This window comes from Henckelia pumila, chromosome 1, assembly GCF_033568475.1.
Source record: "Henckelia pumila isolate YLH828 chromosome 1, ASM3356847v2, whole genome shotgun sequence".
NCBI classification, from domain to species: Eukaryota; Viridiplantae; Streptophyta; class Magnoliopsida; order Lamiales; family Gesneriaceae; genus Henckelia; species Henckelia pumila.
The window spans coordinates 122872355-123013913 of record NC_133120.1 but is presented as its reverse complement, the minus strand read 5'-3'; the positions used below and the strand labels follow the sequence as shown (position 1 = coordinate 123013913).

At 35.6% G+C, this 141559-nt stretch overlaps 3 protein-coding genes across 3 annotated transcripts; 2 read left to right on the top strand and 1 right to left on the bottom strand.

The window, feature by feature from the left end:
* The first annotated feature begins 31483 nt into the window (after positions 1 to 31483).
* LOC140886223 (phosphatidylinositol 4-kinase gamma 5-like) lies at positions 31484 to 34814 on the top strand. Its single transcript, XM_073292732.1, has 2 exons — positions 31484 to 31705; positions 32287 to 34814. Exon 2 carries the CDS (start codon positions 32598 to 32600, stop codon positions 34515 to 34517), a length of 1920 nt encoding a protein of 639 aa, XP_073148833.1. The 5' UTR covers positions 31484 to 31705; positions 32287 to 32597; the 3' UTR covers positions 34518 to 34814.
* An 8226-nt stretch (positions 34815 to 43040) lies between these two features.
* LOC140873914 (uncharacterized) lies at positions 43041 to 122988 on the bottom strand. The gene is made up of 9 exons (XM_073277197.1): positions 122812 to 122988; positions 122536 to 122597; positions 122205 to 122326; positions 118549 to 118560; positions 112182 to 112371; positions 110279 to 110447; positions 109763 to 110245; positions 44005 to 44190; positions 43041 to 43565 (listed from the first exon to the last, which is right to left on the bottom strand). Exons 1-9 carry the CDS (start codon positions 122986 to 122988, stop codon positions 43041 to 43043), a joined length of 1926 nt encoding a protein of 641 aa, XP_073133298.1.
* A 14417-nt stretch (positions 122989 to 137405) lies between these two features.
* Positions 137406 to 138753, top strand: LOC140873913 (pumilio homolog 12-like). Its single transcript, XM_073277196.1, has 5 exons — positions 137406 to 137774; positions 137849 to 138002; positions 138079 to 138245; positions 138323 to 138584; positions 138709 to 138753. The coding sequence occupies exons 1-5, from the start codon at positions 137428 to 137430 to the stop codon at positions 138751 to 138753; spliced, it is 975 nt and encodes a 324-aa protein (XP_073133297.1). The 5' UTR covers positions 137406 to 137427.
* The last annotated feature ends 2806 nt before the right edge of the window (positions 138754 to 141559 follow it).

The window sequence follows — 141559 nt, the reverse complement described above, 5'->3', positions numbered from 1 at the left end:
TTTCAAGACAAGGAAAATATCAAGAAATGCAGGGAGAAATGCAGCAAGGCTAATTAGATGGCAATTGGAATTAAACCATTATCAGTTCGAGATCCAACATGTCAAAGGAACGGATAATTCATTATCCGACGCATTAACCAGAGAACTTCATCCAAACTATACTATCCGTAGTAACGGAATAACAAAGGAGATCCTAAGTGATCCAAAAAATGACTGTGAGTCATCCGAACATGCCTCAGAAAGCATGGGGAATATAAATTGATGAAATGAGATTTATATTCAAAAACATGAATTATTTTATGACTTTCAGTCATCCGAACATGCCTCAGAAAGCATGGGGAATATAAATTAATGAAATGAGATTTATATTCAGAAACATAAATTACTCTTTGAGTAAAATAATCAATTTAAGATTGATTCAATTCTTGCAAAAGAATTTATAAATGCAATGATATGCATAATAAAATTATCCGAATTACTCACGAAAAGAGTTATTTTACTAACAATGATATATATAAATATGTTTTCTTGTGCAGAGTATAATCAAGATGGAGCAACTAAGTCAATTAAAAGAACAATTGATTGAATTGCAGGAAGAAATTCAAATTCTTCAACTAAAAGAAAGGAATTTGAGTAGAAAAATTCAAAGGACAGAAGAAAAGATGATAACTTCATCATCATCATCCTCACCAAGAACACCAATCAAAATGACAACTCCATTTGACAAAATAATGGAGATAAAAGAGAAAAAGTCAGTGGTCACAGCCAACACTGACAAAGAAAAAGAAAAGAAAAAAGAACCGGTGGACACAGCCAGCACCGAGAAAAATAAAAAAGAAGAAAGGACGTTTAAAAGTGCCCTTGAAAAGAAAGAAAGAAAGATGGTCAATCTGCGACCACAAAAACCAATTTTTGAAAAAACAAATTTTCCAGAAAAACTCAAGACTGAATTCTTTGAAACACTAAACTATTTGAGAATAGCCAAACCATCTGCAGAATCTTGGCTACAAACTTGTGACACACAGAGCATATCAAGAGCAAGAACACTGCAAGGTGCTCAAGCGCATGAAGTCGCAAGATTCTTTTCAAATGGATTATTAAGTGGATTGGAAGTCAGTCCCAACAATCAAAAAATAGAACTATTTCCATATCAGTTGAAAAATAGTATCATCCAGTTCAAGAAAGCAGTCTTTAAGGACGATCCAGTATTAACATTGAGTATTCACTCAACCCTTCCAGATTGGGATGATAACAAATTCTATCAACCAATGGTATATATTCAATGTCGAAAACAAAAATACAAGTTCTTATTCGAAGGATCAAATGAAGAGAAACCAGTAATGGATATCTCAACACTTCCTGAGATAAGAATAAAGGCATTGATTGATATGATCTCAAAGACATGAAAAATTGATGGAAACTCAAAGGTTAAAATAAATTTTACAATCAGTAAAATTTTATTAACCACTGGACACAAGGAGACAATCCAAAAGAAAGAACAAGTCATGTTAGCTCAATTCGAAGCTCCAATCTATGAAGCAAGAGTTGACATGACCCGAGAAACCCAACAAATGTTATGTCAAAGACTAAGAACAATGATTTTCACTCACAAATGTGGACATTGCCAACCCATTCAGACAGAAAAAGCAGATGTCAAAGAGGACAAACCAGCTGTCAAAGAAGACAAACCAATAAAGAAATGGTCCGAATGCACCAGTGATTCAGAGAGTGACACAATGTAAAAACAAATGAAATCGTGGACCACACCACATGTTAAAAGCATCCACTCAGATGTAAAATGAGCTGTTTCCATTATGTAGTGTCGGGTGGTCCCCCTCTTTTTTTTTTTTTTAATTATGTATGCGTTTCTCCACGCCTATAAAAGGTGATGTTTTGTGCTGTAAAAGAAGCAGTGAAGTTTGAGTATCTCTCTTTTCTTAAAGTTTCTTACAATCTGGTTCATACAAGACGTATGAAAACTATCAGAAACTAAGAAACATAAAATCAGAAACAAAATAAGCCTTATGGCTAATAACTAAACAAGCAGGGCGTAAGGAGGATAAAGTTGGAAACCAACCATTGAATATTTATGGTTAGAGTAAACCTGGAGATCCATAGAGCAAGTAGCAGTTTATCAAGTGATCGTTAAGGGAAAGCAAGGATTTGGCCTCTGCTCAAAACCAAGATTCATTCAAACAAGGTAACCTTCATAAACCTCCTGCAGCCCTTAATTCAAAGAAATAGTCAAAATACATTAATCATGTCATCATCCTTTATAAGAAATGGAAGATTAATAATAAAAAAATTCTTCCAAATAGAAGATGATCATGAATATGATACATTTCATGAATATCGTTTAAATACTTCTGATTTAATCATATTTAAATCAATTTATCAACTAAAATTTGTATTAATAACCCATGAATGGAACCAAACTAATATGAAAACATTTATCTGTTATAAATGAATCAGATCTGTAAATCCATGAATCAGATCTGTAAATCCATGAATAAAAAAATTCATAAGAATTTTAAGAATTCCGCAACCTGGTATCAAAGCTTAAATAAAGCAGATTATTAATGCCTGGATTAACTTTAGATATTGAGATTAAAAATTTATTTGATAAAATAATCTTACTAAAAGATTTACGTCAAATAGATCAATTATGAAATAAAATAAAAGATCTCCAAACCTTTTATTTCAAAAATCATAAAAAAGAACATTTTTCAAGCAACTGGAAAATGATAATTCAAATTTCTGAAAACGATGAAATTGAAGACATAACAATATGTTATGAATAAAAACAAACTTTGTTATCGAAATCCGATCAACAAAAACAAAATAATAAAAGTAACAGTTTTTACTAAATGGAAAATGTATGAAAATACAAAAATGAATATCTTTAATTTATATTCTCAAAATATAAATTTTGATATAGAAAATTGTGAAAACAATTTGAAACATCTTAAAAATTGTCAATCTTCAATTGATAATTTCGAAGATTTTCAGAATTTATTAGAACAAATAGATTCAACAAAAAGGTTTTTAATAGCCTTAATAAAATTAAGAAGTTCTATCATCTGTTAAAATGACAGAAGTAACAATTCCAAATCAAAACAGTCAGATCGATGAATCTGAAAAAAACCAAGAGTATAATTTGAATATTATATTCAATCAAAGTAAGTTTTCTGAAATACAGAAAACAGGGTTTTCTAATTCAAAAACAAATCTAATAGACCAACCAGGAATACTAAGTAACATTTCAAATTTTATTAATCCCAGAAAAAATTTAATTTATTATTCGATTCGTACAAAAGAACGATCTTGTAAAATAAATAATGAATCAAGGTCTAATACTCTGAAGTTATTAACAACTCAAGATATTAATACCATCATGGCAAAAGCCAGTGAAAAAGAACGATCTGAACTGAAATATGTTCATATCGGAGGAATTGAAATAATAATATCAGCTCACTACCGAGAAGGAATAGATACACCAATTGAAATAACAGTTCGTGACAAAAGAATACGTAATCTCGAGGATTCTATCCTTGGAAAAATTGAAGGAAATTTATGTTAAAAAAAGATGAAATTTTGTATTTATCCACAATACAATATATCTCTTTTTGATAAAAACATAAATGACATTTTAACATTAGATTATTACTTTTATAGAAATAATCTTATGTTAATAGGAAACCATCCGATCAATATAAACTATGTTGTCGGTTTAGCAATAAGTAATAATTCTCAAACAGGAATAATTTCAACAAAACCAACTATTTCTGTTGAAAGAATGTTTGAAAATATTACAAGAATTGAACACCCTCGAAAAGCATTTATTGAAGAAATAAATCCCTATAAAAGATGGAGTTCAGATGACCTCCAAATCACAAAACAGTCTGTACCAAGAAGATCATTATCATTTGCTAGAAATGATGAAGATATTCTTGATAAGATTGGAACCATGAATCAAAATATTCTTAAAATTAAACAAGCTATTGTTAATGAGTCAACATCATCGTAATGACGTCCTTAATAAAATTAGAAAAAGATCTAGGAGATTTAGAAAATAATTTTAATAAGATCAATCTATCAATACAAGAATTAGAGAAGAATTTCAAAGAATATATTGATTTAGCAACGACTAGATTAATAATTGAACAAGAAAGACATACGAATGAAATATTAAACTATCTTAAGGAAGTTCTTCCAATAGATAAAGGAAAAAGAAAAATGGAAGAAGAACCACCATTCAAAATTGAATCATGGTATAGAAATCCCCTTAGTTATGGCAAACATAAATATGGAGATGTTTAGTGAAACCGACTCATCTGATTTTGAACAAATAGGAGTAAATACAGAAGAATTATATCATTCACATCAGGACTCAGAACAATACAGAGATATGGATATTTTAGAATCAGAATCTGAAGATGATTCTAGACCACGATTAAATTTACGAACAAATGTAGAAGGTAGTGGTGGAAGAGATGATGAAGAATTTAAATATAACAGAGACCAATACTCAGGATCTTATAAAGATGTTAGAGATATTCTTAGAAAATCAAAAACATCAGGATTTTTGAAACAGAATATCTTAGATTTAGGTTGTTCAACAGCCAAAGAAAGAAAATCAAAGATAGATCATTGGGCAAATGAACTATCAGTACAAATTCAATTAACACCATTATTAGACAAAAGTGATAATATTCAAGTTTTAACTCATGTGATGATAAAAATGACACTGGTAGGAGCAGTAAGAACTTGGGCTGAAATCCTAGTAATTACTAATCTACCACAAGGAATGACAGGACATCGATATTTCGAACTATTTGTTGATGCCTTGTACCAAGAATTTTTAGGAGTTTCTAATAATGATGCTAATTTGGTAGCTAAGAATATAGAACAAAATAGAGCAATTTTTATATTAGATAATATTAAATTATGCAATTTATGTTACTTAGAAGAATTTATTTGTGATTATGAAACAAACTATTATCAATTAATAGATGTTGATAAAAAGGAACATTATAAACTAAGTATCTTTAATAAGATACCTAATATACCTATACACAGTAAAGATGAATTCTTAACTAGTCCTTATGCTAAAACTTTAGGAGAAGCTATTAAATTCATCAAAGACATAATAACAAAGAAATGTCATGAAGTACCACTAAATAAAAGAATCTCTAAATCCTACAAACAAAACAATAAACTTTGTTGTGACAAAATGGAATTCACAGTAAAAGAATACGGTTGCAAAACAAACATGTCACACAAATATTTAAAACGACAGAAACAGAATAAATTTAATAAACCTTATAAATCTTTTAATAAGAAATTTATTCCCTATAAGAAAAAGAAATTTAAAAAGAATTTCTTCAGAAAACCTTATAAAAGAAAATTTTATAAAAAGTTTGATAATAAAAAATCATCTTGCCCAAAGGGTAAAGGAAAGAATTGCACATGTTGGTTGTGCAACGAAAAAGGACATTATGTGAATAAATGTCCAAAACGAAACGAAAAGAAAAATAAAATTAAACTTCTTGAAGAAATATATACTATTGGATTCTATCCCGTAGAAACAATTGAATTTTCATCCGACGATGAAAATATTTATTATCTTGATGAATCAAGTGAATCAGATTTTGAATCCGATTCCACATTTGATAATTCAAGAAATAATAATGATTAAAATAACGACAAGGGCATTTTCGGAACGACAAATATAGGGAGTAAATTGAAAGTTATGTTTGATTTAGGGAGTTATCTACAAGTTGCCCTTATAATATCGAGCTTTTAAATTTGTATATACATAAAACCTATATATATTTTGAATAAAAAAGGGAAAAACAGAAAAGTCAATTGCAATACAAAGAAAACAATAATCAAGAGTAGGGTTTTCGTATAAACACTTTCTCACGATCGAGCCTATCATATTAGACTTATCTGGTGTGGTTTATCTGATTGAGATGGTTTGTATGCAACTATACGAAGATTTATCCAATACCGCAATAAAATTTAGAATGATAGATTGATAGTAGTTGTGGGTGGAGGTAAAAGAAAAAAATATTCCATTATGAATTAAAAATAGGTATTCCTTATTATATGACCTCTGATTCCCAAAGGTGCTGGTAGATTACCTATTACCAGACTGAGTGGATGATTTTTATTCCATCGATAGTTAGGTCCCAGACAATTTTCAGCAGTGGGAGGAGCAGGATTTTCTGTCTGATCAATGGTAGGTTCAAGTTCCACTTCCTGCTGAGGTGCAGCTTGATCTTCTAGATCCGGCTCAAAATTATTTTGAACTGGTTCAGTTGGAATGTTTGGCTCACATGGTATTTTATCAGTCCTTATGATCTAAAGCTCATCACCATCAATGTCAAGTTTTGCACTTTCCATCATGTTGCTTAATTAGATCATTTACATTTTGAGATTCATGAGTAGAAACTGATTCATCATAAACCATATGTATAGATTCTTCAATAATTAGAGTTTTATTATTAAACACACGATAAGATTTACTAACTGATGAATAACCCAGGACATTACATAATCATACTTAACATCAAATGCAGTTGGACGAGTTTTACCATTGTTGCGAATGAAACATCTGCAGCCAAATATCCTGAAGTATGAAATCACTAGTTTCTTGCCATTATAGATCTCATAAGGAGTCTTGCTATAATTTTTATTAATCATTGATCTGTTTTGGGTATAATATGCATTGTTTACTGCTTCAGCCCAAAACTTTTGAGAAATACCAGAATCAGCTATCATTGTTCTTGCATCCTCATTTAATGTCATTTACTTTCTTTCAGCAACAACATTTTGCTGAGGTGTTTTAGCTGCAGAGAACTCATGATTGATTCCCTGAGTTTTTAAGTAGCAAGACAAGGTTTGATTTACAACCATGTGATTCTATATGCCTTTTTGCCTTTTTGCCTTCCGAACGTGAGATCAGAGCTTCCAAAGGTTAGGCCACGCATATTAGTGACGTGTCGCCAGCGTTTGGACATGCAGACAAATGAATGATATTGGAGCTTCCGAACAGAACAGTTTGGAAAGTGGCATGCATGCAGGGATCGGAGTTTCCAATCGGGGGCTCAGAGATTCCGAACTCTTCTTATAAATCGGGCATGAGAGGCTTATTCCAACTTGCTTATTTCTGAAAGAGTGGGTGCCCTGTTAGCCAACTTGTGACTAAGGGCCTTTATGACTCTATATGTAAACAATCTTTGTTTAATATAATTTACACTTTTATATTGGCATTTACTTTATCTTTTATCATATTATTATGTTGTGACGTACTATACGATGTTTAGATAAAGACCTTGAATATACTAGAGTGCATGTAAGATGTGATAGTAGATTTGAATGACTATCATGAAACACATCTTATAATCACTGTATATTCTAAACAGTTCCTAGTCAATTGAGCCGTCCACAAATAAGGATAAGGATCGCTCGAGATTGAGACTAGCATTTGCAATGCCAAGTACCACGTTTCATTGGTATGGAACATAGAGATGTTCGAAGCATGCAAATGGATATTCATTTGATGGATGATCGAACTACCCTATTCGAACTTTCCAAATGATGTTCACTAATTGAGTGGATAAGTCCGCGGTTTTGGTTGTACACCATTAGTCCTTACTACTTGAAACATCATGGAGACTCTATATGCTAGTACTGTACTTTGACTCGTTTACCGACTCTATGAGGGTCATCAGGTGTCGGGATTGGGTACAGTTACGACACATATAGGAGTCAATACTTTGTTGTCAAGAATTCACCACATGCTTGAGAGTGTAGATATCCTATGCGATCTGAGGAGATATTAGTGTGACAAATCTCTGGCCAGAGTACATGATGTGTTTTAGGTTACTTGGTTTCCTAGTTGCACATGCGATGTCACTATTTGATCTTCAAGATGTATTGCATAGTTATAGAATCTCGAACGACTCTCGATATACCAATGGTTGTTGATTCGATCGGGATATATGGATGAAGGGACCGTACTATATGCTAACCAAAACCTACTGATTCTTGCAGGCACTATCAGTGATACCTAGGGAATCATGGGGCGATGTTGCTAGGCGCTCTTACCATGATTCGATGGGTAAGTCGAAAATTGTTGTTCCGAGTCACAAGGAGTTGTGGGCCCACGGCTAGCTGTATCCCTGAATCATTGAGGGTTACACAAGTAATAGATTTCTAATTTCCGTTGAGATAATTAAATTTAATGAGTTAAATTTAGCAAATGAGAAGTAGGACTTCTTATTAATGAGTAGAGAGAGTGAGATTTCCTAAAATGACATAGGGATGTCATTTTTGGAAACCACTGAATTCGGATTCAGAAAATTTATCTTGACTTTAAAATGTACAGAAAAGGTTTCTGTACACATTGGTAAAATCGGTTTGTCAATTTAAGTCACGATGAATTTTATATTAATTTCTGAACATGCGGGCTTTGCTTGTCAGGCTTGAACTTATGACTAATGGGCTCTAAGCTGTTAGCAGCCCATGTTATAAATAAGTTATTGCAGTACAGAAATTAGACACAACAGTTCATAAATTTCGAAACCTAGAGAGCTCTCTCCCTAGGGTTTCGGCCGCCCCTCTCCCCTCTGTGTTCGAAAATCCAGTCTGCAATTTTTGAAAATTGCAGTCTGGTTTAACAGATCAGATCTGTTAAATTATCTTCGTAAAAACTTCTGATAGACTTTCTAGTGCAGTCTATCAGAGGGATTAAGAATTTATTCGTGGACCTGATTCAGGAGTTGATCGATCGAGTCATCAGTTCCTGGGATATACAAGAAGAGCAGAATTTTCTGTTGGAGTCCATAACCTCAAGTTGAGACTTGAGAGGTAAAATTTAATTATGTTTTATTTTACTTGTTTATTTTAATCGTAAGGATTTGATACCCACGATCTGGAATCGTTCCAGATCAGAAAATAAAAATTTTAAACTTCCGCTGCTCCGGGTATCGGATCTGGCAGATCCGAGAACGTGTTCCATTAGTGGCGTCAAAGACAGCTTGTTCTCGGATCAAACGATTAAAATTTTTCGATTGTACAAATCCTCGATTTTTCGAAAAAAATAAAACAAAAAAAAAATTTCCGGGAGGCTGCCCGCTGCCCTGCGCGCAGCCGGGCCGCGAGCGCGGCTCAGCAGCACAGAGTACTGGGCTAGGGCAAACGTTGCCCTAGCCCGGCGCTCGGCGGCCCAGCGACGGGGGTGGGCCCCCAGCCCGACAGTCGGGGGACTTCCCGGGATCGTCCCGGGCAGCCTAGAAAAATTAAAAATTTTATTTTTAAAATTTTGAATTTCGGCCCGTTAATTGTTATCGGGCCCAATTTTTGGCCCGATTGAAAATTGTTTTAGTTGGTCCACGAGGTAATGGATCAAAATTGTTTGAGCCCAAAATTTTAAGAAAGTTAATTTTTGGATAAATTTTGAATTTTGGAAATTTATAAATTTAATCCAATAAATTAAAATTTTTAAAATTAATTATTTTAGTACAATTGATTATAAAATATGATTTTATATATGAAATTAGATTTTATATATAGAATATGATTTTATGGATAAACTAGATAAAATATGATTTTATATATAAAATAGAATTTTATGTATGAAATATGATTTTATCTATTTACAATTATAGCCACTTTGAATTGCATGTTATCCAATCATTTAATTGAATTAAATAATTGGATAAAAGGATGATCGATTGCCATGATCAAGTTTTTAGGTGTATGTTAGGTTGTTTACATTTGGTTTTTATTATTACCGTTGGGTTTTATTAATGAGCTTGGTTTATGGCCCAATTTGATTTATCATTTGTAATAAAAGTGGGACTGGTTCATGGCCCGTTCCCACACTTAAAAATGTATCCCCTACTTGTCATCGAAATTTATTGTAAATTTATTAGACTTAGTGGGAGATAAAGATTTGAAGACAATGGTGGGCTCAGCAGACAATAAAGACCGAAGAAATGTAAATTGGTGGCTCAATGTAATAGGATTGCATTGCATACTTGCATATCACCTAGGATTAGACTTAGACTCGTGATTGGCAACCACGGGTCGAGTAGATCTAGGCATCGATCATCCTTTATATAATATTTGATATTATTATTGTATGCATGTTTAGACTAAATTGCATGAATCTCGCAAGCATACAAATTTTTAAATGATAAGACAAATTTTTTCAAAATTAAAATACCTCATTTTAAATATGATTTAAAATTGATATCAAGATTAACAAAAGGGAATTTAAATATTGTTTAAATGTTCCTATCTTCCATCGACGATCAATGTATGAGATGATATCCGCGGGCATGGTTCGTCTCATATTATTGGGGGCCCGTTCGTCGAAAAGCTGTACATTGAATCGACACATGTTGTAAGTTGGATGGAACTCCCGTGGGATTGGCTCATATTATTGGGGGATCCATACGGCGACCGTCCATCACAACTTAATATTGTTGGGTCATCTTGACATTTCACAATAAACGGCGTCATATTATTGGGCTCTTATTGGACATGAGGTAAAAACATGGGGGTTGTTTTGGAAGCAATTGGGCTCTACCTTTTGAAAATTATGGTTGACTGATATTATTCGGGACTATGATTTGTCAATTGAACTCCATGTTCCCACTAAGAAAACTAGTTTCTCGTTTTCACTAGAGGGTGGTGAAATCGTTAAAATAGTGGGAGTGTAATTCATAAAATTAATCTCGCCTTATTTTATGTCTTAGTAAATTAATTAAACAATCACTGATTATTGTCTGTTTCTTTTCAGTATTTCATTATGATGAATTCGCGCAATCCACTATTCTCTATTATCGAACAAAACAAACTGACTGGCGCTAACTATACGGAATGGTTCCGTAAGTTAAAGATTGTTCTAAGTTCGGAAAAGGTTTTCTACGTGTTAGAAAAGTCTCCTCCGAAGGAAGCCCCGGCTAATGTGAGTCCGGAAGAGTTGGCCAAACTTGATAAATGGTGGGACCATGATATCAAGGCCAAATGCTACATGCAGGCTTCGATGTCTGATGAACTTCAGAGGTGATTTGAGGATGCAGTGAATGCTGCTGACATTCACAAGACCCTCAAGTAACTTTTTGGAGCTCAGTCGAGATCCGAGAGGTATGCCACTGTCAAAGAGCTCATGACATGCCGCATGCGAGATGGGACTTCGGTCCGTGAGAATGGGGTACACATGATTGGGCTCATTGAAAAGTTGGTAACACTCGATTTGACATTGGAGCATGAACTGAATGTGGACTTATTACTTCTCTCTCTTCCTTCGTCGTTTGACGGTTTTGTGATGAATTTCAATATGAACAAGATAGAGGTCACCCTTGAAGAGATGGTCAATATGCTTGTCACTTATGAGGCCACATTAAAGAAGGATAAATCGGTACTCTTGGTAGGCTCATCTTCTAACTCTAAGAAGGGACCAAGTGCAAAGGGTAAGAAACGTTCTGCCCCACCCAAGAAAACTGGACCCAAGAAGAAGAACAAGACAAAGGCTTCAAACGTGAACAAATATGAAGATGTTTGTCATCACTGCAAGAAACCCGGTCATTGGAAACGTAACTGCAAAGAATATCTTGAGCAGTTGCGAACTGCAAAGGGTATGTTTTATATTGAAATAAATGTTTCACTTAATACTACTTCTTGGGTATTGGATACCGGATGTGGATCTCACATTTGCAATGACTTGCAGGTGATGACAAGAAGTCGTAAGCTTAGGATGGGTGAGACCCAGTTGAGGCTCGAAAATGGTTCTAGAGTTGAAGCCAAAGTTGTGGGAGACGTTTATTTAATTCTGCAGAACAGTTTTAAGTTATTTTTGAGAGATGTTTTATTTGTGCCAGATTTGGTTAAAAAAAATTATTTCTGTTTCTATGCTTGATAGAGATGGTTTTTCTTGCAATTTTGTGAATGAGATTTGCAATATTTACAAGAATGAATGTTTAATTGGATGTGGACAACTTGAAAACGATCTATATAACTTAAAATTGAAAGACGTACCAGTTAATTATGTTGATAAACCGCAACGACAATTAAAAGAAAAAATGATAGTCAAAACCCGGCAAACCTTTGGCATGCTAGGCTAGGTCATATTTCCTCACGAAGGATGAACAAGCTAGTGGGAGAGGGAATGTTTGTTTCGTCAGATATAAACTCTCTACCTACTTGTGAGTCCTGTCTGAAAGGAAAAATGACTAAAAACACCTTTTAAGGGAAAACCTGAGCGTAGTCAAAATCTATTGGATTTGATCCATACAGATGTTTGTGGCCCATTTAGTATTGGTACTAAATATGGTCACACATACTTCATTACCTTTACTGACGATTATTCTAGGTATGGGTATTTATATTTGATGAAATCTAAATCTGAATCGTTTGAAAGGTTCAAAGAATTCAAGAATGAAGTAGAAAACCAGCTAGGTAAAAGTATTAAAGCACTTGGATCTGATCGAGGCGGTGAATACTTGAGTACCGAGTTTTTGGACTATCTAAAAGAAAATGGAATTCTTTCTCAGTGGGCTCCTCCTGTCACACCTCAGCTTAATGGTGTAGCAGAGCGTCGTAATCGAACTCTGTTGGACATGGTCCGATCTATAATGAGCTTCACTGAGCTCCCACCCTCGTTTTAGGGCTATGCACTTGAAACGGCTGTATTATTGTTAAACAATGTCCACACTAAAGCAGTGAACAAAACACCATATGAATTATGGAATGGCAAAACTCCTAAGTATTTGTACTTGAGGATTTGGTGATGTCCTGCTTACGTGAAGCAGACAGTGGGAGATAAGTTGGATAGTCGATCCACTTTATGTTATTTTGTAGGGTATCCGAAGAATTCGATCGGATATTATTTCTATCATCCTATTGAAACAAAAGTGTTTGTTTCTAGGAATGCCACCTTCCTTGAGAAGGAATTCTTACTTGATAGAAAAGGCAAAATGATGGAACTCGAAGAAGTTCGAGAACAACCCGAGATACAAAATAGCAACCCCACACCTCAGGAACCAATAATTGACACGCCACCTCTTAGAAGATCCGAAAGGACTTCTAGACCTCCTGATCAACCTAATCTCCTACTTGAAGGGGATCAAAGTGATCCCATCATTGGATGTGATCCAAGAAACTTCAAGGAGACAATTTCTGATGCCGATTCGAATTTATGGCTTGAAGCCATGCAGTCTGAAATAGACTCCATGCATGCAAATCAAGTTTGGTCTTTAGTAGATCCTCCCGATGGAATTGTTCCTATAGGGTGTAAATGAATCTACAAGAGAAAACTTGGGCCTGATGGTAAGGTACTGACCTACAAGGCACGATTGGTCGCAAAAGGTTATACTCAAAGACAAGGTGTTGACTATGATGAAACTTTTTCACCAGTCGCAATGTTCAAGTCCATAAGAATCCTAATTGCCATAGCAGCTTGGTATGACTATGAGATATGGCAAATGGATGTGCAGACTGCATTTCTTAATGGAAACATTAAGAAAGAGATCTATATGATGTAGCCCGAGAGATTCACATCCATGGGAAGCGAGCATAAGGTATGCAAGCTTCAGAGATCAATTTATGGTCTCAAACAGGCATCAAGAAGTTGGAACCAAAAATTTGATGAAACAATATAGGACTTTGGTTTCATCAAGAATCCGGAGGAACCGTGCGTGTACAAGAAAGTAGTTAAGGATGTTGTGACATTCCTAGTACTTTATGTTGATGACATCCTACTCATTGGGAATGATGTAGGGATGTTGCAGTCAACAAATATATGGTTATCAGGTAGATTCTCGATGAAGGACTTGGGTGAGGCGTCCTATATTCTAGGAATATAGATCTATAGAGATAGATCTAAAATAATGATAGGACTCACTCAAGCAACCTGCATCGACACCATATTGAAGAGGTTTTCCATGGATGAGTCCAAGAGAGGACATCTACCTATGTGACATGGAGTTTCTCTATCCAAGTCAATGTCTCCCAAGACTGACGAATAAATAGAGAAAATGACACACGTACTATATGCGTCAGCCATAGGAAGTATCATGTATGGGATGATATCTACCAGACCAGATGTAGCCTTTACTCTGAGTGTCATGAGCAGATATCAAGCGAACCCTGGTCAAATGCATTGGAAAGCTGTGAAGGATATTCGTAAGTACTTGAGAAGGACTAAGAATATATTCATGGTTTATAGGGGAAGAGAATTGAAATTGGAAGGCTATACCGACTCTAGCTTCCAAAGCGACGTGGATGACTCGAAATCAACCTCTGGATTTGTATTCATGCTCAATGGCGGTGCTGTCTCTTGGAAGAGTTTCAAGCAGGACACCACAGCAGATTCCACCACTGAGGCAGAATACATTGCAGCATCAGCTGCTGCTAAAGATTCTGTTTGGATGAGTAATTTCGTCCAAGAGTTGGGGATCATTCCTAAAGCTGTTGGTCCAGTCCCAGTGTACTGTGACAACACTGGTGCAGTTGCTCAGGCAAAGGAACCAAGGTCTCATCAAAGATCCAAACACATACTGAGGAAATACCACATCATCCGGGAGATCGTGGAAAGAGGAGACATCACTGTCAAAAGAGTGACCTCTGCAGACAATATCGCTGATCCACTTACTAAGCCCTTGCCAGGACCATTATTTGATAAACATCGCGAAGCAATGGGACTACGTAGTATAAATAGTTGGCTTTAGGGCAAGTGGGAGATTGAAAGAGTGAGTGCCCTGTTAGCCAACTTGTGGCTAAGGGCCTTTATGACTCTATATGTAAACAATCTTTGTTTAATATAATTTATACTTTTATATTGGCATTTAATTTATCTTTTATCATATTATTATGTTGTGACGTACTATACGATGTTTAGATAAAGACCTTGAATATAATAGAGTGCATGTAAGATGTGATAATAGATTTGAATGACTATCATGAAACACATCTTATAATCACTGTATATTCTAAACAGTTGCTAGTCAATTGAGCCGTCCACAAATAAGGATAAGGATCGCTCGAGATTGAGACTAGCATTTGCAATGCCAAGTACCACGTTTCATTGGTATAGAACATAGAGATGTTCGAAGCATGCAAATGGATATTCATTTGATGGATGATCGAACTACCCTATTCGAACTTTTTAAGTGGTTTTCACTAATTGAGTGGATAAGTCCGCGATTTTGGTTGTACACCATTAGTCCTTACTTCTTGAAACATCATGGAGACTCTATATGCTAGTACTGTACTTTGACTCGTTTACCGACTCTATGAGGGTCATCAGATATCGGGATTGGGTATAGTTACGACACATATATGAGTCAATGTTTTTTTGTCAAGGATTCACCACACGCTTGTGAGTGTGGATATCCTATGCAATCTGAGGAGATATTAGTGTGACAAATCTCTGGCCAGAGTACACGATGTACTTTAGGTTACTTGGTTTCCTAGTTGCACATGCGATGTCACTATTTGATCTTCAAGATGTATTCCATAGTTATCGAATCTCGAACGACTCTCGATATACCAATGGTTGTTGATTCGATCGGGATATATGGATGAAGGGACCGTACTGTACGCTAACCAAAATCTACTGGTTCTTGCAGGCACTATCAGTGATACCTAGGGAATCATGGGGTGATGTTGCTAGGCGCTCTTACCATGATTCGATGGGTAAGTCGGAAATTGTTGTTTCGAGTCACAAGGAGTTGTGGGCCCACGACTAGCTGTATCCCTGAACTATTGAGGGTTACACAAGTAATAGATTTCTAATCCCCGTTGAGATAATTAAATTTAATGAGTTAAATTTAGCAAATGAGAAGTAGGACTTCTTATTAATGAGTAGAGGGAGTGAGATTTTCTAAAATAACATAGGGATGCCATTTTTGGAAACCACTGAATTCGGATTCAAAAAATTTATCTTGACTTTAAAATGTACAGAAAAGGTTTCTGTACACATTGGTAAAATCAGTTTGTCAATTTTAGTCACGATGAATTTTATATTAATTTCTAAACATGTGGGCTTTGCTTGTCAGACTTGAACTTATGACTAATGGGCCCTAAGATGTTAGCAGCCCATGTTATAAATAAGTTATTACAGTACAGAAATTAGACACAACATTTCATAAATTTCAAAACCTAGAGAGCTCTCTCCCTAGGGTTTCGGCCGCCCCTCTTTCCTCTGTGTTCGAAAATCCATTCTGCAATTTTCAAAAATTGCAGTTTGGTTTAACAGATCATATCTGTTAAATTCTCTTCGTAGAAACTTCTGATAGACTTTCTAGTGCAGTCTATCAGAGGGATTAAGAATTTTGTTCGTGGACCTGATTCAGGAGTTGATCGATCGAGTCATCAGTTCCTGGGATATACAAGAAGAGCAGAATTTTCTATTGGAGTCCATAACCTCAAGTTGAGACTTGAGAGGTAAAATTTAATTATGTTTTATTTTACTTGTTTATTTTAATCTTAAGGATTTGATACTCACGATCTGAAATCGTTCCAGATCAGAAAATAAAATTTTAAACTTTCGCTACTCCGGGTATCGGATCTGACAGATCCGAGAACGTGTTCCCTCAATTTCATTAGTTTCCCTCTCTTTATTGGTGTTTCTTGAGTGTTTCTAGCCATCTAGGCGAGGCTCAAGCGCTAGCGAGGCGTTTCTATAGTCGCGGCGGAGTTGTGGCCAGGAGTTAGGGCTTTCTACAGCAAAGGACTGACGACGAACACAGATATAACCCTAGATCCCTGACGGTATTAGGGAATATCTATTAGCTTAGTTAAATATTTTAGATTAGTAGTAGTAATATGGTAAACATTGTCTTGTAGGCTTGCACCCTAGACTGGTGCTACTAGGACTACTTTAGTGAGGTACGTAAGTACTGACTGAGATAGTCAGCGAGTATGTATGCTTATATGTTTTATTTTATTTGCCATGATACATGATTTACTACTTTGATATATTATGTTGCATGTGCATATTCATGTTGAGCCGAGTCTCTTTCGAAATAGCCTTTGTAGTAGGGTCGCTCAACCCTATATTTATATTTTCTGACACTGGGAGATGTCGTGTTGACGGAGACTGACGCTAAAATAATCCAGACGAGTGTGTGGATGTACCCAGCGGAGTTGATCTCAAAAGGTACTACATACTCATTGGCGCCTAGACTGAGCAGAACTTGTGATAACCAGTACCCAGTCATTTGCATGCATCATACTAGGTTTGTATACTCGTGCTTATCGTATTGAGAGTAGTCGCTCATGTCCAGTGTTTTGTTTCCTGGACACCCTATTCGGCGGAGCAGGTCTCAGGTTGGTTGCGGACATCGGTGGGTCGAGACAGGGTTGAGAGCTGGAGCTGTGAATTCAGTGAGTTTTAGTTAGTTCAGAGGTGTTCATACTGATTTACATTTTAATTATTGCTTTTGGTTTATTTACTGGATGTATTCTGACGGTTTGGTTTGTAAACCCGATTTTAGTTTCTGCTGTTTAATTCTCTTTATCGCTTTGCTTAAGTTATCTTGATTGCATGCTTATTAAGTCAAGTAGGACGGTGATCCGGGTAGGGTCACTACATTTATGATATCAAATCATGCATGTGATTTTGGGTTTAGGTTTGGCATTTTTGGTTTTGATGTACACAAATCTCTTGGAGGGCCGTTCCCACAAGTGGTGGAAAACCACGTCCGCATAGTTGCTCTAGGATCAGGGTCATGTTTTGTGGACTGATTTCCACAGGCTGTTCTCGCATTTGCACTTTCCTCCAGCCCTCCATCAGGTGAAGGCGATCGAGTTGCTCGATCTGAAGCAAGGGTCCATGACCATCAATTAATATCAGCAGAAGTTCATCGATCTTCTATCGTTTTGCCCGCCTATTGGCGCTAGTTCTGAGGCAAAGTATGACCATTTTTTTCAAGGTCTAAATCACGAGATCTTCGACTGGGTCACTGTCTGTGATGATCCCACTTATTATGAGATTTAGTGAACCGTTTCCGACATGTAGAGATCAATGTGAGCCGTGCAAAGCTATTGCAGTCTTCTCGACCTGGTAGTTCTTTGGGTCCGTGTGCTCAGTCGGCATTTAAGAATCAGGGATCCACATCTTCTTCTGGTTCGGATGGTGTCTTTATTTTTAGAAAGAAGAAGAAAAAGGGCCGTTGTGAGCACTGTGGGAGAAAGCACCCATCTGCTCAGTGTCGTCATGTTTCTGAGGCTTGTTTCTTATGTGGAGAGATGAACCATTTGAAGAAGGATTGTCCTAGCCGTAGTGGATCGGGTAATGGTTCTCAGGCTACCGTTCAGCAACACCTTTAGGCTTCACCTCTTGGTCCGTCCAACTTGCACCCACGTGTTCAGGGGCAAGTCTTTTCACTCAACCAGGACCAGGCCCATACCGAGAGTGAGTGCATGATTTCAGGTACCTTTAGCTTATGTGGTATACCTGCTTACGTTTTCATTGACACCGGTACATCGAATTTGTTTATCTTTGCACGATTTGTCAAGAAGTTTAGATTGACCTACATTTCCTTAGACGTCCTCATAGTTGTTTCGACCTCGATGGGACAGAAAGTTTTAGCTAAGCGTCTAGTGGTAGGATGTACTTGGGGTTTGAGGGTCATCAGTTATGTGTCAACTTGATGGTTTTAGCGATGAATGACTTTGATTGCATCATCGGGATTGACCTTTTGAATATTTATCGAGCCACAGTGGATTGCTACTAGAGGTTTGTCCAGTTTAGTCCAGAGAATGTTGATGTGTGGTACTTTTATGGTGAGGGTGTTCGCGAGGGAGAGTTTGAGATTGAATTGATACTAGGGACAACACCGATTTCCCGAGCGCCTTACCGTCTGGCACCATCAGAGATGAGAGAGTTGAAGCAACAGTTACAGAATCTGCTTAACGAGGGTTATATACGACTGAGAGTTTCACCTTGGGGAGCCCCAGTTTTGTTTGTCAAGAAGAAAGATGAGTCGATGCATCTTTGCATTGACTACATGCAGCTGAATCAGGTGACAATCAAGAATAAGTATCTTCTACCGTGCATAGATGATCAGTTTGATCAGCTTCAAGGGACTTCTGTTGAAACGACCCAAACTACTACTGAATTATATATATATATATATATACTTTATTTACTTTAAAATATTAATAATACATATACGCCCATACATATATGTATTTATACCTAAAATAATTCTTCATAAAATAATATACAATATATAAATATTGCATGTATATAAAATTCATTAAGTTACATACTTAAACTTGAATAACATTTCATGCATAGAATCTCATCGCATAAATTCTTAAATCGTATTTTCTCTTCAAATCCATGCAAACACACAATTCATGCATACTTTAAATATCTCAACATCATGAAAATCCATAAATATTATTCATGTGCGAAAACTAAAACTGTTTAAACTCAAAATATCAATATCTTAAAATAAGCTATGGTCACGGGTACTAGCTGCTGCCATGAATGCTCATACGACCTCGCCCCCAGTTGAGATAACATCCTCATTAGACTCTTGCTCACCTGCACCATTTAATTCTAGTGATCCTAGAGGCACAACACACTCTATCTATATATAACAACATGAAACCACACACAAACACATCTTTTATAAAATATTATGAATATATTTATACATACATGATCTTAAAAATATTACATAATGCTGCATCTTAAACATCTCATCGACATATCTCATCATAAACATCATCATCATAAACTTTATTCTTAATACTTAACATGATATGACATGTCTTAAATTTTTGAAACATGATAGGTTCTATCCATGATGGAGGCCTTGAACATAAAAGATTGATCAATCATAAAAATCAACGTACGTGGCGGTGGGTCTCCACCTCTATGCTGCCACTTCACCAGGGCTTGCCCTGGATCCATAAGCTCGTAATAATAAACATAAGTGGAAAGGACTCCGGGCTCTAGAATCTCATCCCCAATCCTGTGTGTGTCACACTCACTTCAACTTTCATAAAATATTTTCTTTACACGCCCTTAACATTATATTAAAATACTTCCTTCATGATGCATGAACTTGAAATTTCTTCATAATTTCATCTTTACATAAAATTTTTCCCGTAAATATATATTTAATTATTTTTCATAAAATCATACTTATACATAAAAATACATGCATGAATTAAATATATATTTACGAACTATTTTTTTTTCGTGGACTTGTTCGAGCTACTAACCCCTTAGACTTAAACCCATAAATTTCTAGACTGGCCCAATAATATCTTAGCCCGTCTTAATAGCTCATTATCCACTTAGTCTGACCCATTAACTTAAAATTAGCCCATTACATTATTCTAGCCCATTAATAACTTAATCTAGCTCATTTACTTAAACTAGCCCATTAACACCTAGCCCAACATGACTTGACCCAATAATTCTCATTGACTACTAGGCCCATGAAAAACTAATGAACTCATTTAAATCACTAAATAATCCCATTTCATAAAATTAACTAGCCTAAATTAATTAATTAAACTAACTCAAGCCCATGAACTCCTAACATAAACTCTTAATTAATTGAATTAAAAATACTTGAGCCCAACCAATATAACCCAAATCCGGACCCAACTAACTTGACCCACTATATTTTAGACCCGAACCGGACCCAAAAACCTAGCCCAACCCGCCTAAAACCTAAAACTCAGTACCCTAGTCCGAGCAGATTTCTGATGCGACCAGCAGCCATAAATGGCTTCGGCCACCTAGCTCCATCCACCACCGGCCGGAACCCTGTCGGTAGGACCTTCCCAGGGTCCTGTCGGTCCTAACCAACCCAACTCCTAGCCGGAACTTAGCCTAGCATGGACCAGCGATGCCCTCTTCCAAGAAACCCTACATGCGCGTCCATGGTGCCATGTTTCTGTTCCTGTTTCATGTCCAGCCCAAACCTGGTTCAAACCACCACCCAATTCGACCCTAGGGACCCTAAATCAGACCCCAATCCATGAGTCAGCAGGCTGGAACGAATCAAAAATGATGAATATGCCATAAAAACGTGAACTGTTCATGTATGCTTGGTTTTTCTTCATTCAAATCACATACATCATGAAAGATCAGACATATCATGTTAAAATTAGAATAATATGACTTAAATGGTGAGAAAGAAGAGATTAAAGCATGCCTTTGCGTTAAATACGCTCGAAAATATGTTACCGACGCGTAGATTGCTCTCCGAGATGAACGACACGTCAAATTATTTATTTTTCTTCAAATTAATCGTGTTGTGTGTGTGCAGTGAAGGGAAAATATTCTGATTCATGAGGGAGGCGGCTGAAGTGAAAGAAACGTGAGGTAGGGGATGGAATGAGGGCCAAAGCTTACTATATGTTTGTGTGAAAATGGGCCGGGTTTTGATTAAATTAATGATCAAGTTAAAACACAATAAGCCCACTAATAAAGCTGATATAATCTTGGTAATTTTCGGAATAATGGCTGATGGGCTTTTTAAAGCCTTTTAAAATCCCTTAAAATGACTTATTTTTGTGAAAATTGGGCTTCTATACACACACACACACACACACACACACACACACACACACACATATATATTAAAACTCTTATTTTCTAAAAATAAAATCTTAAAATGATAATTTATCGCTCTTGAAAACCTTAGTCAAAGTTTTCGATGAAAAATCTTCATCTCGTTCGTCCACAGTCCTGTTTACGCGATCGTAAAATAACATTTCTCAAAGAAATTCATAAATTTCAAAATAGCGGATTAAATGCTATAAAAAAATTTAAAACATGTAAATACTTCACATAATTCACATAATAGAACGTAAAATCATTTAACCCCCTTTTTTAATTTAAATTAATTATTTTTCCTAATTATGCATGCGAATTTACGTAACGAATTTCCGGGCATTACATCTATATACTACAAGATTGATCTGAGGTCCGAATATCATCAGTTGCAGGTTAGAGATGAGGATATTCAAAAAACAACTTTTCGTACGAGGTATGGTCACTATGAGTTTTTAGTGATGTCTTTTAGACTGATGAATGCTCATGCAGTCTTCATGGATCTGATGAATGGGTTTTTCGAGACTACTTTGATAAGTTTGTGGTTGTGTTCATTGATGACATCCTGATCCACTCACACAACATTGACGAGCATGTTTATCATCTCATGATAGTCCTACAGATTTTGCGGGAAATGTAGTTGTATGCCAAACTCAGCAAGCATGAGTTCTGGATTGACCGGGTTATCTTCCTTGGTCATGTAATCTCTAGAGACGGAGTTTCAGTTGATCCTAGCAAGACAGAGATGATTTTGAATTGGTCGAGACCGACGACAGCCTCCAAGATTCGTAACTTCTTGGGCCTAACAAGTTACTACAGTCGTTTCATCGATAATTTCTCACAGATAGTTAGATCATTGACTCAGCTGACGATGAAATATGTTCCTTTCATTTGGTCTATTGTCTACCCAATGTGAGAATATTTTTCGTGAGTTGTGACGCCATTTGACGACAGCTAATGTGTTAGGTTGGCAGTCTGGTTCTGGTGGCTTTATATTGTACACTGATGCTTCTCTTTGGGGCTTAAGGTGTGTGTTGACTTAGAATGGGCATGTAATTGCCTACGCCCATAGACAACTGAAGACTCACGAGGAGAATTGTCCCGTATGTGATCTAGAGCTCGCAACAATGTTGTCTCGAGTCGTAAGGACTAATTATGTACATCCATAATCACGAACTTATACACTCGATGAATGATAACCACTTGGGAAGTCCGATGGAAGGTAGTTCAATGAACTCATCATATGAACACTAATCTGTATGATTGAACATCTCTATGTACATACCAATGAAACGTGATACACAACATCATAGATTCTAGTCTCAAGCTCAAGCGATCCTTATATTTCTTTTGGACGGCCCAATCAACTAGGAACTTGATTTAGAATATACAGTAATTTAATATATGTGTTTCATGATTGTCATCACATATACAACCTTATATTTATTTATTATAGTATATTCAAGGTTTTTTTTATCTAGGTAGCTTACATGGGTATGCAGATAAAATAAATACCAAAATTAAATAAAACGTAATTATATTTAAAATAAAGATTGTAAATTACACATGAGTCAATAAAATACTTAGCCAATATATAGTCGGCTTACAGGACATCTACTCTAACATATATATAGATGTGCGTGGATTGATGATATGACTCTATTTTAGAGTATATATTTTTGTTTTGCTGTTTGTAAAATTTTTTGGATGTCCTTGTTATTAAAAGATCATGTTGAAATTTCGGTAAGTCATAAAAGAAATTTTTAACTATTTTTTATTGTCTAAGTAAGTTAATTAATCCTAACTGTGTGATGATTAAATGTTAATTAGGAGCAACGACCCTCACATAATAGAAATTAATTTATGTTTGTTGCTTAAAAATTTCTGATTATCATTCTCCTAAATTTTCATCGAGGTTGAGCAACTCCTTCATGTTTTTTTTTATGACTTGGAAAACCGCAACCTTTGTTTTTCGATATGCACTGTGTAAACCTTTTGAGCTAACATTGTAGCATGAAAACTGCGCTAGACACATACCGCATTTGGCAATCCTTGTGGGATAAGCTCGTCGGAAAAAAAATATCGACTAAAATGATCAAACTTATAACTATTAATCGAAAATTCACATGTTTTACCAACTTCATTATTCAAATAACTCCATCATTCAAATAATGCTTGTACAAGTACAACTCCTTCATCGTTCCTGGTGCATAGTAACAATTAATGCTTGTATTAAATTTTTGGAATTAATAGCATGGACAAAAAATAATTAAAATTTGATATTTATATATTGCATTTATTATTAGTTAATAAATATATTGAATGCATATCTTTATTGGGTGGTTAGCTAATAATTGCCACGCACGTGGTGTGAATTAAATTAAAATGAGAGAATTGCTTTTTATTTCTATTTCCCTCAAATTTTGTAACTATACGATTATGGTATTATGTTACCAAAATTGAATTTTAGTCTAATTTTCATTTTTTTAAAAAGAATTTTGGTTATTTTAGTTATTTTATTTTTTTCGTAATTTTAGTTTTTTATGAAAATATTTATGTAACATTAAACATGTTCACTTCACATTATAAATACCATGTCGATGTTAGTCGCTATATAAAATAACTAAAATTACCACACAAAAAAATGGAAGTAGACTAAAACTAAAATATAACAATGATCTAAATCACGTACAAATTTTCAAAAAAAAAAGATAAATAAATAAATAGAGTTCAACATATTATAAGCACATATAAGATACAAGTGCTGAAGTTGTGGGGATTAAGTAATATATAAAAGTAAAGTATCCCATTTAAATTATTACAAGTCGGATGCATGGATACATTTAACTTCGGAGTATTGCATTATTAATTAATTACAGCTGAAAACATGATCATGTTCTCTAATTTAAATAATCTCGAAACTTCGAGTACAAAAATTGGAGTGGGACAGATTTCTCGATATCTTTTTATTTATTAATTAATTAATAAAGCACTCAGTTTAATTAATGGATGCAGAATTTATATCTGATAAAACAGCATACATGGTATAACAAAGGTGGGAAAATGTCATCGTATAAACAAATATTTTTAATTGAAAATTAAAAATATGAAATTATTTTAAAAAAATGTGTCATGCTAATTTTATTTTTATTTTCATTTTAATTTTTTTGGAACCAGTCTTAAGTCTTAACAAGGAACTTATCCATTTTATTTCAAAATTTTCTAGATTTTGTTCCGAGATTCCTTCAACCTTTGATAAGTTAAAATTTTCAAAACGTGACAAGATGTGTCATCTCCAATTTTCAAGTCTAGTGAGACATATATCTGACTTAATTTAAAATATTGTTTTTTATGTTCAAAATATTGCTTATGAAGAAATATCATGTGATATATGTTGATTTGAGTTAAAATATTCTCTTTTATGTCGAAATTATATTGTGACGCCCGGGGCTGAAGAGGCAGGGAGTGATCGCCGGTGCCAAGAGGTTGCACGGACAATGAGCGGCTCCTGGTAGGCTTCTAGGCGGAGGGAGACATGAATGAACCGATCTCGTGCCGGAATGAGAGAGGATTCTGAGACTATGTAGGTATGGGACTACATAGTTGAGCAGGGCTTAAAAGATTTCATATGTACTGCTCATATCAAGAATGTGCATCTTCTTTTCGGAAGCTAATCACATAAGAACTCCAAAGTTAAGCGTGCTTGACTTGGGGCAATTATAGGATGGGTGACCCCCTGGGAAGTTTCTCAGGGTGCGTGTGAGTGAGGACACAAGCACGCTGAAAAGACTCGTCTTGATATAGTGAGGCGTTACAAATGGTATCAGAGCCGACCTCTCTTAGTAAGGTATGGTTCGGGGACGAACCAAGCGGAAGCTGGTGGCATGTGACGCCCGGGGCTGAAGAGGCAGGGAGTGATCGCCGGTGCCAAGAGGTTGCACGGACAATGAGCGGCTCCTGGTAGGCTTCTAGGCGGAGGGAGACATGAATGAACCGTTCTCGTGCCGGAATGAGAGAGGATTCTGAGACTATGTAGGTATGAGACTACATAGTTGAGCAGGGCTTAAAAGATTTCATATGTACTGCTCATATCAAGAAGGTGCATCTTCTTTTCGAAAGCTAATCACATAAGAACTACAAAGTTAAGCGTGCTTGACTTGGGGCAATTATAAGATGGGTGACCCCCTGGGAAGTTTCTCAGGGTGCGTGTGAGTGAGGACATAAGCACGCTGAAAAGACCCGTCTTGATATAGTGAGACGTTACATATATTGTGTAATAAATATTGATTTGAACGAAAAATGTTATTTTTTATATTAAAACACATACTTTTTTACAAACTAGGTTCACTGGTATGACAGTATCACACATATTAATCCGTAAAATCATTATACGTGAGGCTTACTCAGAAAAAATTTGGAATATAAATAACTCAAACGATTGATTCAGCTTTGCATTTTTTCAAGGGGAGTATTCGGATCGAAATATTGTGCACGCAAATAGGCAAAAAAAAACATATAATATTTTAACATTTATAATATAATATGCTTATACTGATATGACTCGATGTTAAAGATGCTATAATGAAAATACATTTAATTATCAATAGATCATAAATGAATTATTGGTTGAATTAGTTAATGCGTAAATAAATTATTTGACTGTAAATTGGGTCCTATATTAAAGTAGTGTAGCCACTGGCCTGTGACATTATAATAAGATGACAAATACAGTTGGAAGGAAGTAGCCACTTTGGGAATTCAGTTAATGTTTGAAATTAAATTTGGACCTAACTCACCTCAAAAGTTAGCTCAAAATGTGAGGTTTGTCCTTGTTCATATAAAGAGGTCCAAGTTATTTAGCCAACCTATGTGGGACATAAATCAATACACCAACACACACCTCTTACGTCCAGGAATGAAACGACTGGAGCGTGGATATATTAAATGTGTGGCCAACTATGGGATGGGTGAGGCCAACTATGAGCCGTCCAACACATAACGGGAACCCGGACTTTGATACCATGTTAAAAATTAAACTTGGACTTAACTCACCTCAAAAGCTAGCTCAAGAGGTGAGGTTTGCCCTTGTTCATATAAAAAAGTCCAGGTTATTTAGTCAACCTATGTGGGACATAAATCAATACACCAGTTAATAAATAAGATGTGCTTTGATATACTCATCAACGGCTGAGATTTAACACTAGACTCGATCCCGAAACGAGACCGTGTAAGAGATTAATGCATCTCACGCCTAATTTTAGTAACCACAGGAAAATATATATATATATATATAACTTTATTATTTATCATAATAAATAAAGAAACGAATAGAAAAAAAAAAAAAAAAGAAAAGAAAAGAAAAGAAAAGAACTTTTCCAGTAAAGAAGAAAAATATAAAAAATACAAAATATAGGGAAAATTTCTGCAAAATGGTTAAAATAATGTCGTATGTAAAAAGGCAGAAAATTTTTGTTTTCTAGGAAAAAAAATATGCTTTTACTTATGACTGATAAAATAAATATGAATGTATCGACTAATAATCAACCTGCTCACCAAACATCATGAAATTAGTCATTACACTATATGATCCAGTGTTTTAAAATATACGGAGCGCGTTGAAATACGAGAGTGAAGTTTCAAGTTTTTTGAGCTTAAACGAATTAATATGTGGTTAAGCGTAAAAAATATAGTAAATAATTATGAGCAAATATGATAAATTTAAGTGTGAAGCATTTTTTGTTAGATTCTAATCCACTATAGGTAGAGTTCAACCTACTTTAAGGGTTTTATCTTAACCATAAATTCAATGTCTCATAATTTATCATATCAACAATATCTCATTAATTATTATCACGTGTAGAGATATTAGCACTAATATCTCTTGTATATAGGTTCTGTCAACATATGCCACATATTCATCATTACTTATACACTCAACTGTTTAATATTGTACATTGGGACCGACCATTACTTGCTAGTAAATTTCTAATTTATGTTTCTCTATTTTTTTCATCAATCTTGCTTTTTTAAAAAAATCGGACTTTATCGTTATCAAGCACGATTATACATTTCTAGTATCACCTGTTAATTGAATCATTAATTTGTGTTCCTCTCTTCTTCTTATTCATCAATTTCGTTTTATAAAATAGTTGAATTTAAGCGTATTTGATGACGTTTAATACCTATGTTTGACCGTGTTTTTACCGCTTCGTATGTCAAATTAAGTGAGCATTTTAAGAAACTTTAAGTTTAATCGAGACTAAGCGTGTAGCAACTCAATCCGAATTCGCTAAGCATGTAATTAATTTAAACAAACAACTTATAAGAGACAATGTGAAAACGATAAAACATCAATTCCAAAAGTAACTCCAGCATATATAATACAACACTAAACCCGATTCCCCGAAACATGATAAAATCTTATATCAGTTTTATAAAACCATGTCAAAATCTCCAAATGAAAAATATAAAATGAAAACCCCCTCAATTGAACACCAGCTCCTCTGCTAGCCTTGTTTCGTCCAACCCGAGCTCTGTCTTATCAAATGAAATGTGTCTAAGATAAAACTAAGGATGTGAGCAATAAATCACCCAATATACGTAAATATGAGTATACAAATTTTTATATGCATGCAAATGACGTCTATTGGGTAATTGGGTCTCTATTGGGTAAATGGGTCAACGTGGATCATCATGCTCAGACCAGGTACCATGAGTGAGTAGTACAATTTGGATTCAACTGTATTGGGTAGCTCACAAACTCATATCAAGATCGTGGATATCTGGTATCCTGGTCACCGTAGTCTCAATTTCCATCATAAGCTCTCGATGTCCAATCATATATCAGAAATATATAGGGACGAGCGATCATATTAGAATAGTTATCTTGAAGGAATCTATATAAGATCAATTTTATATAAACTTCACAATTGGAATTATATGGACATGAATGAATGTTAAGATGCAAAAATGTTATATTGAGTTTTAAATGAAATCAAACTAATATCATATAAAAAATGCATTTGATTTAATTGAATAATTTTATATTTATAACGCTTTTTTATTAGGTCTCTTGTGAGATGATCTCAATTTGGTCGATCGAATCCATATGTTGTGACGCCCGGTGCTGAAGAGGCAGGGAGTGATCGCCGGTGCCAAGAGGTTGCACGGACAATGAGCGGCTTCTGGTAGGCTTCTAGGCGGGGGGAGACATGAATGACCGATCCCGTGCCGGAATGAGAGGGATTCTGAGACTGTGTAGGTATGGGACTACATGGTTGAGGAGGGCTTAAAAGATTTCATATGTACTATTCATATCAAGAAGGTGCATTTTTTTTTCGGAAGCTCATCACATAAGAACTCCAAAGTTAAGCGTGCTTGACTTGGGGCAATTATAGGATGGGTGACCCCCTGGAAAGTTTTCCAGGGTGCGTGTGAGTGAGGACATAAGAACGCTGAAAAAACCCGTCTTGATACAGTGGGGCGTTACAAATGGTATCAGAGCCGACCTCTCTTAGTACGGTATGGTTCGGGGACGAACCAAGCGGAAGCTGGTGGGCATGTGACGCCCGGGGCTGAAGAGGCAGGGAGTGATCGCCGGTGCCAAGAGGTTGCACGGACAATGAGCGGCTCCTGGTAGGCTTCTAGGCGGAGGGAGACATGAATGAACCGATCCCGTACCGGAATGAGAGGGATTCTGAGACTGTGTAGGTATGGGACTACATGGTTGAGGAGGGCTTAAAAGATTTCATATGTACTATTCATATCAAGAAGGTGCATTTTTTTTTCGGAAGCTCATCACATAAGAACTCCAAAGTTAAGCGTGCTTGACTTGGGGCAATTATAGGATGGGTGACCCCCTGGAAAGTTTTCCAGGGTGCGTGTGAGTGAGGACATAAGAACGCTGAAAAAACCCGTCTTGATACAGTGGGGCGTTACAAATGGTATCAGAGCCGACCTCTCTTAGTACGGTATGGTTCGGGGACGAACCAAGCGGAAGCTGGTGGGCATGTGACGCCCGGGGCTGAAGAGGCAGGGAGTGATCGCCGGTGCCAAGAGGTTGCACGGACAATGAGCGGCTCCTGGTAGGCTTCTAGGCGGAGGGAGACATGAATGAACCGATCCCGTGCCGGAATGAGAGGGATTCTGAGACTGTGTAGGTATGAGACTACATGGTTGAGGAGGGCTTAAAAGATTTCATATGTACTATTCATATCAAGAAGGTGCATCTTCTTTTCGGAAGCTCATCACATAAGAACTCCAAAGTTAAGCGTGCTTGACTTGGGGCAATTCTTTTCGGAAGCTCATCACATAAGAACTCCAAAGTTAAGCGTGCTTGACTTGGGGCAATTATAGGCTGGGTGACCCCCTGGGAAGTTTTTCAGGGTGCGTGTGAGTGAGGACATAAGCACGCTGAAAAGACCCGTCTTGATACAGTGGGGTGTTACATATGTGGAGTGAAAAGTAATACTTAACATATAAAATAATATTTTTTCAGGGATATAGCCGAATAAGAAATTTGTTAAACACTATTTAACCATGAGACGATACCATATGAATTTTTGTTAACACATATTTTTTAATGATTTTACAAGTAAGATTTATTTATTTTTGTTCATAAGAAAGTTAAAGAAATATTTGTATAACAAAAAATATGGTCAAATATGGATACTAGTAATTTAAAATTTAATTTTTTTTTTGAAACAGTAAAATTAAAATTATTCATCAGTTAGAATGATTTAAGGAATTTTTCATCAGATTTAATAATAATAAATTCAAAATCATTATAAGACGGTATCACAAATCAATTCTGTGAGACATATTTTTGAATTGATTCGATCAATAAAAAATTATTATTTTTTATACCAAAAAAATATTAATTTTCACTATAGATATAGATTGGATCAAATCGTCATACGAATAAATATATCCGTGAGTCCGTTTTATAAGAGATCATACCGATTCAAAATAGAGCAATCCTACAGGTACAACGAAATTTGTACAACAAATCTTACACCATGTACAAAAAATTTATTTATCAAATTTCATGATACATTGAATATAAAATCTCACGATATAATAGTAAAATATCATGATATAATTGTTGTAAATATCGTTCGATATATTGGTGGTATCTTTAGCATTATCCTTTAAAATATACCTAAGTTATCCGGCAAAGAATTTAAGAGAATTTCCGAAATCAAATAAAATGCTAAAGACGACAAAATAATCATTTTCCTTTTTTTTTTTTGGAAAAAATAATTTATAAGATTTTTTTATTGGTTTTTATATAATTCATCTAACTATTATAATTGCATACACACACAAATATATCTACATTCATTATTATTTATAATTAACTTATGATTGAGGGCCTAAATTAAATAAACTAATATCATAATATAACTTTAGAATACTAAAATATCTCAATCAAATTATAAATATTTTTAATACAATAAAAATCCATTTTTCACTTACTTTTAAAATTACTAAAATATACTCTAAAAACAATTACCAAAATATTTTTTTTCTTTTATTCAACGTTTTTAAAAATTTTGAATTATCATATCACCTCTAACTTTAAAAATTATAATAAAAAATTTAGCGTTAAAAATAACAAAAATATAAAATATGAACAAATGACGTGGTATAGTATTCCATCCCTTAAACAGTCCAATTTATTTAATTTAATAACATAATATAATTTTTTATAATATTAAATCACAAATCACTTTGTTAATAACGTGATTATTTTTTGGGAAAAGGCTATTTAGGCAATTTCAAAGATACGTGTCATGCAAATAGTGGCAAAAGGGTAAATGGATAAAGGGAAAAAAGGCCTTATTTATAAATGCATAAGGCTTAGGCAGATAAGTTCAGGTGTTAATAGAGAGAGAGAGAGAGAGAGAGAGAAGAGGGAGGAAGCACGGAGCGAGACAGGGTTTCTGCTTGCTTTGATCCTAGCCGTTGAACCTTCTGGTCGCTTCACATCCGACCGTCGGTTGTTCGGATTCCCCTGCATTGTGTCTCTACGTACGGCCTTCTCCGGTGTGCGGGATAACTGGGAAACAATCGCAATAATTCTTCAGATCTGTTGTTCCGGTGAGTTGATTTCCCCATTTCTCGATATATTTTGTGTTTTTCTTTTCTTTTTTTTTTTAATAAAAAATTGTTGTGTAATGGCGAGCATTTTGTTCTGTCTCGGCAAGTTTCTTGATGTTATGGAGTTTTGCGTTGTTGTTAAGATGTGAGTGAAACGAGTATATTTGATGACAATGAGTGATGTGCGGAGTGTGAGGTTGATCCATTTTTGTTAATCAGTCGATTTCGTGTATATTGCGAGGATCAGCTGATTTGCGGTTTTTGTTGAAAGGGATTTGTATTGTTGCCTAGCATTTTATTTTTCACGTGTTGTGAAAAAGTTGAGCAGTTGGTGTTTCCTTGCTCAATAATGTGTTCGGTGTTGAGTTTCTTTGAAAAGGTAATTCAATAAATCTATGTAATCAATGTTTAGATTTTGTTGTTCTTGTGGGATTTTTTCTGGAATTAACCTCAGGTTTCGGCGAATCAGCTGTTTGCAAGAAATCTTGAATGATTGATGGAGCTTTTTTTCTTTCTTTTTTTAAGTGCGTTTTTCTTTGGATTTTTTTAGTCGATCTGATTTTCTTCTCACTCCATTCCAGATTGTGGTCAAAGGTTTGGTTGGAATTGTCACGTGGCTCTGCGTATGGAGTGATTGTGTAAATCTTTGTCTCAGTTCGATCTTTTAATATAGCGATACCGTGTGTAGTAGTTCTGGTTGCAGAATTTGTAAAAAAAGGTGACAGTTCAGATTTGGCGAGTGGCGATGGATCAATGATCTTTTATTAGATGTGAAATTCTTTCTGGTTGAATTTTTAATTTCTCGATACCATTGAACGAGGGGAGAGCTCTCCCTGTCAACATCTTGGTTACCGGCTTTGATAAGAACCAGTTTACTCTTTCTCGTCCTTTCATGTCTCGCAATTTGGATAGCCCTGTTCAGACTCAGATGGCTGTGGCTTTTTTCACGAATCCACTTGGTAGTGGGGATTATAACGGATCCAACAGGATGGAAGGCAAACCAAGCGGGAAGAGACGTGTTTTTGTGCAGATCGAAACAGGTTGTGTGCTAGGTATGGAGTTGGACCGGAGCGACAATGCTCATACACTGAAGAGGAGGTTACAAGTGGCCATAAATTTTCCAATTGAGGAAAGTTCCTTGACTTTTGGCGATAAGGTGCTGAAGAATGATCTCAGTGCCGTTCGAAATGATTCCCCTCTCCTCTTGACAAGGAATTTACTCCACCGAAGCTCTTCAACTCCATGTTTGTCACCCACTGGTGCAGACGTCCAACAAAGAGATCAGAGTGGGCCAATAGAGATATTGGGGAACTCAATGCGTTTTGCCGAGACAAAACAACTCGTTAAGAAAATCATCAAGGCAATCAACAATGGAGTTGATCCAGTCCCTGTTCGTAGTGGGCTTGGAGGAGCTTATTATTTCAGAAACATCAGAGGTGAGAGTGTTGCCATTGTCAAGCCCACAGACGAAGAACCATTTGCACCTAACAATCCAAAAGGTTTTGTTGGCAAAGCTCTAGGTCAACCTGGCTTAAAGCGGTCTGTTAGGGTTGGGGAAACAGGATTCAGAGAAGTGGCTGCTTATCTTCTCGATTACGATCATTTTGCTAATGTTCCACCCACGGCCCTGGTCAAGATAACTCACTCCATCTTCAACGTGAATGATGGTGTGAATGGAAACAGGCCTCGGAACAAGAATCTTTTCAGCAAGATTGCATCCTTCCAACAGTTCATTCCGCATGATTATGATGCTAGTGACCATGGAACCTCAAGTTTCCCAGTTTCTGCTGTTCATCGCATTGGCATTTTAGACATTAGGATTCTCAACACAGATAGGCACGCAGGTAATCTGTTAGTTAGGAAGCTTGATGGCGATGGAAGATTTGGTCAAGTGGAATTGATCCCCATTGATCATGGCCTCAGTTTGCCCGAGAGTTTGGAAGATCCGTATTTCGAGTGGATTCATTGGCCTCAGGCATCAATCCCATTCTCTGATGATGAACTTGAGTACATAAAAGATCTTGACCCTGTTCGTGACTCAGAGATGCTTCGGAACGAACTCCCTATGATTCGAGAAGCTTGTTTGCGGGTCTTGTTCCTTTGTACAATTTTTCTCAAGGAAGCTGCTGCTTATGGGCTCTGTCTTGCCGAGATAGGAGAGATGATGAGTAGGGAGTTTCGAAGCAGTGAGGAGGAACCTAGTGAGCTTGAGGTTATATGCATTGAGGCTAGAAGGCTTATTACCGAGGAGTTGTTATCTTCCAAAGATAAAACAGATTTTGACGAGTTTCAATTTGACATAGATTGTGAAGATGATGGACATGAGTTCACCCCGAAATTGGGTTCTGAAAACTTTGTGGCAGGAAACCCATTCCATATTGGATTTGGTAGTTTTAATTTACGTACTCCACTTTCTAAGCTGGAAGAAAGTATCGAGGAGGAAAATGAAGGAGAAGATGAGGAGCAGAGTTTCATCAATGCTCCACACGTATCCAAGAATCCATGTATTTCAAAGCTGTCCATGTCCCTGAAAAATATTAACTTGGTCAATAAGAACCAGAAGTTTCAAAAATTCCCAGGATCAAAGCTTGATTACAGCTATTCTCTGAGTTCATCATCTAGCCACAGAAGCGCGAACGAACAGCTTCCAGCAAGCGTGAATTTTGTGAAGCTAGCAGACATGACTGATGAAGAATGGGGACTGTTCTTTGAGAAATTTCAGGAGTTACTTCACCCTGCATTTGCCCAGAAGAAGTCTGTCACCCTTTATCAGCATCAACGACAGAGGCTTGGTTCTTCTTGCCGGTTTTGAGAGTAAGAGACCAACTTCCATATAGAAGCGTTATTACGGTTTGAATGTGAGTTTAGGACACAGTGAAAGCAATGGTGTAAATATTCCTCCAAGGACGTCGCTGCGAGAAAGGCGACTCTGGAGTTGGTTTTCCCTCCTCCCGTTTTTTTTAGAGTCAACTTTTCTTGATTTCGCTCATCAAAACTTTGTTAGATAAATAATTTGTAGAAACTTTAATCTCTGAGAGGACATCATCTATGTTGTAAATATCATATATACATATAAGCTTGAATGTGATCCTTACATGTTTTTGCTCTTTGTCTATTTATTTACCACTGTTTTTATCATCTTACAAACTATTCTGTATTGTATATATGTATAATGTATGTACGCATATGTGCGTATTATTTAAAATTTTAATTTAAGGTCATGACTATATGTTTGTTTTGGCGGTTGAATGTAGACTATATGTTTGTTTTGGCGTTGGTTAAAGTTGTTGAGCTTTTAGACAAGGAGACATGATATAAAAAGCCATGTTGGACAAGGTGTTGATTATGTGTCTTTTCATCGTAATAACATGAGTGATTAAATTGAAATTGAAAAATTAAAATTTTTTACTTTTTAATAAGTTTTTTAGATTTTTTTTTACTTAAATTTAATTTTTCATAAAAGAGGGTGGTCTGGAAATTCAAAAAAATATACCAGAACTCTATTCTATCTTTGACTCCTATCTTATTAATTAAAGTTGAAACTCTAATATTAACTTAACTTATAATTGATTTAGTGAAATATTTTATCTCATTTAAAATTATAATTATACCCAAATTATTAATTAACTTCATTGATAAAATTTTTGTTCGTACTAATAAAATTGAGTGACAATATCATACAGTAGAGTCCCAAGATATCACATACAAAATTGCTGCTTGTCCGAAGTGCAAGTGTATAACATGAGCATGCATAATATCTGCTCTGCCAGCTGTGGGTAAGTAGTGATCTCTTCATGCATCAAATCTAATATTCTCAACTTGGTACCATCATTTCTTATCTGGACTATAATGACTCATTATTGTCAAGATTAATAATATTTAGAAACTTGATCGAGCTAGCACACAGTTTTGTATGTAAAATATACTTGTATTAGAAAAAGTCGATGCAACAATTAAGTCTAAAGACAATATGTCATAAAGATAATCCGAACGTGCACGTTTATTCTTAAACATGGGTTTTGTAAGGACAATTTTCTAAGTGTGATGTTTTTTAATTAATAATAGTATTTTGTTGTTATGAACCATGATTAGTATTATTTTTCATTCTTGCATTAGTACAATTTAATTATTTAAATCGACTTTCAAATTCAATAATAAAATATTTCTAATTTAATTTGACAGAGCGAAATGTCAAAGTAAACCAAAATACTCGATTCAGGTAAAATTATAGAATTATTAAATCTCTCTAAATATGCAAAATATGGCTCCTACACGGCATCATAGAAATCAGGTTTCATTATAAGAGAAGATTTTCTATTAGTTTCGTTAGTTTATATGATAAACATGGTAAAATATGATACTGTAATAGAAATTCACATGAAAATCATAGCATTCATGAATTTTTTAAGGGCCTACCAAAAAATTATAATATACGAAAAATCATTTAGAAGCAATTTCATCACTTAACGAAGACAAATGATGTCATGAACTGTAGTGTTATTTATTTAAATAAATCCTATTTTATTTAGAGTAAAAATAACCCTTCCTTTCTATTATTATATCTGTAAAACTGAACACTCGTCGCTTACTCGCTTTATATATAAAAAATATAGCTGATGATCACAATATAACTTAAATATTTTAAATTTTACAACAACCATAACTCTCCATTTTGTTACCTAGCAAGAGCCATTATTACACAACAACAATATATTATCTATTATATATATATATATAATTAATATTATATAAATATGCAACTTTCATCGTAAATTTTCTCTTGTACCCAAGGGCGGAGGCAAGTTATAAGCCACCCGGGCTTTAGCCCGGGTGACCCATTTAATTTTTTTTTATGTATTAGATATATTTTTAAAAATAATTTTTTTGTGTTATTTTTGAACCAAATGCTATATTAGCCCGGGTAGTCAAATTAAAAAAAATTAAATAGCCCATATGTAGCCCAATTAAAAAAATTAAGTAACCCATATGTCTCAAAATTACATTTTTCGTCATTGTCTTATTGATTAGATTTGATTCAATTTAAATTTAATCTCTATCAATCTCCGTCTTTTAAATAATATTTTCCACTTTTATAAGGTAGATTTCTTCTTACCCTTTTTTAATTTTTTCTGCTTTGTGATATTATTTTATTTTAAAAATGACTGCATTGCAATGAAGGATTTTTTTAGATTTGCAATTTTTTATTCATAAAAAAGTTTAATTGTTTCTTCGGTTCAAGTTTCTATTTATATTAGATTATGTATCCTGATATGATGTCATATTGAAAATAAATTTGAATTGTGATATTAGTCAAAAGTTTTTAAATTTTAAGTATGATTGATTCCATAAAAAATTATTGAAGATCGAAAAACTTTTTAAAACTACAATGAAAAAGTATCTTATTCATCGTTTTAAATTTTAATTTCTATGCATTATTTTTTGTTTCTTGTTAAAAGCCCGGGTGGATTTTGAATCCTAGCTCCGTCATTGCTTGTACCCCTCATTTTCTTCATATTATGTGTTAATGAAACCCCTCGTCTTCTTTGTATCCTACTTCTTTAACTTTGGGTTGGCAATTAATATTTGGGATCTTAATTCTTTTGATGTATCAAAACTAGTTTATGACCTTGCAATTGTTATATATATTGAAAAACATTTTATCTTTATAAATATTTAAATAAATGCGTTCATGATGGTCTAAAAAAAGGGTGCAAAATATATAATTGATCAACAAACCTTTAGGAACGTCGAGTTTTCGTTAAGAAAATATGTATTTTATAAAATAAGAGATTTTGGAAATTAATGGTGAACAGACTTCATCAAATATTAATAAAATTAAGTTCTCATGTCTAAACTTTGTCTTATTAGTAAAAATATTGATGTTTGGTCTCTCTCTCTTTTTTTTTTTTTTTTAATACTCAAATGAGCATACGAAAATTATATTGAAAAGCAATCATGGCTTTGAGAGAATGAACTCATTTTGTTCTCTAAAGCAAAGCTTTTATCATTTAATAAATTAATCTTGATTTCAGCAAGCTGATCATTCGAATATCTAAAAATTCAAGTCAATTTAATTTCCAATTTATTGATTCCGTCCATTAAGATCATACAGAATATTGTGTATGAGTATATATAATTCAACTTCAAAAAGTTAAGATATATATTATCACGATCCAAATCAAAACAATTTTGATAAATTAAAAGTTTCAAAATATCTCGTCCTAAATTGATTTGAGTCGAATGTCAATGTCATGAACATGATGCCAACATTAATTTCACAAATCAAACCATTGGAATTATTGTCAGAAATAGTGCTTAATTACTTTAATTTGTTCCTTGTCCTAAGACGGCAAAAAAGGCCAGAAACAGAAAACTCAACGAACAAATCGATGCTGGCGCAGAAAATGGGATAAGAATATAATGTTTGGTAGAAGTCTCCATCGTAAGCGAGCTGTCCATTCTTAAGGAAAACGAAAACTCTCTTTCAATCACCTCGACAAATCAAAGAAACATTGTACAAATAGAAAAGAAGGCATGCGCGCGTGAGTTGCGGGACCGTCGCATAAATATCTGTCCCATAAATAAAATTGACCTATGAGATAGATGTATATGAATTTTTGTGTTTTTTTATGAGGTGAATTGCCGATTACTATCATTTGGTACACACTGGTAATTAAGTTAATGGTTCCACCAAATTAATGCTGCCTATTATGTGTAGTTTGGATGGCAACGGACGTGGCAGTCTAATCAATTCGATGGCCTTTTTGTATTTTAATGCAAGATGTGGCTTTCGTGTGAAGTATGGATTGCAATTTAAGTGACAACGAAAGAAGAACAAATGAAAACATGAACATTTGTGGGGCTTGGAAGTCTCAATTTGTTTGAATATTGTATTGATGATGACTAGGAATTGACTCAACTTGGTTGTTATATATTGGGTGGAATATTTAGTGGAGACATAGTTATTGGATTCTCAAACTAATTTAGCCGGAGGAAAAGTTTGTTATAATTTGATCTTGAATGTTAGATTCACTCAAATTTTATATTTTGGTGTGCGATTAAATATAAATAATTTAACGAATTCTGTAATTATAAACATTTGTTTTCGAAGAAAGCACGAACAATTATCAAGTTAAGTTGTCTTGATCATTGATCATGTGAAGATATCTAAGATTGTCCATGATATCGTTTGGCGCCATACTTGCAAATGTGATAATTGAGCCCCCATACGATTTAATTATATGTGTACATATTACACACACATGCACACCCATTTATATTTATATATTGTAAAACAATAAATAATTGTTCTTACTGCCGATGTTAGTGCTTGAAAAAACTTTTAAAAAACAATTCTCAGTTTTTTCTTAACAAAATTTTACATTGAAAATTTGTAAAATTTTGTGAAGGAAAAACTGGAAAAGTGCTTCCCAAAAGTTCTCTCAAACACTTTCTTAGAATCAAAGTAATTCGTTCGATTTTCATAAGTCACAATCACAATGAATTTCCAATCTTGGAAAATCATGAAAGAAAATTATTTTGAACTAGGATTACATCAAAGGATAATAATAAATACACAAATGAATAAAAGTTTTTATAGTGGGCCAATTGGGCTGTAGCTGAACGGTGGAATTGAATCGGACCATTACGATAACCATTTTAGTATGGCCCAATTACGGTTGCTGTTCAGATTTCTTCTTAGATAACAAAGTACTACGAGACCATCCTTATTTTTGGTTTGTATCGCCTCAAACATTGACTGGAGTAGTAAATTTTAGGGGTGAGTTTCGGTATACCGTATAAAAATATTGGTATGAAACAAATTTATACCAGTATCGATATCAAAATTCCAAAATTTTTGTATACTGTACAGATACCAAAAAAAAATTTGATATACCAAAAAATGTCTATATATCGAAATTTTTTTGATACGGTCCCAAAAAGTCGGTATTTTGATTCGATATCCCAACCCTAGTAAATTTCATTCGTTGGAAACAAAGTTTCAATTTCATCTTTCCGTTTTTATTTTTAGAAAGTGAGGGCGTTTGGTCATTGCAATTCAGTGTTCTAAAAATCTTGATTAAGCCTCGCTTAATTTCTCTTAAGCTTGAAGCTTCACCAAAACGCTTCGCTTCTTTCAAAAACGATAAAAAACGGTCAAAAATAAGTTGATCATGTCAAGTGTCATTAAATACATGTGCATCAGTTGGAGTTTAATAGCCAAAACATGACCACATAATTCGTCCAGCAAGGCGAAATTGAGCACTTGCATCAACTACTAAATGCAAATGAGCAAGATGCAAATGAGGAGTCCGTAAAGGTAGTAGGGGATGGGGAAGTCAAAGTCTCAGAGATTAGTACCTCCTCAACGTTCTAGTTTCGTTTAGTTCCTTCGATTTCCTCACATTATAAATGATATTCAATCTTTTCGGTTATGTTTACATTCTTATCCACAGTTCACCATTATAAGAACCTTAGAAACTATTGTACGTATCTGTAGGGCAACTCAATAAGAATTAAAGAACCTAGAATATTGGGAAATTATAACAAGATAGTAATTATGCTTCCTAGGGTATAAATAATTGTGATGCTAGTTAGCTGGTATAGTGACTCGATGACTTTACAAATTATTGGAGCAATAGTTGAATGAAAAATAGCTGATTTTTAGAGACAAATCAATTTTCGAGAACGAAACTTTCAATAAGGAGGGAAGAATGTGAGAACCCGATTTTTTTTATAGGAAAAACCCATAGAAATTGGAATTATGCAACCGAATAATTTGAAACAATTTCGGCCTATATAGACTTAATTGTTTGCAGCCCTATTTTTTTGAAACTTGCATTCCAAGAAAATCTAATTTTGGAAATGAAACCAATCATGATTAATGAGCCACATTATTTCCATTCTTTAGGATTGTAACCACCACTCTCCCTAAAATTTAAAAACTTTGATTACACCAATCAAGTCAATTCAATTCGATTTGTAAGACTGGTTTTGAATAATAATGGAAACCAATTGTAATCCTCATATTCACCATTATGATCAGCCATTATGAGACTATTAAGAGACCAAATCAAGGTTATTGACCCCTTTTAAGGATAATATGTGACCATCAAAGCCAATTAAGTGGAAACCTTCCATCTACTCTTTTCCCTCCCTATAAATACCACACCAAGGTGAAGACATGAGCAAATCTAACACAAAACTTCTTCCTCTAGAAATCTAAGAAAATAAATGTTAGGGTATTGAAAATTTCATCTAGTCTTAGAGCCAAGGTTTGCCCAAGAATCGATCGAGAAAGTTCTGCCCGATTTCAAACAAGGTTTCGAAAAAAGAATAGTCAATCGAATCCCCTTCTTTTCATGTGAATCAAGGTAAGTGGGCTTTTGTTTTAAAATCTTATGTATGTTTTTAAAAATCTCGATTGTTCATGATAATAATTAGAATCTTGTTATGGAATTATTATTCTTTATGAAACTTTGTTAAATGTATGTTTTGGTATGTTATGACTCAAATTAAGAGTGAAAAATAAATTTCCGAACCATTTTATGTTATGGCCATGATGCGGTGGGTAATAATAATCGTTCCTTGACCTCACCCCTTAGAGAGATTCCATATAGGGGACTGATCAGTTAGCCACGAATAATGAGATGAATTTAAGTATCTGGCCAAATTTTGTTAAGTCATGCCAATTTTGTTATGATGTTTATGCTATGCTATGATGAGACTTGCTATGAGATGATATTTTTTGAAATATGCTTGAAATCCAAGTATGAGTTTTCTCAAATGAATATATCTATATATGTATTTTGTTTGTATAATCGATCGATCCCCACTTACTGAGCGACACCCAGATCGCTCACCCCCTTACTTTTTTTCCAGATGATACCGAAGAACAAGTAGAATTTTCCCCATATCTACCAAGGAACAAGTAGAAAAGAATTAACAAGACATGTTTTGGGATGCTGATGAAGATATTTTTTGAGCTTTTATAGTTATTATTTCGATTTTTAAGATGTAAGAAGATTCCATAAATTTTATTTTGTTTTTGGGAATTTTGTAGTTGTACAGACAATTTATTATGGAGTTTATTAATAAAATAGATTGATTTTAGTTAAATTCTATACTAAGAGGCTGGTAGTTTTCGAATTTTATTTGAAAACAACGTCGATGTCACCCGATCCTGAGAGCGGGCATGACACCTGGACTCGTTTTCGTCATTGTCCTCTTATGGAGTCTTTATTTTGATGGTTTCTTTTTAGGGTTGATTAAACTAAGACGAATTTTTGGGTCTGTGACATTTTGTTAAGCATGTAGGATGAGACAAATTTTTATAACACATTATAACCTCATAATTGGTAAAGAACTACTAACTTTATTGAATCTTGCAATGATGAATTTACACTGCGTAAAGTGAGGAATTAAGAATGCAAAAACAAACTTGTTATTCGCTTAACGAAATGTGTCTCTAAGAGTAAAATCTCTTTAAATTCACCACATTCCATGGTCGACGGATTATTCTTCCATCTGTATATTGGAGTCGATAACTGCCCATCTTGAGAATCTCAATCACTTTATAAAGGACTTCCCATTTCGGATCAAGCTTTCCAATGGGGTGTAAAACATCATCTCTCCTCAAAACGAGATCTCGTACTTGTAAAGATCGTGGTTTCACTCGATCATTATAAGATTTAGTCATGCGTGCCCTATAACTTTCTTTTGGGATTGCTGCTTCTTCTTGGAGTTCATCAAAGTGTCAAAGGACTTGGTCATTTTAGGAAGGTGCACAGAGGCGGGGCTAGGATATTAGTTTATTTTAGGCAAAAATATATTATAATTAATAAAACAAAAAAATATAAAATCTTCTAATCATAAAACATCACAAAATAATTACCTTAAAATTTTTCTTTTCAAGTCTTCATATTTTGAAACCTTTGTACAATACCTTCATTATCAACTATTAAAAATATATTTATCTCTACATACATAATGAGACTATCATTTATCCAATCATCTCTCATTCGATTGTGCAACCTGTCTTTCACAATTCTCATGGCAGAAACACCCTCTCTACAGTCACAGTTTAAATGATAGAATTGATGTTAATGTCAAAAGCTTATAAACCAAGAGGTGCATCATAATTTTCTTTGACATAACTAACTTTTTTGAACGATCACCAAGTCCTCTCAATCCTTGAAATGCTTTGTTAGAATGCATATCACATATATAAGTTTCATGTTGCATCAAGTAAAAGGACATCTATCAAATTTTGAGAAATCTTGTAGATAAAACTCAGCTAGTTGCATCAATTTTTTTATTTATTTATTGTCAATAGCTAAAATGAGTTTTGTGGACACAAGCAAGCTATGCAAAGGAGAAACTCCGAACCTTCAATTGAGTAACGATCATTTAACACTAGAAGTTGCATATCAATAACACCACAGAATAAATCCACATAATAATGATGCAAATTTGTCACTTCTGGCCGTTTAAGATGGGGACGACCACATGGTATCCAACGTGTGAACAAATTATCAATTTTGAGAACATTAGTGCAATGTTGCTCACAAAAATGGTGAACCTTTTCTAAAAATGAATCCCAACGATCACCTCTCATCCTTTGCATTTGGTGTCTGCATACTTGTACCAAATCAACTACTTTCACAATATCCTTATATTTTTTTGGCAATGCCATCACAATTCCTAAGACATGTTTCATCAAATGTATACTGAATGTAAAATCAATTGAAGGTATTGACTCCAATAAATTAAATGCCTCAGTTTTTTTATCAGAAGAACTTGACTCATCTTCTGAAACTATTTCAATCTCATCATTGACAACCGAGAACATGAAATCAAGCTGATCAAAGAATTAAAATTGACCCCCAATGTGTATCCCTGGCACGTTGGAGGGTATTTTCTTGATTAAGTCCCTGATCACTTGAAATTTCACCTTTCTCCAATGTCTCAACAATAAAATCTGAATGTTTCTCTCGAAGAAAACCAGAATGTTTCAAGATGCTCCAACAAGATTTCCAACATCACCAACAACATTAAATAAATTAGAAACCAGAAGATTTTTTTTTGGCCACAACTTTAAAAGCTAGTTGAAGCTGATAGGAAAAACAATGTATGTAAAAAGCGTACATATTATCCTTTAAAATGAGAGATTTTAGACTATTAAATTTATCCTGCATATTACTTGTTAAATCAAAACCTTGTCCTCTCAACTTAACATGATCAAATTATATATAGAATATCTTATCAACGGAAGCTTTAAGTGAGAGTGTAGTACTAACAACATTCTCCATCCCGATAAAACGTTCATTTATATGCCCACTACTATCCACATGATAGATTACAATTGACATTTGCTCCTTTGTCGACACATCACGAGATTCATCAGCTAAAATAGAGAACACTAAATCACCAACATATCTGATAATAACATTAATCATTTCACTGGCACAAGAACTGTTAGACCCCTATCCCATATAGGAAAAATGAAAGCTTTAAATTGAGTTTAAAATGTGATACAATGGACTTCTATAGCAACTTGGGTTAATCATTTTCGTAAAACGAGGACGAATACGATGTAGTTGCTATAGAGGCCTATTGTGCAGTCGTGCAAGCGTGAGCCTGGGCCCTAGACGTGATAGAATGGTATCAGAGATGGTCACCGGCAGGAACCCTAGAAATCAAGTGCTATGCAGGATAAAATGCTATGTGCTTTGGAGCCACCTCTTGAACCTACGGGACAAAGTGCTACATGACGGGAGACATATCTTGAACCTGTAGGAGCCACTTCTAGATTCTCGATGCTAGTGGATCGAAGGTCAGGTCGCGATGAGAACGTCACATTTTAAGGAGGTGTGATTGTGAGACCCCTATCCCACATGAAAAATGAAAGCTTTAAAATGAGTTTAGAGGCCCATTGTGCTATAGGGGACGAATACGAAGTAGTTGCTATAGAGACCCATTGTGTAGTCGCACAAGCGCGGGACTGAGCTCGAGGTGTGACAAGAACTCACTATTTCCTTTTGAATATCAGGAGATGTTAAATTGCAATTTTTAGGATCATTTTTTAATATCACATCATTAATATCTTTATTATGAGCACCTAAAAAAATTCCAGTTGGATAAGAAATTTACCTAGATTAAGAGAACTTTTAGTATCATCGTGGCCCTAAAATGAAAGCCCCTTGTGGCAACAAAATTCTAATGCAATCAATCAAAGCATTGAGATGGATACAATAATCATTCCATATTTTCTTTGAATGTTTGTGCAAAGCTGATTGAATGTGCTTGCCTTGATTTGTCAAAGCTTCACAATTCATTCGAGCTTTATGATGTTCACTAGCTATCATGATTGTAGCGACCCAACCCGGATCCACTACCTAATCAGAGTTAAGAGGATAATTAAGCATGCATTAAATAACTTGCTGCAGAAGACTTAAATAAAAGCAGACCGGCAGAATACAACCAGTTAAACAATTTCAATTTATACAACCCAATCGAATAAATAAGCCTAAAGGGCAAAACCTACAGCTAATCCTGCTGTCTTCACTGGTTGCTGGCTACTCCAAGCTCCTGGTGCTCAATCCTGCACCTACACCTGCCCCGTTGAATGAGGAGTCCAGATACATAGAAAATACTGGACGTGAGCTCTAAGTTCAATACGAAAGCACTGGGTAAAATATATAAATATGATGCATGAAAATGATCGGGTATCCATATCTGTGATAACTGTATACACTGCTCAGTAATGGCGCCTAGGACATGAGTGGTACAACCCGGGGAGCAAATCTTGTGTACACTGGTCAATCCTAACGGACGTAGACCGTGTTTTACAGATGTCAGTGCCGGCTAACCCATCGGTCGCGGGGCGCTCGACATCATTCGTCCGGACAGGGCTGAGTTGGCCCTACATGGCTCATCTCAAAAGATGGACAGACACAATATGATATGCACATGCTGCATGGTAGCGCTTATCGTGTACGCCCAAATTACCCGACTCACTCAGATAAATAAAAACATGCAGTAATGTGAGTAAGGATCGTTCCCACGAGAAAAATTTGTTATCAGTGATAGATTTGTTGTATCATTGTTGAATGATATATGACAGTCAGGTCTTATATTTTGCAATTAGTTGCAGTACAATTGAATGCAGTTGTAACATTTGTAGATAAGACCTTAATATTTTATTCTGTATCAGTTCTGTGGTAGTGCATAAGCACTAAGGAAACCACTTGAGAACCAGAAGATAGGATGTGTTAAGAATATCCTAAGTTCTGATGGATCAGCGTTTTATCTTGTAAAAAGTTTTGAGATAATACGAATCTGGGAATTTTTATTATTTTGTATTGGTACTTAAGACTTGATTTCGAGGACGAAATCTATTAAGTGGGGGAGAATATAATATCTCGGTTCCATTTTACAAGATTAAGTTACTAATCATGTTCATATTTAATAAAACATGATTATGGGACTTTAATATGATCTAACAGACCAAGAAAACAGACTCAGAACACCTGAAAAATGCTTATTGAGCTCGGGAGGTTCGGAGGGTCCGAACCTTAGGGACTTTAGAGGCAATGAAGAAGGATGAGTTCGGAGCGTCCGAACATGATCGGAGGGTCCGATCTCGAGATGTCCATGCATGCAATGAGGTGTCATTTACGTTCGGACACGTAGCAATTTGGAGGGTCCGAACTAGGGTTGGGAGCGTCCGAACTCTGCATGCTAGAGACGTGTCAAAGCATGCAGTTTGGACCATCTGAAAAGGGTTTCAGAGTGTCCGAACTCTGTCTATAAATAGGGGTCTGAGATTTCATTTTCACTTGTAAATTTCTCACCTCTCCTTGGCCCATGTTTGTTTTACGAGATTTTGGGTACTCTTTCTTTAAGAGTTAGAGTAGGAAATTATAGTTTTTATAACGGACAGTGTCCGTAGTAGCAGCCAAGCGGCGAAGCTTTGGCGAGGTGTCTAGGATTCGTAGCAAGGTTGTGCCCAAATTTGGGGCATTCGACATCATCGGGCTGACGACGGACGAAGGTATAACTTTGGCTCCTTATAGAAAATAGGAGTATGCTATAGTTTAATTAAGGCTTTTAGAGCATGATAGGTGATTTTCAGCATGCTAGATAATACATGGTATTTATATATTGTAGTGTTGCATGGTAGGCTTGGACCTAGAGGGAAGATTCTAGGATCTGCCATAGAAAGGTAAGTAAGTACTGACTGAGATAGCCATTGGGTTTGCATATTTATATGTTGCATTTATGTGCTATATTTTGCATGGATTATTATGCGGCATTTGCATATCATATTGTGCCAATATATCTTTTGAGATAAGCCTGTGTATAGGGTGCTCAGCCCTTGTTTGCACATTTTGGGGCACTGAGAGTCACTCAACCGACTGGTCGTTCCATCTCTAGTGTTTCCTGGGGGATATTCTAGATCCGCATCCGGTTTGGAGTGAGTGGTTGGGTCCAGTGGTTTGACTCCCCGAGGCTACAACTCATATCCTAGGCGCTAGTTTTTGAGCAGATTGGATACAGTATATCCCAGATATGGATACCCAGTGATAAGTACATTTTGTATGCATATTGTTGTGATGTTTTTATATTTATTTTGCATATTTTCATGGCATTGTTAAGTTTAGTTTGCGTGCATTTGTTATGTGTTTAATATTATTTTGTGTCATTTCGTGCATTTTGTCTACATAATATTTCCCGTGGTTTATTTTATAAGAAATAGAAGGAAACTCGGTATTATTGGTGAAGAAGAAGAGAAGAGAAGAGTTTTGAAGAGAGGAAAAAAGAAAAGAAAAAAAAAAGAAAGGAAAGAACTTTAAGCGCGTTTGCACAACAATGTGTTTGCACTACATTGTTGTGAAAACGCGCAACAATGTTGTGCAAACAATGGAGCATGCTGTCTGCGCAACAATGTTGTGCAAACAAGAAATTAAAAGTGCTGCGCAAACAAGATGGGAACCGCGCTAGGAGAAGCGCAATTGCGCAAGGATTGCTTTAAGAAAGAGCGGGCGCGCGCGAGGGCCATATCTCGCACGAGCGGCGTGCAATTTTCCAGCAGAAGTAAAATGGAGGCGAGCGAGAGCGACGTGAGGCCATTAGATTTTAAAGCAGTGCGCGCGCGAGGTCTTTTTTAGGCGCGCGCGTGTCGCGAAGAAAAAATATTCCGAGAATTTTATTTAATGAAGGAATTTAATTATTACGAGATCTGGACACTATAAATAGAAAATCTTAATTATTTTTAAGGGTTCCGGAGTTCAAGTTCCAAATTTTCAGAGACGGCGGCTAGGCTACGGCTTGGGAGAAGAATTCTTTTCTTTTATTTTATTTTATTTTAGAATTCATGATTAAAACATTGTTTGAATTATGAATTTGATTAGTGAGTAGTAGTTTTTATTCGATCAAGGCCACGTGATTGGGCCAAATAGATTTTTGTAGAAAACTGGTTTGTTTATTTGGGAATTTTTGGGATTGATTTGATTTTATTGATTATCAAATTCATATTTGTCTTGTAAATAATTTGGCCAATTATTTACTTGCTTGTTAGTTGATTCCAAGTCGAAGGAGGAGGTTTCGATTTTGATCACTTTAATAATTATCATGCTGTAAAACTGACTAGAAATAAAATTCGGTTTCAGTGTGCGGTTTGGGTGTAAACTGAATTTTCACAAATATTTAATGCATTCAAATTTGATTAGAATTACGAAAGATTAGTTCATCAATATTTGAATAGGTTTGATTGTTCTAGAAATATTCCTTCGAAGAAAATAGAAGAATTCCCGTGAATTAAGATTAAGTCTGAGTCCTGAATTGACTGCTTGCTACATTATTTTTCTGGTACCTACGTGCGTCCTTGATCGATTTTTTCCAATATTTGAATTAATCCTAGTCTGCTGCTGCGTTTTTATTTATTTAAATATTTTTTAAATTTTATTTAATTGTTTAAAAATATAAAATATGTCTTTTTAATTATTCTAGAGTAAGTAGGAATAATAATATTTTGGTAATCATATTTATACAGTCCCTGTGGGATCGATACTTGGACCTTTGTCCATTTTACTATAACTTGACGTAGTGCGCTTGCTAGTTAATACCGATTTAGACGGTCACCCAGTCATATACATTTGCATGCATCATGTTTATATGTTAACCGTATTTGCGTATTGAGTTTAGCGCTCATGTCCATATTCTGTTTATTGGATACCCTATTCGACGAGGCAATTGCAGGTGGTTCATCAGGAGACTTGGAAGTTAGTCAGGTGACCAGGGCAGACTGTGGAGTCCAGTAGGGTATATTTTTCTATTATAAGATTCGATTGTAGTTAATGGACTTTTTTTTACCGGTGTATTCTGCCGGGATATTGATTTAGCTTTTGTAGTTAGTTTCTGATTATTATATTGTTAGTTGCATGCCTAAGTTTCTGATTAGTAGGTGATTGCGGGATGAGTCACTACAGGCAAGGACTAAGAGCCCATTTGGGAACAATAAATAATTTAGGAAAATCATTTTTTTAAAAAAACACTTTTGTGATTATTTTAGTGTTTGGATTGGCTTTTAAGTTTTTTAAAAATTACTTAATTAAGCTATAATTAGGGCTTTTTTAGAAGCCCAAAAATGTGGATTTTTATTGTTATAATTTTTATTTCTTCTATCTATCTAAACATCCAATATTTCAGCCGGCACAAAAATTTTTTTCTAAGCAGGAAAACATTAGACATATAAAATTTTATGAGGGATGTACAAGATGGCAGGATTCCACGCAAGAAAACATTAGACACATGAAAAAAGTTAGAAATAACATAAGATGTCTATACAAGGTCATTGAAAATGATGTGTTTTATAAAAATAATTTTTAATCAATGAAATATGGACATATATCATTGTTGTTATGTTTTTCAAGATTTTCAATCTTCATTAATAATTGTCATGATTTATCGATTTATTATGTTATTCTTAATTTTCTTATATTTTAGATTGTTTATAAATATAATATGCATTAATAAAAAAGCTCTACAAATAGTATTCATCCAAACACATTCATCAATTAAATAAATGATTTTTATTTATTTATCCAAACACAAAAATAATACTATTTTTATTTAAAAAAACACTTTTTAAAACTTCAAAAGAATTTTTTTTAATAAAAATTTACTGTTCTGCTATAAGATTGAAGTTTGGTAACCGGATTTAAAGGCAAGAGGAGAAATCAAAATCCTTTTCTTTTTATTCTCCCAATTAAAAATAATCAAAACCCTAACCTTTTCTTCTCCCAACATGTCTTGAACCACTTAACATCTAACCCGGCCCTGGAAGACCCCTGCCCCATCCCCTGACCGCTGCCCGTTTCAGAACACCATAGCCCTAACCCCTTTCACGCCTACTTCTGCACAGCTGCCCTAAACTCAATCGGACCACTTTCTTCGGCCACCCTTGGTCGGAGCCTCGCCCCCTAGACCTTCCCAAGATCCAGGAGGTCCTAACCATCCAAGCCCCATACCAAAAAAATCCCTACAGTATATAGCAGCTAGAACCAAAACATCAAACCCTCTCTTATTCTCACGCGCAGCTGTGGTAATTTCGTTTGTTCCACCTGCTCCAGCCACTTTTTTCTAGAGCACCACCGCACAACTTATCCATTAGAACCAAAACATCTAACCCAACAAACCGCAGCCCAAACCATGCCCTATATGGTGAGAACGAACAACTCTTCCAAGGAACCCTAAACATGCATGACCCTCTGCATCAGCACCAAGATCCAATTGGCCAGCCCTTTCCTTGATCTAAATAACTAAGATAACCTATATATTAGACCCCTAAGGACCCTACCTTGAAACATGAACACCCTGGTGCATCCCCATCCATCAGCCATGATAAAAAACGTGAGAAAACTTTAAGCTTCAACCATAAAACTTGAGACACATGCATGAACTCTCATGTTTTCTTGTCCTAAACCACCTACAATTCATCAGTTCACCCTTTTAACACAAAATAATTTTTATATGATTTAAACGGTGAGAAAGAATAAATCAAACATGTCTTTGCATTTAAAACGCTCTAAAAACGTATATGTTAGCGTAGGTTGCAACACGGGACGAACGCAACGCCTAAACTCTTGAATTTTCCTTCCAAAAATCGTGTGGATGTGTGTGGGATGTGTGACGGCCATGTTTTTTATACCTCTCCAAGTTTTGAATGGAAAAAGAATTATAGAAGATGGAAACTTGATTCTAGGTAATTATTTGTGTACATATTGGACTTGGACTTTTATTAGGATTCAAATAGGCTTAGCCCATAAATATTCAGATTTAAAAATATTAATTTGACATTAAAACTCCTCATTTTCGTAATATATAAATATTGGGTTTTTAAAATACTCAAAAAGTCTATAAATTAGCCCAATTTGGTGAAAAATAGACATTTAAATATATATACATAAATCATATAATTTTCTTTAAAATAAGTCTTAAACTAATTATTTAAAACTCTTAAAAATATTAGACAAAAATTTTGATGAAAAACTTTTATCTCGTTAGACCACGGTCCCGTCTACACGCTCACAATTTACCTTTCTTTGAAAATTCATAACTCTAAAAATAATTCGGTTAAATGCTATAATAAACTTTAAATCATGCACATAAGTCATATAGTTTACATAAAAATCATTTAACCCATTTTAACTTATTTTTAAATCATTAAATCTCATAGTTATGCATTCGGGTTTACGTAAGCGAATATTTGGGCGTACACAATTCTCCTTTATCTCTAACCAATTATTCGCTCTTCGCTTCCTCTGAAGAATCACCTCCAGCCAACGGCTTAGGACTCATTTGCACGAATCTATGCATACTGAAATGTCTATGATTATCACGGCGATGAGGATGATGGCCCCCGACGATGATCATTGTTATGCCTTAAACGCATAAAATCTCGTGTTATTAGATTAATGTTTTTAATGCATTAACAAGTCTCATAATATTATGTTTTAATGATTACAAAACTCGGTTAATTGTTACTAACTATTTAAAGTAAGATTTTACAGATTAGATTTATTGATGATTAAATTCTTGAAAGCTATTTTGAAGCTATACATGTATTTATAAAGTCTTGTATTACTCATTGAATGGATGGAACATTGTTAAGAGATATGAAGAAAAAGACAAGAAGAAGCCAAAGTATGGAGCAGCAACTTCCGAAAATTACTGGAAATTTTCTATGACTTCAAATCGGATCTTCACAAGTCATAATGTAGATAAAGAAGTGTTACATGTACTTTCCAAATTTGAGACCAATCCAACGGCTAGAATGAGAGATATGAATTTTTTCATATATGCTGCACAATACCCACTTCTAGAAGGAATGAAACCATGAAGATTCGAATTCAGGAAATAACTGGGAATGATTGAGACATCCAAATAAAATCTCCACCAATCAGATTCAAGTGTAGGATGTTTTAAGATCTATGTCCAAATTTTAGATCAATCCAACAGATGGATATGGAGATATAAATTTTTCAAATTTGTTGCACAGAACAAGTTCGAAAACTTGATGAAGAGACTTCCGAAAATTACTGGAAATATTTGACTCGTTAAAATAAAATCTCCAACGTTCAGAATGAAGATCTGGATGTTTTAAAGCTTCGGTTTAAATTTCAAATCAATCCAACGGTTATATTGTGATATATGAATTTCCACAAAATCCGCTCAGTGCTGGGAAAAAGTAGGCAGCGGCGCCAAATACTTTTTGTCACTCATTGACTTCTCAACACACGTCTCATGCACTCAAATCAGATTTAAATCTTTGCCAACTATAAATAGAGGTCATCCAAGGTCATTTGGATACATCCCAACTTATCTCTTCTCTCCTTTTCAAGCAATTTCTCACTATCAAAGTGTTTGTGTGATATATTTGAGAGTGTTTGTAAAAATAGTTTGTGAGTTGGTTGTGCTATTGTTGTAAGCACTTGAGTGTGAAGCCAAGTGTGTTGTGCTATCGTTGTAAGCACTTGAGTGTGAAGCCAAGTGTGTTGTGTTGAGGCTATCCTTGGAGCCCTTAAGGCCAAGTGTTCGAGTTATATCGGCGCGGTGATCGTGTTGAGTAGTACGACTATCCTTGGAGCCATCAAGGTTAAGAGTTAAAGTGCTAGTGGATCCTTGGTTAATTGATCTTAACCAAGAAGGGGAGACGTAGACGATTTATCGTCGAACTTCCATAAACATCTCTTATCCCTTTTACTGCTTTATTTATATTACACATTTATTTACTGCACTTATATTTGATTGCTTTAAGTCTTCCGCTTGCGTACTAGCATAATCGCTTTAAATTGCTAAAGTTGCCAATAGAACCTAAATCCCCCCCTCATTAGGTTCTAACAAGTGGTATCAGAGCCACCTTTTTTACAAAAATATTTTCAAAAAGCTCTATGGCAAATCTAGCTAGCGATTATGCTCAAGGGCAATCTACCAATCGTCCTCCTCTTTTCAACCGCATGAACTATGGATATTGGAAAAATCGAATGTCCCTATATATCCAATTCGTAGACTATGAAGTTTGGAAAGTAACTGTGAAAGGTCCCTACATACCTACGAAAGAGATTGAGGGTGTCAAATTCCTAAGGGAATGGACGACTTTTCCAAGGAGGATATGAAATTAATATCCCAAAATGCTAAAGCTATGAATATTCTTCATTGTTCCTTAGATATGAACGAGTACAATCGGATCTCAATGTGCTCATCCGCAAAAGAAATTTGGGACAAATTGGAGATATGCCACGAAGGGACAAATCAAGTCAAGGAGACGAAGATCGATCTACTTCAAGTCAAATACGAGACATTTGAGATGGATGCTAATGAGGATGTTGATACCATGTTTCGAAGGCTCTCTCAAATTATCAATGAGTTAGCCCAACTTGGTGAACAATATCCAACCAAGAAAGTGTGGAGGAGAGCTCTACGCGTCTTATCCAAGGAGTGGATTCCAAAAGGACTGCCATCATTGAATCCAACAAAGGCGAAACCGAATCCTATGATCTTGATCAACTCCATGGGACTCTAAAAACCCATGAGTTGGAATTGTCTACAAGGAAGGAAATAAAAAAAAAAGATATCAAGGCAAAGGGGATTGCTCTATCTAGCCAATCCAAAGAAGAAGATGATGATGATGATATGGCACTCTTCGCAAGAGAATTCAAAAGATTTATGCGAGGAAACAACTTCAAGAAGGAAAAGAAGACGGACAAGGAAGTGACATGCTACAACTATCAACAACAAGGACATTATGCAAATGAATGCCCTCTCAAGAAGAAATATGACAAAGGCAAGAAGAAATCACTCATAGCCACTTGGAGCGATAATGATGACGACGATGAGGAAGCCAACCTATATCATGGCCAAAGATGATGACATCATCTCCGACGACAATGATGAGGTACCATCTTATGATGAAATACTTCAAGCTTATAAACTTATGTTTGATATGGCTAAAACCCTTAGAAAAGAAAATAAACTTCTTAAAAATGAATTAGATTCTAAGGAGCATGAAAACCTAAGATTAAAGGATGACATCGCTCACTTAGAAAAATCATTTGATAAGTTCAATGTTAGTAGTAATAAATTGAATAATTTACTAAGCATGCAAAAATGTAGTTTTGATAAGGGTGGAATAGAGTACGGTAAGAAATCAATAGACTTTACTAGCCTCATTGCTAAAGCAAAAATGAGATCACCCCCTATATGCTCTTATTGTTGTAAAATAGGTCATGCTAGACATAAATGTAGTTCTTTAAGATTTCAATATGATCAAAAGAGTTATATGAAATGGAGGGCTAAGAGTACTTAACAACTCATCTGTAACGCCCGAAATTATTTAATTTTAATCCGAGAATATATAATTTGGGAATATTTGGAGTTTTGGTTTAAATTCTAATATTCTTAAATTATTTAGGATTGAAATTGAATAAAATGAAAAGTTGAGGATCAAATTGCAATTATTGACAACTTGAGGGGCCAAAGTGCAAATATGGGTAAATATGTTGGACACTTGTTATTCCTATGATTATTCACGTGTATACTACCTTTTCCATCAGATTGTTCAGAGGCAAGAACCGTGAGGAAAGAACAAAGAAATTTTAAGTTTTCTCTTCAACTTGTAATTGCAATATCTTGAGTTTCGGTTATCCGATTTCGATTCCGAAAAGTGTTTTGGAATCCTCGAGACGAGACCTTAGATTTTATGTAAGTTTTCTTTTGATTCATTATGGTTTGAGAATTTTAAAATGGCAGAGATCAGTTAGTTGGTTCTTGTTTGAGGTTTTGAAGTGTTATATCTTGTGGTATTGAAGAAGAGTTATTTGAATGGTGATTGTATGCTATTGTGATGATTTAGCAGCTTCAATTTGAAATTAGTATCATCTGATATTGCTGAGTTTTGACATATATGTGCTGGTTTGATGGATATGTGCTGCTATAGTTGTTAGAAATTAGTTTCGGTTACCGATTTTGTACCGTTACTCCGCCGAACTTATGATTTTAGGCTGTTTTGCAATTTTTTGTTGGACTGGAATGTTGTTGAGTGTTAGCTGATATTTCTTTGGTTTATATGCTATGATTTCAGTGCATAAACAGGGAACGTCAACTTTAGAATCCCGACTTCGAACCCCGGTAGAAGAAAGAAGAAGGTTTGTGGTATTTTTGCTTTGAAGATGGGCTGTAACTTGAGCAGATTTTTAATACAAGATGTTGTTGTTCTTGGTTCAGATTTGGACAGCTAGAAGACACCATAAACTTCACACTTGAAAGGTAAAAGTGGACTATTGTTTGAATGGGATTGAAACTCGAGATGGTTTGTGTCGAGTTCCCTAAATCAAATCCTTATTTGATTACTTGCTTTTATATGTTTTCTATGAATTTTCGAATGAGTCTTTGATGTTAATGAATGCTATGATGATGATATATGTTGCATTCATCTTGCAAGACTTGTTCTTTGATTTTGAAATGAACGGAAACGTTCGATTAGACGATTTGAGGGATTATATATGTATGGCCTGGGTGGTTGAGTTAGCCTAGCGTCTGATTTACATATATAATGGCTTCAAAGTCTAGAGAAGCAAGATAAGTAGCCCCACCTCGATCGGGAGAGTCGGTAGTTAGTTATGATATCTTCTTCTCGGGATCCCAACCGATGAATTAGTGAACCTTGTTTTAAAACATGCATTGAAGTTCTTTTTATATCATGAATTTGATATTTGCTTTGCTATGCATGTTTAGTTGCTTTTACTGGGAAATATATTTCTCACCGGAGTTATCCGGCTATTGTTGTGTTGTATGTGTCATGGCAATAGGCAGGAGTGGAACAGGGCAGAAGCGAGCTTGAAGAACAAAGAATGAGAGATTAGAGTGATGATCCGGTATAGAAGTCGAGTTGCTGTAACTTTATGTTAAGATCAAGAGATATGATTGTATAGTTGATAGACTTGAATCTTTTCTACTTAACTATAGAAATGGATTATGTTTAGAGTTGGAATTGTATAATTTCTAGACTTGAACTTATGTCTAAGGTGTGTTCTACTTGATCATGAAAATACACTTGATCTCAATGTTTTATTCTTGCTATGAGGTATGTTTATGATCTTGTTAAGGACTTCACTTACCTTGTGTATTATCTCTTGGAACTTATATGATGTTTCTTAGACTTGATTTAACTTGTTGAAGATGACTTCAAGGCTTAGAAAAGGAGTGGAAAATCAAAGATTATTTCTGCCCAGGGCAGCGCCCGAGCTGCTGAAAAGAGCAGCCCGAGCGCAGCCCCGAGCTGCGTTCTGTTTTGGGTAGAACAGGGAGTGCTCGGGCGGTGCTTTTTAGCCGCACGAGCGCGGCCCAACATTTTTTTTTAAAAAAAAATTTATTTTCTTCTTTTCTTTGAGGCTTGATGTTAGCTATAATTCATGATCTTGGATTAACTTTGTAATTTGAGAGATTAAGAACCGGGTCGTCACAACAGGTGGTATCAGAGCGAGAAAATTCTGGACTGAGTTAGATAGCGAGTGGGGTAGATTGACATCTTCCTTGCTTATTTATTTTATCATGCTATGGTTTAATTACATGATTGAATTACATGTTGTAAATGCTAGCATGGTTTACTTTCAAGTATTTGATTACATTTTGTTGTATTTATTTTATTTGAAAGTATGATTTATGATGATTAAAGACGCATGCTTACTGGACTATCTGAAATGATTAGAGGCATGTGTACTGATGAATTATGATATGCTACCTGATTATCTGAATTGATTGGAAGCATGTCTTGTTGAGTACTTTGATTATGTTTTTTTTAAGATTGAATCAGAACCGAGTCTTGATCAGAGGTAAGATGATCAGAGGAGGACTGAGATAGATTTGATGATTATGGTATCCTAACCATTTTGATAATCAGATATGTCTCGACGACCAGGACGACCTTCTCTTAGACCACAGGTTCCTACTCCTATGCCAGAGCAGACAGTTCATACTCCTCTGCCGGAACAAACAGTGGTAACACCGATAGTACCTCAAGCTGCAGTCCCGAGCAATGAACAGGGAAGTACCTCTCGAGATATGACAGATATGACCGCCACTCCGATGGAAACACTGCTCAAACGCTTTCAATCATACCATCCGCCTACACTAAAAGGTACTGAAAATGCGGTTGAATGTGAAGGATGGCTTGATGACATGAAAATGTTGTTTGATTCACTTGATTATGGTGATGAGCGGAGAGTCAGACTTATTGGAAATCAGTTGCATGAGGTTGCGAAGAGCTGGTGGTCCACGACCAAGAAAGCTTTGGAGCGTAGAGGAACCGTACTTACCTGGAATGTCTTCACTACTGAGTTTTACCAACGCTTCTTTCCGGTGTCTTATCGCAAAGATAAAGGTGCAGAATTTGCTAATCTGAAGCAGGGAAACTTAAATATTGAAGATTATGTTGCAAAATTCTCTACATTGCTACGTTTTGCTAAGAAGACAGGGAGCAGTTCTTCGAGTTCCAGTGGTACAAAACCGAAATCTTGAGTGTTTTGTAACAGTTGTGGTGGAGGTCATCCAACTGATCAGTGCCGAGGTGTATTTGGGAGGTGCCATATATGCCATCATACTGGCCATTTTGCGAGGGTGGGTCCTCAGAGAGGTTCTGGACAGTCACGAGGTGCAGAGTCATCACGATCAGTGACTCAACCTGCGAGGCAAGCCTCTTCTGTTCATTCCTTTCAACCACCACATCCACAGCAACAGCCAAGGCCAGGAGGAAGTCAGACAGGCAGTCAGCCTCAGAGGCAACAAGCTCATGTTTTTGCACCGACGGAGGAACAGGCACATGGAGCACCAGATGATGTGATTGCAGGTAACTGTTCTCTTTATGGTTATCCTGCATATGTGTTGATAGATACAGGTGCATCACATACGTTTATCTCTGCACGATTTGCTTCATTACATTCTTTTCCTGTTCAATCATTACCTGTTGTAGTATCTGTCTCTTCTCCTTTGGGAAGAGGTCTTATATCTATTCAGAAAGTTAAGAATTGTTTGCTACAGTATGATGGTAATGAGATAGAGATAGATTTTTTTGTGCTTGGTTTGTCTGATTTTGACTGCATTATCGGGATTGATATGCTAAACAAGTACAGAGCTACCGTAGATTGTTTCCAGAAGATAGTGAGGTTCAGACCTGAGATGACTGAAGAATGGAAATTCTATGGTAAGGGTTCTCGTGCTAAGATTCCTCTGATTTCTGTATTATCTATGACCCGACTTTTGCAGAAAGGAGCAGAGAGATTTATTTTATATGCAGTTGATGTTTTGAAAACTAGCTCGAATCTGGCTGATTTGCCAGTGGTTAGTGAATTTGAGGACGTTTTTTCTGATGAGATTCCGGGACTACCTCCGTATCGTGATATTGATTTCAACATAGAACTGATGCCAGGTACTGCACCGATTTCTAAAGCACCTTATCGAATGGCACCAGCGGAATTGAAAGAGTTGAAAGATCAGTTGGAAGATTTACTGGCCAAGGGATACATTCGACCCAGTGTTTCTCCTTGGGGTGCTCCAGCACTGTTTGTCAGAAAGAAAGACGGTTCAATGAGATTGTGCATCGACTACCGACAACTGAACAAGGCAACAGTAAAGAATAAATACCCTTTTCCTCGTATTGATGATTTATTTGACCAGTTGCAGGGTTCTTCTGTGTATTCTAAGATCGATCTGAGATCTGGATACCATCAGCTGAGAGTTAAAGATTCTGATATTCCAAAAACTGCTTTCAGAACCAGGTATGGACACTATGAGTTTATAGTTATGCCGTTTTATTTGACGAATGCTCCAGCTGTATTTATGGCTTTGATGAATCGTGTGTTTCAGAAATATCTCGATGATTTCATGATAATTTTTATTGATGGTATTCTGATATATTCGAAGAATTTGATTGATCATGCTGAACAATTGAGAACCGTGTTGAAGACATTAAGAGCTGAGTTTGTATGCTAAATTGTCGAAATGTGAGTTTTGGCTGAAACAGGTTGTTTTTCTTGGACATATCATATCTGGAAATGGTATATCTGTTGATCCAAGTAAAGTCGAGGCAGTGATCAATTGGTCGAGACCAACATCTGTTCCTGAGATACGTAGTTTCATGGGTTTGGCTGGGTATTATCGTTGGTTTATTAAAGATTTTTCCAGTATTGCAAAACCGATTACTCAGTTAACTCAAAAGAATGCTCCTTTTATCTGGTCTGATGCTTGTGAATCCAGTTTTCTTGAATTGAAGAAACGACTGACCAGTGCACCAATCTTGACGATCCCTTCAGGTACTGGTGGTTTCACTGTTTATTATGATGCATCTCATCGAGGCTTGGGAAGTGTATTGATGCAGTGAGGGCATGTAATTGCTTATGCCTCGAGATAGTTGAAGCCTCACGAGACCAGATACCCGATTCATGATATTGAATTGGCTGCCATTGTATTTGCTTTGAAGATTTGGCGACACTATTTGTACGGGGAACAGTTTGAGATTTATTCTGATCATAAGAGTCTGAAATATTTGTTATCACAGTCAGAATTGAATATGAGACAGCGGAGATGGCTTGATTTGCTCAAAGACTTTGATTGTGAGATTAAATACTACCCGGGAAAATCGAATGCAGCAGCTGATGCATTGAGTCGAAAGGTATGTTCCTTGTCCTTATTGACGATGGGTGTATCAAATTTGATTGAAAATTGTTGTCTTTCTGGATTAGTATTTGATACGAATTATCAGCCTCTTAGACTTTATCAAATGCAAGTTGAACCAGTGTTAGTTTTGCGAATTAAAGAAGCTCAGAAATTTGATCAGAATGTGCAGAATTCGATTGAGAAAGTCCGATCAGGGCATGTATCTGAATACCAGGTTCGATATGTTATTTTATATTTTAACAATCGCCTTGTAGTGCCTGATATTTCTGATGTGAGACAACAACTACTGAAAGAGGCGCATTGTAGTCGTTATAGCATTCATCCTGGTGGTAGGAAGATGTACAATGATCTTAAGACTCAATATTGGTGGAAACAAATGAAAGCGGATATCACTGATTTTGTGTCTCGATGTCTTAATTGCCAATAGGTGAAGGCTGAGAGGAAGAAACCGCCTGGTTGGTTACATAGCTTATCAGTGCCTGAATGGAAATGGGATCATATTTCCATAGACTTTGTGACGAAGTTACCACGATCTTCTAGAGGTTGTGATGCTATCTGGGTGATTATCGACAGATTGACGAAATCAGCGTGTTTTATTCCTTATCGCATGACGTATAGACACGACCAGATGGCAGAGATTTATGTCCGAGAAGTTGTTAGATTACATGGAGTGCCGAAGTCTATCGTATCAGATCGTGATCCTCGATTTACATCACACTTTTGGCACAGTTTATAGAGTGCTTTGGGTACTCAGCTACACTTGAGCACAGCGTATCATCCAAAGAAAGACGGACAGTCTGAGCGTACCATTCAGACCTTGGAGGACATGTTGAGAGCTGTAGTGCTTGATTTTGGCACTAGTTGGCAAGATTCACTACCACTTTGTGAATTTTCGTACAACAACAGCTATCAATCGAGTATTGAAATGGCTCCGTTTGAAGCTTTGTATGGAAGAAAGTGTCGATCTCCTCTTTACTTGGATGATATTTCTGAGGTACCTGACATTGGACCTGACATGATTCGAGATATGACTGAACAGGTGAAGATTAGTTAGAAAAGAATTAAGACAGCTCAGGATAGCCAAGAGAAATATGCCAATATTCGACGTAAACCTTTGTCGTTTGAACAGGGGGATCATCTATTTTTGAAGATTTCTCCGTTCAGAGGTAATGTACGATTTGGCAAGCGAGGTAAGTTGTCTCCACGATATATTGGTCAGTATGAAATTCTGAAGAAAATAGGCAATCTTGCCTATCGATTAGCTCTTCCTCCATCTTTATCTGGAATACATGATGTCTTTCATGTATCGATGCTTCGAAAATGCCTTGCTGATGAATCTCATGTGCTTCAATCTGATGAGGCTGAACTCGACGAAACTTTGAGTTATTTTGAAAAGCCAATTCAGATCCTTGATCGTAAGGAGAAGCAACTTCGAACGAAGACTATTCCGCTTTTGAAAGTTCAGTGGAGTCGTCACGGTATTGAAGAAGCAACTTGGGAGACAGAATCGGACATGAGACAATGATTTCCAGAGATGTTTCCATGATGTGAGTACACTCTTTAGTCTTTCTGTTCTTTATGTTATATAATCTGTTGATACTACTTGAGATTTCGAGGACGAAATCGTGTCTTAGTGGGGGAGAATTGTAACGCCCAAAATTATTTAATTTTAATCTGAGAATATTTAATTTGAAAATATTTGGAGTTTTGATTTAAATTCTAATATTCTTAAATTATTTAGGATTGAAATTGAATAAAATAAAAAGTTGAGGATCAAATTGCAATTATTGACAACTTGAGGGGCCAAAGTGCAAATATGGGTAAATATGTTGGACACTTGTTATTCCTATGATTATTCACGTGTATACTACCTTTTCCATCAGATTGTTCAGAGGCAAGAACCGTGAGGAAAGAACAAAGAAATTTTAAGTTTTCTCTTCAACTTGTAATTTCAATATCTTGAGTTTTGGTTATCCGATTTCGATTCCGAAAAGTGTTTTGGAATCCTCGAGACGAGACCTTTGATTTGATGTAAGTTTTATTTTGATTCATTATGGTTTGAGAATTCGAAATTGGCAGATATCAGTTAGTTGGTTCTTGTTTGAGGTTTGAAGTGTTATATCTTGTGGTATTGAAGAAGAGTTATTTGAATGGTGATTGTATGCTACTGTGATGCTTTAGCAGCTTCAATTTGAATTCAGTAGCATCTGATATTGCTGAGTTTTGACATATATGTGCTGGTTTGATGAATATGTGCTGCTATAGTTGTTAGAAATTAGTTTCGGTTACCGATTTTGTACTGTTACTCCGCCGAACTTATGATTTGAGGCTGTTTTGCTATTGTTTGTTGGACTGGAATGTTGCTGAGTGTTAGCTGATATTTCCTTGGTTTATATGCTATGATTTCAGTGCATAAACAGGGCACATCAACTTTAAAATCCCGACTTCGAACCCCGGTAGAAGAAAGAAGAAGGTTTGTGGTATTTTTGCTTTGAAGATGGGCTATAACTTGAGCAGATTTTTAATACAAGATGATGTTGTTTTTGGTTCAGATTTGGACAGCTAGAAGACACCATAAACTTCACACTTGAAAGGTAAAAGTGGACTATTGTTTGAATGAGATTGAAACTCGAGATGGTTTGTATCGAGTTCCCTAAATCACATACTTATTTGATTACTTGCTTTTATATGTTTTATATGAATTGTTGAATGAGTCTTTGATGTTAATGAATGCTATGATGATGATATATATTGCATTCATCTTGCAAGACTTGTTCTTTGATTTCGAAATGAACGGAAACGTTCGATTAGATGATTTGAGGGATTATATATGTATGGCCTGGGTGGTTGAGTTAGCCTAGCGTCTGATTTACATATATAATGGCTTCAAAGTCTAGAGAAGCAAGATAAGTAGCCCCACCTCAATCGGGAGAGTCGGTGGTTAGTTATGATATCTTCTTCTCGGGATCCCAATCGATGAATTAGTGAACCTTGTTTTAAAACATGCATTGAAGTTCTTTTTATATCATGAATTTGATATTTTCTTTGCTATGCATGTTTATTTGCTTTTACTGGGAAATATATTTCTCACCGGAGTTATCCGGCTATTGTTGTGTTATATGTGTCATGGCAATAGGCGGGAGTGGAACAGGGCAGAAGCGAGCTTGAAGAACAAAGAATGAGAGATTAGAGTGGTGATCCGGTATAGAAGTCGAGTTGTTGTAATTTTATGTTAAGATTAAGAGATATGATTGTATAGTTGATAGACTTGAATCTTGTCTACTTAACTATAGAAATGGATCTTATGTTTAGAGTTGGAATTGTATAATTTCTAGACTTGAACTTATGTCTAAGGTGTGTTCTACTTGATCATGTAAGTACACTTGATCTCAATGTTTTATTCTTGCTATGAGGTATGTTTATGATCTTGTTAAGGACTTCACTTACCTTGTGTATTATCTCTTGGAACTTATATGATGTTTCTTAGACTTGATTTAACTTGTTGAAGATGACTTCAAGGCTTAGAAAAGGAGTGGAAAATCAAAGATTATTTTTGCCCAGGGCAGCGCCCGAGCTGCTGAAAAGAGCAGCCCGAGCGCAGCCCCGAGCTGCGTTCTGTTTTGGGTAGAACAGGGCGCGCTCGGGCGGTGCTTTTTAGCCGCACGAGCGCGGCCCAACATTTAAAAAATAATAATTTCTTTTCTTCTTTTCTTTGAGGCTTGATGTTTAGCTTTGATGTTAGCTATAATTCATGATCTTGGATTAACTTTGTAATTTGAGAGATTAATAACCGGGTCGTCACATCATCAGTTGGCATTATGAGATCATGATCTATGGGAGTTCATCATAGACCGGTTTAAACTGCCTTGACTTGCGACTGGTCTTCCTGATGAACGCTGCTTTATCCAAGAAAATAGGTTTTTAAAGAGGCCATAGCCCTACCTACTACTGGGAGCACTCTTAGAAAGTGGCGATGATGTTGCTATGAGAGACTGAACTCTTAGAAGTCTATTTTGTATCTCTCTTTTCTAACAATGTGTACCCAAAAGAACTAAAGGGTACCAAAATCAAATTCTTGTAGGGAAATAGGAAAAATATTCTTCCTAGCATATGATATCTATACAGTGGATGTTTTAGACATATTACGGGGAACAAGGACCTACTCCAATCCATCAAACCAAAGGAGAAGGGATCTGTCACCTTTGGAGACAACAACAAAGGAGTTATCGAAGGAATCGGCTCAATAGATATTTCTAAATCCTGCTTGATTGATGATGTACTCCTAGTGAAAGGGCTTAATCATAATCTACTAAGCATAAGTCAATTGTGCGATAGAGGTTATAAAGTTAAATTCACTCCCCAACACTGCACTATATCACTCACATCTGACAAATCCATAAATTTCAAAGGATATAGAAGTGAAAATGTATACAAGGTTTCTTTAAATAATTTATCTTTATCAAATATTAAAAGCCTTGTATCCTTGAATGTTGATGACAACATTCTTTGGCATAGACGACTAGGTCATGTTGGTCCTAGTACCATAGAAAAACTTTTTAAACTTGATTTAGTTGTTGGTATGCCAAAACTCAATTTAAAATTAGATTCTTTTTGTGATGCCTGTCAACTTGGCAAACACACAAGGAAATCTTTTAAAAGCAAAAATTTTGTATCAAATTCTATGCCCCTTGAACTTCTTCACCTAGACCTATGTGGTCCCTCGAGGAACGTTAGCCTAGGAGGGAAGCTTTATGCATTTATCATTGTGGATGATTTCTCACGATTCATGTGGACATTGTTTTTAGCCCACAAAAATGATGCCTTTGATTATTTTAAAACTTTTGTCAAACGTGTTGAGAATGAGAAAAATCTTTCAATCAAACAGATCTGTAGTGACCACGGAACTGAATTTAAAAATGAGAGTTTTACAAATTTTTGTGAAGAGAAAGGCATCGGTCACAATTTTTCTTGTCCTAGGACTCCTCAACAAAACGGGGTCGTTGAAAGGAAAAATAGGACACTTGTGGAGATTGCGAGGACCATGATATGTGAGCATTCTCTACCAAAATATTTCTGGGCTGAAGCAATGAGCACTGCCTGTTACATTATCAATCGTGTATCAATAAGGCCAATTCTCAAGAAAAACTCCATATGAATTATGGAGAGGGAGAAAACTTAACATTTCATACTTTCGGGCTTTTGGATCAAAATGATTCATTAATAATAATGGTAAGGACAACCTTGGCAAATATTATGCCAAATCCGACAAATGTATTTTCTTGGGTATTCCACAACAAGTAAGGCTTATAGAGTATTTAATAAACGCACTTTACTTGTTGAAAAATCAATGCATGTAATATTTGATGAATCTATGTCTATAGTTTCTCGCACTAACAATGATATTGTTGAATCCGATATTTTGGTGATAACAAACAACAACTCATTGTATAGGAATGTGCTGCCAACCATTGTATTTCAGGAATCTACTACAATATATCTACCGGAAGCTTGTCAACCGCCTTTGCTCTCGACCGGCTGAAGTCACAAGCCTATCGACTGGCTATCAAAACCAGCAGAGGATAAATCTATCTACCGGAAGCTTGTCAACCGCCTTTGTCTCTCGACCGGTTGAAGTCACAAGCTTATCGACTGGTTATTCAAACCAGCAGAGGACAAATATCTCTACCGGTAGAATGCCAACTGCCTATCTAGATATCTCGAGACAAGTACCTGTGACAAGATGTTCTTTGCAGGATCTTTCATTAAAAGCAGAACCGGCGTTTCAGAAGATTTGTTGACTCCTGCAAATCAAGACAACAGGTTGTACCAAAATGGCAAAAACACAGAATGACTGCAGATAAAGCATTCGACCGTTTATTCCAGTTTTGGACCCTGGAAGTTGTCTGCAGTGTACGATCCTCATGCAGAATCATCAATGCATTTATGAGCATTAAATGTGCATTCAATGCAGCATCAGAACGTTCAAAATAAAGACGTTGATGATTGACCTATATAAAGGGAAGATTGCTCAAGACCAATAAGATGAACAAGAACAACAACAAGTGATACGAGACAACGAAGAGAGACAAGCAACTCAGAAAAATTTCAATCACTTGAATAATATCAGAAGTCCTCATCTGATATACTTGAGCACACTTACAAGATCATTCATCTGCTGCTCAAATAAACCCTCGCCTACAGTTCACCTATCTGATCGTCAAGGATCATCCTAGGGTTTTCAAGCCTCTCGACCGCTCTGCAGTCTGAGAAGCTCAACTCAACTATACTCAGTGTTGAAGAGACTTGAAGCTGCTCTGAAAGCTTCCACCAGTCTGATAAGAACTGAGAATCTTATCTGTGTAAATCTAGGAGTTTCGGATTAGGCATTGGATAAGTCCTAAGTCTGAAGTGGGTGTATTACAAGACGTTGTAATAACCAAAGTCTTCTAGTGAATTCCTTCCTAAGTGGAAGAAGGGGAGACGTAGAAGGATTAAGCCTTCGAACTTCCATAAAATCGTGCTTTAGCATTTACTGCCATTTATCTTACATTCTGCTCATACATTGCATTATAAACTTTGCATCACTAAAACCTCTGAACTATTTCCGCACTATTTAAGTTGTTCAAAACGTTTTAGAAGTTGAGAAAACCGATTAAGTGAACTAAACCTCACTTGATCATTTTGAAGAAAAAGAAGAAAAGTTTCAGAGTGTATTCACCCCCCCTCTACCCTCTGAACCGATCCCAACAAGTGGTATCAGAGCGGATTCCTTTCTCAACTGCTGATCTGAAGTTTTAAAATCATGACTTCTTTCAACAGAATTCCTATGTTTTCTAAAGAAGAGTATGATGATTGGAAAATTCGCATGCAGGCACATCTTGCAGCACAGGATGATGACATGCTATATGTCATAACAGACGGTCCTATCAAAATTATGAAGGTCAACCCAGCTCTAGCCGATGGTGCAGGACAAATGATTGAGAAACCAAGAGCTGAGTGGACCACTGAGGACAAAAAGAAGGCCAATCTTGACAATGTGGCCCGGGACATCCTATACAAAACACTGGACAAGAATATGTTCAGCAAAATCAAGTCATGTTCCACAGCAAAGGAGATTTGGGAGAAGCTCACTCAGCTGTGTGAAGGGAATGACCAGACAAAGGAAAACAAGCTCACCTTGGCCATTCAAAAATATGACAACGCCAAAATGAAGCCAGGGGAAACCATGGCTGAATTTGATGAACGGTTCAGTAGTATCATTTGTGATCTTATTGCTTTAGGTAAAACTTATACTAACCGTGAAATTGCTGTGAAGGTTATGAGAGCTCTGCCCAAAGAATGGGAGATCAAGACAGTGGCCATGAGAGAGTCAAAAGACTTGAGCAAGGTTGAACTGCATGATCTCTTTGCTGATCTCAAAGCCTACGAGTTCGAGCTCAACATGAGAACAGAAGATGAACCATCTACATCTCAACCAACCAAGGCCTTAACCTCAACCGTGATACGTCCACCGGTCGAGGAACCTCCAAAGAGATCAGCTGAGCAAATCAGCAATGAAGCCATGACACTCTTTGTCAAGAAATTTGGTAAATTTATGCGTAAAAACAATTCTAAATTTAAAAATTATCATAAATCGGACCATACAAACGATGGTCCTACGTGTTTTAACTGTGGAAAGCCAGGCCACTTCATTGCAGACTGCACCAAGCCTAAGAACAATGATCAGAAGCAATTCTCCGAAAGAAGAAGGGGTAAGGAGGATAAAAGGACGTTTAGAAAAGGAAGAGACCAAAGGGTTCTAGTAGCAGACGAAAGCAAAAGCAAGTGGGCTGAGTCTGACTCTGACAACTCCAATACCGGAAGCTCTTCAGATGACAGCGATGATGAAAAAGTGGAATGCCTTATGGCCGACATCGAAGAAGAAGCTGAGGAGGTATTTGACTTTGGCTCACCTGAATTTACTCACAGTGATTTAGTTACTGCTTTACACGAAATGGCTAATGAATACAAAGCATTATCCAAGGAGTTCAAGGAAGTAAAGGCAGAAAGAGCTGACCTAAAAGATAAGTCAAGCAAATCAAGCTGCATGCAGCAAAAAGAGCTTGATGGTCTTAAGGTCAAGCTAAGTCTGCTGGCTACTGAGAACGACACCTTGAAAAGAGTATTCCAAGCTACCTTGATTGAGAATAAAAAACTACTTGAAACCATTAAGGCTTGGAATAAATCTTCTGTAACCATTGACAAGATTCAAGAAATCCAAAGACCGGTATATGATAAAACCGGTCTAGGGTTTGGAACAAATGAACAGTCTATGGAATCCTGTATTCAGTCAAGCCTGGACAAAGGCAATCTTAACAAAATAAGATTTGTCAGGTCCAGCACGATATATGAACACGATAAGTGCAGCTTTGACAAAAATCAGAAAGTATCGAACGAACGAAGCTCTAAGCATAGAGGGCTGGGATATGTGGATCCCCAGACCTCTAATCAAAGAGGAACTTGGATCAAACCAAAACCTAATGAAAGAAGAAAGGGAAACCAATCTAATTTCAAAAGGCCATGGAATGAGTCTAACTACTCTAAGAAAAGATGGTCAAAGGAGAAGCCTTACCAGTACTTTAATTGCAGGCCAGTTCAAAAGAGGCACAGGCTAACTGATGAAAATAAAAAAGGCAAGAAGCACACAGCAACCTCACAAGCACACACATTTACTGCCTATCGACCGCACAGATTTCTGGACACACACACGGGCAAACCTGTAAGGGTGTTCCAGGTGTGGGTCCCGAAAGGGCTAATCCGACCTGGACCCTACTAGATATGGGTACCAAAAGTTCTTCACTCTTTGCAGGTACTAAAAGTCCAAACGGGCGAGAAAACCACTTCTATCAAGGACACTACCTGGTATTTAGATAGCGGTTGCTCACGACACATGACAGGGAATCCAGAACTTCTAACAGAAGTGGAGTTGTGCAAAGGACCAAAGATCAGCTTTGGAGACAACTCCAAAGGTAAAACCGTGGGTAAGGGTAAGATCATCCATGGTAACATCATTATTAAAGATGTGTTACTTGTTGACAAACTATGCTATAATTTGATAAGTATTAGTCAACTATGTGACAATGATCATTCGGTCGAGTTTCACAAACACACTTGCCTCATAAAAAATGACAAAGGTGAGACTCTTATGACCGGTGTACGAGACCTAAACACCTACAAGGTAAACTGGTCTTGCTCACATATTTCTTCACCTACTTGTCTTACTGCTCATCATGATAAACATTGGTTGTGGCATAAGCGGTTAAATCATCTAAATTTTAAGTCCATTTTTAACTTGAGGAAGCATGATTTGGTTTCTGGTCTGCCCGAAGGAGATTTTATAAAAGACAAAGTTTGTCCTGCTTGTCAACTAGGAAAGCAGGTGAGAGCAACCTTTAAAAATAAAGGGTGTATGTCTTCTTCCAAATGTTTAGACTTACTTTACATGGACCTATTTGGTCCTATACCAGTAAGAAGCATAGGGGGAATGAGATATGCTCTTGTTGTTATAGATGACTTTTCTCGATTTACTTGGGTCATCTTTCTCTCTTCAAAAGATCAAACTGCACCTCACCTGATTAAGCTTTTTAAACGCTTGAAAAATGAACAATCTTCTGTGATAGATAGAATCAGGAGTGATAGAGGGACTGAATTTTTAAACACCACTCTTATGACTTATCTAGATGATCAGGGAATCAAGCATGAGTTGTCAGCTGCTAGATCCCCACAGCAAAATGGGGTGGCTGAAAGAAGGAACCGTACTTTAAAAGAAGCAGCCAGAACTATGATTGCTGATTCAAATGTTTCTCAAAGACTTTGGGCAGAAGCAGTTAACACAGCTTGCTATACTCAAAACAGATCTATGATTAATAAACGATTTAACAAAACTCCATATGAGATCTGGAATGGCACAAAACCTGATATTTCTTACTTCAAAATTTTTGGGTGCAAATGCTTTATCCACAACAATGGCAAAAACCATTTGACAGCCTTCGATGCCAAAGCAGACGAAGGAACTTTTATTGGTTACTCAGCCGTTAGCAGAGCTTATCGAGTGTTCAATCAAAGATCACTAACGGTCGAGGAAACCATTCATGTTGTTTTTGATGAATCTACTCTATGTACAGAACAAACTCAAGGGAGCATAAATGATCTGAGTCACAGACTGGAAAACACAAATCTACAGGAAGAGAGTGACAGTGATCTATATCCTCCAAAGAAGGATGATCCAGTTCCCTCTACCGGGTGTGATCAAACAAGGCCAGAAGTGGATCCACCGGTTGATAACAATCCTCCAGCCAATGATGATCCAGTAAACGAGGACGTTCATCAACCAATTGATGACAACCCTTTAGGGAATTATTTTAGGTGGAACAAAGATCATCCACCTGGGTTGGTCATAGGTGACCCTTCTGCTCCTCGAAAAACACGTGGTCAAATGATTAATGAATTCTTGCATGCAGCTTTCATATCTCAGGCAGAGCCCAAGAAAATAGATGAAGCTCTATCAGATGCCAGCTGGATTGAAGCTATGCAAGAAGAGTTGAATCAATTCACCCGCAACAATGTTTGGCATCTAGTTCCTCGACCGAAAAATCAAAATGTGATTGGAACTAGATGGGTGTTTCGTAACAAGCTCGATGAACATGGCACTGTTGTGCGTAACAAAGCTCGACTTGTTGCTCAAGGATTCAGACAAGAAGAAGGCATAGACTTTGAGGAATCCTTCGCGCCAGTTGCAAGACTAGAAGCAATCCGCATCTTTCTTGCTTATGCAGCCTTCAAGAATTTTAAAGTTTATCAAATGGATGTGAAGTCTGCATTTCTCAATGGTCTACTTCAAGAAGAGGTGTACGTTGAACAACCACCAGGTTTTGTCAATCCTACTCATCCTCAATATATCTATAAACTTGACAAAGCTCTCTATGGATTAAAACAAGCACCGCGTGCTTGGTATGACACATTACTAAAATTTTTACTGGAACATGATTTCCAAATTGGAACGGTCGATAAGACCCTGTTTAAATTTGTAAAAGGTGATCATGTGTTACTAGTACAAATTTATGTCGATGACATTATATTTGGGTCAACTAACCCCAAGTTGTGCTCAAAGTTCTCTAAACTGATGAAGGAGAAGTTTGAAATGAGCATGATGGGCGAGCTAAACTTCTTTCTTGGACTTCAAGTGAAGCAACTTGAAACTGGAATATTCATCAATCAGTCCAAGTATGCCAAGGAATTGGTAAAGAAGTTTGGAATGGAACAATGCTCAACTGTATCTACCCCCATGAGTACATCAATTAAGCTTGATAAAGATGAAGGGGGAATTCCGGTCGAGGTAACCATGTATCGAGGCCTTATTGGTTCACTGCTCTATTTGACTGCCAGTCGACCGGATATCATGTATTCAGTTTGTTTATGTGCTAGATTTCAAGCTGCACCTAAGCAATCTCATTTCATTGCTACCAAACGAATACTTAAATATATTAAAGGAACTACTAATGTGGGTCTTTGGTATCCCAAAGATTCAAATCTCAATCTTATTGGCTATTCAGATGCAGATTATGCAGGTTGTAGAATTGATCGCAAAAGTACAAGTGGCACATGTCAATTCCTTGGAGATAGACTAATTTCGTGGTCAAGTAAGAAGCAGACATCAATTGCTACCTCGACCGCCGAAGCAGAATACCTTGCTGCTGGCAGCTGTTGTGCTCAAATACTCTGGATTCAACAGCAGCTTAATGATTATGGGATTCGATCGAGTGAAGCTCCAATCTACTGTGACAATACAAGTGCCATAGCCATCACTCACAATCCAGTGATGCACTCTAGGACAAAGCACATTGATGTCAGGCATCACTTTATCCGAGATCATGTCTTAAAGAAGGAAATCAGGCTGGAATACATCTCTACCGATCAGCAAGCAGCAGACATATTCACCAAGCCTCTACCGGACGCTAAGTTTTCATATTTTCGAAATATTCTTGGCTTAGTAGATTTAAGTTAGTATGCATGTGTTTAGGGGGAATGATTGTCAATATGACATTAATAGATTAGCTGTTACGTTGCCATAAATATTGGCATATCATCCGCCTTTAACTAGTCTCTGACAGGCTTCGTACTAGCAGCTTGGTGCTTTGAACCAAATGACATTAATTGAGGCGCCGTGATTATGCACTTCAAAACTTTTTGAATTTCAAAAATACTTTTCATGACGTCACCCTATGGCCCATAGGTTCCTATATATACTTCTTTACACTCGTATATCAATCTTTCACCTTTGCTAAAAGCTTTCATATTGTATTAAACGCTCCATCGAATTACTCTCAAGCTTTTGCTTACTCTTTGCTCGAGTTCTTATCTACAGATATCATGTCGATCCAGAAGACTTGCCTCGCCATCAACTTTGATTCCGTTGTTAAGGCAAACAACGCAGGAATAACTGAGGTCTTCACCATGCTTGAAGCCTCTGGACTAAAGAAATTTCTGGAATGCAGCGCCGTCTGCGATTTGCCTGTTTTGAAGGAGTTCTTCGCAACCGCTCAAATCGAGCATGGGACTATCAAATGCTTGATCAAGACAGAGGCCTACTCCTTCAATCAGAAGTTCTTCGCCAGCACATTTGATCTGCCCTCCAGGGGTTTGACAAAATGCACGGATCTTCCAGATGGTAACTGCTCCTATTGGTTGAAGGAGTTCTCAACTACTGATGCTCCGATCAAACTGCCGGCCCAGAAGACATCTCTCAAAGCTCCATTCAGGCTACTGACTAATATCGTGGCCAAGAATCTTCTGGCCAAGGCTGGATCTTACGACAAGGTGACGCTGGAGAAATTTCAATACATGGCTTGTATTGCCTCCAAGATCAACATAAACTGGTCAGACATTCTGTTCAATATTCTATGTGAAATGATCAGGGGCAAAGGGCAATCCGAGGGATTTGCTTTGCAAATCTGCCACATCTTGGGCGTCCTTGGAGTGGACTTTTCCAAGACTGAGCCTCTGCATCCCACCAAATGGCTCAACAAGTCTACGATTCTCAAATTCCTGAACAAGAAAGAGACTGCGGTCGACACCTTGCCCTCAACCGCAAAGGTTATTGCTATCCCTCAACCGCTTTCAACGGTTCCGGTCGTGGCCAAACCAGTCCATACCAAAAAGTCTGCCAAGCGTCAACTGATCATCGAATTTGACTCTGAAGATGAATCACGTGAAAATGTTCCACTGATTCAAGCCTTCAGCAAGTCATCCCCTTCGGTCTCCAAAGCAGCTGTGTCATCCACGCCTGCAGGCGAGAAGAAGAGGCAGCACAAGAAGCTAAAGTCTCTTTCTGGACTTGCTCCTACCCTGCCAACGGTCGAGACTACTACCGTTGTAGCTTCTACTGCTCCTCGTCCTACAAAGGGTGTGATAATCCGGGAAGGTGCCTCATCAGCTCCTGAGGTCACTCTAGCTGATCCCAAAGACAAAGGGAAAGGTGTGATGATCTACACACCCAAGGCTCAACCAGCAGCTACGATAGAACTCAATATGATCATCTCCCACGTGCTCCGTACTGTTAAGCGTCATCTACAACGTTTTGACAGATGGCATCACTCCCGCTCTCACTTGACACTCGCTCAAATATTTCCTAAATGGAAATCTCTAAACGTCATTGAGCAGAAGATGCTTCTATTTGCTGACACTGAAGACATCGTGGAGGCTCTGGGAAGAAGACATCTCATAGACTTGAAGCTTCGAGGAAGCCTGCTATCTCTGCTAATTAATGAGCGTGTCAAGAATTTCAAATCCAAGAGTCCTACCGCTGCCGATGACTTTGTGATTTTGACTGGACTACAGGATAGTCTACGTCAAATCACTCAACTACTTCAGCACTTCCAAGTTCTCAACAATGTCAAAACACCAGCTTCAGCAGCCTGTTTGCAAGCTTATGTGCTGGAAGCACAAGTGATGATGAAAACCTTTCTCACTCAAGATCAGGGTGAAGAAGACGTATATGCTCTCCCTTCTTCAGATGGGATTCTGACCGATCTCATCACTGCTGACCTCTTTCAATCATATGCTCTAAGATCGAGTGTGGCAGCATCTTCATCGGTCGACCCCTCCTCAACCGCAGCCCAAGCAGTGACTCAACCGGAAGCAGTTGTGATTGCTCACTCCACTCCAGTGATGACCGCTCATACTTCTCCCGGTCATTCACAAGATGTTTTAGAAGTGGTTGCACAAGAGATACCTGTCACCTCTGTGACAGAGGTTCCTTGCAGTAGTGAAGCAACAGTGCCCCCAACGGAGATATCAAGCACTATTGTATCACCTGCATCTCCAGAACAGCAAGTGACTGATGCTGATCCAGCACTTCAACCGTCTCCATCTACTGAAAAGTTTATGGAAGATCTCATTATGGATGAACCAAGTGCTGATCCTGGTACTCCACCAACCATATTGGCTGCAGTCGAAACTACTACATCTCCAACTGTACCATTATTGGAAGGTCCATCGGGTAGCTCTCCAGCCAGTTCACCCGCACCACATCATCGTGAGTCTAGCCCGGTTTCACCAAGAAATGACCCAGAAGGGCAAATGATTCAGACTGATGATTCTTTAATTGAAGCCATGGCCGCAGCTCTAGATCATACCTTGATAAATCGGCTTCATGAGCTCATGCAAACGGTTAGGTCCTTCTCTCAAGACATAACAAACTCATCCTTATCGGTCGATAATTCACGCCAGACGATGATTCGGCATTTCGAGACCGTGTCTCGAGACCTTGCTCGTCTGTCCACAGAGATCACTAATCATCATCGCACTCAAATCAACACGCTCTCTACCGTCTCCGAACAAGTTATCCGATCCGAAAACCGCCTTCATAAGCAGTTGAATGATCGGATGGACACTATGCAAGCCACTCTACTTGCTCAAATCGATGCAAAAATAGACACTATGCAAGCCTGCCTTGGCACTCAACTCACTGAGGTCATCCTTCGACTCAACCAAGGTGATGCCAAAAAGGGGGAAGAAGAGCAACGTAGAGCAGCAGAGGCAAGAAGACGTGAAGAAGAGTCAAGAAGAAAAGAAGAAGCCGACAGAAGAAGAAGAGAAGGCAATAGGTCAGGAGGAGCCAGTTGGTTCAAAAGATGAACAACTTATCTCTTCTTTACTTATCGCAGCTGCATCTTATTTTTTTTCTGTAGGTGTAATAAAAATGCTTATTGTACTTAATGAAATTCATTCTCTCAATGAAGCTCATTTTAATGCTTTCATATTGTTCTTGGCGCACTCAAGTTTTGTCATCACCAAAAAGGGGGAAATTGTTGAATCCGATATTTTGGTGATAACAAACAACAACTCATTGTATAGGAATGTGCTGCCAACCATTGTATTTCAGGAATCTACTACAATATATCTACCGGAAGCTTGTCAACCGCCTTTGCTCTCGACCGGCTGAAGTCACAAGCCTATCGACTGGCTATCAAAACCAGCAGAGGATAAATCTATCTACCGGAAGCTTGTCAACCGCCTTTGTCTCTCGACCGGTTGAAGTCACAAGCTTATCGACTGGTTATTCAAACCAGCAGAGGACAAATATCTCTACCGGTAGAATGCCAACTGCCTATCTAGATATCTCGAGACAAGTACCTGTGACAAGATGTTCTTTGCAGGATCTTTCATTAAAAGCAGAACCGGCGTTTCAGAAGATTTGTTGACTCCTGCAAATCAAGACAACAGGTTGTACCAAAATGGCAAAAACACAGAATGACTGCAGATAAAGCATTCGACCGTTTATTCCAGTTTTGGACCCTGGAAGTTGTCTGCAGTGTACGATCCTCATGCAGAATCATCAATGCATTTATGAGCATTAAATGTGCATTCAATGCAGCATCAGAACGTTCAAAATAAAGACGTTGATGATTGACCTATATAAAGGGAAGATTGCTCAAGACCAATAAGATGAACAAGAACAACAACAAGTGATACGAGACAACGAAGAGAGACAAGCAACTCAGAAAAATTTCAATCACTTGAATAATATCAGAAGTCCTCATCTGATATACTTGAGCACACTTACAAGATCATTCATCTGCTGCTCAAATAAACCCTCGCCTACAGTTCACCTATCTGATCGTCAAGGATCATCCTAGGGTTTTCAAGCCTCTTGACCGCTCTGCAGTCTGAGAAGCTCAACTCAACTATACTCAGTGTTGAAGAGACTTGAAGCTGCTCTGAAAGCTTCCACCAGTCTGATAAGAACTGAGAATCTTATCTGTGTAAATCTAGGAGTTTCGGATTAGGCATTGGATAAGTCCTAAGTCTGAAGTGGGTGTATTACAAGACGTTGTAATAACCAAAGTCTTCTAGTGAATTCCTTCCTAAGTGGAAGAAGGGGAGACGTAGAAGGATTAAGCCTTCGAACTTCCATAAAATCGTGCTTTAGCATTTACTGCCATTTATCTTACATTCTGCTCATACATTGCATTATAAACTTTGCATCACTAAAACCTCTGAACTATTTCCGCACTATTTAAGTTGTTCAAAACGTTTTAGAAGTTGAGAAAACCGATTAAGTGAACTAAACCTCACTTGATCATTTTGAAGAAAAAGAAGAAAAGTTTCAGAGTGTATTCACCCCCCCTTTACCCTCTGAACCGATCCCAACAGATAACGTAGATTTACTCGAAGAAGAGATTAATTCCTCAAGCTTAAATGATATAGATGTTTCTGTTGAGGAAACACCACTTTCAAAGGATTGGACGCTTCACAAAGATCATCCTATGAATCTTATCATTGGAAGTCCTTCGAAGGGAGTAACTACTCGATCTTCACTTAATAATATTTGCAATCATCTTGCTTTTGTTTTGCATGTTGAACCTAAGTGTATTGATGATGCTTTATTAGATGGTTCATGGATTATTGCTATGCAAGATGAATTAAATGAATTCAAGCGTAATGATGTTTGGTGTCTTGTTCCTAGGCCGCATGATAGATCTATTATTGGTACTAAATGGGTCTTTAGGAATAAACTTGATGAGCATGGTACTATCACTAGAAATAAAGCTAGGCTTGTAGCAAAAAGGATATAGTCAAGAAGAAGGCATAGATTATGATGAAACTTATGCGCCTGTTGCTAGACTAGAATCTATTCTCATGCTACTTGCTTTTGCTTGCTCTAGAAATTTTAAGTTATTTCAAATGGATGTTAAAAGTGCCTTTCTTAATGGTGAATTGAAAGAGGAAGTTTACATTGAACAACCCGATGCCTTTGTTGATGTTTTATTGCCTGATCATGTGTTTAGACTTAACAAAGCATTGTATGGTTTAAAAAAAGCTCCTCGAGCTTGGTATGAAAAATTATCAACTTTTCTTCTTTCAAATGATTTTTCAAGAGGAAATATTGATATTACGTTGTTTACCAAACATGCTAAAGATGTCTTATTGATTGTGCAAATTTATGTTGATGACATAATTTTTGGTTCTACTAATGAAACTCTCTGTCAAGAATTCTCAAAGTTGATGCAGGATCATTTTGAGATGAGCATGATGGGGGAACTTAACTATTTCCTCGGATTGCAAATCAAACAGTGCAAAGATGGGTTCTTTGTGAACCAAAGCAAATACATCAAGGAGATTTTAAAGAAGTTTGGGATGGAGAACACAAAATCATCATTCACACCAATGAGCACAGCAACCAGACTCGACAAGGATGAAAATGGTAAATCTGTAGATCAATCTTCCTTTCGTAGTATGATTGGCTCCTTACTTTATGCTACTACTAGTAGACCGGACATTATGTTTAGTGTTTGCTTGTGTGCACGATTTCAATCATGTCCAAAGGAATCACATTTGTTCGCCTTAAAACGCATTTTCAAATATCTTTCAAATACTCCAAATCTCGCTTGTGGTATTTGAAAAATTCTTTCTTTGATTTAAAAGCTTATTGCGATGCCGACTTTGGTGGATATAAGGTGGACAGGAAAATCACTAGTGGAACTTGTTTCTTTTTTGGAAACTGTTTAGTTTCTTGGTTTTCAAAGAAACAAAATTGTGTTGCGTTATCAATGACTGAAGCTGAATATATGGCTGCCGGTAGTTGTTGTGCGCAAATTCTTTGGATGAAGCATCAATTGCTCGACTATGGTGTATCTTTTTCGAAAATCCCTATTTTCTATGACAACACAAGCGCCATATGTCTTACAAAGAATCCGATTCAACATTCGCGCACCAAACGTATTGACATTCGTCATCATTTTATTCGTGACTACATCGAACGAAATGAAGTTGAACCTCAATATGTTGACACGACAAATCAAATTGCCGATATTTTTACAAAACCACTAGATGAAAATACTTTTATTCGTTTGCGTGGTGAACTTGGCATGATTGAGTTGTAATCACTTGTTGACATATTCTAAAGATAATGTCATATTAAGGGGGAGCTTAATATTAAATTCGAGCAATTTAATGTTGGATAATACAATTAATTGTATTTATTCAATATTATACGCTCATATTTTGTTATTTATGTGACATTTATGTGTTGCATTTTAGAAATCATATTCCAATTCTCATGTTTTGCATTTAATTTTCCAATCTTTTTTATTATCACAAAAAGGGGGAGAATAAATTTGGTTAAAAATACTTTAACTAAGGGGGAGAGTTAGTTCGGTTAAATGCATGGAGAATAAAATTGGTTATTTGATAAACATTCTCTTCTTAGCTAATTGTTTAATTTAGGGGGAGTTTTATTCATGCAATTATATTTTGAAAATTTAAATTGTTTATTTAATATTGTACATTTATTTCTCCTAATTAACCAAGTTTTGTGATCATAAAAAAGATGGAGATTGTTACGCCTTAAACGCATACAAATCTCGTGTTATGAGATTAATGTTTTTAATGCATTAACAAGTCTCATAATATTATGTTTTGATGATTACAAAACTCTGTTAATTGTTACTAACTATTTAAAGTGAGATTTTACATATTATATTTATTGATGATTAAATTCTTGGAAGCTATTTTGAAGATATACATGTATTTATAAAGTCTTGTATTACTCATTGAATGGATGGAACATTGTTAAGAGATATAAAGAAAAAGACAAGAAGAAGCCAAAGTATGGAGCAGAAAACTTCCGAAAATTACTGGAAATGTTCTATGACTTCAAATTGGATCTCCACCAGTCATAATCTAGATAAAGAAGTGTTACATGTACTGTCCAAATTTGAGAACAATCCAACGGCTAGAATGAGTGATATGAATTTTTTCATATATGCTGCACAGTATACACTTCTGGAAGGAACAAAACCATGAAGATTCGACTTCAGAAAATAACTGGAAATGATTGAGACATCAATCAAATCTCCACCAATCAGATTCAAATTTAGGATGTTTTACAACCTATGTCCAAATTTCAGATCACTCCAACGGATGGAGATGGAGATATAAATTTTTCAAATTTGTTGCACAGAACAAGTTTGAAAACTTGATGAAGAGACTACCGAAAATTACTGGAAATGTTTGGCTCGTTAAAATCAAATCTCCACCATTCAGAATGAAGATCCAGATGTTTTAAAGCTTCGGTTTAGATTTCAGATCAATCCAACGGTTAGATTGTGAGATACAAATTTTCCACAAAATCCGCTCAGTGTTGGGAAAAAGTAGGCAGCGGTGCCGAACACTTTTTGTCACTCCTTGACTTCTCAACACACGCCTCATGCACTCAAATCAGATTCAAATATTTGCCAACTATAAATAGAGGCCATCTAAGGTCATTTGGAGACATCCCAACTCATCTCTTCTCTCCTTTACAAGCAATTTCTCACTATCAAAGTGTTTGTGTGATATATTTGAGAGTGTTTGTGAAAATAGTTTGTGAGTTGGTTGTGCTATTGTTGTAAGCACTTGAGTGTGAAGCCAAGTGTGTTGTGTTGAGGCTATCCTTGGAGCCCTTAAGGCCAAGTGTTCGAATTGTATCGGCGCGGTGATCGTGTTGAGTAGTACGACTATCCTTGGAGCCATCAAGGCCAAGAGTTAAAGTGCTAGTGGATCCTTGATTAATCTATCTTAACCAAGAAGGGAAAACGTAGACGATTTATCGTCGAACATCCATAAACATCTCTTATCCCTTTTACTGCTTTATTTATATTACGCATTTATTTACTGCACTTATATTTGTTTGCTTTAAGTCTTCCGCTTGTGTACTAGCATAATCGCTTTAAATTGCTAAAGTTGCCAATAGAACCTAAATCCCCCCCCCAATTAGGTTCTAACAATCATGATCGTCATCTCCCAAGTGTCCACCTATGCTGCCATGACTACTCTTGTCACCATGTCTATCCATCTACACGACGATTCAAAGATTAATCCCAAAACAAAATATAGATCCCAAAATTCATAAGCATGCTCTAATACCATAAAATGTAGTGACCCGCCCCGTGATGACCTAATAATCAGAAGCTTAAGCATGTCGTTAACTTAATCAAATAATAATAAAAAATCAAGCAACGAAAACTTAATCAATCTACACCCTAAAGAATACAACCGATAAAAATAACTGAAACCCCAAAAAATAATATACATAACCAAATGATACCGAGTAAAAGCTTAATCTAGAAACCATCGGTGATCCTTCCTACCAAGAGTTGGCCACCGATCAACTATTAATATTGCTCCTGGTCCACCTGCAAATCTTCCCCATCGAATTGAGTGTCCGAGATAAAAGCAGAGACGTGAGTGCTAATACCCAGTACGTAAATACTGAATATACAGGACTATATGATGCATGCAACATGAAATATGAATGCTCTGGGTTAATTGTGATCACATCTGGAAAATCATGCTCAGTACATAGGCGCCTCCAGTATGCGCACGCTGCTCCGAAGATTCACTGGGTGCCACTCATACTGAACCCAATCTTGGACTATCTCCTGGGTAAATCGCACACGTTTCTCCCTTGGTACAGTTGGTGTCACATGGTACCCAATCGTACAATAAAACAATCCTAGGGCTGAGCGACCCTAGAACAACTGGCTATCTCAAAAGGATAAAAGGCTCAACAGGGTATGCAAATGTCGTATACAAATCATGAACAGTAAATCATTATACTTCTCATGCAAATAATAATGCAACACATAATTATGCAATACATAAACATGTAGCTGGCTACCTCAGTAATAATCATAGATATCCTCGTATCTACAGTCCAACTTACTAGTCAAAATAACCATGCATCTAGCGTCCAACTCTACAATCAAAGTAGTCATGGATTATTGAACCAGCTCTAAAAGCCTATCATCACATGATTAATACAACACTAAATAAAAAATAAAAGCCACAACAAAGCGAATAGATACTCCTAAAATATTTATATGCTCTAGAGTTATATCTTCGTCCATTGTCAGCCCTTTGACGTCGATGCCCTAGAACTTGGGCACAACTTCGTTGCGACATCTAGACGCCTCGCCAAAACTCCGCCCCCCACTCATAAAAAAGCTGGAAACCCTCTAGAACACTTAGAAATCGAGAGGAACATGTGAATTGGCAAAGAATTCTGAAATCCCGATGCCCTATTTATAGATCACGATCGGAAGCTCCGATTTGTGCATGCATGCCATTTTTCGATCAGCTGAGATCGAAAGCTCTGTTATGCACAACGGAAGCTCCATTCTCCTGCATGCAGCTACGTGTACAAGTTTTCAAGACACATCTCGGACAACACGAACGGAAGCTCCGTTCTGTCCAACAGAATATCCGATCGCATTGGAATCTATGATCTCAGTTCGGACCTTCCGATCCTGTCCAAGCCCATTTTACCATTTTTGAACCTTTTGGATTTGATTTCTTGGTCCGTTGGATTATATTAAAATCCCATAGTCAATCGTTAATGAAATTTAATCAATTAATCTTATAGTTTGGAACCGGGCCACTACAAACGAAGACCAATATTCTGAACATATAAAGATGTTGGAGATATCCTTAGAGAATATAAAAACATCAGGATTTGTAAAACAAAATATCTTAGATTTAGGATGCTCAACAGCAAAAGAAAGGAAATAGTTTATTGGGAAAATGAACTATCAATAAAAATCCAATTAACCCCATTATTGGATAAAAGTGAGAACGTCCAACTATTAATACATGGGATGATAAAAATGACATTGGTAGGAGCAGTAAGAACTTGGGCTGAAAACCTAGTGATTACAAATCTAACACAAGGTATGACAGGAGATTGATATTTTAAATTATTTGTTGATTCCCTATACCAAGAATTTTTTTAGGAGTATCAAATAATGATACCAATTTAGTAGCTAAAACATAGAGCAAAATAGAGAAATTTTCATTCTATATAATATCAAACTATGCAATTTATGCTACTTAGAAGAATTTATATGCGACTATGAAACAAACTATTGTCAGTTAATGGAAGCTGATAAAAAAGAACATTACAAATTAAGTATCTTTAATAAGATACCCGATATACCAATAAACAGTAAAAATGAATTTTTAACTAGTATTTATGCCAAAACGCTAGGAGGAGTTATTAAATTTATCAAAGATATAATAACAAAGAAATGTGATGAGGTAAAAGGATCTTCAATTTCTATAAACAAAATAATAAGCTCTGCTGTGACAAAACGGAATTCAAAGTAAAAGAGCGTGGCTGTAAAACAAACTGGCCACACAAACATCTAAAACGACACAAACAAACTAAAACTAATAAACCTTATAAATCATTCAAAAGAAAATTTATTCCTTATAAGAAAAAGAAATTTAAAAAAAATTTCAAAAAATCTTATAGAGAAAATTCTATAAAAAATTTGATAACGAAAATCACCTTGTCCAAAGGTAAAAGAAAGTGTACATGTTGGTTGTGCAATGAAGGACATTATGTAAATAAATATCCAAAACGAAATGAAAAGAAAGACAAAGTTATACTTCTTGAAAAATTATATACTATTGGATTTTATCATGTAGAAACAATTAAATTTTAATTGATGATGAAATATTTATTACCTTGAAGAATCAAGTGAATCATACTTAGAATCAGATTCAACATTTAATGATAATGATTCGAATTAATTCAAGGGCATTTTTAAAAATAGAGAGTTCAAACAAAGTTTTGGGTAGATAAAGAGTTAGGAACAAAAGAAATTTGGGATCAGGGAGATTGAAAAGAGTGAGTGAAAATGAATTTATTAATGATAAGAAAAGTTGTTCGGTCCATGAAATTCCACAATTTTTATGATGGATTTGGTTTTCATAGATACAAGGTATTAGTAACGAAGGAAGTAAAATAATAATAATAAAAAAGGGAAATTTGCCCAAAAATCCCCAAATGCAAATATGTTTTGCTTTGGGCTCCCTAGTCATAAAATGTGGTACAACATCATACATCATGTGGTACAAAACCATATAAAATTTGGCGCAAATTAACAAAAATTATTGTACGAAAATTGGCTAGGGAGTGCAGAGCAAAACATATTTGTATTAAGGATTTTTCAGCAATTTACCAAAAAGAATTTAAGATAAGGGACTAAGAATATGAATATAATAAGGTCATGTGATAAAAAATAAAATAAAATAATATAACATGTAGCTAAAATAAATATTTCGTGTGTAAGAGAGTGGCAAGGACTAAGAGTCCATTTGGGAACAACAGATAATTTAGGAAAAAATATTTTTTTTTAAAAAAAGCACTTTTATGATTATTTTAGTGTTTGGATGAGCTTCTAAGTTCTTTAAAAAGTACTTAATTTAGCTATAATTGAGGTTTTTTTAGAAGCCCAAAAATGTGGAATTTTAAAGTATTTTTACAATTTTTATTTCTTCTATCTATCTAAACTAGGGGTGCAAACGAACAGAGCTGGTTCGTGAGCTTTACGAGCCCGCTCGATAAATATTTTATTCATATTCGAGCTTATCGAACTCGAACCGAATTCGAACATGTTCGAACTTTTTTTTGAGCCGAGCTCAATCCAAAATTATTTTGTTCGATAGTTCGCGAATAGTTCGTGAGCCTTGATATTTAATTAATATAATATAATTATATAACAAATATATACATTTCGAACCTTTTCGAACATTTCGAGCTTTTGAACCATAATATTCGAGCAATAGTTCATGAATAGGTTCGAATGTTTCGAACCGAGCTCGAGCCAAAATATTTGAAATTATCCAGTTTCGAATCAAGATCAAACTCAAATATACTCTTATCGAGCCGAATTCGAGCCTTCAAATTTTATCTTTATTCGGCTCGATTCGATTCGTTTTCACCTCTAATATAAACATCCAATGTTTCAGTCGCCACAAAACTTTTCTTCTAATCAAGAAAACATTAGACATATAAAATTTGAAGAGGGAGGAACAAAATAGCAAGAGTCCACACAGGAAAATATTAGACACATGAAAGAAGTTATAAATGACATAAGATGTCTATATAAGGTCATTGAAAATGATGTGTTTTATATAAATAATTTTTAATCAATGAAATATGGACATATATAATGTTGTTGTGAAAAAGTAAAAATTTATGGTAAAAAGTAAAAACTTCAAAACTCAAAATATATCAAACTCTACACTTTATAAATTTTTCTTTCTCAATTCTATTGTATTTTTCATCACAAATGAAGACATATTTATAGATCTACATTTGAGATTAGTCTAAAATTAAAACATCATCATCTACATCATCACACACTAATTTTCAAAATTTTACAACTCAATTTTCAACATTCAATTTAACATAATAATAATAATATATTTTTCAACACTCCCTCTTGTGATGATGATCGTGATATGATGATTGTATTCATTACGTGTTTTATATTGTCTCTTTAAAAACCTTACTAGGAAAAACTCAGTGGGATAAAAACCATAGCAAGAAAAAAGAGTGCAGCCACGTAAACTCCCCCTCATGTTAACACGAGTGATTTTTCACATATTTCGTAGATTGCGCATCCCAATGTTATATATATTCTTTCTAAATATTGTCGTAGGAAGTTCTTTTGTGAAGAGATCTGATGAGTTCTCACTTGATTGAATGTAACAAATATCAATATCTTTGTTCTTCTCAAGTTCTTGAGTGTAGGCAAAGAACTTTGGGAAATATGTTTGGTTCTATCACTTTTGATGTATCTTTATTTCATTTGAGCAATACATGCAGCATTATCTTCATATAGCGTCACAGGCTTCTTGTCTACTGATAATCCACAAGAAATTTGGATATGTTGTGTCATTGATTTTAGCCAAACACATTCACGGCTTGCTTCATGTAGAGTAATAATCTCGGCGTGATTTGATGAAATTGTTATGAGTGTTTGTTTCTGTGAACGCCAAGAAATTGCAGTGCCTCCACAAGTAAATACATATTCTATTTGAGAACGTGCCTTATGTGGATCAGATAAATATCCAGTATCAGCATAACCAATTATACTTTGATTGGTGTCTTTTGAGTACAAAAGTCCCAAATCTGTCGTTCCTCGTAGATAACGGAATATATGTTTAATTCCGTACCAGTGCCTCTTTTTTGGATATTAGCTGAATCTTGCCAATAAATTTATAGCAAAAAATATATCAGGCCTAGTACAATTTGAAAGATACATAAGGGCACCAATGACACTTAGATATAGTACTTTTGGACCAAGAATAACTTCATCATCTTCAAATGGACGAAATTGATCCTTTTCTATGTTTAATGATCTTACAACCATTGAAGTACTTAATGGATTTGATTATTCATATTAAAACATTTAAGGACTTTTTTTGTATAATTTTCTTGGTGAACAAAAATTTCACATTCTTTTTGTTCGATTTTCAAACCCAGACAATACTTGGTTTTTCCAAGGTCCTTCATTTCGAATTCTTCCTTCAAGTACATCATTACTTCTTGAATTTTCTTATTCGTTCCAATTATTTTTAAATTATCAACAAATACATCAATAATTATACATCCGGATTGGATCATTTACATATAAATTTTCATCAAGTGCTCACTTATCCGATTATACCACATTCGACCGGATTGCTTCGACCCATATAATGATCTTTGCAATTTCACAGAATAAAATTCTCTGGGTTTTGAAATTTGTGCTTCAGACATCTTAAATCATTCAGGGATTTTCATGTATATATCACTATCACGTGATCCGTATAACTAAGCTGTAACAACATCCATAAGACACATTTCCAAATTTTCAGACACTGCCAAACTAATCAAATATCGAAACGTAATTGCATCCATAACAGGAGAATATGTTTCTTCATAATCAATTCCAGGCCTTTGAGAAAAACCTTGTGCAACAAGTCTAGCTTTATATCTTACTATTTCATTTTTCTCATTTCGCTTTCGAATAAAAATCCATTTGTATCGAACAGGTTTTACACCTTCAGGTGTGAGGACTATAGATCCAAAAATATTACGTTTTTTTTAGAGAATCCAATTTAACCTGGATGGTATTTTTCCATTTTGCCCAATCATGCCAAGTTTTACATTCACCAAAAGATTTTGGTTCATGATCCTCATTCTCATTTATTATGTCACATGCCACATTATAAGAAAATATCTCATCAATGTCTTCTATATCTTTTCGGTTTCATATTTTTCCAATATTAATATAATTGATAGATATTTCACAATTCTCGTCAGTTTGTGGTTCTGACAGAACATTTTTATCATCAGGTTTTTATTCTGAAACACCATTTTCTATTTTGTGATCATCGTGTTTCTCTATGCCTTTTCTTTTACGAGGATTTTTATCCTTGGAACCTACTGGCCTTCCACGTTTCAAGCGTTTTATGACATCATGAGTGTCTTCAATTTGTTTATTTGGAATTTCAATTCGAGCAGGGGCATTTATAGCAGGTATATATGATTCTGTTATCCCTTTTGTGTCTACAAATTCATCTGGCATTTTATTTGCTATTCTTTGCAAATGCACAATTTTCTGTACATCTTTCTCACATTGTTTGGTTCTTGAATCCAAATGCAACAATGATGGTACATACCATATGATTTCTTTTTCGATGTGTTTCTTTTATCCTCCTAACATTGAGAAGATTTCTTCATTAAAATGACAATCAGTAAAATGTGTTGTAAACACATCGCCTGTCTAAGGCTCAAGATATCGAATGATTTATGAGCTATCATAACCGATATAAATACCGATATTTCTTTGAGTACCCATTTTTGATCGTTGAGGTGGTGCAATTGGCACATACACCATACATCAAAAAATTCTCAGATGAGAAATGGCTGGTTCTTTACCAAATGCAAGCTGCAATGGAGAGTATTTATGATATGCACTTGGTCTGATGCGAATCAATGCATCAGCATGTAAAATTGAATGTCCCCATATAGAAATATGGATTTTTGTTTTCATAATCATTGGTCTAGCAATCAATTGTAAACTTTTAATCAATGATTCTGCTAATCCATTTTGTGTATGAACATGAGCTACATGATGTTCAACAGTATTCCCATTGACATACAATAATCATTGAAATTTTGGAAAAGAAATTCTCCAGCATTATCAAGTCTTATTTTCTTGATTGTATAATCGGGAAATTGATTCCGCAATTTTATTATTTGAACCATTAATCTTGCAAATGCCATATTTCGAGTTAACAATAAGCATATATGTGACCATCTGCTAGATCATCGATCAATACCATAAAGTATTGAAATGGTCCCACAAATATCACCCTGAATACTTTTAAGAAATATGGGTGATTCTGTTTGGATTTTAGCTGGTGATGGTCTTATAATAAGTTTTCCAAGAGAACATTATTTACATTGAAACTCATTATTCTGAAAGATCTTCTAGTCTTTTAGTGGATGATCATGTGTATTTTCAATAATTCTTCGCATCATTATTGAACCAGGATGTCCCAATCGATCATGCCAATTGGTTAATATTGAAGAACTATTAACTACCATATTTGATTTGATTGGACTTGTATGTGTATAATGCAATCCAGTAGGGAGCATTGGTAGTTTTCAACTACATATTTCTTTCCTGATTTATATGTGGTAAGACACATATATTTCTGATTTCCATCAGTTATTGTCTCAGCATCATACCCATGAGAATATATGTCATTAAAACTCAACAAATTTCTTTTTGATTGTGGTGAATATAAAGCATCATTTATAAAAATATTGTACCATTAGGTAACAAAAAATGTGCTTTTTCACAACCTTCAATCAAGTCTACAGAACCTGATATTGTATTCACCATTGTTTTTGTTGGTTTTAATTCTAAAAAATATCTTTTATCTCGGAGAATAGTGCGCGTTGTACCACTATCAGGTATGCAAACTTCCATGGGATGATTTCCTTGTTTATCTTTGCTCATAGCATTTTCAATATTTAAAAAATGCAAAAAATAAAAATCAAGGATAATATATATATAAAAAAATATAACATGTTTCATAAGAATACATGAAAAATATAGCGTGTTACGTTTTAGTCCCACCAATATATTAATCAATGTTCTAGAAATCATTTTGTATGCCCCAAAATTTGATTAATTTAGATTATATGAGATTAATATCGATAATCATATATTAAAACATTTGAGGATTTAATTGATATTTGATCAGAGACTGAATTGCAATTTTTGAATAATTTAGGGACTAAAGTGCAATTTACCTATTTTGACTAAGCCTTGCACATGATATGTATTGATGAGTGGGTTATCTTTAATTATTATCATTATCTCTTCTTCCCCAACGAGACACCTCCATAGCCGCCTCTTTTAAGCTTTTCAAGCTTCGGGTTTGCACGACCCGACCGTTAGAAATTCGATTTGAATATATATTTGCGATCACAAATTTGAGGGCTTCATTTTACCGTAAGTATTTCTTCGATCAGTTATACTTCAATTTTTGGATGTTTTTAGAATCAAATGAAATTTGGATATGTTTTCCTTGAGCTAGGAGATATCATATATTCGAAGTCGGCTCGGAAAAAGAACTTCGTTTGAATTTATTATGATTAATTTGAAAATGGAAGTTTCGGGATTTTTTGAAATTGGATTGAATTGGATGAATGATTGTTATTATGAATATTTTGAATTGTTGTATTGATGTTTGTATTTCCGGATAGTTGAATATATAGCCGTTATGCCGTCGGATTGAGATTTCCGGATTTTAGGAGTTGGAATTAAGTCTTGGAATGGACTTAAATTGGATTAATCGATATTGAAAGTTTTATATATCCGTACAGATTTGACTGAAGATTTTTTAGTTCAGAAATGATAGAATTCGAATCGACGAAGAATTGCTTGAGATTTGGAACATTATCGAATCATTTGAGTTGAAGCACGGTATTGTGTTGATTTATAAAATTGAAGATTGATATGAATTTTTTTATAGATGTTGATTATGAATGTTTGATGTCGATTCCAGATTTGGAGCATCAATCGAATCGAAAGAGGTATAAGACGACATTGGATGAAATAGGACGATTAACTCGAATTCGGATTGATTCGAGTGTCCTAGGAAAATCACATACTTGCATGTTTATGTGAATTACTTGAATACTGTGTTTGAATGATTTTTGATTTCATATGCATTCATATTGAACCTGAAGATTTGATTACCTACAGAATTAGAAGATTTGGGGACTATAATTGAGTGGCATTGGTGGATGATTTATCCAATGACCGCGATTAAAATAACTCTTTATAGTGCACAAAAGTCTAGAGGAAGCAAGATATACCGCATTCACCCCGAACGTGAGAGTCGGTGCATGATGGTGATATCTTGGCCTCGGAATCCCAATCGAAGAACGAAGAAATTCCTTTTGATTATCCGATTTAGATAATCTTGAACCCCCGATGACATGCATTGAATTTTATTGCATTTGAATCGAGATGATGCTATTTCATGTCGTTGATTTACTACGTGAAACTAATTGTGTTGTTGTCCTATATCATGATTTTGATATATTTTTTGATATTGCATGTGGTTGCTTTTACTGGGAATATTATTTTCATCGAAGTTATCCGGTTGTTGTCTTGTTTTGTATGTGTACTTGGCAACAGATTGGGCAGGTTCGATTCAGATGCAGCATGACTAGATCGGGATTGTGAGAGATAGAACTGAGGACTTGGTTTAGAGTCGATTATGTATTCGAACTTGATTTGTAATTTGTGATGTATTTTGAATTGTAATAGCTAGAACCGATGCATGTTATATCCAATTGAGCAGTCTATCAACTCTAGAACTTCATGTATTTGTATTTTGACAACTTGGTGTATCAATGCATGTTTATGTTTATTTGGTTTTTGGTTTTTGGTTTTTTCACTTTCCCGAGCTTTAGTTTTGCTTTTTGGGAGTGTTTTATAGTGCAGGTAGAAGGGGCAGCGCTCCCACGTCACCGAAGGGCGCACCCATGCGAGAGGTTCGATTTAAAAAAAAAATTCTTTTGCGACGTGATTTGGCATCGCCAAATGTAAGATCTTGCGTCGCCAAATGTGCTGGATTATTTTATTATTTTTAGTTGCCCTTTTATTTTGATGACTTAGTATTTGCTTATTGAATGATCTATTCTTGATTTATTGATGATTAGATGACTAGAATGGAGGTCCTCACATTAAGTGGTATCAGGGCGATAAGATTTTGGATTGAATTAGAGTGAGCGGGATATATCGAGTCCGCATGAATTGAGTTCTCGCATGTGATTGACTCTTATTAAAATGAGTATTTAAATTCCATGTGAGCATGCTTATCATTTGAGAGTTATTTGAATCTCATGATTTTGTGATTCAATTTTTAAAGCATGACTTACTTGAGATACGAATTGTGAATGATTTTTGATTTGAATCTGAATACTTTTGAGGTGAATGAGTAATCTAAACAGAGATTTATGGACACCGAATTATGAATTGAGATTATGAAAAAAAATTTTCCTAATCATCTTGAGTATGAGATACAGTTTCCCGATGATTTTGAACATGAATCGACCAGCAGTGACCCTAATTGGACATAATAGAACTACAACTGATCAGATGGATATCACTCCGACACCGATGGAATCTTTACTGATGGGCCTTCGGACTTTTAAACCGCCGACTCTGAAGAATACTGGAAATGTCATTATGTGTGAAATTTGGTTAGAGGAGATTGATCAGTTGTTTAATTCTCTTGAATAATCAGATGACCATCGTATTCGGTTAGTGGTGCATCAACTGCAGGATGTTGCAAAATGTTGGTGGATTGCGAAGAAGAAAGCCTTAGAGAATCAAGGTACGGTTATTTCTTGGAACATTTTTAAATCTGAGTTTCTTCAGCATATCCCGTCCTCCAGAAATATCTAGCTGAGTTCATGATTATTTTTACCGATGATTTTCTTATTCATTCGAAGAATAGTACAAATCTTTCAGAGTCTTTGAGAATTATTTACAGATTTTGCGAGCCGAGCAGTTATATGCTATTCTATTGAAGTACGAATCTTGACGGGATCGAGTTGTCCTGGCGATTATTTTATCTCTGGAGATGAGATTTTTGTTGACCATTGCAAGACCGAAGCTGATATGAATTGATCTAGACATATATCTGTAATCGAGATCTGGAAGATTTATGAGTCTATCGAGTTTCTATAGCAAATTATCGAAGGATTCTTATCGTTTGTGAAACCGACTATACAACTAACTTTGATGAATGCGTCTTTTGTTCTGAATCGAATTTTATAAGACCAGTTCTTATTGACCTAAAGAAGAAATTTATCAGTGCTTCAGTGTTTTTATTCTTCCTGTATTGATGATCTTCAGTACATGTCTTTCTCATCGAGATTGGGATATATTATTATTCAGAGGAAGAACGTGATAGCTTAAGCATCGAGGCAGCTGAAGACACTCGAAACTCAATGTTTGATTCCTAACATTGGAATTTGCAGTGATCTTATTGTTTATGAAGATTTGAGTTCACCTTTCTTCCGAGGAAATTCTGAGATCTTTTCTGATCTTAGAATTGAAATATGTGTGTGCAGTCCGAACTGATTATACGTTAGAGGAGATGATTTTTTTTGAGGAATGATTTTGACTGAGAAAGCCGATTCTATCCAAAAAAATTTGAATGCAGTAGCCGATGTTTTGAGCCGAAGGATCTTTTCTTATTTTATCTACTATCAGTATTTTCTTTGACCAATGATTACTGCATTTCTGAATTAGAATGTGAAATAGATAGGAGGTCTATCGGAATTTTTACTTTCAAACCGAATCCGAGTTGATTGAGAATATTAATAATGTACAGAGATTTGATTTGATTTATCATTATTCAATGGAGAAAAATCAAAACTGAACCAGTATGAGAGTCAGGTTGGTGTAGATACATTGTTTGAGAGTAATCGTATAATTGTGCCAGATGTTTCTTATTGAGACAGCGAATCTTGAGATGGGCACATTGCAGTTTATTCAGTATTCTTTCAGATGACCGAAAGATATGGATGATTTGATGAATCAGATTTAGTAGAACATATAAAGAATGACGTTCGAGGTATAGGTTCCGATGTGCTGAATTGTCAACAGTTAAAATCAAAGAGAGAACAACCAGATGGGCTATTGTACAGTTTATTATGATTCAGAATGGAATAGGGATTACGTTTCGACATATTTTGTCTAGAAGATACCGATCAGTATGAGTTTGATATGCTCTCTTAATATGATTAACCGATTGAGGGAATCTGCTATTGTATTCCATACAGAATGATTCTCAAACATGACCAGATGATTGATTTTTTGTTGGAGATGTTGACAGAGTGTATAAATTTCCGGAAACTTGCAGTTAGATAGAGATCCTAGATGTACCCGTTCTTTTGGGAATGGATTTTGTTGAGGTTTTTGTTATTGAATTACTAGAACATATTTTCTTATGTTTGTTATCTATTGAAATCGAATTTGATGAGATTTCAAATTTATGGAGACGACCGATTCAGATTTTCTACCGAATTTAGAATCAGCTCCGAAACAAACCGGGTCAGTTATGACAGTGCAGTTAAGCCGATACAGATTTGTAAAAGAGTTTTGGAAGACAGAGTCCAATTTGAGACAACGAGGTCTCTAGAATTAATTATGTGATGGGATTTCTCTTTGCAATTTTGATAATATCTCGTATCTTTTGAGATTGAACCGTATGCGATTTTGAGGACGAAATTCGTTCTTAGAGGGGGAGAATTGTAACGCCCCAAAATTTGATTAATTGAGATTATATGAGATTAATATCGATAATCAGATATTAGGAAATTTGAGGATTTAATTGATATTTGATCAGTGACTGAATTGCAATTTTTGAAGAATCCAGGGACTAAAGTGCAATTTACCTATTTTGACTAAGACTTGCACATGATATGTATTGATGAGTGGGTTATCTGTAATTATTATCATTCTCTTTTCTTCCCCAATGAGACACCTCCATAGCCGCCTCTTTTAAGCTTTTCAAGCTCCGGGTTTGCACGATCCGACCATATATTTGCTTGCACGACTTCGAGGGCTTCGTTTTACCGTAAGTATTTATTCGATCAGATATACTTCAATTTTTGGATGTTGTTAGAATCTAATGAAATTCGGATATGTTGTTCTTGATCTAGGAGATATCGTATATTCGAAGTAGGCTCGAAAAAAGAGCTTTGTTTGAATTTATTATGATTTTTGGAAGATTAATTCGAAAATGGATGTTTCAGGATTTGTTGAAATTGGATTGAATTGGATGAATGATTGTTATATGAATAGTTGGAATTGTTGTATTGATGTTTGTATTTCCTGATAGTTGAATATATAGTCGTTATGCCGTAGGATTGAGATTTTCGGATTTTAGGAGTTGGAATTAAGTCTTGGAATGAACTTAAATTGGATTAATCGATATTGAGTGTTTTTATATATCCGTACAGATTTGACTGAAGATTTTGAGTTAAGAAATGACAGAATTCGAATCGACAAAAAATTGATTGAGATTTGGAACATTATCGAATCTTTTGAGTTGAAGCACAGTATTGTGTTGATTTATAAAATTGAAGATCGATATGAATTTTTTTTATAGATGTTGATTATGAATGTTTGATGTTGATGTCCAGATTTGGAGCATCAATCGAATCGAAAGAGGTATAAGACGACATTGTATGGAATATGACGATTAACTTGAATACGGATTGATTCGAGTGTCCTAGGAAAATCACATACTTGCATGTTTATGTGAATTACTTGAATATTGTGTTTGAATGCTTTTCAATTTCATATGCATTCATATTGAACCTGAAGATTTGATTACCTATAGAATTAAACGATTTGGGGACTATAATTGAGTGGCATTGGTGGATGATTTATCCAATGACCGCAATTAAAATAACTCTTTATAGTGCTCCAAACTCTAGAGGAAGCAAGATATACCACATTCACCCCAAATGGGAGAGTCGGTGCATGATGGTGATATCTTGGCCTCGGGATCCCAATCGAAGAACGAAGAAATTCCTTTTGATTATCCGATTTAGATGATCTTGAACCTCGATGACATGCATTGCATTTTATTGCATTTGAATCGAGATGATGCTATTTCATGTCCTTGATTTAGTACGTGAAACTAATTGTGTTGTTGTCCTATATCATGATTTTGATATATTGTTTGATATTGCATGTTATGTTGTTTTTACTGGGAATATTATTCTCATCGGAGTTATCCGGTTGTTGTCTTGTTTTGTATGTGTACTTGGAAACAGTTTGGGCAGGTTCGAGTCATATGCAGCATGACTTGATCGGGATTGTAAGTGATATAAGTGAGGGCTTGGTTTAGAGTCGATTATGTATTCGAACTCGATTTGTACTTTGTGATGTATTTTGAATTGTAATAGCTAGAACCGATGCATGTTCTATCCAATTGAGCAGTCGATCAACTCTAGAACTTCATGTATTGTATTTTTTTTTTTTTCAAAACACAACAACACAAACACCAAATAGAGAGGGGGACTAGACTAAGACCTCTTCAAATGGTACAAAAGTACATCAGAACATAAGACATAAAAGACTACAAGAGTCCATAATACAAAATAAATCATCAGTGGGCAAGGAAAAACTTGCAGTAAATGCCCACCTAAAAAAAACCAACATCAAAATAGCTACTCAAGGAGGACGCCCTGAGGAAGCACGCTGTCGACGCTGCTGAGTCAAAGATCCATACCGCTTCTGAGAGCGCGTGCGAACTGATAGAAAGGGGGAATGACTCGAAGAGGCAGCAGAAGCCGTCGAAATCTTCGCCTTTCTTCCACTATCCAAAGTAACATCCAACACTGGAGGACATACAGGATCTGTAGGAGCAAATCCCAAGCTCCGAACATCAGTAGGGACAACTGGCAGTGGTATAACAAAAGGCACCACCTCTATCTATCCAGACTCATCTTCAATGACCAACTGCGAGTCCGAAGCAGAACTAACATGATAGCTTGGTGTATCAATGCATGTTTATGTTTATTTGGTCTATGGTTTTTGCACTTTTCCGATCTTTAGTTTTGATTTTTGGGATTGTTTTATAGTGCAGGTCGAAGGGGCAGCACGCCCGCACCACCCCTGGGCACATGGTTTGCTTATTTGCAAAACCCTTGCGCGCCCGCGTCACCGAAGGGCACACCCACGCAAGAGGTTTGATTTAAAAAAAATAATTCTTTTGCGACGTGATTTGACGTCGCCAAATGTGCTGGATTATTTTATTATTTTTAATTGCCCTTTTATTTTGATGACTTAGTATTTGCTTATTGAATGATCTATTCTTGATTTAATATTGATGATTAGATGACTAAAATCGAGGTCCTCACACATTTGAAAAATCAGCAGCATTGAAATAAGTTGAACAACTTAAATGATTACTGTTTTCAACAAAATTGATCTCTTTTTCTTTCCCCTTTATCGATACTTTATAGAGCTTACATAGATGCTCAGGTGTACGTGACCAATTTCCTGGAGTGCCATATTTATAACAAACACTCTCATATCTTTTTGAGTGATTTTTATTTTCACTCATATTTTCATGCTGCCTTTTTGGTGGGTGGCTCGTGACGTTCTTTTGAGATGAGTTATTGAAGTAACTATCTTGATTATTTTCATATCCACGATCGTGACTACGATCGCGATCATTTCTACGTCCAGTTCATGCCCACGTCCTCGACCTCGACTAAAATCTAGTTTATGCCTTTGATTTTGGTTTTCATTTTTGCTTACGACATTTGCTTCTGGAAATGCCGTAGATACAGTGGGTCGGGATTGATGATTTCTCATTAAAAATTCGTTGTTCTTTTCTAGTGATATTGAGAGCAACAAATTCTGTGACGACCCAAGTTCTAATCTCTCATTAATCAAATAATCATAAATATTAGCCAAGAATCAATAAATAAAATAAAATAAAATTTTAAAATGGAAGCACCTTGCTCGATCGGTTAAAAACACCCGATCGAGCGAGCCCAGAAACTCAACTTCTCGGGTTGGAAAAGTTTTGGCCTCGCTCGATCGGTAGGAATCACCCGATCGAGCGGGCACTCGTCCAGAAGAATAAAAACAGAAGTTTTTGCTGTCAACTCCTTGCCAATCCTCCTAACATGATCTAGTAAATTCATGGTATAATTGTACATCAACAATTCAATCTTGTAACCACAACTAACATACATCCTAAACATGATATAGTTGAAGAAGAACAAGATCACCATATACTAGAATCAAATCTCATGCTAGAATCACATATAATATAAAAATCATTATTATACAAGAAGGATTAGCTACAACATGTTGTCTTAAGTATTTACATACATCATCTCAAATCCTATGAACATCAACAAGACAAAAACATAATAACCAACAAGTCTTGGTAAGAGTAGCTACAACATGATCATGTCTTTGGACTCAACACAAACATTGACAGCTCAATAAACATCTAAACTCAGATCATCACTCTATTCTCTCATTCCTTGTTCTTCAAGCTCGCTTCTGCCCTGTTCCACTTCGGCCTATTGCCATAACACATACAACACAACAATAGCCGGATAACTCCGGTGAGAAACATATTTTCCAGTAAAAGCAACTAAGCATGCACATCAAATTATATATCAAACTCATGATATAAATAAAGACAATGCATGTTTCAAAACAAGGTTTACTCAAGAACTCTCTTATTTCGTCGGTTGGGATCCCGAGAAGAAGATATCATAGCTAAACCACCGACACTCCCAATCGAGGTGGGGCTACTTATCTTACTTCTCTAGACTTTGAAGCCATTATATATGCAATTCAGACGCTATGCTAAGTCAACCACCCAGGTCATACATATATAATCCCTCAAATCGTCTATTCGAACGTTTTCGTTTATTTCAAAATCAAAGAATAAGTCTTGCAAGATGAATGCAACATATATCATCATAAAAGCATTCATTAACATCAAAGACTCATTCAACCATTCGTAGAAGAGCATATAAAAGCAATTAAGCAAATACGTATGTGATTTAGGAAACTCGATACAAACCATTTCGAGTTGTAATCCCAATCGAATAATATTTCACTTTTACCTTTCAAATGTGATGTTTCAAGACAACTTCAAGCTATCCAAATCTGAACCAAGAACAACATCATCTAGATTAAAAATTTGCTCAAGCTTCAACCCAACTTCAAGGCAAAAAGGCTACAAACCTTGGTCTTTCTTCTATCGATTCGAAGTTAGAATTTCCGAGTTGATGCCCTTGTTTACAAACTGAATCACAACATAATTGCCAAGGAAATATCAGCTCTAATCCATGTCAATGGCAGAAAAACATATAAGCAAGCAAAACAACTTCAAATCAAAAGTTTGACGGCATATCGGTATAATTCGGCAATCCGAACTCATAGTCTATCAACATATACATCATATACCAGCTGTATATCACTCAAAACTAGCATAACATAAGATAGGAATTTTGTAATACTTTCTGGAAATTCATAAGAAACCGATACAACAACCATCTTCAATCCGACTTCAATAGAACCAAGTATAGCAACTCAACAACATCAATTCATAACCACATCTTATTTCTGTCAGTTTCGAATTCTTAAACCATAATGAATCAAAATAAAACTTACATCAAATCGAAGGTCTCGTCTCGAGGATTTCAAAACACTTTTTGGAATCAAAATCGGATAACCGAATCAAAAGATACGACAATATGAAAATCAATCACAAGAAGGGAAAAGAAAGAACCCGGTCCTCTGTTCACATTTTCTCTCCATTGTCTGATGAAAGTTTGGAACATACACGTGAATACATCTCACAATAACAAGTGTCCAACAAAAATTCAAGTATTTGCACTTTGGCCCCTCAAATCCTCAATAAATGCGATTTGGTTCCCAACTTTTCGTTTCTTTCAATTTCAATCCTAAATAATTTAAGAATATTAGAATTTAAATAAAAACTCTAAATATTCCCAAATTAAATATTCTCGGATTAAAATTAAATAATTCCGAGCATTACAATTCTCCCCCACTAAGCCACGATTTCGTCCTCGAAATTTTAAGTACGAACAGCACATAAGATATATCAGATAACAAAAAACTAAAGGAGAACTCACATCATTGAAACATCTCTGGAAATTGTTGTCTCATGTCCGATTCTGTCTCCCAGGTTGCTTCTTCAATACCATGACGTCTCCACTGAACTTTCACAAGCGGAATAGTCTTCGTTCGAAGTTGCTTCTCCTTATGATCAATAATCTGAATTGGCTTTTCAAAATAATTCATGGTTTTGTCGAGTTTAGCCTAATCAGATTGAAGCACATGAGATTCATCAGCAAGGTATTTTCGAAGCATCGATACATGAAATACATCATGTATTCCAGATAAAGCCGGAGGAAGAGCTAATCGATAGGCAAGATTGCCTATTTTCTCAAGAACTTCATACGGACCAATGTAGCTTGGAGACAAATTCCCTCGCTTGCCAAATCGTACAGTACCTCTGAACGGAGAAATCTTCAGAAACACCCTATCCCCCTGTTAAAAAGACAAAGGTCGACGTCGAACATTGGCATACTTCGCTTGTCTGTCCTGAGCTGTCTTCATTCTTTTCTGAACTTCACTTGTTCAGTCATATCTCTAATCATGTCAGGTCCTATGTCAGGTAATTCTGAAATATCATCCCAATATAAAGGAGATCGACACTTTCTTCCATATGAAGCTTCAAACGGAGCCATCTCAATACTCGATTGATAGTTGTTGTTGTATGAGAATTCACAAAGTGGTAGTGATTCTTGCCAACTAGTGCCAAAATCAAGCACTACAGCTCTCAACATGTCCTCCAAGGTCTGAATGGTACGCTCAGACTGTCCGTCTGTCTGAGGATGATACGTTGTGCTCAAGTGTAGCTGAGTACCCAAAGCATTCTGTAAACTGTGCCAGAAGTGTGATGTAAATCGAGGATCACGATCTGATACAATAGACTTCGGCACTCCATGTAATCTAAAAACTTCTCGAACATAAATCTCTGCCATCTGGTCGTGTCTATACGTCATGCGATAAGGAATAAAACACGCTGATTTCGTCAATCTGTCGATAATCACCCAGATAGCATCGCAACCTCTTGAAGATCGAGGTAACTTCGTCACGAAATCCATGGAAATATGATCCCATTTCCATTCAGGCACGGATAAACTCTGTAACAAACCAGACGGTTTCTTTCTTTCAGCCTTCACCTGTTGGAAATTAAGACATCGAGACACAAAATCAGTGATATCAGCCTTCATTTGTTTCCACCAATATTGAGCCTTAAGATCATTGTACATCTTCCTACCACCAGGATGAATGCTATAACGGCTACAATGCGCCTCTTTCAGTAGTTGTTGTTGCATATCAGAAATATCAGGCACTACAAGGAGATTGTTTACATATTAAAGATCATCTCAAACCTGGTATTCAGATACATGCCCTGATCGAACTTTCTCAATCGAATTCTGCACATTTTGATCAAGTTTCTGAGCTTCTTTAATTCGCAAAACTAACACTAGTTCAACTTGCATTTGATAAAGTCGAAGAGGCTGATAATTCGTATCAAATACTAATCCAGAAAGACAACATTCTTCAATCAATTTTGATACACCAATCGTCGATAAAGATAAAGAACATACCTTTCAACTCAATGCATCAGCTGCTGCATTCGATTTTCCCGGATAGTACTTAATCTCACAATCAAAATCTTTGAGCAAATCAAGCCATCTACGCTGTCTCATATTCAGTTCTGACTGTGAAAACAAATATTTCAGACTCTTGTGATCAGAATAAATTTCAAACTGTTCTCCGTACAAATAATGTCGCCAAATCTTCAAAGCAAATACAATGGCGGCCAATTCAAGATCATGAATCGGGTATCTGGTCTCATGAGGCTTTAGCTGTCTCGAGGCATAAGCAATCACATGCCCTCGCTGCATCAAAACACATCCCAAACCTCGATGAGATGCATCACAATAAACAGTGAAACCACCATTACCTGAAGGAATCGTCAAGACTGGTGCACTGGTCAGTCGTTTCTTCAACTCAAGAAAACTGGTTTCACAAGTTCAGACCAGATAAAAGGAGCATTCTTTTGAGTTGACGAGTAATTGGATTCGCAATACTGGAAAAATCTTTGATGAAATGATGATAATACCCAGTCAAACCCATGAAACTACGTATCTCAGGAACAGATGTTGGTCTTGACCAATTGATCACTGCCTCGACTTTACTTGGATCAACAGATATACCATTTCCAGATATGATATGTCCAAGAAAAACAACCTGTTTCAACCAAAACTCACATTTTGACAATTTAGCATACAGTTTCTCAGCTCTTAGAGTCTTCAACACAGTCTCAAATGCTCAGAATGATCAATCAAATTCTTCGAATATATCAGAATGTCATCAATAAAATTTATCACGAAGTCATCGAGATATTTCTGAAACACACGGTTCATCAAATTCATAAATACAGCTGGAGCATTCGTCAAACCAAACGGCATAACTATAAACTCATAGTGGCCATACCTGGTTCTGGAATATCAGAATCTCTAACTCTCAGCTGATGGTATCCAGATCTCAGATCGATCTTGGAATACGCAGAAGAACCCTGCAACTGGTCAAATAAATCATCAATACGAGGCAAAGGGTATTTGTTCTTTACCATTGCCTTGTTCAGTTGCCGATAATCGATACACAATCTCATTGAACCGTCTTTCTTTCTAACAAACAATACTGGAGCTCCCCAAGGAGAAACACTTGGTCGAATGTATCCCTTGGCCAGTAAATCTTCCAACTGATCTTTCAACTCTTTCAATTCCACTTGTGCCATTCGATAAGGTTCTTTAGAAATCGGTGCAGTACCTGGCATCAGTTCTATGTTGAAATCAATCTCACGATATGGAGGTAGTCCCGAAATTTCATCGGAAAAAACATCCGCAAATTCACTAACCACTGGCAAATCAGCCAGGTTCGGGCTAGTTTTCAGAATATCGACTGCATATACAATAAATCCCTCTGCTCCTTTCTGCAAAAGTCGGGTCATAGATAATACAGAAATCAGAGGAATCTTAGCACGAGAACCCTTACCATAAAATTTCCATTCTCCAGCCATCTCGGGTCTGAATCTCACTACCTTCTGGAAACAATCTACGGTAGCTCTGTACTTGTTTAGCATATCAATCCCGATAATGCAGTAAAAATCAGACAAACCAAGCACAAAACAATCTCTCTCTATCCCATTACCATCATACTGTAGCAAACAATTCCTAACTATCTGAATAGATATAAGACCTCTCCCCAAAGGTGAAGAGACAGATACTACAACAGGTAATGATTCAACAGGCAAAGCATGTAATGATGCAAATCGTGCAGAGATAAACGTATGGGATGCACCTGTATCTATCAATACATATGCAGGATAACCACAAAGAGAACAGTTACCTGCAATCACATCATCTAGTGCTCCCTGTTCCTGTTCCTCCGTCAGTGCAAAGACATGAGTCTGTTGTCTCTGGGGTTGACTGCCTGTCTGACTCCCTCCTGGTCGTGTCTGTTGCTGTGGATGTGATGGTTGGAAGGAATGGACAGAGGAGGCTTGTCTCGCAGGTTGAGCCACTGATCGTGATGACTCTGTACCTCGTGACTGTCCAGCACCTCTTTGAGGACACACCCTCGCAAAATGGCCAGGCTGATGGCATATATGGCAACTCCCAGATACACCTCGGCACTGATCGGTTGGATGAATTCCACTACAACTGTTACAAAACATCCCAGACTTCGGTTTTGAACCACTAGAACTCGAAGAACTGCTCCCTGATCGTTTAAACTGCTTTCCTCGTGCTTGCCAAAATTTCTTCTTACCACTGCTGCTGCCACCACTTTCAAATCGAGGATGTTGTTGTGACATTGGAGCTGGGGATTGTGACTGTCTCGGAGGCTGAGCGGTATACGAAGCTCCTCGCTACTGTATCAAACTAGCTTCCGCTCCCTTGCCATTATTCAAGCCTCAGCAAAAGTATTTGGTCTCTTTGTGTTCACCAAAGTAAATACCTCTGGAGTCAGTCCATTAATGAACTGATCAGCCATTGCCTCATCACTATAGACAACATGTGGAGAAGAACTTAGTAACGTAGAGAACTTTGCAGCATATTCTTCAATATTTAAGTTCCCTTGCTTCAGATTAGCAAATTCAGCACCCTTGTCTTTGCGATAAGACACCGGGAAGAAGCGTTGGTAGAATTCAGTTTTGAAGACGTTCCAGGTGAGTACAGTCCCTCTACGCTCCATAGCTTTCTTGGTTGTGAACCACCAGATCTTTGCAACCTCATGCAACTGATGTCCAATGAGTCTGACTCTCCTCTCATCACCATAATCAAGTGAATCAAATAGCATCTCCATATCATCGAGTCATCCTTCACATTCAACTGCATTCTCGATACCTTTTAGGGTTGACGTCTTGTAAGATTGAAATCATTTCAGTAATGTTTCCATCGGAGTAGCAGTCATATCTGTCATGTCTCTCGAGGTACTCCCTTGCTCATTACTCGGAATTGCGGTAGCTTGTGGCACTATCGGTGTTACCACTGTCTGTTCTGGCAGAGGAGTATGAACTGTCTGCTCTGGCATAGGAGTAGGAGCTTGTGGTCTAAGAGGAGGTCGTCCTGGTCGTCGAGACATATCTGATTATCAAAATGGTTAGGATACCATAATCATCAAATCTATCTCAGTCCTCCTCTGATCATCTTACCTATGATCAAGACTCGGTTCTGATTCAATCTTACATAAATAATCAAGGTCTTTAGAAAAAACATGCTTCCAATCAACTCAGATAATCAGGTAGCATGTCATAAATCAACAGGACACATGCCTCTAATCTCTTCAGATATTACAGTAAACATGCGTCTTTAACCATCATTAATCATACTTTCAAATAAAATAAATACAACAAAATATAATCAAATACTTGAAAGTAAACCATGCTAGCATTTACAACATTTAATTCAATCATGTAATTAAATCATAGCATGATAAAATAAGTAAGCAAGGAAGAAGACACGATCTACCCCACTCGCTTTCTACCTCAGTCCAGAATTTTCTTGCTCTGATACCACCTGTTGTGACGACCCGAGTTCTAATCTCTCATTAATCAAATAATCATAAATATTAGCCAAGAATCAAAGAGTAAATAAAATATTAAAAAAAAATTAAAAGGGAAGCACCTCGCTTGATCGGTTAAAAACACCCGATCGAGCGAGCCCAGAAACTCAACTCCTCGGGTTGGAAAAGTCTTCACCGAACGAGCGAGCCAAATTTGCTCACTTCTCTGCCTCAGAATTGAAGGCCTCGCTCGATCGGTAGGAATCACCCGATCGAGCGGGCACTCGTCCAGAAGAATAAAAACAGAAGTTTTTGCTGTCAACTCCTTGCCAATCCTCCTAACATGATCTAGTAAATTCATGGTATAATTATACATCAACAATTCAATCTTGTAACCACAACTAACATACATCCTAAACATGATATAGTTGAAGAAGAACAAGATCACCATATACTAGAATCAAATCTCATGCTAGAATCACATATTATATAAGAATCATTATTATACAAGAAGGATTAGCTGCAACATGTTGTCTTAAGGATTTACATACATCATCTCAAATCCTATGAACATCAACAAGACAACAACTTAATAACCAACAAGTCTTGGTAAGAGTAGCTACAACATGATCATGTCTTTGGACTCAACACAAACATTGACAACTCAATAAACATCTAAACTCGGATCATCACTCTATTCTCTCCTTCCTTGTTCTTCAAGCTCGCTTCTACCCTGTTCCACTCCCGCCTATTGCCATGACACATACAACACAACAATAGCCGGATAACTCCGATGAGAAACATATTTCCCAGTAAAATCAACTAAGCATGCACATCAAATTATATATCAACTCATGATATAAATAAAGACAATGCATGTTTCAAAACAAGGTTTACTCAAGAACTCTCTTATTTCGTCGGTTGGGATCCCGAGAAGAAGATATCATAGCTAAACCACCGACACTCCCAATCGAGGTGGGGTTTATTTATCTTACTTCTCTAGACTTTGAAGCCATTATGTATGCAATTCAGATGCTAGGCTAAGTCAACCACCCAGGCCATACATATATAATCCCTCAAATCGTCTATTCGAACGTTTCCGTTTATTTCAAAATCAAAGAATAAGTCTTGCAAGATGAATGCAACATATATCATTATAAAAACATTCATTAACATCAAAGACTCATTCAACCATTCGTAGAAGAGCATATAAAAGCTATTAAGCAAATACGTATGTGATTTAGGGAACTCGATACAAACCATTTCGAGTTGTAATCCCAATCGAATAATATTTCACTTTTACCTTTCAAATGTGATGTTTCAAGACAACTTCAAGCTATCCAAATCTGAACCAAGAACAACATCATCTAGATTAAAAATTTGCTCAAGCTTCAACCCAACTTCAAGGCAAAAAGGCTACAAACCTTGGTCTTTCTTCTATCGATTCGAAGTTAGAATTTCCGAGTTGATGTCCCTTGTTTACAAACTGAAATCACAACATAATTGCCAAGGAAATATCAGCTCTAATCCATGTCAATGGCAGCTGCTACAACTTAAATTGTAATTCACCCAAGTGTAGGTTGTCTGCAAGTAATATACTCGTGAGTACGAGATCGATCCACGGAGAGGATGTTGTAAGTTTAATTTTAGCAATAATATATTATAGATGAAAATATTATTATAAAACTTCAAATACACAAATTATAAAATTGTCAAGGTTTCAAAGGTTCATTGTTGGTTTAATTAAGATTGCTAAATAAAAATAAATAAAAGAAACTAAAATAAAAATAAACATAAAAGAACAATGAAATATTTAAACAAGTATATCATATAATATAGTTCCCACTATATTAATATCAGATTAACCGATATTTAATACATGGTACCCATAATATATATATAGATGAATAAATATAAACATAAAAAGAACAATTAAATATTTAAACAAGTATATCATATAATATAGTTCCCACTATATTAATATCCACCGATATTTAATACATGGTACCCATAATATATATATAAATGAAAAAATATAAACATAAAAAGAACAATTAAATATTTAAACCCACTATATTAATATCCACCGATATTTAATACATGGTACCCATAATATATATATAAATGCATAAATATAAATTGACATAAAAGTAAATGTTAGATCAAATCACAATATTTTATTTAGAACAACCGGCAGAGCCACGCTATCGTCTAAATAAAATATATGACTTTATGTTAGATGCGATAAAGTAAATGTTAGTTGCGGAAAAGTAAAAGTTAGATGCGAGAAAGTAAATGTTAGTTGCGGAAAAGTAAATGTTAGTTGCGATAAAGTAAAAGTTAGATGCGATAAAGTAAATGTTAGTTCAAATCACAATATATTATTTAGAACAACCGACAGTGTCACGCTATCGTCTAAATAATATATATGACTTTATTATAAATAGATACATATATTTATAGTATATAATTATTGTAGTAATTATTGTATCATATTTGACAACAAATCAAGGTAACCACATTCAAGGTACCAAGCATTTGATGTAAATAGATAACAACAAATCATCCAAAATTATACCTACAAATAAAGATCAATTAGTAAAAATAAAAATAGAAAAGAAAAGAATATACAAAATATAGACAATCTTACTTGACCAACAATGAAACCTTTTCACCTTGACATAAAAAGATTTAGCTTTCCATGAACATGAAACTCAAGAATAAAGATAAAAGAAATTTCATACTTGAACTTGAGAAACTTGCACACTCAAACTTTTATTCTCACACACACAATATTTATTTTACAAATGAAGAATTCTTTACACTCTTGCACACTACAAAGCTTATACAACACATCTATTTATAGGCCAAATGAGAGCAAGAGTCCAAGGCTCATTAAATGTGAAATAGTAAAGTTGGTGGGTGCTTGTCTCCTTGAATGTCAATACCATGACCCAACTTTAATTGGCATGTTTGATGCTTTAGACCACCGATTCAGCCTTTCTTTTCAACATAGAACACGTAGGATATTTTGTGTAGATGTGTTTGGACAACTCATTCACCCCTTTTGGATAAAATATGAAATACTTATGATATTTTTACTCCAAGCTGGTCATAGTAAAAGTAAATCTATCTCCATTTTGATGTTTGATTATTTTGATCATCTTAATGAAGTTTTTGGAATTTCTTGTCTTCTACAAAGTTGAAGATGCCTCTTTTGTGATTCTACAGGTTTTGAGATTACTCTATTATGACCTCTGTAGCTTGAGTAATTTTATTTTTACCAAACCTGCGCAAACCGTAAAATACAACATTTTAGTAAAACATTTAAATATAAACACATAACACTAAAATAATACAACTTCATAATTTTAATTAAACTTAAAATTTAAAACACACTTTTTAACATATAAATAATTACAAATTTTAAGTTTCATCACACCCCCAAACCGGCTAATTACTAGTCCCTTAGTAATAAAATATCATAAAATATCATAAAATATCATAAAATCACAAGTTAGATTTTTATTCCTTAATATATATATTCAAATTTGCAAACTTTAAAATTTTAAAAACACACTTGTGAGGAGATCATATGTTTATTTATAAATCTTATTATCAACCAATATATTAATATGTAATTGGATGGGCTATACATATATATTTCACACAATATCAAAATAGTAAATATATATAATTTTTTTTTTTTTTACATAAATATTTTCTAAAAACTTTGAGAATAATATAATTAAAAGGATAATAGAAATCATTTTCATAACATGTATATCATCAGGAATATTAATGTAAAAGTTTCAACTCCATATTCTCTCGGGTTAAAGTATTTCATATATAGCTGTTTTTCACTCGTGGAGTTGGAAGAAAATTATACACTCTTTGAAAATGGCTAGTAAAGCAGACAATCAAATAACCTAATATTGAAAATAAGATAGGATGATTTACAAAGAATAAACCCATTTTTTTTTTTTTTTTTTTTTTTTGCTTGGCTGCAAAATTGTTTTTACATAATCAAATACCTCCAATAAACTTTGAAAATGTAACATTTTTTTTTTCAAAGTTTATTTATTTTTTTATTTTTTATGAGGTAAATCTATTACATTAATAATTATAGTAGAGATATTAATACTCTACATCTTTACAATCAAACTTCAAACAACTTTGCAGCCAATTTTTATTTTTTTTTCTTTTTTTTTTCAAAATGGGTTTAATCTAGTAATCAACCATTTCTTAATAATCAATAAAAGCTTATAAGTTGTTTTCTCAATTCTTACCCCTCACTCACAAAATTTATGTGAGTAACTATTGCACTTTTACAAATTAATTCCCTCAATTATACATGTTATTATTTATTCAATCAATATCACTTTAATTATATACTCATAAAAGTTTTAAAAAATATGTATTTGAAAACACACAATTATATATTATTTATAACTTATATCCCATCAATTATATATTTTTTATTAAATTGATAAAAAGAATAATAAATAAACATCTATACAAAAAGACTTCATTTTCTTAGTAGTTTGCAATTTAAATATATACGAAATATTAAAATCTAATCTATTGTGATAAAATGATAAATAAAAACTAATGCGTGTCAGGAGTTTTTGACTCCTTACTCTGCCATTGAAAAAGAAAAATAAATATTATTATAGAAATATATATATATTTTTTTAAATTTTAAATTTTTTTTTTTTTTTTTTTTTTTAGAGATAAACCCTCCCCCAAACCTGAATATGACATTGTTTTTAATTTTTTTTTTTTTTTTTTTACAAGAAAAATAAAGAGTACATGATGAAAGAGATATCACCTGGAATTTATTGAAGATGAGGAACAAACACAAACCATTTCGTAACATGTTGAATCAATGATGACTTCAACGTCTTCTTATGAGTTGAGGGTTGGCTTCCCATCCAATTTTCTTATAAATTGGCAAATAGGGTCTTTTTTAGTCAGATTCCCAAGACCATTACCATGACGCTGCGCTTGGAATAGTTTCCATAAACGGAGAAGTTGACCTTGTACATATCCACTAGAATGCGTCTCAAGAGTCAATGAGATATCATCCAATGACTCTTTACTCAGCCCATTCTTAATGAAATCAATTTTATCTTCTCTATTTGTGGAAACACATCCCAAAGATCTGCATCGTTTGTTACAAGTCCATCTGGCACATTTATGACAAACATCTAACCCTTTTGCCCCTCTTTTCTTCGCATAGGTGCTTTTTCCTAGTCCGGACATATTTCGAACATATAAGAATTTTGGAACTTCGCCACCTATTCGAACCTTGGCTTCAATTATAAGACGAATATCCTCCGGAATTCCTTTTTGCATAAGCATTCTCAATCTTTCACGTCTGCATTCATAAATCATTCTTCGAACTTTTTTAGAAACAGAAGAACAAATATATTTTCCATGTTCTTTGATAGCTTCTTCCATTTTGAAAATAAAGAAATATATTTTTTTTTTTGATCAGTTATTGTGGGAAACCAATTTAACCGACTGTAAGAGCCACGGAGTACCGTTATCCGCCACTTAACCGGGAAGTGTCCTAATTTCTGCAAAAATAAAATAAAAATATAAGTAACAATTAAGTTGGATCATATAAAGGCATAAACTCTTCATTAAGAACTTCATTTTCTATAAACGGTTTAAGTCTTTGCCCATTAACTTTAAATACATTATTATTTTTAGGATTTTCAACATCAACAGCACCATTAGGATAGACAAATTTAACAATAAATGGTCCAGACCATCGCGATCTAAGTTTTCCTGGAAACAAATGCAAGCGAGAATTATAAAGTAAAACTTTTTGTCCGATTTCAAAAGATTTTCTCATAATATTTTTATCATGAAATGCTTTTGTTTTATCTTTATAAATCTTTGCATTTTCATATGCATCATTTCTTAATTCTTCTAGTTCATTTAATTGCAATTTTCTTGATTTAGATGCATCATCTAAATTAGTATTAAACGCTTTAATTGCCCAATAAGCTTTATGTTCAATTTCAACAGGTAAATGACAATGCTTTCCAAAAACTAATCTGTATGGTGACATCCCCATTGATGTTTTAAATGCAGTTCTATATGCCCATAATGCATCACTTAATCTTAAAGACCAATCTTTTTGATTTGGATTGACTGTTTTTTCCAAAATTTGTTTTATTTCTTTATTTGCAAGTTCAACCTGACCATTCGTTTGAGGGTGATATGGAGTAGAGACTTTATGTGTAATACCATATTTTCTTAACAACGAAGAAAATGATTTAGTTATAAAATGACTTCCCCCATCACTTATTATAGCTCTAGGTATTCCAAATCGACTAAAAATATTTTCTTTCAAAAATTTTATCACAACTTTATGATCATTAGTTCTACATGCAATTGCTTCAATCCATTTTGAAACATAATCGACAGCTACTAAAATATAAGTGAATCCAAAAGATAATGGAAATGGACCCATAAAATCTATTCCCCAACTGTCAAATATTTCAATAATCATGATTGGATTTAAAGGCATCATGTTTCGTTTTGAAATTGAACCCATTTTCTGACAATTTTCACAAGATTTGCAAAATGAATGTGTATCTTTGAATAAAGAAGGCCAATAAAATCCACATTGAAAGATTTTTGCAGCTGTTTTCTTTGACGAAAAATGACCTCCACATGCCTCAGAATGACAAAATTTAATGACACTACTTACCTCATTGTCGGGTATGCATCGTCGAAAAATTTGATCAGGACAATACTTAAACAAATAAGGATCATCCCAATAAAATTTTTTGACCTCTTTCAAAAATTTATTTTTATCTTGTGAACTCCAATGAGAAGGCATTTTATTTGTCACAAGAAAATTTACAATATTAGCAAACCAAGGCATAGTAGTAGCATAAAATAGTTGATCATCCGGAAAATTTTCATTTATTGGTATTTCATTTTGAGATGATTTAGAAATTATTCTTGATAAATGATCGGCTACTACATTTTCTTTTCCTTTTTTATCTTTTATTACAAGATCAAATTCTTGTAACAACAAAATCCATCTTATTAATCTCGGCTTAGCATCTTGTTTATTTGATAAATATTTTATGGCAGAATGATCAGTGTAAATAATAGTAGTAGAACCAATTAAATAGGATCGAAATTTATCTAATGCAAACACTACTGAAAGTAATTCTTTTTCAGTTGTTGAATAATTGATTTGAGCACTATTTAAGGTTCTACTTGCATAATAGATCACATAAGGTTTACCTTCTTTTCTTTGTCCTAACACGGCTCCTACAGCATAATCACTTGCATCACACATTAATTCAAATGGTAAAGACCAATCAGGAGGTTGTAAAATAGGTGATGTAGTTAAAAGATTAATTATTTTTTTAAAAGCAGTTTCACACTCTTGAGTCCATTCAAATTGTGCATCTTTTGTTAAAAGATTTGAAATTGGTTTCGATATTATGCTAAAATTTTTTATAAATCTTCTATAAAATCCCGCATGACCCAAAAATGATCGAATTTCTTTGATCGTGTTTGGTGATGGTAGATTAGCAATAACATCAACCTTAGCTTTATCAACTTCAATTCCTTTTTCAGATATGACATGCCCTAACACAATTCCGGATTTAACCATGTAGTGACATTTTTCCCAATTTAAAACAAGATTTTTTTCTTCACATCTTTTTAAAACTTCTTCCAAATTTTTAAGACAGTTTTCAAATGAGTTTCCAAAAACAGTTATATCATCCATAAAAACTTCCACAAATTCTTCAATCATGTCACTAAAAATACTTAGCATGCATCTTTGAAAAGTAGCCGGGGCATTACATAAACCAAATGGCATTCTTTTAAAAGCAAAAGTTCCGAATGGACAAGTGAAAGTAGTTTTTTCTTGATCTTCTAATGATATTGGTATTTGATAATACCCCGAATACCCATCAAGAAAACAATAATAAGGATTACCTGCCACTTTCTCTAAAATTTGATCTAAAAATGGTAACGGAAAGTGATCTTTTCTAGTTGCATCATTTAATTTTCTATAATCAATGCACATACGCCAACTAGATGGAATCCTAGCTTGTAATAATTCTCCCTTTTCATTTTTTATAACAGTGATGCCTGATTTTTTTGGTACTACTTGTGTTGGACTTACCCATTTACTATCCGAGATTGGATAAATAATTCCGGCATCTAATAGTTTTAAAACTTCATTTTTAACAACTTCTTTCATGTGTGGATTTAATCTTCTTTGTGGTTGTTGATATGTTTTAGCATTTTCTTCCAAATGAATTCTATGTGTGCAGATTAAAGGATTTATACCTTTTATATCTTGCAAAGTCCATCCAATTGCATTTTTGTGTTTTTTAAGTAGTGTTATTAAATCTTCTTCTTGTTTTGGTAAGAGGGTAGAAGATATTACAATAGGATATGTTTGATTTTCACCAAGAAAAGCATATTTTAGTTCTATTGGCAAGGGTTTTAATTCAAGTTTTGGATGATCATTTTCTTTTACTTCTTCAAGTTCATTAATTTCTTCAAATAACTTTGATTTAAAAACATTTTTTGAATCAAAACTTTCCACTAAACAAACTTCAGATTGTTGATTTAAGTTTTCTTGGTGTATATTTTCTTCCACAATTGTTTCTATTGCATTATCATCTTCATCTTCATTAATACTTGGTTGTTTACATAAATTGAACACATTAAGTTCTAAAGTCATATTTCCAAAAGACAATTTCATTATTCCATTTCGACAATTAATTAAAGCATTTGAAGTTGCTAGAAATGGACGTCCCAATATTACTGGAATTTCGTTATGTACTTCTATTGGTTGTGTATCCAAGACAATAAAATCCACAGGATATATGAATTTATCGACTTGAACTAACACATCTTCTACGATACCTCTAGGTATTTTGATTGACCTATCGGCTAGTAAAAGAGTGACAGATGTGTAAGAGTGGGTGCCCAGTGAGCCAACTGTGTGGCTATGGGCTTTGTTGACTCTTTGTATAAACAATCTTTTGTTTAATATTATTTACACTTTTATGGCAATGACTTTATATTACTTCATATTGTTATATTGTGATATACTATTGTTGTTTTGATAAAGACCTTGAATATACTATAGTGTATGTAAGATGTGGTAGAACATGGAGATGTCTATCATGAAATACATCTTATAGTCACTGTATATTCTAAAACCGTTCCTAGTCGATTGAGCCGTCCGATAATAAGGATAAGGATCGCTCGAGTTTGAGACTAGCATTTGCGATGCGGAGTACCACGTTTCATTGGTAGGGAACATGGAGATGTTCGAAGCATGCAAATGGATATTCATAGGATGAATAGTCGAACTACCCTATCCGGACTTTCCAAGTGGTTATCACTTATCGAGTGGATAAAGTCCGCGGTTTTGGTTGTACACCATTAGTCCTTACGACTTGAAACATCATGGAGACTCTATATGCTAGTACTGTGCTTTGACTCGTTTACCGACTCTGAGGGGGTCATCAGGTGTCGAGATTGGGTACAGTTACGACACATATAGGAGTCAATGCATTGTTGTCAAGGATTCACCACATACTTGCGAGTGTGGATATCCTATGCGATCTGAGGAGATATTAGTGTGACAAATCTCTGGCCAGAGTAATTGATGTGATTTAAGAAATGGTTTCTTAGTAGCACATGCGATGTCACTAATTTGATCTTCAAGATGTATTGCATAGTTATCGAATCTTGAGCGACTCTCGATATACCAATGGTTGTTGATTCGATCGGGATATATGGATGAAGGGACCGTACTGTACGCTAACCAAAATCTACTGGTTCTTGTAGGCACTATCAGTGATACCTAGGGAATCATGGGGCGATGTTGCTAGGCGCTTTACCATGATTCGTTGGGCAAGTCGGAAAGTGTTGTTCCGAGTCACAAGGAGTTGTGAGCCCACGGCTAGCTGTATCCCTGAACCATTGAGGGTCACACAGTGTAATGGAGTTTTAATCCCCGTTGAGATAGTTAAATTTAAAGAGTTAAATTTAATGAACTAAGGAGTTGGACTTCTTAAATAAGAGTAAGGGAGTAGGATTTCCTAAAATGACATAGGGATGGACATTTTTGGAAACCACTGAATTCGGATTCAGGAAAATTTATTTTGACTTTAAAACGTGCAGAAATGGTTTCTGTGCACATTGGTGAAATCGTTTCATCAATCGGAGTCACGATGAATTTTATATTAATTTCTGAACGAGCGGGCTTTGCTTGTCGGGCCCCAGCTTATGACTAATGGGCCCTAAGGTGTTAGTGGCCTGCATTATAAATAAGTTATTTCAGTACAGAAATTAAACACAACAGGTCATAATTTTGAGAGACAAAATTTCGAAAACCCTAGCCCCTATTTCTCTCAATTCGGCCGATCACCCTCCCACTCTGTCAGAGAAAATTCCGGTCTGTGATTTTGAATCGCAGTAAGGAATAACGAATCAAATTCGTGTATTCTCTTCGCAGAAAACTTCTGATAGATTTTCTAGTGCAATCTATCAGAGGGATTAAACCTCTGTTCGTGGACCTGATTGAAGGCGTTCATCGGTTCCAGGGAGAGACAACAAGAGCAGAATTGTTCTGTTGGTGTCCATTAATCTCGTTGCGAGATTTGAGGTAAAATTTATTTAATTGTTATTTAAATTTTACACACACGTAATTCAATCGTTGTATGGTTGATACCCACACCATGGAATCGTTCCATGAGAAAATTTTTAAACTTCCGCTGCACCGGGTATCAATCGTAATTGGTCTGGGAACTCGCCAGTTTTCCAAAAGTGGTATCAGAGCCAGGTTGCTCAGATCAATCGATTGAATTAATCAATTGTACAAAATTTTTGAGTCTCGGTTTTTGAAACAAAATAAATAATTTTAAATAAAAAAAAAAATTTTTTTCGGGGCAAAACCCGGGCAGCGATTGGATCGCTGCCCGGTGGGGCAGCAATTGTTGCTGCCCCGGGCGGCGCACGGCGCCGCCCAAAGGGGGCGCACGGCGCCGCCCAAGGCGGCGACCGTCGCCGCCCAGGGCAGCGCACGGCGCCGCCCAGGGCAGCGCTGTGCGCTGCCCAGCGCAGCGCTGGGCGCTGCGCAGGGCAGCGCTCGGCGCTGCCCAGGGGCGGCGCTCGGCGCCGCCCAGCGCAGCGCTGGGCGCTGCGCAGGGCGGCGCTCGGCGCCGCCCAGGGCGGCGCTAGGCGCCACCCAGGGGCGGCGCCAGGCGCTGCCCTAAGGGGGCAGCCGGGCTGCCCCCGGCCCGCGCCCCGGGTGCGGGCCGGCCCGGGAGTGTCCCGGGCGGCCCGCGGGAAAAATTATATTTTTATTTAAAAATTAATTTTAATATTTAAAATTTTATTTTTGGTCCGGTCAAAAATTGTTTTTGATTGGTTCACGAGATTTCGGATCGAATTGTTCGAGTCCGTAAATTTTAAAATTGATTTTGGATAAATTTGAATTTTTGGAAAATTTTAATATTTTATCCGTAAATTGAATTTTGAAATCAATTATTTTGGTACAATTGATGATAAGATATGATCTTATGATATATTAAGTAAAATATGATTTTATTTGTAAAATTGGATTTTATAGATAAAATATGATTTTATTTGATATAGAGATAAAATATGATTTTATATGTGAAATGAGATTTTATATATAAAATATGATTTTATCTTGTTTAAATTTGAATTGCCACTGCATGTTATCCAATAAATTAATTTTGAATTAAATGTTATTGGATAAGGATGATCGATTGCCATGACCAATTTTGTAGGTGTATGTTAGGAATTTACATTTTGTCTTTATTATTGTTGGTTTTATTAATGGGCCTGGTTTATGGCCCGATATGAATGTCATATGTAATAAAAGTGGGCTTGGTTTATAGCCCGTTCCCACCCCCTAAAATGTATCCCCTACTTGTCATTGTTATTTATTGTAAATACATTAGATTTAGTGGGAGATCAAGATTTGAAGATGGTGGGCCCAGCAGACAATGAAGACTGAAGAAATGTAAATTGGAAGCATATGTAATAGGATTGCATTTGCATACTGCATATTACCTAGGATTGGACTAAGACCCGTGATTGGCAACCACGGGTCAATTAGAAATGGAATCGATCATCCTATATAATATGTGATATTATGATTGTATGCATGTTTAGACATAAATTGCGTGAATCCGGCAATGCATGCAATAAATTAAATATGATGAGACAAATAATTTTATAAATAAAATCCCTCATTTTAAATATGATTTAAAATTTATATCAAGATAAATAAAGGAAATTTAAATATTGTTTAAATGTTCCTACCTTCCATCAACGGTCAATGTATGTGATGCTACCCGCGGATACGGTCCGGCTCATATTATTGGGGGGGCCCGTCCGTCGGAAAGCTGTACATTGGATCGACAAATGTTGTAAGTTGGGTGGAACTCCCATGGGATCGGCTCATATTATTGGGGGATCCACATGGCGACCGTCCATCACAACTTAATATTGATGGGTCATCTTGACATGTCACTTTAAACGGCGTCATATTATTGGGCCCTTATTGGACATGAGGTAAACACATGGGGGTTGCTTTGGAAGCAATTGGGCTCTACCTTTTGAGAATTATGGTTGGCTGATATTATTCGGGACCATAAGTTTGTCAATTGGACTCCATGTTCTCACTAAGGAAAAAGTTTCCCGTTTTCACTAGAGGGTGGTGAAATCGTTAAAATAGTGGGAGTGAGATTCATAAAATAAAATTCGCCAATTTTATGTCTTAGTAAATTATTTAAACAATCATCGATAATTGTCTGTTTTATCTCAGTAATCCACATGTTTCTGTTCTCCAACAAAACAAACTTATTGACGCAAACAATACAGAATGATTCCATAAGTTAAGATTGTCCTAAGTTCGGAAAAAGATTTTCTAAGTGTTAGAAAAGGCTTCTCCGAAAACAGCCCCGGCTGATGTAACTGCCGAAAGGTTGGCCGAATTAGAGAAATGGTTGGACCATGATCTCAAGGCCAAATGTTACATGCAAAATTGGACAAGTCTAAACAAGTTTGCCATCACTGCAAGAAACCCGGTAATTGGAAACGTAACTGCAAGGAATACCCCAAGCAGTTGCGAACTGCAAAGGGTATGTTTTACATTGAAATAAATGTTTTTCTTAATACTACTTCTTGGGTATTGGATACCAGATGTAGATCTCATATTTGCAATGAGTTGCAAATGATAACAAGAAGTAATAGGATAAGGATGGGTGAGACCCAGTCAAGGCTCGGGAATGGTTCCAGAGTTAAATCCATAGCTATGGGAATTATTTATTTTTTGCAGAACGGTTTTAAGTTACTTTCGATAGATGTTTTATTTGTTCCAGATTTAATTAAAACATTATTTCTGTTTCTATGCTAGATAGAGATGGTTATTCTTGCAATTTTGTGAATGAGATTTGCAAAATTTACAAGAATGAATGTTTAATTGGAAATGGACAACTTGAAAACGATCTATACAATTTAAAACTAAAAGACGTTCCAGTGAATTGTATTGACAAAACCGGCGACAACAAACAAAAGGAAAATCGATAGTCAAAACCCGGCAAACCTTTGGCACGCTAGACTAGGTCATATTTCCTCAAGGAGGATGAACAAGCTAGTGGGAGAGGGCATGTTTGATATGTCTGATATTAACTCTCTACCTACTTGTGAATCCTGCCTAAAAGGGAAAATGACTAAATCTCCTTTTAAGGGGAAGCCTGAGCGTAGTCAAAATCTGTTGGATTTGATCCATACAGATGTTTGTGGTCCATTTAGAGTAGGGACTCAACATGGCCACACCTACTTCATTACCTTTACTGATGATTATTCTAGGTATGGGTATTTATATTTAATGAAATATAAGTCTGAAGCATTTGAAAAGTTCAAAGAATTCAAGGCTGAAGTAGAAAACAAGCTAGGTAAAAGTATTAAAGCACTTCGATCGGATCGAGGTGGAGAATACTTGAGTACCGAGTTTTTGGACTATCTAAAAGAGAATGGGATTCTCTCTCAGTGGACTCCTCCTATGACACCACAGCTTAATGGTGTATCGGAGCGTCGTAATCGAACTTTGTTGGACATGGTTCGATCCATGATGAGCTTCACTGAGCTTCCACCTTCGTTTTGGGGCTATGCGCTTGAAACGGCGGTATTGTTGTTGAATAACGTCCACACTAAAGCAGTGGACAAAACACCATACGAGTTATGGAATGGCAAAGCTCCTAAGTATTCGTACTTGAGGATTTGGGGATGTCCTGCTTACGTGAAGCGGACAGTGGGAGATAAGTTGGATAGTCGATCCAGCTTGTGTTATTTTGTGGGGTATCCGAAGAATTCAATCGGATATTATTTCTATTATCCTGCTGAAACAAAGGTGTTTGTTTCACGGAATGCCACCTTCTTGGAGAAGGAGTTCTTATTGGATAAGAAAGGCGAGATGATGGAACTCGAAGAAGTTCGAGAAGAACCCGAAATACAAAATAACGATCCCACACCTCAGGAACCATTGCTGGACACGCCTGCACCTAGAAGATCCGAGAGGACTTCTAGACCTCCAGTTCGATATGGTCTTCTTCTTGAAGAGGGTCAAGATGAACCCGACATTGGATGTGATCCAAGAAGCTTCAAGGAAGCAATTTCTGATGCGGATTCGAATTTATGGCTTGAAGCTATGCAGTCTGAATTGGATTCGATGCATACTAACCAAGTCTGGTCTTTAGTGGATCCTCCCGATGGAATTGTTCCAATAGGGTGTAAATGGATCTACAAAAGAAAGCTTGGGCCTGATGGTAAGATATTGACTTACAAGGCGCGATTGGTGGCGAAAGGTTATACTCAAAGGCAAGGAGTTGACTATGATGAAACCTTTTCACCAGTCGCAATGTTCAAGTCCATAAGAATCCTAATTGCCATAGCTGCATGGTATGACTATGAGATATGGCAGATGGATGTGAAGACTGCTTTTCTTAATGGAGACATTAAGGAAGAAATCTATATGAAGCAGCCTGAGGGGTTCACATCCATGGGAAGCGAGCATAAGGTATGCAAGCTTCAGAGATCAATTTATGGTCTAAAACAAGCATCAAGAAGTTGGAACCATAAATTTGATGAAACAATAAAAGATTTTGGTTTCATCAAGAACCCGGAGGAACCTTGCGTGTACAAGAAAGTAGTTAAGGATGCGGTAACATTCTTAGTACTTTATGTTGATGACATCCTACTCATTGGGAATGATGTAGGGATGTTGCAGTCAACAAAGATATGGTTATCAGGTAGATTTTCGATGAAGGATTTGGGTGAGGCATCCTACATTCTAGGGATACAGATCTATAGGGATAGATCTAAGAGAATGATAGGACTCACTCAATCAACCTACATCGATACCATATTGAAACGGTTTTCAATGGATGGGTCCAAGAGAGGACATCTACCCATGTGTCATGGAGTTTCTCTATCCAAGTCTATGTGTCCCAAGACTGATGCAGAGATAGAGAATATGACACATGTACCATATGCGTCAGCTATAGGTAGTATCATGTATGGGATGATATCTACCAGACCGGATGTAGCATTTGCTCTGAGTGTCACGAGCAGATATCAGTCTAATCCTGGTCAGATGCATTGGAAAGCCGTGAAGGACATTCTTAAGTACTTGCGAAGGACTAAGAATATGTTCATGGTTTATGGAGGACGAGAACTCAAACTGGAAGGCTATACCGACTCTAGCTTCCAAAGTGATGTGGATGACTCGAAGTCAACCTCTGGATTTGTGTTCATGCTCAATGGTGGTGCTGTCTCTTGGAAGAGTTCCAAGCAGGACACCACAGCGGATTCCACCACTGAGGCTGAATACATTGCAGCATCAGCTGCTGCTAAAGAGGCCGTTTGGATGAGGAATTTCGTCCAAGAGTTGGGCGTCATTCCTGAATTTGTTGGTCCAGTCCCGGTGTACTGCGACAACACGGGTGCCGTTGCTCAAGCAAAGGAACCAAGGTCTCATCAAAGATCCAAACACGTACTGAGGAAATACCACATAATCCGGGAGATTGTGGAAAGAGGAGACATCAGTGTCGAATGAGTGGCCTCTGCAGACAATATCGCTGATCCACTTACTAAGCCTTTGCCAGGACCATTGTTTGACAAACATCGCGAAGCAATGGGTCTACGTAGTATGACTAGTTGGCTATAGGGCAAGTGGGAGATTGTAAGAGTGGGTGCCCAGTGAGCCAACTGTGTGGCTATGGGCTTTGTTGACTCTTTGTATAAACAATCTTTTGTTTAATATTATTTACACTTTTATGGCAATGACTTTATATTACTTCATATTGTTATATTGTGATATACTATTGTTGTTTTGATAAAGACCTTGAATATACTATAGTGTATGTAAGATGTGGTAGAACATGGAGATGTCTATCATGAAATACATCTTATAGTCACTGTATATTCTAAAACCGTTCCTAGTCGATTGAGCCGTCCGATAATAAGGATAAGGATCGCTCGAGTTTGAGACTAGCATTTGCGATGCGGAGTACCACGTTTCATTGGTAGGGAACATGGAGATGTTCGAAGCATGCAAATGGATATTCATAGGATGAATAGTCGAACTACCCTATCCGGACTTTCCAAGTGGTTATCACTTATCGAGTGGATAAAGTCCGCGGTTTTGGTTGTACACCATTAGTCCTTACGACTTGAAACATCATGGAGACTCTATATGCTAGTACTGTGCTTTGACTCGTTTACCGACTCTGAGGGGGTCATCAGGTGTCGAGATTGGGTACAGTTACGACACATATAGGAGTCAATGCATTGTTGTCAAGGATTCACCACATACTTGCGAGTGTGGATATCCTATGCGATCTGAGGAGATATTAGTGTGACAAATCTCTGGCCAGAGTAATTGATGTGATTTAAGAAATGGTTTCTTAGTAGCACATGCGATGTCACTAATTTGATCTTCAAGATGTATTGCATAGTTATCGAATCTTGAGCGACTCTCGATATACCAATGGTTGTTGATTCGATCGGGATATATGGATGAAGGGACCGTACTGTACGCTAACCAAAATCTACTGGTTCTTGTAGGCACTATCAGTGATACCTAGGGAATCATGGGGCGATGTTGCTAGGCGCTTTACCATGATTCGTTGGGCAAGTCGGAAAGTGTTGTTCCGAGTCACAAGGAGTTGTGAGCCCACGGCTAGCTGTATCCCTGAACCATTGAGGGTCACACAGTGTAATGGAGTTTTAATCCCCGTTGAGATAGTTAAATTTAAAGAGTTAAATTTAATGAACTAAGGAGTTGAACTTCTTAAATAAGAGTAAGGGAGTAGGATTTCCTAAAATGACATAGGGATGGACATTTTTGGAAACCACTGAATTCGGATTCAGGAAAATTTATTTTGACTTTAAAACGTGCAGAAATGGTTTCTGTGCACATTGGTGAAATCGTTTCATCAATCGGAGTCACGATGAATTTTATATTAATTTCTGAACGAGCGGGCTTTGCTTGTCGGGCCCCAGCTTATGACTAATGGGCCCTAAGGTGTTAGTGGCCTGCATTATAAATAAGTTATTTCAGTACAGAAATTAAACACAACAGGTCATAATTTTGAGAGACAAAATTTCGAAAACCCTAGCCCCTATTTCTCTCAATTCGGCCGATCACCCTCCCACTCTGTCAGAGAAAATTCCGGTCTGTGATTTTGAATCGCAGTAAGGAATAACGAATCAAATTCGTGTATTCTCTTCGCAGAAAACTTCTGATAGATTTTCTAGTGCAATCTATCAGAGGGATTAAACCTCTGTTCGTGGACCTGATTGAAGGCGTTCATCGGTTCCAGGGAGAGACAACAAGAGCAGAATTGTTCTGTTGGTGTCCATTAATCTCGTTGCGAGATTTGAGGTAAAATTTATTTAATTGTTATTTAAATTTTACACACACGTAATTCAATCGTTGTATGGTTGATACCCACACCATGGAATCGTTCCATGAGAAAATTTTTAAACTTCCGCTGCACCGGGTATCAATCGTAATTGGTCTGGGAACTCGCCAGTTTTCCAAAAAGATGTAGGTTTTAAATCTCCCAACTTAAGCTTTTCATAAACTGAATAAGGAATTAAATTCACACTTGCTCCCAAATCTAACAAAGCTTTTTTAATTTTATTTTTTCCAATAATACATGAAATTGTTGGACAACCGGGATCTTTATATTTCAAGGTAGAATTATTTTGAATAATAGAGCTTACTTGCTCCGTTAAGAATGCTTTCTTCTTTACATGCAATTGCCTTTTTACAGTACATAAATCTTTTAAAAACTTTGCATAAGAAGGCACTTGTTTAATAGCATCTAATAATGGAATATTTATTTTCACTTGTTTAAAAACTTCATAAATATCAGAATCATTTTTTTGTTTTTTATTATTTACTAATGCATGAGGAAAAGGAACATGTTTATTTATTTTATCATCAATTTTCTTATTTTTAGGACTTAAAGCATCATCTTTCTCAAAAGTATCAGGATTTGAATCCTTACTCTTTGAGTTTAATTGATCTTTGTTTTCATCACTATATGGATCATTAACTATTTTACCACTTCTAAGAGTAATAACAGATTTTACTTGATCAAATTTTTCTTGATTTTGATTTTTAGGATTAGGTTGTGGTTGAGATGGAAATTTTCCTTTTTCATGAATATTAAGTGCAGATGCAAATTTTGCAAGAGTTTCTTTCAAATCATTCATAGATTGAATGTTTTGAATATTGATAGACTCTTGCTTTTGAATGTATGCATGAATTTCATCTTCAAAATGTTTTCTTGGAGGTGGGATATAAGGAGCATAACCTTGATGACTTTGGTTATTTTGAAAAGGTTGTTGTGAAGGTTGTGCATTATTATCGTTCCTCCAACTAAAATTGGGATGATTTCTCCAACCAGGATTGTATGTTTGTGAAAAAGGATCTAATGTTGGTTTTTTAAAATTGTTAACATAATTGGCTTGTTCATGGAGACATTCTTTAAATGAAGGCAAAGTAGGACAATTTTTTGTAAGATGATCATGTGTGTCACATATATGACAAACAATTTCTTGAACACTTTTTAATTGATCACTCTTTTTCATTTCTAATGACTCGATTTTTCTTGCTAAAGATGCAAGTTTAGCTTGAACATCTACATCATCTTTAAGATGATAAATACCACCCCCATTTGTTGAATTATTGGTTTTACTTGGTGGTTCAATTGAGCCTATATTATCCCAATTTTGAGCATTTTCTGCTAATGACTCCAAATATTCCATAGCTTCATTTGGGTTTTTATCTTCAAAAGTTCCATTACACATGAATTCTATCATTTGCCTATCTTTAGGTATTAAACCTTCATAAAAGTGAGAAACTATTCTCCATATTTCAAAACCATGATGTGGGCATGTATTAAGTAACTCTTTATATCTATCCCAACATTGATAAAATGTTTCCCTTGTTTTTGAGAAAAAGTTGTAATTTGTCTTTTAAAAGAGTTTGTTCTATGGGAAGGAAAAAACTTTTTTAGAAATTGTTGTTGCATTTCTTCCCATGATCTTATTGAACTTGATCTCAAATTTTGCAACCATGTTTTAGCTTTATCTTTTAAGGAAAAAGGGAAAAGCTTTAATCGAACAGTATCCATGCTACAATTTTGATCATTATAAGTGTTGCAAACCTCCTCAAATTCTCTTAAATGCAAATATGGATTTTCAGAATCTAAGCCATGAAAATTTGGTAAAAGTTGAATGACTTGTGGCTTAAAATTGAAATTAGATGCATCAGGAGAAAAAACTAAACAAGATGGTGTACTAGTTCTTATTGGATTCATATGGTGCCTAAGTGTTCTTGGTTGTTCATGTTCTTGATGATGATTATTATTATTATTATCATCTTGATTATTAGAATTATCGTCCATGTTTAAAATATTTTCAGTTACTCGAACAAGTCTACCACTTTGTTTACGACTCCAAACAATCATACAATAAAAAACAACATACTATTTACATAATAACAAAATTAAACTTAATTTATACCTCCCCGGCAACGGCGCCAAAAACTTGCTACAACTTAAATTGTAATTCACCCAAGTGTAGGTTGTCTGCAAGTAATATACTCGTGAGTACGAGATCGATCCACGGAGAAGATGTTGTAAGTTTAATTTTAGCAATAATATATTATAGATGAAAATATTATTATAAAACTTCAAATACACAAATTATAAAATTGTCAAGGTTTCAAAGGTTCATTGTTGGTTTAATTAAGATTGCTAAATAAAAATAAATAAAAGAAACTAAAATAAAAATAAACATAAAAGAACAATGAAATATTTAAACAAGTATATCATATAATATAGTTCCCACTATATTAATATCAGATTAACCGATATTTAATACATGGTACCCATAATATATATATAGATGAATAAATATAAACATAAAAAGAACAATTAAATATTTAAACAAGTATATCATATAATATAGTTCCCACTATATTAATATCCACCGATATTTAATACATGGTACCCATAATATATATATAAATGAAAAAATATAAACATAAAAAGAACAATTAAATATTTAAACAAGTATATCATATAATATAGTTCCCACTATATTAATATCCACCGATATTTAATACATGGTACCCATAATATATATATAAATGCATAAATATAAATTGACATAAAAGTAAATGTTAGATCAAATCACAATATTTTATTTAGAACAACCGGCAGAGCCACGCTATCGTCTAAATAAAATATATGACTTTATGTTAGATGCGATAAAGTAAATGTTAGTTGCGGAAAAGTAAAAGTTAGATGCGAGAAAGTAAATGTTAGTTGCGGAAAAGTAAATGTTAGTTGCGATAAAGTAAAAGTTAGATGCGATAAAGTAAATGTTAGTTCAAATCACAATATATTATTTAGAACAACCGACAGTGTCACGCTATCGTCTAAATAATATATATGACTTTATTATAAATAGATACATATATTTATAGTATATAATTATTGTAGTAATTATTGTATCATATTTGACAACAAATCAAGGTAACCACATTCAAGGTACCAAGCATTTGATGTAAATAGATAACAACAAATCATCCAAAATTATACCTACAAATAAAGATCAATTAGTAAAAATAAAAATAGAAAAGAAAAGAATATACAAAATATAGACAATCTTACTTGACCAACAATGAAACCTTTTCACCTTGACATAAAAAGATTTAGCTTTCCATGAACATGAAACTCAAGAATAAAGATAAAAGAAATTTCATACTTGAACTTGAGAAACTTGCACACTCAAACTTTTATTCTCACACACACAATATTTATTTTACAAATGAAGAATTCTTTACACTCTTGCACACTACAAAGCTTATACAACACATCTATTTATAGGCCAAATGAGAGCAAGAGTCCAAGGCTCATTAAATGTGAAATAGTAAAGTTGGTGGGTGCTTGTCTCCTTGAATGTCAATACCATGACCCAACTTTAATTGGCATGTTTGATGCTTTAGACCACCGATTCAGCCTTTCTTTTCAACATAGAACACGTAGGATATTTTGTGTAGATGTGTTTGGACAACTCATTCACCCCTTTTGGATAAAATATGAAATACTTATGATATTTTTACTCCAAGCTGGTCATAGTAAAAGTAAATCTATCTCCATTTTGATGTTTGATTATTTTGATCATCTTAATGAAGTTTTTGGAATTTCTTGTCTTCTACAAAGTTGAAGATGCCTCTTTTGTGATTCTACAGGTTTTGAGATTACTCTATTATGACCTCTGTAGCTTGAGTAATTTTATTTTTACCAAACCTGCGCAAACCGTAAAATACAACATTTTAGTAAAACATTTAAATATAAACACATAACACTAAAATAATACAACTTCATAATTTTAATTAAACTTAAAATTTAAAACACACTTTTTAACATATAAATAATTACAAATTTTAAGTTTCATCAGCAGCTCACATATAAGCAAGCAAAACAACATCAAATCAAAAGTTCGACGGCATATCGGTATAATTCGGCAATCCGAACTCATAGTGTATCAACATATACATCATATACCAGCTGTATATCACTCAAAACCAGCATAAAATAAGATAGGAATTTTGAAATACTTGCTGGAAATTCATAAGGAACCGATACAACAACCATCTTCAATCCGACTTCAATATAACCAAGTATAGCAACTCAACAACATCAATTCATAACCACATCTGATTTATGTCAGTTTCGAATTCTTAAACCATAATGAATCAAAAGAAAACTTACATCAAATCGAAGGTCTCATCTCGAGGATTCCATAACACTTTTCGGAATCGAAATCGGATAATCGAATCAAAAGATACACGTGAATACACATGAAAATCAATCACAAGAAGGGAAAAGAAAGAACTCGGTCCTCTGTTCACATTTTCTCTCCATAGTCTGATGAAAGTTTGGAACATACACGTGAATACATCTCACAATAACAAGTGTCCAATAAAAATTCAAGTATTTGCACTTTGGCCCCTCAAATCTTCAATAAATGCGATTTGGTTCCCAACTTTCTGTTTCTTTCAATTTCAATCCTAAATAATTTAAGAATATTAGAATTTAAATCAAAACTCTAAATATTCCCAAATTAAATATTCTCGGATTAAAATTAAATAATTCTGTGCGTTACAAATTCAAACTTTGCCAAATTTGATATGGTGGTACTAGAAAAATAACAATGAATTTTATTAGTTAATTTCCATTAATATGACATTACAAAATAATGGAAAAATGACGAGTACAAGCATGTTTAAAAATAAATAAAAGTGCGAGTCGGATATTCACCGATAAATACAAGAATCGTAAGCATGATAACCATAATAGTTATAAAAAATAGCCTTAAAAATGTCATCAACATCTTCTTCAAAAAATCGAGGAGAAATTATTTTGAGAGAAAGAGTGAATCTGGTGTGATTGAAAATGAGTTTGAGTGATCATATTTATAGGGCAAAAACTAGTCGTTTTGTTACCGTTGGGGTAAGAAAAAATTTGATTATGTGTTTAATAAAAATTTGTGATAATCATGTGAAGCATATAATGATAATCATAATTAAAAAATTATGTATATCATATCACATTATTATAAGGTCGGTGTCATAGACATCCTTTTATATGATAATATGAGATTACACAAATATGGTTAGTATATAAATACATAATAATATATATCATATCACGTTATTATAAGGTCAGTGTCATAGACATATTTTATATAATAACATGAAATTATATATTAATATAATTAGTATATATACATAATAAATATATATCATATCACGATATTATAAGGTCGGTGTCATAGACATCCTTTTATATAATAACATGAAATTATATATTAATATAGTTAGTGTTGGAAAAACGTGTTCATATCAATTAAGAATTAAGAATTGATACCCGGTGCAACGGAAGTTTAAAAATTTTATTTTTATATATGGAACGATTCCATATCATGGGTATCAAAACTTTACGATTAAATTATGCAAGTAAAAATAAAATCACAATTAAATTTTTACCTCTTCAACCAACGGCTTGATTATGGACACCAACAGAATTTACTCTGCTCTTTTTGTATATCCCGGGAACCGATGGCTTCACGATCAATCTCCGAAATCAGGTCCACGAACAGAAAACATAAACCCTCTGATTGATTGCACTAGAAATCAATCAGATGTTTATCGATGAGAATAAACATATTTTATTTGTCAATTCAGAATGTAATTTTCCGCAAAAATCACAAACTGAATTTTCTTAAAAAGGGACAGAGGATTTCGAAAATCCCCTTGAAATAATATGAGTGATTTTTGAAAATAGCTAGAATGAATTCTTGTGATTTTCGAACACTACTAATCTATTTATAGATAATTTCTAGACTAGATTAAGTTATGATTGTATTAGGACTCTAACTCCTTAGGGCCCACAATCCATAACTTAAGCCCAACAAGTCAAGCCTGTTAATATAGAAATTAATATAAAATTCATCGTGGCTCCGATTGATAAACGGATTTTACCAATGTGCACATAAACCATTTCTGCATCTTTTAAAGTCAAGATAAATTTTCTGAATCCGAATTCAGTGATTTTAAAAAATGCCCATCCCTATGTCATTTTAGAAATTCCACTCCTTTTAATTAAGAAGTCCAACTTCTCTTTCATTAAATTTAACTCTTTAAATTTAACTATCTCAACGGTGTTTAATAATCCATTACTTGTGTGACCCTCAATGGTTCAGGGATACAGCTAGCCGTGGGCTCACAACTCCTTGTGACTCGGAACAACAATTTCCGACTTACCCAACGAATCATGGTAAGAGCGCCTAGCAACATCGCCCCATGATTCCCTAGGTATCACTGATAGTGCCTGCAAGAACCAGTAGATTTTGGTTAGCGTATAGTACAGTCCCTTCATCCATATATCTTGATCGAATCAACAACCATTGGTACATCGAGAGTCGTTCGAGATTCGATAACTATGCATTACATCTTGGAGATCAAATAGTGACATCGCATGTGTTACTAGGAACACCGAGTAACCTAAAACACATCATGTACTCTGTCAGAGATTCGTCACACTAATAACTCCTCAGATCGCATAGGATATCCACACTCGCAAGTATGTGGTGAATCCTTGACAACAAAGCATCGACTCCTATATGTGTCATAACTGTACCCAATCCCGACACCTGATGACCCCAATAGAGTCGGTAAACAAGTCAAAGTACAGTACTAGCATATAGAGTCTCAATGATGTTTCAAGTAATAAGGACTAATGATGTACAACCAAAACCGCGGACTTTATCCACTCGATAAGTGATAACCACTTGGAAAGTCCGAATAGTGTAGTTCGATCATTCATCATATGAATATCCATTTGCATGCTTCGAACATCTCTATGTTCCATACCAATGAAACGTGGTACTCGGCATCGCAAATGCTAGTCTCAAACTCGAGCGATCCTTATCCTTATTAGCGTACGACTCAATTGACTAGGAACTGTTTAGAATATACAGTGACTATAAGATGTATTTCATGATAGTCATCCCAATGTACTACCACATCTTACATACACTATAGTATATTCAAGGTCTTTATCAAAACAACAATAGTATATCATAATATAACAATATGAAGAAATATAAAGTCAATGCCATAAAAGTGTAAATTATATTAAACAAAAGATTGTTTATACATAGAGTCATAAAATTCCTTAGCCACAAGTTGGCTAACCGGGCACCCACTCTTTCAATCTCTCACTTGCCCTAAAGCCAACTAGTCATACTACGTAATCCCATTGTTTCGCGATGTTTGTCAAACAATGGTCCTGGCAAGAGCTTAGTAAGCGGATCAGCGATATTGTCTGCAGAGGTCACTCTCTCGACAGTGATGTCTCCTCTTTCCACGATCTCCCGGATGATGTGGTATTTCCTCAGTACGTGTTTGGATCTTTGATGAGACCTTGGTTCCTTTTCCTGAGCAACGGCACCAGTGTTGTCGCAGTACACCGGGACTAGACCAACAGCTTCAGGAATTACTCCCAACTCTTGGATGAATTTCCTTATCCAAACTGCCTCTTTAGCAGCAGCTGATGCTGCAATGTATTCTGCTTCAGTGGTGGAATCCATTGTGGTGTCCTGCTTGGAACTCTTCCAAGAGACAGCACCGCCATTGAGCAAGAATACAAATCCAGAGGTTGACTTCGAGTCATCCACGTCACTTTGGAAGCTAGAGTCGGTGTAGCCTTCCAATTTCAATTCTCTTCCTCCATAAACCATGAATACATTCTTAGTCCTTTGTAAGTACTTAAGAATATCCTTCACGGCTTTCCAATGCATTTGACCAGGATTGGCTTGATATCTGCTTGTGACGCTCAGAGCATAGGCCACATCCGATCTGGTAGATATCATCCCATACATGATACTCCCTATGGCTGACGCATATGGTATGTGTGTCATTTTCTATATCTCTTCGTCAGTCTTGGGACACATAGACTTGGATAGAGAAATTCCATGACACATAGGTAGATGTCCTCTCTTGGACTCATCCATTGAAAACCTTTTCAATATAATGTCGATGTAGGTTGCTTGAGTGAGTCCTATCATTCTCTTAGATCTATCTCTATAGATCTGTATCCCTAGAATATAGGACGCCTTACCCAAATCTTTCATCGAGAATCTACCCGACGACCATATCTTTGTTGACTGCAACATCCCTACGTCATTCCCAATGAGTAGGATGTCATCAACATAAAGTACTAAGAATGTTACTGCATCCTTAACTACTTTCTTGTACACGCATGGTTCCTCCGGGTTTTTGATGAAACCAAAATCCTTTATTGTTTCATCAAATTTTTGGTTCCAACTTCTTGATACTTGTTTGAGACCATAAATTGATCTCTGAAGCTTGCATACCGTATGCTCGCTTCCCATGGATGTGTATCCCTCAGGCTGCATCATATAGATTTCTTCCTTAATGTTTCCATTAAGAAATGCAGTCTTCACATCTATTTGCCATATCTCATAGTCATACCAAGCTGTTATGGCAATAAGGATTCTTATGGACTTGAACATTGCGACTGGTGAAAAAGTTTCATCATAGTCAACTTCTTGTCTTTGAGTATAACCTTTTGCAACCAATCGTGCCTTGTAGGTCAATACTTTACCATCAGGCCCAAGTTTTCTCTTGTAGATCCATTTACACCCTATTGGAACAATTCCATCGGGAGGATCTACTAAAGACCAAACTTGGTTAGTATGCATCGAGTCTATTTCCGACTGCATAGTTTCAAGCCATAAATTCGAATCCGCATCAGAAATTGCTTCCTTGAAGTTTCTTGGATCACATCCAATGTCGGGTTCACTTTGATCCCCTTCAAGAAGTAGACCATATCTCATTGGAGGTCTAGAAGTCCTTTCGGATCTTCTAGTGATAAGCTTGTCGTTTGATGATTCTTGAGGTGTAGGATCGTTATTTTGTATCTCGGGTTCTTCTCGAATTTCTTCAAGTTCCATCATCTTGCCTTTCTTATCCAATAAGAACTCCTTCTCCATGAAGGTGGCATTCCTCGAAACAAACATTTTTGTTTCAGTAGGATGATAGAAATAATATCCGATTGAATTCTTCGGATACCCTACAAAATAACATAAGGTGGATCGACTATCCAACTTATCTCCCACTGTCTGTTTCACGTAAGCAGGACATCCCCAAATCCTCAAGTACGAATACTTAGGAGCTTTGCCATTCCATAACTCGTATGGAGTCTTATCTACTGCTTTAGTGTGGACGTTATTCAACAACAAAACTGCCGTTTCGAGCGCGTAGCCCCAAAACGATGGTGGGAGCTCAGTGAAGCTCATCATGGATCGAACCATGTCCAACAAGGTTCGGTTGCGTCGCTCCGAAACACCATTCAGCTGAGGTGTCATAGGAGGAGTCCATTGAGAGAGAATCCCATTCTCTTTTAGATAGTCCAAAAACTCGGTACTTAAGTATTCTCCACCTCGATCCGATCGAAGTGCTTTAATACTTCTACCTTGTTTGTTTTCTACTTCAGCCTTGAATTCTTTGAACCTTTCAAATGCTTCAGACTTATATTTCATCAAATATAAATATCCATACCTAGAATAATCATCAGTAAAGGTAATGAAGTAGGTGTTACCACATTTAGTACCAATCCAAATTGACCGCAAACATCCGTATGGATCAAATCCAACAGATTTTGGCTGCGCTCAGGTTTCCCTTTGAAAGGAGATTTAGTCATTTTTTCCTTTAGGCAGGACTCACAAGTAGGTAGAGAGTTAATATCAGACATATCAAACATGCCCTCTCCCACTAGCTTGTTCATCCTCCTTGAGAAAATATGACCTAGCATAGCATGACAATGGTTTGCCGGGTTTTGACTATCGTTTCTCCTTTTTGTTGTTACCAGTTTATCAACATAATTAATTGAAATGTCTTTTAATTTTAAGCTATATAGATCGTTTTCAAGTTGTTCATTTCCAATCAAACATTTATTCTTGTAAATATTGCAAATCTCATTCATAAAATTACAAGAAAAACCATCTCTATCAAGCATAGAAATAGAAATAATGTTTTTAATCAAATCTAGCACAAATAAAACATCTCTAAAAAATAACTTAAAATCGTTCTGCAAAACTAAATAAACGTCTCCTATTTCTTGGGCTTTGACTCTAGAACCATTTCCGAGCCTCAGCTGGGTCTCACCCTTCCTAAGCTTATGACTTCTTGTCATCACCTGCAAATCATTGCAAATGTGAGATCCACATCCGGTATCCAATACCCAAGAAGTAGTATTTAGCGAAACATTTATTTCAATGTAAAACATACCCTTTGCAGTTCGCAACTGCTCGAGGTATTCCTTGTAGTTACGTTTCCAATGACCGGGTTTCTTACAGTAGTGGCAAGCATTATCATCTTTGATCCCGTTTGAAGCCTTTGCCTTGCCCTTCTTATTTGGTACAATCTTCTTGGGTGGAGCAGAACGTTTCTTACCCTTTCCACTTGGCCTTTTCTTAGAGTTAGAAGAGGAACCAACCAAGAATACCGGTTTTTCCTTCTTTAGTGTGGCTTCATATGTGACAAGCATATTGACCATCTCTTCAAGGGTGGCCTCTATCTTGTTCATATTGAAGTTCATCACAAATCCATCAAACGATGAAGGAAGAGAAAAAAAACAACAAGTCCGCGCTTAGTTCATGCTCTAATGTCAAGTGGAGTGTTACCAACTTTTCAATGAGCCCAATCATGTGTACCCCATGCTCACGGATCGAAGTCCCATCTCGCATGCGGCACGTCATGAGCTCTCTTACGGTGGCATACCTCTCCGACCTTGACTGAGCTCCAAAAAGCTCCTTGAGGTTCTTGTGAATGTCAGCAGCATTCACGGCATCCTCAAATCGCCTCTAAAGTTCATCAGACATCGAAGCCTGCATATAGCATTTTGCCTTGATATCATGGTCCCACCATAGATCAAGTTTGGCCAACTCTTCCGGACTTGTATTAACCGGGGCTTCCTTCGGAGGAGGCTTCTCTAACACGTAGAAAGCCTTTTCCGAACTAAGAATGATTTTTGACTTACGGAACCATTCCGTATAGTTTGCGCCAGTCAGTTTGTTTTGTTCGAAAATTGAAAACAGTGGATTACGCGAATTCATTGTAATGAAATACTGAAAAGGAAATAGACAATAATCAGTGATTCTTTAATTAATTTACTAAGACATAAAATATGGCGAATTTTATTTTATGAATTACACTCCCACTATTTTAACGATTTCACTACCCTCTAGTGAAAACGGGAAACTCCTTTCCTTTGTGGGAACATGGAGTCCAATTGACAAATCATAGTCCCGAATAATATCAGCCAACCATAATTTTCAAAAGGTAGAGCCCAGTTACTTCCAAAGTAACCACCATGTTTTTACCTCATGTCCAATAAGAGCCCAATAATATGACGTCGTTTATTGTGACATGTCAAGATAACCCATCAATATTAAGTTGTGATGGACGGTCGCCATGTGGATCCCCAATAATATGAGCCAATCCCATGGGAGTTCCACCCAACTTACAACATTTTTCGATCCAATGTACAGCTTTCCGACGAACGGCCCCCCCCCCCCCCCAATAATATGAGCCGGACCGTATCCGCGGGTAGCATCTCATACATTGATCGTTTATGGAAGGTAGGAACATTTAAACAATATTTAAATTCCCTTTTATAAATCTTGATATCAATTTTAAATCATATTTAAAATGAGAGATTTTAATTTTTGAAAATCTGTCTCATCATGCAATTTATGTATGCTTGCGGGATTCATACAATTTAGTCTAAACATGCATACATCAATAATATCATATATTATTTAAGGATGATCGATCCCATTATCTAATCGACCCGTGGTTGCCAATCACGAGTTTAAGTCCAATCATAGGTGATATGCAAGTATGCAATGCAATCCTATAACATTGAGCTTTCATTTACATTTCTTCGGTCTTTATTGTCTGCTGGGCCCACCATTGTCTTCAAATCTTTATCTTTCACTAAGTCTAACAAATTTACAATAAATTTTGATGAAAGTAGGGGATACATATTTAAGGGGTGGGAACGGGCCAAAAACCAAGCCCACTTTTTATTACAAATGACAATTCAAATTGGGCTATAGACCAAGCCTATTAATAAAACCCAACAACAATAAAACCAAATGTAAATTACCTAACATACACCTAAAACATTGGTCATGGCAATCGATCATCCTTATCCATCCAAAAATTAAATAATTGGATAACATGCAATGACATCATAATTAAAAGATAAAATCAAATTTTATCTTATCCTTTCATAAGATCATATCTTATCATCAATTGTACCAAAATAATTGATTTTATAAAATCTAATTTAACGGATAAAATTTATAAATTTTCAAAACATTCAAATTTATCCAAAAATCAATTTTAAAAATTTCGGACTCGAACAATTCGATCCGATGCCTCGTGAACCAATCAAAAACAATTTTCGATCGGACCAAAAACTAGAATTTCAAAATTTCAAAATTTTAATTAAAAATTGAATTTTAATTTTCCCGGACTGCCCGGGACATTCTCGGGCAGCCCCCTCCTCCACGTGGGATAGGGCTGCCCACGTGGAGGCGGGCAGCGACGATCGCTGCCCTGGGCATCGCTGTGCGCTGCCCTCGATCGCTGCCCGATGCCCCTGTTCCGTCAAAATTTTAATTTTAAAATTCGTTTTGTTTTTCAAAAAAAAAACCGAGGCCAAATATTTTGTATAATCGATTAATTTAATCGTTTGATCTGAGCAACCTGTCTCTGATACCACTGTTGGAAAAACGTGTTCAAATCAATTAAGAATTGATACCCGATGCAGCGGAAGTTTAAAAATTTTATTTTTATATATGGAACGATTTCATATCATGGGTATCAAAACTGTACGATTAAATTATGCAAGTAAAAATAAAATCACAATTAAATTTTTACCTCTTCAAGCAACGGCTTGATTATGGACACCAACAAAATTTAATCTGCTCTTCTTGTATATCTCGGGAACCGATGGCTTCACGATCAATCTCCGGAATCAGGTCCACGAACAAAAAACAGAAATCCTCTGATTGATTGCACTAGAAATAAATCAGATGTTTATCGATGAGAATAATCTGTCAATTCAGAATGTAATTTTCCGTAAAAATCACAAACTGAATTTTTTCAAAAAGGGACAGAGGATTTCAAAAATTCCCTTGAAATAATATGAGTGATTTTCGAAAATTGCTAGAATGAATTCTTGTGATTTTCGAACACTACTAATCTATTTATAGATAATTTCTAGACTAGATTAAGTTATGATTGTATTAGGACTCTAACTCCTTAGGGCCCACAATCCATAACTTAAGCCCAACAAGCCAAGCCTGTTAATATAGAAATTAATATAAAATTTATCGTGACTCCGATTGATAAACTGATTTTACCAATGTGCACAGAAACCATTTCTGCATCTTTTAAAGTCAAGATAAATTTTTTGAATCCGAATTCAGTGATTTCCAAAAATGTCCATCCCTATGTCATTTTAGAAATTCCACTCCCTTTAGTTAAGAAGTCCAACTTCTCTTTCATTAAATTTAACTCTTTAAATTTAACTATCTCAACGGGGTTTAGTAATCCATTACTTGTGTGACCCTCAATGGTTCAGGGATACAGCTAGCCGTGGGCTCACAACTCCTTGTGACTCGAAACAACAATTTTCGACTTACCCAACGAATCATGGTAAGAGCGCCTAGCAACATCGCCCCACGATTCCCTAGGTATCACTGATAGTGCCGGCAAGAACCAGTAGATTTTGGTTAGCGTACAGTACGATCCCTTCATCCATATATCCCGATCGAATAAACAACCATTGGTACATCGAGAGTCGTTCGAGATTCGATAACTATGCATTACATCTTGGAGATCAAATAGTGACATCGCATGTGTTACTAGGAACACCGAGTAACCTAAAACACATCATGTACTCTGGCCAGAGATTCGTCACACTAATATCTACTCAGATAGCATAGGATATCCACACTCACAAGTATGTGGTGAATCCTTGACAACAAAGCATCGACTCCTATATGTGTCGTAACTGTACCCAATCCCGACACCTGATGACCCCAATAGAGTCGGTAAACGAGTCAAAGTACAGTACTAGCATATAGAGTCTCAATGATGTTTCAAGTAATAAGGACTAATGGTGTACAACCAAAACCGCAGACTTTATCCACTCGATAAGTGATAACCACTTGGAAAGTTCGAATAGGGTAGTTCGATCATTCATCATATGAATATTCATTTGCATGCTTCGAACATCTCTATGTTTCATACCAATAAAACGTGGTACTCGACATCGCAAATTCTAGTCTCAAACTCGAGCGATCCTTATCCTTATTAGCGGACGGCTCAATTGACTAGGAACTGTTTAGAATATACAGTGACTATAAGATGTGTTTAATGATAGTCATCCCAATGTACTACCACATCTTACATACACTATAGTATATTCAAGGTCTTTATCAAAATAACAATAGTATATCATAATATAACAATATGAAGAAAGATAAAGTCAATGTCATAAAAGTGTAAATTATATATTAAACAAAAAATTGTTTATACATAGAGTCATAAAAGCCCTTAGCCACAAGTTGGCTAACCAGGCACCCACTCTTTCAGTTAGTATATATACATAATAAATATATATCATATCACGTTATTATTAGGTCGGTGTCATGGACATCCTTTTATATAATAACATGAAATTATATATTAATATAATTAGTATATATACATAATAATAAATATATATCATATCACGTTATTATAAGGTCGGTGTCATAGACATCCTTTTATATAATAACATTAAATTATATATTAATATACATAGTAAAAATATATAAACAGTAAAATTAATAATCTTACTTGTTGAATATTTTTGTCTTCTCCTTATGTTTTGGAGCGTCAGAAATTATAGAGAACCTTCAAGCGATCGTGCTGATAATGTGTTGTGAAAAAGTAAAAATTTATGGTAAAAAGTAAAAACTTCAAAACTCAAAATATATCAAACTCTACACTTTATAAATTTTTTTCTTTCTCAATTCAATTGTATTTTTCATCACAAATGAAGACCTATTTATAGATCCACATTTGAGATTAGTCCAAAAATTAAACATCATCATCTACATCATCACACATTATTTTTCAAAATTTTACAACTCAATTTTCAACATTCAACATAATAATAATAATATATTTTTCAACAGTTATGTTTTTTCAAGATTTTCAATCTTTATGAATAATTGTCATGATTTATGGATTTATTGTGTTATTTTTAATTTTCTTATATTTTTAGATTGTTTATAAGTTTAATGTAAATATATAATAGTAAAAAAACTATGCAATTAAATGGTATTCATCCAAACACATTCATCAATTAAATAAATGTTTTTCATTGGTTTATTCAAACACAAAAATAATATAATTTTTCTTTAAAAAAACATTTAAAAAACAACTTAAAAAGAACTTTTTTTAAAATAAAAAATTAGCTATAATAAGATTGAAGTTTGGTAACCGGATTTAAAGGCAAGGCGAGAAATCAAAATCCTTTTTTCTTTTTATTCTCCCAATTCCAAATAATCGAAACCCTAACCTTTTCTTGTCCCAAGATGATGGATGATACCAAGTTTCCGACGCCCGGTATTTATGAATTTCCGATGGATTCCGCAGGTCAAAAAAGTTTTGAAGATTTGAAGGGAAAAGTGTTGTCGATAGCAAAGGATCCAGACGGTTGCCAGTTGTTGCGTCAGAAGCTCCTAGAAGGGAGATTGGAAGACACGCAAATTATCTTTTCAGAGCTGAAAGATGGCATTTGCGCGTTGATGATGGATCCCTTCGGTGGCGTTGTAACTGGAAAGCTTTTCGAAGTCTGTGACGAAGAACAGATGAACGAGTTGGTTTCTTCTATCACTTCTGATGTCCGTTTACTAATGTCTCTCTGTCTCCACTCTCAAGGGTACGTATCTTTTGATTTTCATGCTTTTTGAAAACTTGACAACTTCCTCGAATTTCGTGTTAATTTCTTTGCAGACCTCAGTACTTGCGGATTTTTCTCGAGTGTCTCAGGACACCCGAGCAAATATCTCATGTGATTTCTGTCCTCACCGTTCCGCTCGCAAGGGACGAGATTGGTTCTCGCGTTATTTCCCATTGTTTCGATATCTTCCCTGCAAAAGAATCCATGGTAACTTTGTGTTTCTCAATTGCATCACTTAATCTACTATATCTATGACAGTAGTCGGTTTTTTTTTAATTCGCAGCCAATACACTATGCCATAACTAATCATTTTCTGGAAATCGCCTTCAACGAAATCGGATCCTGCCTTCTGCAAGGCCTCATATCAGGATCAGTAGAAAGTCTTGACCCGAGGACTATTATCTCGACAACACTGTTTAGTGGATATCGTCTATCTACACAAAAATTCGGGTACGTGGACATAATACCATACACACAGTTCATATCTCACATAAATTCCTAAAACCTGACATTTTTTCCATTTTCAGGAGTCGTGTACTGCTGCATGTAATAGGATTGGAGATACAGCATATGCTATTTTATTTGGTGGACAATGTACTGAAAGGAGCTTTCGCTGACCTGTCGATTGACGAATATGGAAGCATTGTGGTTAAGAAGTTGATGGGTGCATGCAGAGGGAAATATGCACCTCGAATCATCAACGAGATAATCCTCAGTCCTAAATTCCTGTATATCCTAGTAGATCCATGTGGCTACTCCGTTCTTGAATATGCCAAGGACTGCTGTAAGGTACCAATAACTATACTCCGTTCTAACTTGTTTCGGTGTTTTGTAAGGTAGTCCTTGGCTCCTGGCGGCCTTAGGCAGCCCTAGTCGGAAAAGTTTTTTGTAGAACCTTGTTCTCTTTGTTAAGGTCTCTTCGAAAGATGTTGAGGTGTATGCTAACATGGGGAAATAGAATTTAAAGAAATTGAAGGGGAAAAAAACCATTTTAGTTACCCCATGTTTATATCTGCTGTCACCATGACAAAAGAAGTTGAACTTGAAGCATATCCGATCCAAGTTTAACTCGTCCACCATTTTTTTTGGGACCATTGTGGTTGAGTTTTACCGCTGAAATGGAACTGGAAATTGACTCAGTTATTGTTGCCTAGATCTGTAGTGGAGCAATATCACTGGAGAATATCTTTCTGATTCATTACGTGGAGAGTTATGTTCGAGGCATAATTCCACTTCAAGAGATTCAAAGAAACTTAAGGAACTTGATGAGCGGAGGGGTTAATATGTCCTCGTCTGCTTTGTGCCATTCTTTTCCTTCAAAAACTTGTTTCATCACTTCGGCCGGCCATTCTGCGACTTGATCTTACAGAAGTTTCTCAAGAAAGGGAAAGGAGTCGGCCGAGGTGGCTATTGATATTGCCATAAGAACTTCATTTTGTTGCTTATTCATCCGCCATTGTTGAAGTCCAGAGGCTCCAGCCTCCAGGGATGCCACCTGCATTGACGGAGACCCCTACAAAAACTTGTTTTGTGATAACAATCGATTCCTCTGTCTTTTGATGGACTAGTAGGATCACGTGGGTAACTAACATGAATGTACAATGAATAATCGTAAATTTTTAAATAAATATAGGCACATGATTTATTTATTTTACATCTTTTCAATAGCACATATTTTTATATAATTATTTACTCTCTTCGTTCCATATATATTTTATTCTTTGGATTTTCACACAGATTAAGAAAAATGTATTGGGAAAACAAATTTTATAAATATTTTCTATTTTATTCTTATTTAATGTATTAAAAAATGATTGCACAATTTTCAAAATGTAATTAATAGGGGTATATTAGTAAAGAAGTGTAAAAAAAATATTACTAAATATGGTATATGACTATATATTTGGGACAAAAAAAAAAAGAAAAACATGGACAATATAATTGAGACGGAGGGAATATCATTTTAGACAATCATGATTGTTGAATGCTTTAATTGCTCGATTTTCACCTCATTCAGCTTTATTTCATATTTTTCGTATTTTTTTGTTCCCTTCTTCGATTAAATTCAACAATGCTTTCATCATCTTCGATTTTCATGATTTTTTTTCATCTTCTGATTAACTGATTTGTCTAATTTGAAAAAAAAAAAATTGTGTTGCTTTTTTGCTCGGTTCTCTAATCTTATTTTCATATTTAGACATATCATTTTCTTATAAACGAATAGGTTTAGTTTGCTCTTAATTTCAATTGTTATAATTGAGATTAAATTTAAATAAATATTTTATTTGGTCACTAATTGAAATATATTTTTTGACAAAATATGTTATAAAAGATGCAATAACGTCCTCAAACAACTTTGGACTCATCTGGAATTATAATTATAAGCACATACATGTAACAACAGATTTTTTATATTTGTTTAATTTTTATTTACTAAATAATTTTTTTCTTTTCATATATATATATTTGTATTATCTATAAAAAAAAAAAATGGTTACCTGTGTTTAGTCTACATACTTTAAAAAGATATCGATTACTTGTCTCATACCGACAACCATGATCAGAGGATCTAACCGATCAATTAACACATTGAATTCATGAGTCCACTAATATTGAATTGAGAGTCAGCTAAAACAGCAAACAGTTGCATATATTATAAAATAAATTACTTCAAAAAAATATCAAGTTTCTTATTGATGTAGAAATAATCCATCTTATCATTATATTTCTGTACTTAGTTTTCACATGCGCTCACTTCTTTAAATTATATAATGCATAATAAAAAGATGATATCATAAATTATTATGATTGCACTTATTGATTATTTGCACAATAGTTACACAATAACTAAGTTATGAATTTATAATTTACTAATTACTAATTTTTTCCCTATATATTTCACACACCTTTTGCCCCTATTCCACAAACAGACCACATTTATTAAATTAAATTACTATGGTTTTCATGTTTATTCAACAGACTAACTAAACGAGTAACTTCTAATTTGCTTAAGTACTCATTTCTAATTTTTTTTCCCCTATTTATTCCACACACAAACTAAATTAAATTAGATTACTACTTTCAAATACATACGACTTGAATATATAATCTCAATATATACCCGTATTTTGATTTGATTATTAAATTATTAATTATAAATTTGTTCTATTACACACTTATTGAATTTACTGAATTAAATTAAATCACTATTTTGCCTCAATAATTTATTCCACAAAACTAAATAAATTATTAATGTCTAATTTACTAATTTATAATAGTGATCATATTTATTTCACACACTGACTAAATCACCTAACTCTTTCCCAATTTATTCTGCAATAACTAATATTCCCCCCCATGTAATTACTAATTTTACCCTCATTCCACACACCAACTAAATTTATTCAGTTATATTAAATTACTAAATTTTCCCTATTTATTCTACACTCCAACCAAATTAGTAATTTCTAATTTGCTAAAGTACTCCTTCCTATTCTTCCCCTATTTATTCCACACATATTATTTAATTTCTAATTTTCAAATACATACGACTTGAGTATATAATTCCAATATATATATGTACTCGTATTTTGATTTTATTATATTAATATGATTATTAAAGTAAAAATTATGTTTCATTACACGCTAACTCCTTATTTATTCTACACAATAACTAACATCCCCCTTATGTAATTACTAAGTTTTCCCCTTATTCCATACAATAACTAAATTTATTAAATTAAATTAAATTACTAAGTTTTCCC

What these genes read in the sequence shown, in the direction of transcription:
- LOC140886223 (XM_073292732.1), top strand. Translation starts at nt 32,598, where the DNA reads ATGTCTCGCAATTTGGATAGCCCTGTTCAGACTCAGATGGCTGTGGCT.
- LOC140873914 (XM_073277197.1), bottom strand. Translation starts at nt 122,988, where the DNA reads ATGATAGAATTCATGTGTAATGGAACTTTTGAAGATAAAAACCCAAAT. An exon ending in ACCCTCAAACGAATGGTCAG is followed by an intron (nt 44,191 to 109,762) that starts GTTGAACTTGCA and finishes TATATGGGATAG; the next exon opens with GGGTCTAACAGTTCTTGTGC. An exon ending in TTATCGGGATGGAGAATGTT is followed by an intron (nt 43,566 to 44,004) that starts GTTAGTACTACA and finishes TTCTTTGATCAG; the next exon opens with CTTGATTTCATGTTCTCGGT.
- LOC140873913 (XM_073277196.1), top strand. Translation starts at nt 137,428, where the DNA reads ATGATGGATGATACCAAGTTTCCGACGCCCGGTATTTATGAATTTCCG. An exon ending in CTCTGTCTCCACTCTCAAGG is followed by an intron (nt 137,775 to 137,848) that starts GTACGTATCTTT and finishes ATTTCTTTGCAG; the next exon opens with ACCTCAGTACTTGCGGATTT. An exon ending in CTATCTACACAAAAATTCGG is followed by an intron (nt 138,246 to 138,322) that starts GTACGTGGACAT and finishes TTCCATTTTCAG; the next exon opens with GAGTCGTGTACTGCTGCATG.